The sequence below is a fragment of the Anopheles ziemanni genome, chromosome 2 (genome assembly GCF_943734765.1).
Source record: "Anopheles ziemanni chromosome 2, idAnoZiCoDA_A2_x.2, whole genome shotgun sequence".
Lineage (NCBI taxonomy): Eukaryota > Metazoa > Arthropoda > Insecta > Diptera > Culicidae > Anopheles > Anopheles ziemanni.
The window spans coordinates 81,492,460-81,634,260 of NC_080705.1; the positions used below are offsets into that span (position 1 = coordinate 81,492,460).

The 141,801-nt window shown below is 44.7% G+C and overlaps 12 protein-coding genes across 12 annotated transcripts; 6 read left to right on the top strand and 6 right to left on the bottom strand.

The window, feature by feature from the left end:
* Positions 1-11,584: 11,584 nt before the first annotated feature.
* On the top strand, positions 11,585-13,147 carry LOC131281983 (zinc finger Ran-binding domain-containing protein 2-like). The gene is made up of 3 exons (XM_058311364.1): positions 11,585-11,825; positions 12,024-12,316; positions 12,401-13,147. Exons 1-3 carry the CDS (start codon positions 11,740-11,742, stop codon positions 13,066-13,068), a joined length of 1,047 nt encoding a protein of 348 aa, XP_058167347.1. The 5' UTR covers positions 11,585-11,739; the 3' UTR covers positions 13,069-13,147.
* A 1,828-nt stretch (positions 13,148-14,975) lies between these two features.
* On the top strand, positions 14,976-23,254 carry LOC131294526 (uncharacterized). The gene is made up of 9 exons (XM_058322572.1): positions 14,976-14,989; positions 15,055-15,253; positions 15,372-15,399; positions 19,006-19,054; positions 20,014-20,084; positions 20,434-20,550; positions 20,642-20,876; positions 20,938-21,654; positions 22,417-23,254. The coding sequence occupies exons 1-9, from the start codon at positions 14,976-14,978 to the stop codon at positions 23,252-23,254; spliced, it is 2,268 nt and encodes a 755-aa protein (XP_058178555.1).
* An 821-nt stretch (positions 23,255-24,075) lies between these two features.
* On the bottom strand, positions 24,076-34,000 carry LOC131281972 (putative 1-phosphatidylinositol 3-phosphate 5-kinase). The gene is made up of 10 exons (XM_058311352.1): positions 33,617-34,000; positions 31,860-33,549; positions 28,031-28,906; positions 25,977-27,615; positions 25,811-25,910; positions 24,986-25,512; positions 24,741-24,904; positions 24,496-24,657; positions 24,279-24,417; positions 24,076-24,181 (listed from the first exon to the last, which is right to left on the bottom strand). The coding sequence occupies exons 1-10, from the start codon at positions 33,998-34,000 to the stop codon at positions 24,133-24,135; spliced, it is 5,730 nt and encodes a 1,909-aa protein (XP_058167335.1). The 3' UTR covers positions 24,076-24,132.
* A 118-nt stretch (positions 34,001-34,118) lies between these two features.
* Positions 34,119-34,550, bottom strand: LOC131281994 (anaphase-promoting complex subunit 13). Its single transcript, XM_058311375.1, has 2 exons — positions 34,414-34,550; positions 34,119-34,349 (listed from the first exon to the last, which is right to left on the bottom strand). Exons 1-2 carry the CDS (start codon positions 34,423-34,425, stop codon positions 34,119-34,121), a joined length of 243 nt encoding a protein of 80 aa, XP_058167358.1. The 5' UTR covers positions 34,426-34,550.
* A 319-nt stretch (positions 34,551-34,869) lies between these two features.
* Positions 34,870-36,396, top strand: LOC131294527 (probable tRNA N6-adenosine threonylcarbamoyltransferase, mitochondrial). The gene is made up of 5 exons (XM_058322574.1): positions 34,870-34,940; positions 35,017-35,151; positions 35,210-35,343; positions 35,399-35,863; positions 35,927-36,396. The coding sequence occupies exons 1-5, from the start codon at positions 34,870-34,872 to the stop codon at positions 36,394-36,396; spliced, it is 1,275 nt and encodes a 424-aa protein (XP_058178557.1).
* Positions 36,397-45,079: 8,683 nt separating this feature from the next.
* Positions 45,080-69,252, top strand: LOC131281971 (unconventional myosin-XV). The gene is made up of 11 exons (XM_058311350.1): positions 45,080-45,205; positions 46,469-47,562; positions 48,459-50,883; positions 50,926-52,893; positions 53,884-54,127; positions 54,209-55,356; positions 65,790-66,385; positions 66,503-66,725; positions 66,808-67,124; positions 68,183-69,002; positions 69,091-69,252. Exons 1-11 carry the CDS (start codon positions 45,080-45,082, stop codon positions 69,250-69,252), a joined length of 9,123 nt encoding a protein of 3,040 aa, XP_058167333.1.
* A 1,218-nt stretch (positions 69,253-70,470) lies between these two features.
* Positions 70,471-71,281, bottom strand: LOC131281987 (serine protease SP24D-like). Its single transcript, XM_058311367.1, has 2 exons — positions 71,049-71,281; positions 70,471-70,993 (listed from the first exon to the last, which is right to left on the bottom strand). The coding sequence occupies exons 1-2, from the start codon at positions 71,279-71,281 to the stop codon at positions 70,471-70,473; spliced, it is 756 nt and encodes a 251-aa protein (XP_058167350.1).
* Positions 71,282-72,927: 1,646 nt separating this feature from the next.
* On the bottom strand, positions 72,928-86,044 carry LOC131281981 (involucrin-like). The gene is made up of 3 exons (XM_058311362.1): positions 85,978-86,044; positions 81,192-81,355; positions 72,928-74,190 (listed from the first exon to the last, which is right to left on the bottom strand). Exons 1-3 carry the CDS (start codon positions 86,042-86,044, stop codon positions 72,928-72,930), a joined length of 1,494 nt encoding a protein of 497 aa, XP_058167345.1.
* A 9,961-nt stretch (positions 86,045-96,005) lies between these two features.
* On the top strand, positions 96,006-109,149 carry LOC131281979 (ran-binding protein 9). The gene is made up of 9 exons (XM_058311360.1): positions 96,006-96,961; positions 105,555-105,910; positions 105,998-106,295; positions 106,380-106,534; positions 106,605-106,738; positions 106,823-107,058; positions 107,166-107,332; positions 108,614-108,725; positions 108,798-109,149. The coding sequence occupies exons 1-9, from the start codon at positions 96,655-96,657 to the stop codon at positions 108,941-108,943; spliced, it is 1,911 nt and encodes a 636-aa protein (XP_058167343.1). The 5' UTR covers positions 96,006-96,654; the 3' UTR covers positions 108,944-109,149.
* An 8,133-nt stretch (positions 109,150-117,282) lies between these two features.
* LOC131281978 (cleavage and polyadenylation specificity factor subunit 6-like) lies at positions 117,283-121,300 on the bottom strand. The gene is made up of 6 exons (XM_058311358.1): positions 120,929-121,300; positions 119,947-120,714; positions 119,731-119,877; positions 119,109-119,605; positions 117,580-117,885; positions 117,283-117,458 (listed from the first exon to the last, which is right to left on the bottom strand). The coding sequence occupies exons 1-6, from the start codon at positions 120,995-120,997 to the stop codon at positions 117,296-117,298; spliced, it is 1,950 nt and encodes a 649-aa protein (XP_058167341.1). The 5' UTR covers positions 120,998-121,300; the 3' UTR covers positions 117,283-117,295.
* Positions 121,301-121,880: 580 nt separating this feature from the next.
* On the bottom strand, positions 121,881-127,796 carry LOC131281989 (small ribosomal subunit protein uS4). Its single transcript, XM_058311369.1, has 3 exons — positions 127,561-127,796; positions 127,147-127,333; positions 121,881-122,103 (listed from the first exon to the last, which is right to left on the bottom strand). The coding sequence occupies exons 1-3, from the start codon at positions 127,781-127,783 to the stop codon at positions 121,926-121,928; spliced, it is 588 nt and encodes a 195-aa protein (XP_058167352.1). The 5' UTR covers positions 127,784-127,796; the 3' UTR covers positions 121,881-121,925.
* Positions 127,797-128,949: 1,153 nt separating this feature from the next.
* Positions 128,950-131,255, top strand: LOC131288534 (transmembrane 7 superfamily member 3-like). The gene is made up of 3 exons (XM_058317677.1): positions 128,950-129,112; positions 129,200-130,300; positions 130,373-131,255. The coding sequence occupies exons 1-3, from the start codon at positions 128,974-128,976 to the stop codon at positions 130,948-130,950; spliced, it is 1,818 nt and encodes a 605-aa protein (XP_058173660.1). The 5' UTR covers positions 128,950-128,973; the 3' UTR covers positions 130,951-131,255.
* The last annotated feature ends 10,546 nt before the right edge of the window (positions 131,256-141,801 follow it).

The window sequence follows — 141,801 nt, forward strand, 5'->3', positions numbered from 1 at the left end:
TGTATTACTTTGAAAACATTAAAGCATTGTTTAAAGTTTTCGGCCCGCGCTTTCGAGTTATGTTTAATCATCTGGCCCTTTTTTGGAAAACGCGTGCCGATCCCTGATTGAAACATTTGAAATAATAACAAAACAATTTGCTGAATTGTACATATTTGTTTGATATTTTCTAAAAAAAATCCTTTAACGAACGTGTAAGTCAATTCTTTTAATTGTAATAAATCGTTAGCATGTAATGATTAGATAAATATTTTTCCATTTTCTAGTATGATAAACAAATAAGAATAAAGAGTTCTACTTTTTTGTAATAAGGAAAACTGTTCTCACCTGACGCATTTTGCTGTATCGATTATCCAGAGATTACTCCTCCTAAGCTTTCCACACCGATGCAAAGTATCCGACGTTCGTTGTATGCATTTTCACAATTCACTCGGCCACAAACGGATCATTAGCGACAAACATCGGATGTGATGCACATATGCACTTCATTGCAACGCGACGGGGTTTTATTACTTCTCTACCTACTTCTCTATTTTGTCGACTTTTACTTTGAAGCACCACTTTTCATGCCGTCACAAGCCGTCACCACGAACCGTGCACTCGGCAAGTCGACTTTTTCCCACTTTTTTTTCCACTGCACACACACACACGCGGATACACTTTTCCACCAGGGGTTTCCCCTAGCCAGCCTCACTGCTGTCGCTTCCCATTAGGCTGTTTCATTATCATAATCATTTTCCACTCAGCAGCGGCAACGGTGCGCGGCGCTACGAAATGAAGAACTCGTGTATGCATTATTATCTCATCACTTTATTACACTCCAGTTGCACTGTTGCACCTGCACACGGCCGTGCAGTTGTGTCGTTGTATGCACGCGCACGTGTGTGTGTGTGTGTGTGTGTATGCCTCTCGGAAGCGTGTGACGTTTTTTTAAAATGCATTCCACCCTTCCCACAGTGAGAAAAAAGAAAAAACAAACACTCGTGCAGGACGTGCCGGTTTGTTCGGGAGCTCGCGTGGAAAACCGAGTCAGAAAACAGTCGGGGATAGAATAATGAAGGAAATGGGAAAAAACAAGCCCACACACACATACACGAAATGCTCGTGCGGGAAAAACTACGCTCACGGGCAGGAAAATGAAGGAAAAACCCCGGGAAAAGGATGTGGATCACGTGCGACACGGAGAACGGGAAGAAGGATATAAATGAGACCAATTATCATTCCTTTGCGTTTTGTGTCTACCCCGGTTCTGCCTCGCTGCTCTCGTTGACTTTTCGCACGTGTGTCCGCTTTTGTATGCCTGTGTGTGGTTGTGTGTGTGTGTGTATGTGCACCTGTGTGATGGTGACGTTTTTCCACCATTTCGTTTTTTCCCTTTATAACGAACGTGTTCCGCTGTTATTGTTGTCACATATTTCCATTTATCACCGGGTCGCTCTAATCTTTCGCCGCTCGGAGGTGGCTACGCGGGTGGCCGGTTGTTTTGCATTCGATTGCTTCCGGTGCCCGCCGGCCCTCCCTCTCCCACCCTCTTAACCGTTTCGCACTCCGGGGGGTTTTCCCATCGTCTATGAGTTTGTCGTCGGGTTGCGGAGGTTCATTGCATCGGTAACGGTTGGAACCGTATGCAGAGAGGAAAAGCGAATGAATCGACTCGAACACGGAACACAGCCAGAGACATGTTTTTTTTTTCCCGGTACGTCAGTTAGGAGAGGACAATTTTCACTGGGTTCCCCTTTTTTCTTTTTTGTTTCCGGAGTTTTTGTGACGCGTTTGTTTCAAAACGCGGACCGTACCGAGGCCGTTTGCAGACAACGTAGGATTGGAAGTGTTACGCTGAATGAGACCGATATTTTTCCCTCCTTTTTCTTTTATCATTTTTGCAAACACACACACGCGAACGAGTGCTTTCACTTTCCATCCACTACTTCCGCGTTCGCTAGCGCTCTGATCCGATGCACGTGAAACGCATCCTTTTCATCATCCATACATCATCCAAACAGACACACACACATACCTCAATTTCCACACACGTGGTCGTGGTTCGCCCCGTCTGGCAGGAAAGCGCTTTTCAATGAACTTCGACTTCACTAACCGAAAACCGGGACAAACTTTCTCCTGTATTTCTGGGCTTCCCGGTTCGACGGCGAGCTGATAACTGAACTGCCAGCCGATCGGTCGATGTTTGGCCACGGATGCAATCAAGAGCTGAATTGTAACGAGCCAAAAGGATGATAGCGAATGGTCGCGGCCCCGGCCTTCCCGGCCTACCCCCGGTTGACCGGATTCGGTTGTACATTTGTATCATTTGCCCGGCTCGCTCTAGGAGGTTTATGTATTCCCGGCGGCCATGTATGTACTAGAAAGTGCTGGTGGTAGCGGAAGCGTTTGGGGAGAAGCGGAGTGCGGACCGGTGGAGCACTGGAATTCACATAATTATTCAAACGGTACCGAAACCGAAGAGCAATAAAATCATCTCCCGCTCGGGTATCATCCCTGAAGCGGGCGATCCTCCAGTCCGGACTCCATCCTTCACTCCGTTTTCCGGTTTCCGGTTTTCCACACCGAGCGGGAAGCGCTCCGAGAAAGGAGGGGGGGGGGGGGGAGACGAGCGTGTACACACTCGGAAACTGTTGAGCAAACACATGGACTCACTCTGCAGTTCGGGCGCACTCACTTACATTCGACTCGACTCCACACTCGACTCACTTCAGCTTTCGACTTCCCCCCTCCTTCTTACAGCATCGCTGTCTCCTTTCCTGCATGCGCGCCGGCTCTGCTTGAACAGTTTCCGGAATGGGGCGGGAAGCGACTAAGCGCAGCAACTCGAAACGGGCACTAGATGAGACCGAGAGGATTCTCCAACGTGATGAAGTTGTCCGCTTTCGTTGGTGTTTTATTTTTCACCTTACGCCAAGGACTGTTTAGGGCACTCCGTTTCGCTAAGGGCAAACGTTCCGAGCGCTATAATCACCTATACGAACAATCTTAAACACCTCTATCGTATGCCGAAAATAGAAATTACGATATGATTTTTGAGGTATTGTTAACTTAAGTTGGGAAAATAGATAAAAATGCTTCTTATATAAAGTTCGATATTTTTGCACTTTTATGAAGAAAAGTGAACTCACTGGTAAGAATCACAGTATTGTATTATCAAAACAAAATGGGGCCAACACACTCCTAAACCTGAAATTATTGTAGCATCTAACAACAACAAACTTCTCAACCGATCGAATTTTACAAGCAAAATAGCAAAAAAGCATTAAAAGTCGTTGGATTGGAACCTAAAGTGGAAAATTAATTTTATTTAAAATTAAAAATCAAAACTACAAGTGAGAACCATGAATTGTCCTTTTTATTTAAGGTGAAGCCAAACGTAGAAATAAATAATCCTTAAATTTATTAATGTATAATAGGATTGTGAGAATAAGTGGATGATGAAATGATTTTTCCACAAATGGTTTCAATCTCACAAAAAATGGTTAAAAACAGTCCAGCATGTGTGTTGGTTAACTTATTCAACAAATGGGGATTTGACCCTAGAGTATCAAACACTTTAATACTAAAGAACTGTTGTATAAACTTTATAAGGGCAACTTTTCAAATTTACACTAGAAAATATAAATCGCATTTTACGAACAAGGAATACGATATTCTATAAACTCCTGTATTTCTATTTCGATTGAGTCAAAGTAGCTAATGAACGTTGAGACAAGACAATATATTATAAACATAGAGTGATCATATATTCATAAATTTTCAACCTAGTAATTTTCCTTTACAAACACTTGGGCTATCTTTTAGTTGACAGATGGAAGTTTGTGGCAAAATCTCTCACTTAATTCATTAAAACCATACAGAATGAAATCGTGACTGCAAGGACAGTGAAACCCATTACCCGCGCTTACCTTATTTTCCGTTTTAAATGGCAACACTAGCGGGACTAGTTCGTAAATACCCAGACGAGAACAAAGAATTGAATTTAAATAAAGTCCCAATAAATTTTATCACCTGTTTGCCCAAACCTTTTTACAAACTATTTCCTGGTCGGATAGCCCACCACTTCACAGCAACTTATCGCTTCGACTAAAGGGGCCCACATTATCGAGGCTCACATGTGTCACACTGTGCCGTGCCGTCCCGTCGCACATGTTAAACGATGCGTATCAATCGACGCACGAATGTGTCTGTGTAGGTTTTGTGCGTGCGTTGGTGTGCAGGTGTGTGCGCAAATGCTGAGGGGGTTGCTCTGTCGGACGGTGATGATGCGCCTACTACGAGAAACCAGCGAGCCGTCGGATGATGAGATACAAACAGTTACCATGATACAGAAATCCTTCCTAATGTGAAGTTTGCCGAAGCGGCTTCCCTGTACATAACTTGCCATTGGGTGGTGGGGAGGACGTGAGGGGGAACTGTGGGGTAGGCTTAAAGGGTGTTTGTCAATGGGGGGCCGGCGGTGGGTAGGGTGGTGTTTCGGGTTGCTGGGTAGGAATAATAAAATCAGAGTGCACAGCAAACGGGTGGCAAAGGGTACGGCACACGTGGGGAACAAGGGAACGGGTGTATGTGTGCGGGTGTGTGGGTGTGTGTATGAAGGAACGAAGAAGAGAGGTGCAAAGTGATAATGTACCTTTTCAGCAAACGGATGAATGCACTGGTACGGCTTCGGAGATGGAGATGTAGGACGGTAAGGAATAGGTTTTTGCGAGTCTGGAACAAACATTCAAGGCGGTCTCGGCTAGGATGACGTTCGTGGGGAAGGCAGGGAGTAGGAAGTCTTAACTCTGCTGGTAGTAGTGGTTGTACGGCGATGAAGCGATGAAGAAAGGCATCAAAGACACCGTTCCTTGACGGTTTTCTCGAAAAGTATCATCACTCACTTTCACTGCACTGCATCGCTTCCGTCTGCGTTCACGGCTCACTTGAAGTACTTTCCTTAAATTAACGACACACAGACACACATTCATGTACTTAAAAGAACCTAAAAGGAGACAGTCCTGTCCGAATGCAACCGTCCACCGAAACTGTCAAAAACTGTCAAGTGCGGTTGTTCGTCCTAAGCCTACTTTGACCTGAAAACAGGATAGATTTTCCAAGCCCCAACCGTTACGGGCCAGTGCGCGCACCTGGTTAAGCAGCTTTTCCCTCCCAAAAGCGTCGGGTCGGGTCGCTTCCTCGGGACGACGACCGAGCGACACACCGAAAACTGTCCGCACGTCCGTACGTAACGACGGCCAACCGCCAACTATATCATTTCAAATAGAATCATATCCTCCTGGCTCGCTGGCTAAGAATCCTTTTTCGGAATGATACATGATATATAAACAAATTTTCATCCGTGTGTGTCTGTGTACGCGTCCTCCCCGCGCACGCCCGCACGATCCGCTGGTAGCAGCCCACCCGAACTCCCCAGCCCGTTTCGTTATCGTGCAGCGTCATGTGTGTTCGGGTGTACGTGTACGTGTGCCCACCGCCGCCGCCGCCGCCGCCGCCACCGCCGCTCGTATGTGTGGAGTGGCCGCCTGCTGCTGCTCATTCAGCATTCTCGTATTCATGGGGATATCTACCACGCGCGCTAACTGCGCCGGTATACCGATGTGTGGGTGGGACCGGGGGGTGGGCGGTGGTGTTGTGTTGTCATTCTGCCGAGTCGAGCGCCATCGGAGCAGCATCGGCGTCGTGTATCTCGTATCATCCCGTCCGCATGTGTGCGAAAGGCGGCCGCTCGTACTCATCTCCGAAAAGGATACATTAAGGACACAACGGCACATGGCGGCAGACGGCGTACGGCAGAACGTGCGTACAGTGCTGGCTGTTTTGGTAGAACCGATGTTGATCGAACTGTAGTTTGTATTCTATCGTTTTAAAATGTTTTAATCAAAAGATGAAAATTTTCACCCAGATAATAACGGGCAGTGATTAATTAAACATCAAGTGAGAAGGATTGTTCTGCACACATGTTTCATATAATTTAAGCCTTTTATAATTGATGGTACACTATACGGTTTAAATAATGTTTTACTAAACACTTAAAGAACCAATCCAGGATACTTTTTGAAGTTTATCTCGAATGTTGCCCTGGAGGCTAAATTTGGGATTTAACTTTAGGGGAAGATGGGAGCGCTATTCATTAACAATTAGGATGAAAAATAATGCCCTAGCTCTTTTTAACTCACGTACAGCTTTGTTTACGCTTTTCACACAAAAACGAAAAAGAGTTAAATAATTTTAAAATTGACCAAATTCTAGCATAGATACAAACATAAGAGTCAATAAAAAAACGAATCAAATCTACAATTTTAAAACGGACGCGTTTAGTCACAGTGTACAGCAATAGTCTCATTCCCGTCCCTGCTTCCTCTTCCTACTCCACAACAATTAAAAAGTGTATCTTCTTGTTACGCTCCGTCATTAATTCAATCACGAATCTCTTTGTGTATTTTAAGAAGATATAATTGACCCCAATTTGACGATTCAATTTTTTTTCGAAAATCAAGAATCGAAGAAGAAGAAGAAGAAGGATGGACGAGACAAAGAAGAAGAAGAAGAAGCAGAAGGGGAGAAGGAAAAAAGATAATTCTGGTCATTCGTAAAAAATGTGATACCGAAATGGAAAGGAAAGCAATGTGCCAGTAAATCTTAAACCGGAACCGGCGAAAAGTAAATTATGCATACGACCCACACTGTATATGTGCACACACACATAACCTGGCGCGGCAAACCGATGAAACCGATGACCGTCATGCAAGCCATGACGATGCTGATGGTGGCGATGATGGAACGATGACGATGATGGTGACGATACGTTTCACCGGTCGGCACTCGATGATACTTTCGTCCTTTACTTTCTCCTCCATCGGTTCATCGTGGATCCTTCCAAGCACACATGCATGTGTGATCGCTGCTGCTAGACGATTATCACCCACTCCACTCTCGACCACCCTCCTCCCTCTGGGGTAGATAGAGATGTTGTGAAAGAGATCCTCCCCCCCCTCTCCATCCACCGATTCGTTTCGTGACGCGTGGTGGAAACTGAACCGAACCATACAGAGATAAAATTGTTAGAATGTTACACATTTGTCGAGGTGAAAAGAATGGGGGGATAATATGATGATACTCGCTCGGCCACTTTCTCCTCCTGTCCTGCTCCAATTCCACACCACCACCAATCTTCCTCGGCCACTACTTTCACCACCCGCGCCGCCCCTCCTATGGAGCCGGTGGAACCGAAATGGAACGTCAAGGAGATGAACACCACCGCATGGTTCGCACATACACGCGCACACACACACACACACACACACACACACATGTTCTTTGCAATCCTCCGCCGCTGCTCGGCGGGTGACCTTTATGTACACACAGTCGGACGTTTATCGGGAACTCATTGGCGAAATTGTCTAAGGACGATAAGATTGGTGGAGTTGTGCAGTGGAATTGTTTAGTGTTTGTCGGGACGGGGAGAGTCCTTGTGGCAGGGGGAGGGTGGGTTGTTTGCAATTTGGCGAAGTGTTGTATTTTTAACCAGCAAACCCTTCAAGGTTCAACTGTCAATTAGAACGGCATTTTTGGGGTATTAACCTTTAAGACTACTATTCATAATTTTAATTACCTTTAATGGTTTGATGTAAAAGAAAGACTTTTTTAAGAATATTTCATATGATTATTTTTTAATTCATTTTAATTTCGAATTCATCCAATTTAAACCTATTTAACCTTTTTCAACTATGAGAATAGGGCAAGCAATGTGATGAATAATTTTCTTTTCGTTTCCCAAAAGAACCACACGAATTTGTTGCACCAAAAAATGGTGCGTAATGCTCCTGAACTCGATTGATTGAAAGAGTGCTCTGTGTATGTACGGTCGGTTCGCCAAATATCCATTACCTTGCATTATTGACTTTCGGAGCCGGCGATCTGAAGGGTGAGTACCCTTAGTGCTATATACTAGCAGCCCTTGTACCTTGCAGTTTAGCAGCTCCTCCATCAGCTCCTCCAGGGACACCCCAGCGTGAATCGTCACTGATCAACACGATTCGTGTGTTGGTGTGTATGTATGTATGTACTCGAAAGAGCTTCGATAGATTGAGTAGTTGCGAGTCCTATCGAAACAGACACTACGGTGTGAAGAATAGACCCAAATCTATCGCTTCAACATTGGCGGACAGCGCGAGAGGAAGGGAAGATTGAGGCAAGCCGGTGCGGGTGATGATTTGGAAAAGGCGGGAGATTTTCTACGTTCTGGGAACTGTTTCGCACCGAACGACCGACCGGTAAAACCATCAACCGACGGGTTCTATCCGATGGAGCAGTTCCTCTTCCTGGCAGTTCGCATGAGGAATGGCAACCGTTCGGAGGAAAACGGCCACGCTTAGTCCAGCTCTGCGTCCGAGCCGACCGACAGGGGATTCTAATATGTGTACTACCATCAAGATGTCGACATTATGTATCCCTTTATCTATGCACGTGGTGCGCCGCTTTCCGAGAAGTAGCGAAGAGTCGTAGTGGCCGATGATGAGATGACGATGGAGTCCATGCTAGAGAGGAGGTGCCAGGACTTCACACATGCCACATACACACACACACATATCCTGACCGTTGTCCATCGTCGAACGCATTTGAATACATTCAAATCCGGATGATAAGACCTCCGGTATGCGCCACCCTTCCCGGCGGCCCATGGACTTTAGATGTTGTGCAAACATCAACCAAACTTGCCACTTACGGAGAACCTACACCCTCAGAGCCATGCATGTCTGACCGTTAGCACAAACAGGAATTGAGGAAAAAAACTAGAATTCGTCAAAGAAGATAGGATTAGTGACAGCGAGAAAACAAGTTAAAGGAACAGGAAAAAAAGCCGTGGTCCTTTGGACAAATGTCAGAAACTGGCCAGAACTAGTAAAAGCAGAATGGTTGCATCCCTCAACGCAGGGAGCTTCAAATACTATCACCGACCCCTCGAACCAACGCGGAAAAAGAACGATGACGATGACGTACGGGGCACTAACTATATTTGTCGAGCATTATGCACTGTGGATTAAAAGTATCTCGCATGTTCGACGCATGACGGGTGAACAAATAGATTCCGTTCTGTCCTTCCCCCTCACCAGAAACACTCGCTTCGTTTGGCAAACAGTTCCGCGTCTGGCCAACCAATTCGGACCATCTAGACAGATCATCAACGCGGTATGGTTAGGTGGGGTGTGTGTGTGTGTGCTTGTTTGCAGTACATAAGGCACCGTACGAGCCCAAACCGGGCCAATGCGTCTATATGCCGCGCTAATTCGTCTCATGTGAATCGGTAGCATTAGATTGCAGCCCCAACCTCGCCTTTTTCCCCACTTCACTTTCCCGGTTCGCCCATGGCCGGAGTAGTAGAACCCATGCCTCGCTGGGGGACGGCGGAAGGAAGGAACTTTCTGGTTATTTTCCTCTTCGAGGGAAGGTGAGAGGCGCGCTGGGAGGAGTGATTGTTATTAATGATCGTGAAGAATCACCACCAATTATCGCTCCAACATCTCCAACCGTGGCCGTGTGGGATGGGGTGTGTCTTCTTGGCCCCGGCTTAACCAGTTGCATGTACCGTTTCTATGTAACCGGCACGGTTCGCCGAGCAAGATGCTCGCTAATGCCTGCGCTGGATACATACATGCATACATACATGGATGATGGCGATCTAATCCCGGTGAGAGTACATTATGAGGCTCAATTTGGCATTAAATTCACCAGACTGTACGGTGCAATTAAGTGTGATTTCTTTGAGCAAATAAACCGAACCGAAACGCATGAAATCAGCAACATCGCGGAGAATGTTTTAATTGGTTTTATTTATAAAAAAATAAATTGCCAAAATAGGCTAAATATGTTAATCCAGCAATGGTGTACATGGTAGGAATGGTACGATGTGTTTGTAAATTATTAGCTATTATATTTTGCGTAAGGCGACAGCATTCGGAGTTGTTAAACAGTCACATTTGGGAAACAGTATCTAATTAAGAGATGATTAACTGTCTATTCTCTAATTTCTATACATGAGTAGAAGGTGGAACCTCAAACCTTCGTCTTTCGCCCTACAAAGATGTATGCCTATATGCACGTTTTTAGCAAAATAAAAAAAACATGATCAGCGTTGTCAATTGAAGCCAACAATTCCCCAATTGCTCATCCTTTACAAAAAAGCCCAACTCAACTGTGGAACTTTGTACCTTAAACCAAGATTTTGAAGAACCCGCCATTTGAAATGATGGGGCAAAGTGACCCACAAAGTGTGGCAAATCGCACTAGATTATTGACTATTTGATTTATAGAAAGATCTTATAGATTTGATATTATTTGAGTATCTATAATTGTAAAAGGAGTCAATTGCGTCAAATGAGTCAAACCTTTTTTATATGTTACGGATGTAGAGTATATACAATTTTGAGTTGTTTCAATTGAAAAATGCAATGGAGAGTGAACAAATTTAATAAACATGGAATGCTTTAGTGTTTCGCCAAACACTTATACCGGTGCATTCTGCCTCAAATTGGGCAGCCTCATATTGCCACTGCTACCGGATGAGAATGTTTTATTTATTGTCTTCACAACCAACATGCAAGGGATATAAATCGAAATTTTTTCGATATACGTTATATACTTGAGTAAATACTAAAGGTAGTTGATGCCTTTTAAGAGCCTATAAATACACATAGGGTGTTTTAGACACACTTACGTTAAGGGCTTACGAGACTTGTTTCCCTGTTGTACGTACGTGGATAGTCAGTCCTCTCGTACAGGGGAGGGTCCGGTCTCGGTTGGGATTCGAACCCACGCCGTCGAGGTGGTGAGCCCCGGCGCTCATGGGCCGATTTTCTAACCGGCGCTACCGCTCGGCTGTCGAGGACCCCCTACACACCTATGAACATATGTCAATATTTTATATATTTAAAATAGCACAATTCATATAAAAACAAGCCAGAGGATTTCACCCCATTGGTGCTTTCTTCATGTTTGCCTGTTTTACGATATTTTTTAAAAAATACCCTTGGTCCGTCGATGCAATCATCGCGGATGGCATTTAAACTTCAATTTTATACAATTTCTGATTACAATTTTCCGGCCCCTCTAGTCTTTGCTTGTGCAAATTTTGGTTTCTTTTATCATTTCTGTACGATTTTAACGTTTTTCTTTTCAAATTTTCTACGATTTTGGAATTTTCTGTGGCATCCGCGAAATCTGGCACATTTCTGCGACATTCCTGCGACAACTCGAGTGTTGTTGAAACACTACCTTCGCGCATCTTTTTGCTTTCAGAGATTCTGGCAGCACTGCGTTTGTTACAAATTCTACCGAAACTAAAATCTAAGAAAAATCCTCTGCTGTAAAAATGTATTTGTCTTAAAAAACCTTTCATTTGAGGGATATACCGTTGAAATTGAAATAAACACCAAATAGTATTTAATGTATTAATTATTTTAGCCACTATTTCAAATTATGACCAAGGTGCTTGAAGCTTTTTTTAACTAACCTTGGTCGCAAGATAAATGTTTTGGTCTCTCCGGCAACGCTGCTGTCAGATAGCTTGTTCCAACATCCAGTTCGTCAATAACGAAAGAAGCTGCAAAGAATAATTGATGCAAAAAAGTGGCCTGCAAAGTGTTTCTATCCCTTCTAGGCGTATTCCGGTGGCCAAAGGATAAAGCGTAAGCGAGCGTCTGCCGGGTGCAGTCGGTAGCGTGGAAGGTAAATGCAATGAGCAGCGTCGGAAGTGCCAAATCCGACGACGGAAAGCGACCGTCCAATAACAAGAATGGCGATTGGATTTGTCCGGAGCCCGAGTAAGCAAACCCCCTGCTGCAGGCAATTTATAATAGCACACCACATTTGAAGAGTATTTGGGATCTAACGTTTTTGGCTTCCCCCATGCATCCTTCCGTAAACTTGCCACCGTAAAACCCCGTTTGGCGGCGTGGCACCAAAAAATGCGTTACGTGCACGGCGCGCCTCCCCCCGGTCGATGTGTAACTACGCGGTAGTTGTAAGAATCTAAACTTTGCCCGTCGCAACCAGTGCAACCGGTGCGGAAAGGAGCGTCCCAACAGCGGCTCGCGGCATGGATCGGCGGCCAGCGACTCGGACGGCGGTGGCAGCAGTGGGGGTAAAAAGAAAGTGGGCACCGAGATTGGCAAGGCGGCGGCGGAAAAATCGCGCGGTCTGTTCAGCGCCGAAGACTGGCAGTGCAACAAATGCGCCAACGTAAACTGGGCCCGTCGGCACACGTGCAACATCTGCAGTGCCCCTCGCTTTTGCGACGTCGAGGAACGGACCGGTATGTTACCGGGAGAGAGACACGGCTGCAGGCGGTTTTGTTGGTTTACGTAACTAACGGAATTGCTTTGTCCTTTCCCAACAGGATACGGCGGCGGCTACAACGATCGTGGCGTAGTGGAATACAAAGATCGAGTTGAATCCGACGATGAGTATGATGAGTTTGGGCGTCGGAAAAAACCAAAATCAAGACCGAAGGAGCAGAACAATCGCTCGGTCGGACATCGACGGCGCAGAAGCGATTCGAGCGATAGTGGTGAACGGGAGAACAGTCAGCGCAGGGAGCGGAAAAAGTACGACGCCGACTCGGACGCCGAAGATGAGGAAGACGATGAAGAGGACGAGGAGGATGAGGACAATGAGGATCTCTCCAAGTACGATCTCTGGGGATCCGATGGTGGTGACGGCGGCGATGAGGACGACGCAGGAAAGAAACCGGTCGCGAAAAATTCCAGCAACAACCACAAACCCCCATCACAGCAGCAGCAGCATCATCACCAACGTTCTCGCTCACGATCACACTCACGATCAAAATCTCCCAGTCGCGATCGGCGTCATCGATCGAGCGACCAGCATCATCACAGGGCCTCCACAAAATCGACGGCTTCCTCGACTAGTCACACGAAACGTTCCAGCTCGTCGCGCCGCCATGGACGGTCCCGATCGCGGTCGCTTTCCCGCTCACGCTCACGCTCTCGCTCAAGATCCCGGTCGCCTCGGTCGTACAGGCGCAGCAAGGATCGACGGCGCTAATGCATTTCGCAAGCTTTACTGCTTTGCCGATCAAGGTTCAATGTTGATGGAAAATAAACGTGTATATTTTAGGACGAAATAAGCGTTAGTTTATCACAATTTGCTTTCAAACTCCATTCCGCACAAAATCTCCACATTTCATTAGTGACGCCCAGAACGCCATCGATTGTTTGAGTGAATCAATACAATAGGGAAACAGTGCATCATCATCGTTTGCATTGAAGCCAAGAACAATACCGAGCAATACTCGAAAGTATTTATTTTCTCACCGAACCTCAAATAAACTGCATTACGAACATTTGTTTGGCAATGAATTATTGTAGTTTTTGAAAATAGTAACTCTGCATCGGAGCAGCGATGTGATTTTTCTTATTTTCGATTTTGAATTTAGCACAAGCTCACTTCCTCAGTTTATATGGATTGCATTTCTGCCGACTATCTTTTTTAATATCTCCTCTTCCATTTCACACCAAAGCAAAATCAGAGAAGGGAACTTTTTTCTTAAAGTCCATTCCAAGGTAGGTAAGTAATGCGTACGCAAAAAAGCTCTCATTTAACACGTTAAGCGCTACGTCGGCCCCATGGGGCCGACAGTGTTCTTCCCCGTAAGCCGGCGTCGGTCTGCTCGGGCCGACAGAGCCCGTTGGGTAGGCCGGCGTTTCTACGAATCGCTGGCAGAACTGAAAGCAGTGCATTTTGGGCATAGCGCTTAACGTGTTAAAGAAATTAAATTAAGTCAAAGCATAAATTTAATAAATTAAAACTTTCAACATGTTGTTACCATGTTTGTTATAAAATTGTAAGTAAACCATATTTTAGGTAATGAATGATTTTGTAACATCTAAAACAGTATTTCACGCTTAATTCTCATTTGATACTACAAAGTTTGTAAAAAAATACTAACAGAATGCTTAATTTTTCTTGATCCCTATGCGCTTTAAAGGTTTTGACCACGTGCTTTAACCACGTGCACGTAAGAAATTATATAAAAGGGAGCAGTTGGACGCCGATTTCATGGGTCTTCAAAATCAGTTTCTAAACGAGCTCAAGACAGGGGTTAAAGCAACTTTTATTCCAAAAAAGTTTGTTCAACATATTCCATTATTTTCCTAACTCTAGCTCTAGAGCTAGAAACGTATAATAAACTCGGTGAAGTGTAATTTTTCCCAAAGTTAAAGAAATCGGGAAAAAGAGATATGATTCATAGTAATTTCAAGAATGTCATCGTTAAAAAAATATAGCTTTAATCAACACCACAATCGTAAACACATGTTGTACGGCTGGTGGACACCCCGATGAAATATTGCAACATTTATGACCCACACTAATGATACAGATTAGAGGTGGATGTGGATAAACCTACTTATACGGCACAAATGAGTGTAATGACCACCCGTTATTAATGAATATGTCACACGATAAGAAGGTTATCCTTTCGTAGAAGAAACCGTAGAACGATACTTTCACCACAGAGATTATCTCAAGATTAAGTAGAACAACAGTCAACCTGGAATGAGGCCTCAACGGTACACGTTTCTGGGAGTATCCGTTCCCTCGACATCGCCGCTAATGTTGGGAGATTTAATACCCGTTTTCATATCACTCCACTTCCGCGGCAATTAATTAATGAAGCGGTACATTAATTGGCAAAGCTTTCCAATCGATCGTAAAACCATGAATCAGCGCGGGCCAAACCATCGCTTTGGGTGGGGTGCGGAATCGGATTCCACCGTCGTGTAAATACGCCCTCGCCGTGGAGAGTCCATCACCTAAATTGATGACTTTACAGATTGCGGGAGGGCTTTCCATTTTCCGGCCGCGGTTTTCCACCTCGCGCGACCGTGACCGGTTCATACCATTTTCCCAACGTCCTACAAAACGACCACCGCCCAAGTGTGGCGTCCCTAATGGCGTCCATTAGGTGGGCGGCGGTAGCAACTCCAATCCCAACACACCGAGTGGAACTCCCGTTCAAATCTTGTTCAGGGATCCTGCCGATGTGTACCCGAGCGTATACCGCCATCCGTCCAACGAACTGTTGCTAGCTACAACCTTGAACTGGATTTATACCTCGTACTGTAGGTTCGTGTTTCCCTCCCTCCAAGCCGTGTCTCCGGTTGCCTCGGGTTCCCCAAAAGGAAAACCCACGCTCAACAAGGCGTCGGCGGCCGAGGTGTCGTTCGACGTAAGTCGTTCTGGTTTTATCCGCAAGAATGCTGACCGACGGCTCCGCTGGGAATATCCTTCAAGGCGGCACACGGTGTGGTTGGTTTTTTTTTCGTTCATGTTTCTTATTCCGCCAGGTCAAAGGAACGACCCCCAAAAAGGAAAGTAAGGAAAGGAAAGGAAAGTTGGTTATCGTTGCAGCCCGCTCAGTGTATCAGGGGATCAAAATGGTTTCATTTTCAGCTTTTCGGTGGATCGCAACATCCTCAAACTCGGTTCGTTTGCATGTGAGACGTGCATTTGCATTTTTGGGATCCCGTTTTGCATTTTAAATTTAATATACGTTGGGAAATTGAATTGTCCAAAGCAGCTCATTCTAGGGTCTATTACTTACTGCAACTGGTTCAAAACGGGTTCGATAAACGTTTGATTTGATATATCAAAAATTAATCTTAATAATGGACCCATCCGTGGTATTACACTCAACCGTGAAAGCTATTAGAGTTTGCCAATTTCCTGCCCGTAAACTCTTTCCCTCCTCCTCCAAACCCTGGTGTCGAACAGAACCCTTCCCGATGCTCTGTCCGAAAGGAAACCACTGCCGTACAACCCCACTTCCACTTCCATCCGATTGACGAACGTTGGCGGTACGGAAGGCAATAACGATTAGTTCACCGTTGGCATGATTGCCTTGAGATGGAAGGGTCAAGGCGTGACGTTTTCCTTCCCCTTTCCCCGTGTAAGGCTCACTTCCACTTCCACTAAAAGGACCCCTGGCGGAGCGTCGTGCGTACAAGTGTGAGTGAGCCACCACTACGCCACAGCTGACCGACGGCGTCTTTCGTGGCCGCTTGGAGTGAGCTTGCGTGGAACAGCACTGACGAGGGTACGACCCCTTCGGACCTTCGGGATGGATGTGTGTGGAAAACCCGCAGGAAATCGAAGCGTGCGATGAAGTAGGAGGAGGAGGAGGAGGCAAGCGTTCAACAAACATGGGTGGAACATTTCGCGCGGGTGTGGTAATTTATTTTTAGCGACCTCAAAAGCCAAACCCGACCCGAGTCCTGTGTGACGAACGGACGGGTCCGGATTTAGTACCGCCACAGCGGACTAACGGATAGGATGTGTTGTCCCCACGGTGGCAGCACAAAACACGAAAGGACCTCCAAGTGCGCACGGTTCCCCGCGGTGTCCGGGGCTCGGGTGGAGTGACAAGAAATGCGGGTGGCCACCATCGCCGAAGCGCCGCTTTTCCACCATCGAAGTGTTCAAATGAAGTGATAAACTCGCACCGTCACCTCCTTATTTCAAGGACCGTTTATTACACAGTGTTACGTGTAGGTAAACACAGCTGGTAAAAGGTCATATAATGTGATAATCGTTACAAGGCAATAGGAAAAATCACCCTCCCACAACACACTCCCGCGTTCCTAGTTTTGTTGGGTGGATGGAAGTTTTCATTCCATAATCAAATATTTAAAGTGTTAGCTCGTGCCGTTATGCGGTTGTGTTGTCTCGTTAAACCGTTTCGAGTGGCCGCACTAAAATAGAACTGTGATTAAAATAGCATTCAGTATTTCCACTTTGTGCAAAGTGTATTTCCACCGGAAGTTCGCTTCAGCCCAGGTAGTGTGCGCGTGCCTTCGGGAGAAGGAAGCAGCCAGTAAATCAGTGATCAACAGCCGATCGGAAACGGAACCACAAGAAGCACCATGAGCAAACGTGCGAGGCAAAGGCACCAACGAGGACCCACGGCGCGGTAAGAGACCCATTAGTAAATTGTTTTCCCGATATAGACAACCTTTCGACCCCCTCCCAAAACGCGCCCCGTCGTATAATAATGATGACATTTCACGCAACGAATTAAAGTTCAAACATTCAAACGCGAACTCGTGGAGCTTCCTGCAGTGGAATACCATGACCAGGCATGGCGCCAATCCTGCACGGGAATGTCTCGCACGTACGGGAAATTGGCACTGCAAAATTGCAAACCCCCCGGTCGGTAGGGGCTTTGCAAACCGGTGGGGTTTCGTGCGCGTCCCAAAGTAGGTCAACCCCCTGCACCCGTGTAAGTAACATTTCCGCTAACTAATTGGCCTGTAAGCGACCGGTCAATGATGCACCGGCGGGAATCGGCGCGAAACGGAAACGGAAAGGTGAAACACGTAATATCTCGTCAGACACATCGACCAAACAGCCGATGCGTTGTTGATTTGGCCATTCTGCAAGACAATAGTGCGAAAATAGTGCAAAGGATGTACATGTACCATTGTGAATCATCTTAACGGACTTTTCTAAAAAAGGAAGGGACCAAACTTTTCTAAAAAAGAAAGGGAATCTTGAAATACATTAAAATACTGAAAAGGTTAAAACTATTATTGTTGAGGTAGTTTCAAATAATTCTAGCAATGCGGTTAGACGCCTAATATAAGTGAAGAAATTTAATAAATCACATATACAGAATAGGGCAGGGAAACTTGATTATTTGAAAAGTCACTTTGGAAAAAAGTGCAAACTTATCATATTAATTCTTATTTTTATCATGTAGTTCACTCTACGAAATTGTAGTTTATGCCATTTTTAAAGCAATACTGGGCAAATGATGCGCCTCATAAAAACACCGATTGACCTTTTTTACTGCATTCTCCCAAATATATCCACAGCAATCAATGGCGTGGCGTTGGTTTTCAACGCTTCCATGGTTCGAAGTTTGTTATTTTAGACGATGGATTTAAGATAACCTTAGAAAGATGTCGCAAAATCGGTAGAGTGCACTTCCCAGGGTTTTTGTTTATGTGATAACAAAATCGGAAACCCATCTTTTAGATAAGTCTATTGCCATCTCAATTTGACTACACTTCGCAAACTAGTGACCATCTCAAGTCATCAAGTTTCCTTGTCCTACCCTGTACATTACAATAATATCAGTAGAGTCCTTTCTAATAGTTTTTTATAAATAATTTAAATCAATCTATTCTTTCCCTGTTTCATTATTTTGTTTTAATTTGTTTAATCACTATCATACCATTTGAGATCCTTCTAAAAGAGAAGGTGCTAGGCGCAAACATATATTCAATTGAAATTCATCAAACATAAGCACCGAAATTTTAAGCCAGTTATATTATATTAAAAATGATTAGGAATATTGTGAAGCATATACTAGTACAAGTTTTCAATCCTGAAGAAGATTTACTAAATTTGCTAGAAATGAAGAAAACTGTTTAAAAAATTATGGAGGTGACGAAAAATTTAACATTACTATAAGAAAGAACAAAAAATATGTATAATTTATTCATAAAGATGCTTCTTTTTTCATAAATCGCTCTTGTGTCCTAGATTCATCTTATTTCATAGATCGTTCTTGATAAAAAATAATTGTATTCCAAATAATTTTGAAGTAGTTGACATTTTCCAAAACATGTTTTCAAAGAACATATCATTTGTTGTACGTTTTTTGTAATTTCAGTTGATAAAGTAGATTATCAAAGCAATTAAATGAAAATGTAATTTTAAATAGGATTTAACAAAAATACTTTTTACTACGAATAATCCTACTAAAACAGTTTGATTTATCATTTGTAACGCCTAAATTGAGGGATTCTTTCCGAAACTCTAACCGAAAAGCTCTCGTTCCTTTGGCTTCTGATAGAAGATCTTTCCGCGCAATAAAATCGTAAGCATAATAACGACCGGACGTCGATTAAAACTGTCACGGAAGCACCGTCTAGAGGGGAGTTGACCACGTCGGTTCTTCCCCGCTTCGGTTTACAGATCGTAAAAATCCGGAATCACTTTACAGCCCAGAGGAAGTAACAAAGCGGTAATTCAACTCACACCCCCTCGAGGCCAAATAAACTGATTGCCACGCAGATGAGGTTGTAGGATAGTTTACATTTCTTCGTGTGGTCAGAAAAAGGCAACAATTAGGTCAATAGCATGTTGCGCGCTGGCTTATGCAAACATCTTTTGTAACGGGCTGGCTATAGCCAGCTCATTTTGGGTTGCAAATTATTTCCACGACCCTGGCATTAAGCAGTACTTATCGCAAAACCATCCGAGATACAATCAAATTCGTCTTCAAACTGGCAACGGAGTAGCGGCGTTCGATTTGATCCCCGCTGGGAGCCATAAAGTGGGTTGCGAAATAAAATAGAAATATGCAACAAATGACACACAAAAAACCGTTCGAACGGGATTGCCTTGGCGCACTCTGGCTATGTGTGCATGCGTTCCCGAACTATTCAATAAACGACCCACCCTTGCCAACGGTGGTGAAGTCAATAAGGGCATGCAAGTTGCCTAGCGATAAGATTTCCAGGCATTTATTTGGATCAATGCACAGGATCGCATCAAGGGGCTTGGTTTGTTTGGGAAGCCTTGCGGTCGGATCGGTTATTGGGAGCAAACTTCGGTGGCGAAACCACTGTATCGATATGTTGTGTTGTGTTGTGTTGTGTGCTTAAAAGAAAATTGAAAATTAGTGCTAGTTCAAAAAAACAAAGAGAGAAAGAAAGGAAAGTGGTGGCATTATTCAACCAAATTTTTCGTGTTTTATAAGGTACACACATTTCAAGTGGTTAAAGAATTCTAACTGCGAATCGTAACACATTGTAGATGGAGGTAGAATGTGAAATTATTCCTTTCAATTGATACTATTAAGACATCCCGGGATAGTATAAGAATCGTTATCAAAAACTAGAATGATTAATCATTTGCTTATACTTGATGCACGAAACAGTATAATCAATCTATGATTGCTTTCCGAATCCATTTTTGCAGGTCGCATGGGCGCAACTATTTCGATTGGAATACTTTCGTGTCGGAGCCGGACATACCTCGACTGAGGCACAGTAAGAGACTAAAATATATTGTTTTCTATGCTAGACACGCTCATCGTACACCAAGAAAAGCTGACATTCTTTTGCTTGGGATGAAATTAATAGAAGAACGTATTATTCGGTTTGAAAAAGCGGGCATGCAAATTTAAACCGTGATACTTAAAAAAGAAGTAAAAAATATTACAATGCTATGCTGTAATTAGTTATAGGCTACTTAGTTTATGTGACCTAATTTTATTTTAGATTTTGCCATATCACTGTAATTATTAACAAAATTGAGCTAATAACAGCACTCGAATCAATTATGATTGTGATACAGAATAGCTCACTGAAACTGTCCACTCATTGCCCATTCCCTTAGGAACCGGTAGCTGGTGGTACGCACAGGGACGCACACACATCGATAATCCACACGAGTTTATAACGATCGACCAGGTACACTCCTACCGGAAGCGACAATTTTCCGAAGCCCACGCCAGTAAGCAATGTGTTTCCGACTTCAGATACCAAAAAGCTAAGGCTCTTGGGGCACGTATATTGACTCCACTTCACCTTCGTTTGTTCCACAGAACACACAGGCAGCAACTTTTCACTGTACAACAAATCGGAGCCGTTGCTTCCGTCGCTGACAGACGCCCATCAGACGGAGTACAACGATCAGTATCATCGACGGAGACGTAGTATTTACGATCGAGCCTTACCACTGCGGAGAAGCACCTCGCTGCATATCGAACCGGGCACGATGAAGGGTTTGTCCGAGAATCACTCCAAGTTTGTCAGCTATTCCCAGGACACGATCCAGAAGTGAGCCTTAACTATTACATCATCTGATCGTGGTTGAAATAAGGATGATATCGACTTCCAGGTCAAAACCGGCTGCCGTACGTCCAGAGGAAAACTTCCAGCTGCCGGACGGCGGTACCACGCAAGGTACGGGTCTCGCCAATGCGTCTTCCGAGTACAAGTCGTCCTTTCTACCGTACGACTTCCTGCCCGACAGTATGGACCAGCGGTTCCGTCACCGCAGTGACACCACCGGCAGCAAGCGGGACGACCTGAGCGCGTCCGACTCGAAGCTGCACAACCGGGAGCAGCTGACGCGCAGCAACCTAAGACTGTCCGGCGAGGCGACGTTCGAGCCGGAGTACAAGCGGCAGTACGGGTTGCCGCAGGCGGCGGACAAGTCCCGGTCGACGCCGCAGTTGAACAACATTGCGTTCACCGGCAACTTCCGGGAGGCACCGTCCGAGTACAAGGAGTGCTACAAGTACTACGATCACTTCACCAAGAGTGCCCCCATCCGGAAGTTCGACAACCTGAGCCTGCACGGTACGATCGAGTTTCGGCCGGAGTACAAGGAGAGCTACCGGGAACTGCCACCGGGCGGTGTCGGCGACCAGTGGCGCTCCCAGTGCGTCGTGCGGAAGGACAATCTGTCGCTCAAGGGTGAATTCCTCGGGCGGGAACCGGAGTACAGTTACAGCTTTCGCAACCCGCACATCAAGTGCAAGCCGGAGAAGGCCAAACCGAAGGACAACTTCCTGGCGATGCAGGGTGACATGGACTATACGCCTATGTATCGGTATGTGTTTCTATTGCTACTTTGTTGAACGGAATATCAGAAGACCCGGTTCTTTTAAGAACTCTTGGAAGTAATCTTCTTTGATTCTGATAAGTTCTTTATAACACATAGACATTTATTTACACACACCAATTTTTCCTAATCATACTACATTTCAACCACAATGTGATGCTTTTACGATCCCTAATGAGACCACCTCCCTTCGCTTTTTACCTAGACTTTTAATAGTTGTCAAGACTATAATTTCAAAGAGTCTACAACGGGAGGCTACCATTGCAGATGTGGTAATTAGAGGGCCATAAATAATATTTTAATTATATCCCCACTTCAAGGTGTGTGGTGTAGCCCATAAATTTACAAGAAGAATTAACTCCCTGCGAATGGAAGTTAACAAAACTGAAGAAAAAAAGTGAATTTGGTCCAGTTTTGAGTACGGGTGGTATTTTAAAAATCACATGCGATTTTGGGGATCTCATCCAATACTATACGGGTTACGCCCATTAGAAAACTGACCTATATGAGCCTTGTCTTGATTCTATTGAAGGATAACATATTGTAGATCCCAGCCGTTCATAATATCGGAAGTGGCCGGACTCTAGATTCGAACTCACAATTTCTAGTGTAGTCTGTCCTCACGCTTTCCGCCAGTATATTAATCCCTCAATGGACAGACCTTACCAAGAATGGTTCATTGAACAGAAATAGTAGAAGATATTCTTGAAAACAGCAACAGTTATTTTATAAACTTGTTACACCTTCCAGCTGTTCTTACGTTGACTATCCACGCTCCCGGCCACTGGTGAAGAAACCGGTCTGCAGCATCAACCTGGAGGATGTGTACGAAAAACCACCGCATCGTCGGACCAGCCGCCGGACACCGTCCCCCATCAAGTACAATGTGCATGCTGCCGGTACGGCTGCGGCCACCACCAACGCGGGCACCACTCCGGAAGGCAACAAGGGTGACGTACTGCAGACCTTCGTCGCTCAGCCCGAGTATCGTAAGGCACAGAGGGAGCTGATGATCAAGAAGCGATCGCCACCGAAGGAACGGGGCAGTCTGCTGGCACAGAAGATCCTCCAGGATGGCCAGCTTTCGGCCGTGGTCAATCAAGCACCGCTTCCCGTTGTGCAGGTTCACGATACGACCGGTGGTAGCAGCACGAACGAAGGTTACGCCACCACCACCACGACGACCAGCACCACGAATGCCACCGGAACTACCACCAGTACGACGCGACGCCACGATACCCGGCCGGCCAGTCCGGTGCAGCTGCCCGTACGGATAGCGAAGCACGGCCGCCGGGCGAAATCGCCCATCATTGCGATCCAGCGTGAGAACGAACCGATCATCTTCTACAAGGATCTGCACCGGAAGGGTGACCACAGTGTGCGTAATCGCACGAAGGTGATCGAAGCGAACGCGGCGTACCGTAAGGGTAACCTACAGGCGACCCCCCGGGGAATAGTGAAAAAGTCCGGGGTTGGGGACAAGCTGAAGACGGGCACGCAGTCGTTCGTTGTACTGAATGCGCCAACCAAACGCCGAACGACCCGATGGGCCGAACCGGCAACGATCTATGATTCGCATTTTTACTGAACATCAGCGTCCGATAATGTGTCCCATCGAAGGTCCATCACAGTCACCACAACGAGGACAGCGTTGGGTGTTTGTGGCACCTAACAATTGGCGAAATCAAACTGACCAGCGTTTGTGCATTTTACAAAAGGAGTTTGTTTCTCGTTTTTCGTTTAAATAAAATTTACATTCATCGTATCGTTATACTGGAGGATAGGCAACAAAAACAAGATAACTTAATAAATTAAATGGTTCAAGATAAATGTGCTCCCTTCATGTGCTCTTTTTCTTCTACAGGTTCTACACTTTAAATAAGGACTAAATTATCCACCAAAATTACGTGACACAGGGTCACAATGTTTTTTTTGCGAATTCCTCCCGCACTTACCGATGGAGAGCACACACACGAAAAGAAATAATTATTGCACTGGCCTTCACGCAACTCCCCGCTGCTAGAGGTCACCACCACAAACCGTCGATGGCGGCGAGGGCTTTATCGCGTCTAAATTTGTTCAACTGTTGATTTGATGACGTGCCGTCAAGGTTGGTATGAAAATTTATATTCAGAGAAAGGGGAACGTTCTCGTTGGCCCTCGCGATACCAGTAACCGACATTCGGAACACGAGGATAGAGGAAAAGTTAAGCGAAAGGGCACAGAAAGTCTAGGTTAATCGAGATGGCGAATCGTGCATAACATCAATAATTATGATAATAACATTTGAGTCTTGGAAAAATTTCCTTAAATTACAGCTTTCACAAAAAGATTGTTTCTTTCTATAAAAAAATTGCAAAGTTAAATGTACGGTTCAAAGTGTTAATAATATTTCGGACGCTATCGTACCCAAAACCCCAGTCGCTTAAGTTTATTTGCAGCGCGCGCAAAGTAAGTAGTTTAGATTTATTTCTTCGCCAAACCTTCCCAACGATCCGGAACGGATAAAAAGTATCTTTAATGCGGGGAGGAAAAGGAAAAGGAAAGATTTACCATTAGCGCACACCCGTCCGTCACCATCGCGTATATGAGATAATCGTTAAAAGCCTTACCTTTCCATTGCCACGATGAAGCGGTTTTTGTACATCTTGGGTGAAACCACGGTCGGCAGCTTCCCATGGCCACCCATAAGGCCCGACTGTTTGATCATGGATTCAAACTTCTTATCCAATGTGTACGTGCGTATGTAATCTGATGGTTGGAGGAAGCAAAAATAAGGGAAAGGATTAGATTCGTCGATGATTCTGTGCTGCATGTTGGTCACCCTACCAATGATGCCTATCACGAGATTTTTCTCCGAGTTTTCGAGACCAACCAGCAGCGAGTAGTCCATCACTTCGTTGCGCTCGAGAAAGCATGCGTCACGGGTGATCGCTTCCTTCAGGACCGTCTTGCTGTGCGACAATATGTATAACGGGTTCGTCCAGGACACTGCAGTAATAAACGAGTAGATTTGTTAAACCAACCTCCTTCAATAGGTATTTTTGAAGATTGTAAAACTAAAATCGCCTTACTTTGTATGAAGTTCTCGTCCATCAGCACACGCTCCGTTCCGGTTTGCCGGTTGGGATCCACCAGGCGATTCCGATCGGAACCCTTGAGATCATACTTTTCGCTGATCTCTTTGCCGCAAAACAGGTTCTCCATCACCAGCACAGAACTCTCAACGGATGTATTGCTGTGTACAGAAGTGGTTAAATAAAAGAGTCATGATTCAGTTATCCTTTACACATGATCCGCCTCCTACAGAAATGCTTACTCTTTGCGCTTGATGGTAATTTTAAAGACCCCAAAAATCTTCGCCAGCAAAGTAATATGCTTCTGCTTGATGCACCTCTGCAGGTACTCGAAATAATTCGGTGCAAAGTTTTCGAAGATGGTCAAATCCGTTCGTGACATTTCCTTCAGCACGAACCGATCGTCGACCGTTTTGCTGAACTTGGATCCACTCTTGCCCCCGCGTGCCTCCCATCGGACGCTTTTGCTGAGCGATCGGGCAAACATTTTGCGCACCATATCCATCATTTCCTGGGAAGTTTCGAGCGGATCCGCGTTGGTGACTCCAGCGGCATTCGGACCACTTGCATTGGTTCCGCTTGTGCTGCTGCCATTGCCAGCGACTAACGTGTTTCCGCCAACGGAAGACGGCGGGGCCATACTTGTGCCGCTGGCAGAGGACATGCGATGCGTTGAGCCGGGTGTTTGTGGGCGTTTTAGCACCTGACAACGGATCAGATCGAACTCTTTTGCGAAGTAAATTTTGCATACAAAATTACAATTCGAATCCTAAAAATAAAAGGGGAAAAAAACAAAATTCACTGCCAATCTTGTGTGAATTGAACAATTAAGGCCTTTCCGGGAAAATGTCCAATTGCTGAACGAGGAAATGAACGTGTCTTGTCTCAATCACATAGAAAAAAAATAATAACAAATGAAAAAGCTGAACAGACAACAAGGTAGGTGTAAGCGGATAAAAACGGATGCGATCTGAGTTCTTTAATTTTTTGCTTGGGATTTTGATAAGTCGCGTTGAGAAAGCTATCATTGGCTAGGAATAACCTTCAATATTTTTATAATAACATACCTGAAAATGAATCTCACTATGAGCAGCATTTTTATGCTTCTTATCTTGCTCACTTTTCGCGTGGGTCGTTCCGGTCGTTTCATCCCCATCTGTCGTCGAACTGTAACGAGTTAACCACTAAGCTGTTAAGGTCCAATACAGGCTGGAATGTTTCCTAATCACCTACCTAACCGATTGCGATTTGCGCTTCAAGCTTGGGCTGGCTTCCACGGCACCGATCGTCGAAACGCCACCACTACCGCCGCTGTTCATACTGTCCAGCATCTTGCGATACTCTTGCGACATCAAGCTGTAGGCGATGCATGATCCCACGTCCATTTCGTTGACAACGATCGGGAACAGACCCGCCTTTAAGCAGTGGTGCTCGTGGGGCGGCAGCGGGGAGCTGAGAATCTGCGAGTAGTCGTTCGTGTACAGCAGCTGACTGAGAAGCGTTTTAACCGTCTTTTTCTCACTCATACTATCACGTGTCGGTTGTTTTTCGTCACTACCGACGGCCGGTACCATCGCACGATCCTCCTGATCGAATGGTGGATCGTTACCGACCGCTGTAAGCTCTTGTTTCGGTGGTTCACTTTCGTTTTGGTCCGAATCTGGTTGGTTCTCCTGTACGGGAGGAGCTCCCTCTTGCTCCATTTGCTGTGTTTCAACACCACCCGACTGTGTTAGATCCAGCTCTTCGGTGGCGATCGTACCATTGTCCACCTGCAACCCTCCGGCGGTTCCATTTCCCCCATCACCCGGTGGTGCGCTCTTAGGCGCCTGTGCACCCTTCGCCTGATTGATGATTTCGTGCAGCTTCGGTTCCCATTCTTCGATCGCTTCCGCCAGCACGTGCTTTAAGGTCACGATCGCATCGTCCACCAGTTCCACTGAGATCACCTCCTCGGTGAGCAGCTTTTGTACCTTTTCGATACGCTGCTTGAACGCCACCTGGTCCTGGTTCGCTTTCTTTTTCAGCTTCGCGAACGTATCGGTATCGGCCGACAATTCCGCCAGCTTTTCTAGGATCTTCACGTACACATCGTAGCCCATGACGGCCAGATGCTTCATCTCCTCCGTACGCTGCTCGGTGATGCTGGTGCGTGCGTGCGCTACGTCGTTCGGGGTCGGGCCTAGCAGCGAGATGGAGATGGCCGGCAGCACTATCTCCCATACATCGATCGCCGTGTACCGAAAGCTCGCCACTATTCCCTTGTAGGAAAAGTTTTGCTCAAAGTCACGATGCAGCGAATGCCGACAAACCATAGCTCCGTCGCCCGCTCCACTAGGGCCGTCGATATCCTCCGTAACACCCTCGCAGCTTCGCTTCTTGTACGCGTGCCCGTGGAAGCGCAGCTCGAGAAACTTCGCGAACGAGTAGCACCACGTGTCATGCGACATCGGTACCGGTTTCGAGTATTCGTTGCAGATCGTACACTTGGAGGATATCAGTATCGTACCCGTGTCAACCTTGGTGAGATCTTCGGCCAGCTTCACCTGAATGCAGCCACCGGAGTGTACGTACCGACGCACATGGTCCATCATCGGCAGATTGCACGACTTGCAGATGTACGAGCTGCGGAAGCAGTAATGCTCAAGGAAAAGACCCAGCATGATGTCGTTCTGGCCATAGAATTGCATATCCAAGTACGACGGTTGAGCGCAGAAGGTCGAGGGTACGTTTTCGTTATAATTAAAGCTACAGAACAGTACCGGAAGCCGCTGATGGTTCTCAATGTCTAGCGCGTCACGGTACACGAACTCTTCCAGCGATCTTTGGGCAAGAGTCGTGAGACGACGTTTACGCGAGGATCCTTTCTTCACTGCAAAAAAAGAGAGAAAACATTCAGTGTGAGCTTACAAGTTTCGTCCCATAATTCATAAAGGGTGTTTGATGAATTTTCGCAATAAATTTAAATTTGAGTTGCTCATCTCAGTCACAATATGGAGATAAATATTCCATCGCTGAAGAAGTTATTCAGGACATCCTTAAACTTTGGTATCAAATCGATAAACTAGAAAAGGGTATTTTTAAACTTCATTGGCGATTTATAAGATTGGTAATAGGTTTGAAATGATTTATATTGATGCTAGTTTTCGAAGTTACAGGGCGGTAAAGTCAAAATGCTCCTATATCCTTTATGTTTCAATACCCAGGGCAAAATAAAATGAGAAATGGGAGAAATAATGTTTTTAAATTGACTGCAAAAAATCATCACCCATCCTGTTGATACTCACTCATGGACACCTTCGGATATCTTCCTCCACAGGCGCGAAAACTTGCTAGTATCGTCTGCATTTCCTTACTGTCGATCGACGCGGTGATCTTGTGCGTCACAAATGGATGCACCGGAAGCAGTTGTTTTTCATCTTCTTCATTTTCCGCCCCACTTGGCCCAACATTTCCATCACCGGACAAAGTTGCTCCATATCGATCCGAGCCGGCTCCGGAACCCCCCCCTGCATCGCTCCACTGCTTCGAGAAGTACAGCTCGTCGGGAAAGTAGCACCGCAGGGCACACTTCCGGCCACTATCCGTTTCCAGGTAAGGCAATGGAAACCCTACAAACGGGCTGATCGATAGGATCGTGGAGCTTAGTGCGGAACGGAATCGATTATCGCTCGGCATTTCTACGGCCAGCTCGATGGAGTTATCATCTTCGTCGACACGTCCGTCACTTTCTCCGGCTCGCAGCGGGTCAGTCCATTCGCCGACATCCTCCCGGTTCGTTGTGTTCCCAGGTGTTGTACGAATCACTTTCGTCGTCGTGGTGTCAATCGAAACCGGTTTCGAGTTCGTCGACGCCGGCTGACGTTCTTCGTAACCTTTGATTTCGCCTCCACTAATCGCAGTGAGCGCTGAGGATGGTAACGGCGGTGGTTCCAAGGGAGTGGATTCTTTCGAGTCAAAAATACTGGCACGAGGAGTGGGCGGCATGGCGTACACGTCGCACAGGTAGGACAGCTCGAAACGCCAGTTGTGTCGGGCAAGCAGCAGTAGCGAGGCGATCTTTTTGATTTTGGAGAGTTCACTGCGCTTGGCTCCGCGCAGAAGAACGCAACAGCCACGTGGACTGTGCTGTTTCTCGAGGCACATCAGGGTTTTCGATGATCCTGCAATTAAGAAAGCAACCAAATAAATTAATCTCTATATCTATAAAAATGGATGTTTGTATGTTCGTGATGCTAAAACTCAAAATCGGCTGGACCAATCTTGATGACGTCTTCGTATGATTTGTACCTTTTTGCCCAAGGAAGGTTTAGGAAAAAAGAGAATTTGAAAATTCCTAAGGAAAAGCCGGAAAATGGGAAAATTCGGTAAAAACGGCTTTTTTCCATATCAAAAGTAAAAAAAACCTTCCATTTTTAACGAAAATACAAAATGGCTGAACTTATTCCAACGGAATCTTTTGCCGATTTCTTCCTTTTGGTCATTTTAAGGTTTTAGAAAAATGAAAAGTTTGAAAATTTTAAAGAACAAGCAAAAACATCAGAAAACTCAAAAAAAGGCTTTTTTTCATAAAGTAGTATTCAAATTTATAATTTTGAAATACGAATCTTATCTTACATACATTACCTACATCTTGAGCGAGATGAGATCAGCAAGTATCAAATGGGACGATACGTTAACTGTCAATGAAGCGCTATGGAGAATATTTTCTTTTGCAATTCATGAGCGATTACCTATTGTTGTGCATCTCGCAGTTCATTTGGAGAATGGTCAAAGAGTGTATTTCAACCTAGAAAATGCAGTACAACGAGCCGAAACACAACCAGCAACAACTTTGACGAGTTTTGTTTTACCTGCGCCAGCGATCCTTTTGCAAGAACATTGGTTTATTCGGAAATGCCTCGATATTACTCATGGAATGCATCGTCAAAGAAATGGTTACGTAGAAAGCGAGGCTAACCAGTAGACGGTAATCCAGTTGTGTTTTCAACTAATGCATTAGGACGAATATACACAATCCACCCAAAAAACGATGATTGCTTCTATCTTCGGTTGTTGTTGGTCCAACATCGTTTGAGTCATTGCGTACCGTGAATCGTATCGTATGTTCAACTTTTCGAGAAGCATGCCAGCAGTTAGAATTATTGGAACATGATAATCAGTGGAATCAAACAATGGACGACGCCATGCTGCTGCAGCTGCTTCACATGCCACTGAAGTTCGTACACTTTTCGCGAAGATCATTTCGACATGTCAGCCTTCAAATCCGCGCCAACTATGGAAAACGTACAAAAATGACATCGCCGAAGACATTTTACATCGCATTCGAGTAACAACAGGAGATTTCGAGTTACAAATGAACGATAAGATCTACAATGAAGAATTGGCGTTGATTGAAGATTAGTGTTTAATAAGTGGCAAATTATTGACAGAAATTCATATGCCAGCGCCAAATCGCCAAATCCAAGACGTATTGAATCGTGAGTGCGCATACGACATAAAGGCGTTGGAACAACAAGTTCTAAGAAATGTCCCATTTTGGAACAAGCAGCAAAAGAGTGCGTATGATCCATTGGTGAAGGTTATCGATGATGGAAACGGTGGACTATACTTCCTGGATGCGCCCGGCGGAACTGGGAAAACGTTCTTAATATCCTTGATTCTGGCGGCAACACGATCTCAAAATCGTATTGCGTTGGCTATCGCATCCATGGGAATTGCTGAAACGCTACTGGAAGGTGGAAGAACGGCACACTCCGCACTAAAATTACCGTTAAACAAGCAACTCAGTGAAACTCCTGTTTGCAACATTTCATAGCAATCAGCTATGGCCCAAGTATTGAAAAATTGTAAACTAATTGTGTGGGATGAGTGCACAATGGCTCACAAACGGCCCCTCAAAGCACTTGACAGCATAACATTCCAAGATCTTCGGAACAATAACGGTCGTTTTGGTGGCGCAACGGCAGATCGAACGGCAGGCGATTTTATACAAACAGTTCCCGTTATTTCAAAATCAACACCGGCAGATGAAGTAAATGCATGTCTCAAATCATCGTATTTGTGGCAATACGTAAAAACTATATGATTGACTATGAATATGCGAGTGCACTTGCAACAGGATAGAAGCGCAAGAGTTTTCTCCAAAGAGCTTCTAAGAATTGGAAACGGACAGATTCCGGTTAATATATCCAGTGGATTAATATCAATTCCGACTACCATTTGCCAATTCACTTCAGCTAAAGAGGATCTCATAACTAATGTGTATCCAAATATCACCCAAAATTATGCTAACGATTGGATGAGTTCACGTGCAATATTAGCTGCGGAAAAATATAGATGTCAATGACCTCAACTAAATTCCGGGAGATTTGCGATCATACCTTTAAACCAAATTCCGGGAGATTTGTGATCATACAAATCAATGGATCGTGTTGAAAATGAAGACGAAGCCGTGAATTATCCAGTGGAATTTCTGAATTCTTAGGATTTGCCTGGTATGCCGCAGCATCATTTGTAATTATTATGCTTCGAAACCTTCATTCGCCGAAACTTTGTAAAGGAACACGATTGATTGTGACGCAACTTATGAACAATATCATAGAGGCAAGAATTTTAAAAGGGGCTTATAAGGGGACCGAATGTTTAGTTCCTAGAATTCCCTTGAAATCGAACGATATGCTATTTCAGTTCAAGCGAATTCAATTTCCAGTTAATCTTGCATTTGCGATGACAATCAACAAGTCACAAGGGCAGTCGCTGGAAGTGTGTGGCTTAAATCTAGAAATGCTTTGGTTTTCTCATGGCCAGCTAATGTTGCATGTTCACGCGTTGGAAAACTGGCATCATTGTACATTTACGCACCCGAACAAAAGACTAAAAATGCATTCTATCAAGGTGCGTTACAATAAAAGGAATAATAAAATCACAATAAAATGATTTCCAATATAATGAATTCAAATTTCTTCTCTATACAGTTTTTTAAAACAAAAATTAACATATCTCACAGGTAGTAAGTTTCAAATTTTAGAATATTAGAAACTGCATAATTATTTGACGGGACGAAGTTCGTCGGGTCAGCTTGTTCTACGATAAAAACCATAGTAATCTTCTTACCTTGATCATCGTAAAACGTTTGAATACGGAAACGATCGCAAACTCCCAGCTTCGGGTGTCCCACGTTTGAGTCAATGCAGCTGATGATATCACAATCCAAAAATCGAGCGATCCGCTCCAGTACGCACAGCTTCACGTCCAGCACCAGCGTGATGCCATTGTTGCGCAACATATCCTGCGCAATGCCGGCCACATTCTTGTGCACCAGCACAATGTTCGGCCCGAGGCTGATGATCTTCGACACCTTGTTGCGCAGATAGTCGCGCTCCTGCAACATCAGCGTATCGAAGCTGACAAATTTCCCCTCCACACGCTGGTACGCGATGGCGCACTGGAGCAACAGTATCCTAGGTTTGTCCACCTTCTGGGGCATCTCTTTGTGGGCCACGTTCTTGGAGAAAACAACCCCACCTAGTATCTGCGACTCGCACCGTTCGCCACCGGGCACCTTCTTGAAGTACACATAGTTCCGGATGTCCATCGCGTCCGTGCCGTAGGCTGCGTCGAGGCGCAGCGTGTTTGCCACCCGGGCCACTATCGGAATGAGCGTTTTGGACCACGACGGATCGAGGTTTTGTGCACGCAGCAACTGATTCACGAGCATCTCCTCGTGCTCACAGAATACCTGGAGCAGTGCTTTGGCTCCGGTCGATATGAGGTACGAGCTGTCCATTACCGAGTCCTTCAGATTGATGCTACTCAGTGTGGTACTGCCACCACCGTTCCCGCCGACCCCATCCTCACTGTCGAGTGACGATTGATCATCGTTTCCGGAGCGCATCAAAACGGAACTAGATTTGAAATTCAACTCCAAATGATAGGCCCCACCAGTGCCAGATGAACCGGGCGCACCGACCGGACGATCCTGCAGCACGGCCAACTTGTACACGGTGTCTTCGCTAAACTCGATCGTCATTGCAACGGGATCTTCTTCATCTTCTGCTGATCCTCCGCTGCTACCTCGATGCATCTCTCGGCTTTGCTCCTGTTGATGACCCTGTTGAGTATTTTCTACCTCCTCCACAGCACCACTATCACCCCGTAGCTCGCTGATGGCGATCAGAAAGCCGGCATCGATCATCGCGTTCAGTATTGCAACCGCCTGCATGTTGTTCGATGATTTTTGCTTGCTGAACAAAAAGTCGATCAACTCGTGGCCACGATTGTACAGCGGCAGCGAACGACACATCTCATCGTACAATGTTTTCAGCGAGTTGGACTGCTGCAGGATGGATTTCCGGTCGGCGGATGAAATACCTGACCCGGCGCTAGCGGCAAAGCGTTCCTCCTGATAGCCGACGGATATTTTGCGCCGACTTCTCCCGGCTCCCGACGGTACGTTAGCGTCTCCGCCATTGCCCGGTGGCTGCAGGGTGGACAGTTTCTGTGCCAGATCATCCTGTAACGCCTTGAGGTCGGGTTTAAGGTCGGCCGCTATGCTCGACGTCTTGAGGTACGTTAGTACGACCTTGGAACAATAGTTGCACACCCGCAGGTCGTCCGAGCAATTGATGATCTTTCCCGTCACCACCTGGTTGCAGCACTTGGTGCAGAAGATCTGACCACACAGGCGACAGTGGTGTTTACGACGAAAGGTAGAAAACTTTACCGAACAATCGTAGCACTCGATGGAGGTTGAATCGGGCATCCAGAACTTCGGAAGATCGGTGTGCTTGTAGCTTCGGGTGGTCTGTAGCACGTAAAAAGATAAACGAAAAATAAATACCTGTTTATGAAAAATCAAATTTAAAACTTACGGTTGATTTCTGCGATATTAAGCTACTTAGGCGCCGCAGCACGCTGGTAGTGTTCCGTTCTGCTGGAGACGGTTCCTTCGAAGACGCTGAAGGCCCAGCATTGCTATTTATCGGGCTTTTCGTAACTGTTATGGCTGGTCCACGGTTTGCCGATGGTGATGGTTGGTTCGAGACAGTTGCCGTTGGACGAGCGGTAGCATTTGCAACTAAATTTTCACCTTGCACACGTTCCTCGTGCAAAACCGACGTGTGGATCGGTGACTCATTTGTTGGCCGGGTGTTGGTAAGCTTGTTGACGAGTTTGGAAAATATAGTTTCCTGCTCTTCTTCGAACGTGCGGGCAAATTCCGTCAGTATCGTTGGGGAATGTAGGTGGCGATTCATAATGTTAGTGGTAATGTTAAACTATTCTTTGCTATCTGTATACTGTTGTTCGATTAGTCACTTGAGTTAAAACAAAAACAATCTTCGTAGACAGGGAGGGGGGCCCTCACTGCCTCCACTACACTCCCGGAAAGTTGACTTGCTCAGTCACGGACAAATCCGGAGCCAACGATGAAAGCGCCAGATCAGTCCATTTTTGCTCCTGCTCTTTCAGCGTCAAATGGGAGTCACCATTATCTGCCTCCGGATCAGGGAGCTTATCGGAAGGCACTAAAATGTGGTCGTACGGCAGCTCGTCGGCGATCCACTCGTTGTCCACTAAATCGATCAGACGACCATCGGATGGTGGCTGGAATGATGACAAAGGCATTAGTAGCCATCGATCAAACGCCAAGAATTTTCCTCTCCATTACCTCACTATCCATTAGAATAATATCAAATAGACATTCACAAGCAATAAATTACTCAATGTAGCCGCAACAAGTTTTCAGCGGCCAAATAAAACACCAAGAACGCCCCGAAATTCCACTGATAATGAATCTGCACTGATTTCCTTTTGCCTTTCGTTTTGTGCTTGATGTCTTTTTTGCTTTCTATCCGTCAAGTAGCTTCTACCAAGGTTTCTACGGTGCCTAAACAAACATTTAAAATAACCGGTATTTTAACATGCTTTAGGAATTTTGTTGTTTGTATATGATACATAAAAATGTTAATATATCAATTTATACTCGTTTTGTGTATATAAAATTTTAAATTTGTAGTATCAAATGTAATCTAGGACTACATTATCTGACCCTGCTTTGTTGTACATATCTTAGTAATGTTTTGTTTTGAACATGTTTGTTTACGTTTTCTTACCGGGAAACAACATGATCCTCACGCAGTGCAAAGTTTTCTGGAAAGTAGTGAAATTAGTTAAAAATGGAACTCTTTTTAGGAGGTTTGTGAAATTAAACAACATGTTGGTACCTTAACCACATTGTATCATTTATGTGAAACGGAAATTGTACTTGTAGCAGGCATTTATCTACAAATTCTCCAATTGTGCTGGGCATTGAAACGAGCTGTGATGATACCGGAGCCGCCTTGCTAACAGGAGATGGGAAAGTTCTCGGAGAGTACATCCATTCCCAACAAAATAGTCATCTAAGGTGAATAAAGTAATAGATTGCACATTGAAATGTTTTAGAACAACTATCTTTTTCGCAGATTTGGAGGGATAATTCCCCCCGTGGCTCAGGACATTCATCGAGCGAATATAGAAAATGTTGTGCAAAAAACATTTGAACTTGCCAAATTAACACCAAAAGACATAGATGCAGTGGCTGTTACTAATCGACCAGGTATGTAGTCTAGTATCGAATGAGACAACTTATTCACAATAAATCACCTTTACAGGGCTTCCACTGAGTCTAATTGTAGGCATGCGGTATGCCAAACATATCGCCAGAACCTATAACAAACCTCTAATCCCAATTCATCATATGCAAGCCCATGCATTAATGGCCAGGATGACCGCCACTATCCCGTTTCCTTTCCTCTGTCTCCTCGTAAGTGGTGGCCACTCTTTGCTGGTATTCGTAGAGGGAACAGCACGTTTCCGACTGCTCGGTGAAACACTCGATGATGCACCCGGTGAAGCTTTGGATAAGATTGCTCGTCGTTTAAAATTGCGAAATATCGCAGAATACGCACAAATGTCGGGTGGACAAGCCATTGAAGTCGCTGCCCGAACTGCCTCCAGCGATACTGCTGCGTACGATTTTCCACTACCTCTAGCCAAGTACCGCGACTGTCAGTTTAGTTTCGCTGGTCTTAAAAATACTGCAACAAGACACATCCTTGAACAGGAATCAAAACATAGTAAGTAAACGGTAGCAATTTTAACATAAGACGTTTATGTGATTGCAAAAGTTTCATTTTTAGATCTTGCGCCTGATGCATTGTTGCCGGATTATGAATCGTTCTGTGCCTGTTTCTTAAAAGGAGTAACACGACACATGCTCCACCGAACACAGCGCGCTATAGAGTACTGCGAACGTTTTAAACTATATAACAGTGAATCACAATCGCGAAGTCTCGTGATATCCGGAGGAGTTGCCTGTAACGACGTTATCTTCGGTGCACTCAGTTCGATGGCGAGCCATTTCGGATATAGCGCCTATCGTCCACCAAAGAATCTTTGCACGGATAATGGTACTATGATCGCGTGGAATGGTGTAGAAAAACTCTTGGCAAACGATACGGTGGACATGACAAGAGATTACGGAACCGTCGACATTAGCGGCAAGTGTCCGATAGGTGAGAGTCTGATAGATGATGTTAAAGCAGCCAACATTGCTTGTAAGTGGGCAAAGGTAGACATACTCCCTAACAATAATGTTACTCGACAATAGAGTAATTATAACCTGCTTCAACGATTGATCAATCAATTATATTGATTCTTTCATGTTTATCATACAACACATAATTGTATGTTTCCGAAAATCCGTTATTGGTTGAATCTATCTTCACTCAGGTGAGTTCAATTTGTTCATAATAATTTCCTGTGAATTAAACTGCTATCTATAATAGAAAACTAACTAATATAACAATTTCGAAAGTATATAACTTATTTAAACTTATTCTATTTCGTCGGGCCAAGATCGTTTAGCGATCGAAGCGCCAATTAACTAACCAAAAGCTAATTAATTAATCTCCTTGCTTTAGAAATTCTCATGGATTACATAAATTGCATGGATCACATTGCTGGAGGGCACCATGCACGCAATTCATTGAACCATTAATTTAGCCTATTTCACTGGTAGTAAAAAAATCCAAATGCATTTGATATATGAAGGGTTAATCATGTTTCTGAACAAATCATAGGCGATGAATTTGTGGAAACCAAGGTGTTTGTTTCCCTAGTAGGTAAATCCCTTCTGGTAGGGCCCGTAAAGGCATTTTCAAACTGTGAGGATAGATGACAAACATTTCATGCACATGATCAGGTATGATTTGATGCTTTCGGTAGCTTTGAGCTTGATATTCATAATTTTGAAAACAGGCAAACCGGCCCGTTGTAGATCTGTCTCGTTTGAGCGATTCAATTGAAGATCGTTCTTATGAAAATCTTTTAACTAACGGTTCAAAAAGAATTTTTAAAACTTTGCACAATCGGACCAGCTGATCGAATCGAAAAATTGTAAACAAATATCGATAGTAGCCCTTCGTAGATGGGAGAGCGTAAAAGCTGCCCGTAGAAGGGCCCAACCTTCCCTGAACGGCCCTTGGTGGGAATTCAAAATGGTTGCCGTGGGAACCCACCGACCAGGGTTGCCAGCAACCCGCGATCGGACTCGTAAAGTTCGGTGCGATCGATTCCCACCAACCAGTATCGCCACGATCAAACAGGTGAACAGACGGATCCTGGAGCAGCGCGCCAGGTAGCGAGCGAGCACAGAGACCGTCACCGTCGCTCGACGTCGTCATCTTCCCGGACCCAACCCCGCGCCGTGCGTGTATGTGTAGCTGTGGTGAAGAAAAAGTTTCTCAACGAACAAACCAAAACCCTACCCTGCACGAAATCGGTGTGCGGTTCTAGTGGCAAACGCGAAATTCCGCGAGGCCCGTGTGTTTGACTTCGCCGTGGTGTGCTGGGCACACAGAAGACAAGGGGCATTCATTCGCCGAGGTGATCGCCGTGATCACCAGCGCAGTGTTCGGTTGAAAATTATGATCACTAGTGGTATCTGTGCTTGTGACGGGGTCGGCTCACCTATGCGCACCGTGGTGCTGTGAGGAAAGCACAAAAAAAATATATAAGAAAAAATCCAGCGTTCGCGTTCCGGCGAGTTCGTGGAGCGCGGCGCTTGCGGTCAAACTAAATGTGCTACGTATGCAGTTTCTTGAGCGTTTGGTGTGTTATCCGGTGCGTTCGCTGAGACGAACGGAAAGGCATACGGCAAGCAGCCCTGGTCCAGTGTCTGTGTTTGTGTATGTATTTTTTTTTTGTGGAGCCATTACGGAAACAGAATAATTTTGGAAACACAATAGTGATAATACCGCTACCCGTAAAGTTGTGAAAACAAGTTACGATAATACTCTTCGAGACAAGCAGGCGGATCCCGACATCCGCTTTGACATGCCGTACATGTGAGTTCATTTATTTTTAGTTGTTTCAAAAAAGGTTCAAGTTTACATTTTCATTTGTGATCCAATGCAAATTCCTATTTCTTTTCAACTGGGAAATTTTTTGAGTTTTTTTAAGTTCTTAACCAACTTTCCCGAAGCTCGATTTCGAAAGACTTCATCAAGACGTCAAGCGACGAACCTTTCGGTGACTTGTGCGATGACCTAATAGTATTTTGCTTCTCTGACTTGAAGGGACCAAAATAGAAAAAAAAGTAACAAATCTAGGAGTGTACTAAAATATTCTGTCCCACTGAAGCCCTTCGGGTGGTGGGAGCCAAAACAAGTGACGTGACAAATTCTTGTATAATCTCCCACCTCCCAGCACCTATACCATCGTACGCACGTATCCATCCTCTTAACGGGTGCTGAAACGGTATGCATGGAGCTGGCTGGCATGTTGTGTGTATCTCACCACCAGATGAGCCTACCGAAGTTAGTTTTCCTTTTTGACCTGCCCTCTCTTTCGCACGCGGCCGATCCCTTCGCGTCTGATTTCTTGATCTTCAAGATTTCTCCCGCTAGCCTTCCCTCTTGCTCGCTCGCTCGCTCGCTCTCTCTCTTTCGTTTTCTTTATCACATCTCGTTGATTCACCATTGTCTCGCTCTTGTGCCCGTTTTCGATCATCGCGGTGTGATCTTCGACTATCGCGTCTTTCTCTCTAGCTTCTTGACATGTATCCGACATCCGTGCACACATATTATTGAAAGACACGATCGCGGTTCACGAGAAAAGAAGGATGAAGAAAAAAAAACACACTACGTAAGCGGCACTCCCAGTAGTGTTGGCTATGCTGTTTTTTTTCTCTCCCACTTCTTCGGTTGGTCCCTTCCAACGACGCTGTATCGAACCAACCACGTTACGAATATAAACACACAAACAGAATGGAATTCCATTGAAGAAATTGTTTCGTGTCTTGTGCCACTTTTGCGCCAACCCACCACCACTTGGGTGATGATGTGTGGCTGCCGATGGAATGTGGCCGGATCGGTCGATTGGCCGGTGGAGAAAACTGGGAGGCGACGGGTTTGATAGCGCGCGCGGACCCGGTCATGATGATAGTAACAGCGCGTATATTTGAGTAATATCCTCCCTTCGCGTTGCTCTGAACAGGTTTATCATGCGAGACGACATTAGAGCAGGGGTAGCTACTGACCACCCATTACGGATGGCCAAACGGGGGTTGAGGAGATCGAAGATCGGTTGCGCGAGTCCTACTAGCTACCTACCACAGCTGCGGCTGCACGGAACTACGAAAAACCCCGGTCCAAAATCAAAAGACTTGCGCGCGGTGCGCGGTGTATCAGGCGACGAACCTTCTCGCCGTTTCGGTGCAGGTGCGGCCAAAAGCACCTTCCCTTCTCCGGCACGCAAATCCAGCTCTCCAACACACGAAGGCTGTGGAGCGGTGGGCAGAGGGAAGGAGCACACCCGGCACTGGTTGGCACAGTTTTTGCCGTTTGGCAATCGTGGCGAGCAATAAATTAAAATGTCATAAACACCGTTTGTGCGCTTTAAATGGAAACGGAACGGCGCTTGATGATGCATTGCATTCTGTGGCGTTGCTTTGCCAACTTCCAAATCAGTTCGTTCCAGATTGAGCAGTTTGTGCAAAGCATAGCACGGTAAAGTTAGAAAGGGATTGTCATTCGCTCAAAGCACCGCAAATAATCGTTGAAAATATATTCAACCATTCACGTCTATTTATTAACCATATGAGAAGCTACTGTACACTGTTTCGGGTTAATTTACATTGTCCGGTGTATGCAAATCAATTTTCCTCACATGATTAAAACGCAAACCGATTAGCATATCTGTTTGTAGAAAATAATTTGCTTTCCGATCCTCGGTGCAAATACTCGGACTTGGGAGTCGGTAGAAAGCTGTAGCGCCCCGTCAAAACCCTCTTGTCAATCACCACTATGATAATTGTTTCCGTAAACGAATGAATGATTTTTCTTTTCTTCCCCTCCCGTCAACCTTTTTGCACCTTGCGGAGGGCTCCGGTGAAATCATAAGCCATTTTTGGGGAGGTAGAGAGGCGGTTGATTTTTTTTCCTGTCTTCGCCCAAATTGATTCCCAGGCGCGCACGATCGATATGCAAACACCGCGGAGCGCGATGATGGTGGCGTGGCAAAAGGTACGGCGTATGCATAAATACGCGGTTGACCTAGACCGTGGCGAAAGTCCCTGACTGTCACCGCGCGATGAGGACGGTCCTTGCATACGTTTTAATCGGCGGCAAAAACATGGGAAGGCACAGGCGGCGGGGTGTATCATACGCCGGGTTGACACCAAAATGAACCGTACCTCCTAACCTGTTGTGGGAAACGTGGAAAACGAGAGAGTGACTAAAAAAAAAGAAACAACATCTATCAACACGAAGGGAAAAAATAAAACAACCTGCGCAAAGGGGTAAAACACTGGGAAATGAACACATTTTTTTTCTCGCAACACATCAGCATATCAACAGGCCGCATGAAACGAACAAATAAACGCGGCTCGCATCTCGCCGGCCAACGAAAGACACAATGCGGGAAGCGACGAACCCTCCCTTGGGGTTTGTACTGGCTCATTTCCCGGCGCAGCGTTTCTTCACGTGCCTCTTGGCCCGATTGTGGCCGTGTGTACGTGTGTACGACTGTTTCGCTGCCACGACGGTAAGTATTTAGAAATCCACCGGGCCCAAAATTTGGACAAACCTGTCCTTCTTCCCGGACCGTGGCAACGGCCCAATATCGATGGCATGCGCAAGCATCTCTATGCAAATGAAAACAAACGTGACCGTGTGGACGACACTTTCTCTTTATGTGTGACACGCCTGACTAGGCCTGAAACCCGGACCTCGGAACCTCGGAGGATTCCATTCCGTCCGACTGGAGATTCCGGTATTCCGGCCCAGCCCTGAACAAAAGAGATGGAAAGAGAGGGAGAGGGGGGATGAAACCAACTGATCGACTGAATTTCATCAGTGCTCGTCACGGCCAAGGTTTTAATTGGAACGGCCAAATGGAATGTGTTATGCGTTTTTTTTGGGGTTTTTTTTTTAATTTTTGAATGTTATACTTATTTCTCTTTTCGGTTCGTTTCGTTTCATTCGAGGCGGTACCGTTTATACTTTTCCGTCCGGCGGCATAGAGCTGCGTCCTTGAACTCGCGCGGGCTCGTCTATTGTTCCGCGCACGGAAGACCGGCGCCTATCCGGTGGAAATCAGAAAAATCGCGTTTGGTACACCGCAATGGCCCGCTCTATTTTCCATCCATTACACGGCGGGACGCATCGGATAAGCGCCGATATGGCACACATATGCGTATCGGCCACTTTTGTCACTCTCGAAACCCGTCACAATGTCCAGCTTCTGCAGCCGCATTGGAACGTTTCCACATGGTAGCGTCGAGTGATTTGAAGGTGCACTAAATTTTATGGTACAGTGTAAAACATGTGGACACTGTGTTCCTTTTTATTGCCAGAGGGACTTCTCAAGGTTTTCAATGCAGTGTGTGGTAATAGTGACGACTGGCGGAAGATATGGATGTTATCGAATCACCGACATAAACAACTCGTTGTTAAAAGGTTTAGGAAAAATGTCCTACCTAAAGCATTGATTTTGAGCTTTTAAGTCAATCGGTTCAAGTCTATTTGTATTGCATGTGGTGTAACTTTTGCTACCCGTCCAGGCCCTAGATGTAGTAGACCTTCACGGTTGTCTATCATTTCACGAAACAGAATAAAAGGAGGAGAATTAAAAATTATTATTGAGTCATATGTACGTCACTATAGTATCGAAAAGCTACACAAACTGAGTTTTAACTATTTGGATGTTAGAATGAAATATGAATGGATCATTGACCAGACATAGTTTATATTAATCTTTTGTGATTATTAAATACTGTACATTACCAATTGTCAACTATAAAATTCCTTTTTTGAATTTAAGAAATCTCTTCTTAAAAGAGAAAATATAGCAATTTATCCAACTTTAAGTGAAATTACAACTCTATGTCTTTTTTTAAATTATTTGTAACTTAAACAATAGATCGATTTCGAAACCTAAAAATACAGAGGAAAGCACATCGAGAAATGGTGCAGTATATTCCCTCTGAAATAACAAACCCTGACAAAACATCAACTAAATTGTACCATTTGTTGGCAATCATACATTTGAAATGTTATGTTAGTTGTTATGTTTCAATATGAATGTTAGTTATAATATGTACGCGACACATTATTCGCTTTTTAAGAGCTAACACGTTCTTCAAAGTGGAATAAATTATATTGAAATGAGAAAAATGTTGTGCACTTTGCCCTTTGTGTAAAATCACGTTCAAAACAAAAGTGTCTCATTTATGTGTATTACGGTAAATCTCAAACGAAAATGAAAATTAAATTCACTTAGAAACACGAACATAAAACAATCGGACTACAGACTGGCAGGGCACGAAACGAACCCATCGGAAAACTAACCAACCCCTCTTTTACAAAACGGCATCCATTGAAAGAAATGGTCTACAATTCATATTTTAATGTTTTATTAAACAACACGAGCCGCAGAAGTTATCCAATTATGGCTCAATCGTATTTGTTTCGCTGGCAGCAACGCACCCCTTCACACGCAGCCAGCTGCCCTCGGCCGTAATTGCGTGGAGTGTGGCTTTTCTGCTTCTGCCCCTTTCCTTTCTTCCCTTCAGCTGCATCCAGCGTCTGGAAACGCGCTGTGCACAGTTAGGTAATTTTCTAGCTCTAATAAAATATAGCTATTGACATTGGCCGCATCTTTCTTCGGGGTTTCCTTTTTATTGTTTAAGACGTTTAATTCAATTAGCGATAATAATGTTGCAAATTGTTTCAACGAAAGTAGCGACCCTCGATCGGTTTTGGGTGCGTAATTGCGAGCGATTTTCTTCCGGCTTTCCACGCTGGACCGGGGCGAGAGCCCTGTGTGGGCTGCTGCCGCTGCGGCACTGAAATCCCAGGCCCTCCTTTTCGCAGGAAGCAACCCGAAAGAAAGAAAAAACACCAGCAAATCAAAACACAGTAACGAAATGCTGATTGTTTTTCCGTTCCTAAAACGAACAGATCTAGATTATCGAGTTTCACTCACTTGCTGGGCTTGTTGCCCGCAAATGGCGGAAAGATAACTGAGCCACCAACATTCGAAAACCGGCGAGCGAGATAGTTTCACCAAACAAAATCGACGATCGATTCACACTTCTCCCCGGTGGATTGGCCTCATTAGCGCTTTTGCTGCTACGGTGCTGCTGGCTGGGTTGCCTGGGTTTGCCAGATTTGTGTATGATCGTTGGCTCGATCGAACGGCGCGCAGGGCGTCTAGACTCGCCCCATCTCGACCACCTCACCATCGTATGCACAAAATATTCATGCGATCGGCCGATTAGCATGAATCTGCCAGCCAGCTCCAACCAGCAACCTGCCACGCAGCGGCGGCATTCCGAATCCATTTAACGCCGCTTAGCTCAAGCGCACGGCGCGCGGCTCCGGTTATTGCGGTGTGATTTGTAGGTTGGTCAACCTTTACTAATGCGCCCAGTGCACACGTACAATGTTTGCTCCTACCATTTTTTTTTTCCTTTTCCAAAACGCGGGCGATTAGTTTTTCTGTGAATTGGTAACAAGCACCACGAATAACTCATCTATTTTGAACAAACTAAGCCAGCTTCTGATTACAATTAAAAACGTAGATAGAAAAATGACGACCGAAGCGTAAGGTGTTGAAAATAAAACCGTTGATTGATAACTTTCTTTTCGTTCGACATATGAATTAATTCACTTACATGTAACGTTTGATAAGACCAACAATTTGGAACTAGGAATATTTGAAATTGTCTTGACGAAATTGATTGACTATAAAACAATACATGATCATGCCACTATAATCGATTTTAGACCCTTTTTATTTTTGTAAAACTGAAAACTGCCAAATAATGACATAACGTGTTTCAAAAACAAATAGAAAAGAAAATAAAATTTGGTTAGCTTTATAAACTTGACTCCTACATTTGTACGGTTCGAAACAACATTATCAATTTTGTAATTCATTATTCCGAAGTCATCTATTGCATTTGATGATTGATGAATTTTCTTTGGCAATTGGCAATAATTTTAGAAACTTTTAAGTATAGATTAAACTTTGCTTCTAAAACCAATGTGATATGCTGCTAGCTTGTTGAAATATGTTGAGATAAATATTATATGAAAGAAAACAATGTTAAAATATTGTAAGAGATTGATTGTCCGGGTGAGATAAACCGGCGGGCGAATTATTCCTGGGTTTAAAACTGACAGCTTCGCAACTGTGCTACATTTTTATACTAATACGTGATTGGTAAAAATACCCGTGTTTGGGACAAGATCCTTAGTTATTAAGATATGAATGAATTCATAAGACTTGTGAACAATTAATTAAACGAAACTAAAAATCATTTCTTCAAACTTTTAACTTCAAATACTGATTAAATTGGCATTTGTTTTATTAGTTGAGATTCTTTAATAATCCAGTTATTGCATTATAAACATTTGTTTGATAACGAATTTCATTACCCATGTAATTAAATTTTTCGGCAACCGCCCGCAGCCGAACACTGCGGATGGTCAACGTTTAGAAATTATAAATTATTATTCCGAAGGATCCCACAATTATGAAGAGTTATTAACTATTTTTTAACTAACTAGATTTTTCTAAAAACAGTGCTGTGCCGTTCATAAACTTTTCTGCTATAATCAGACAATGTTTTGCTATTAAACATCCACCTGTTGGACAGTGAGTGAGAAATGCTTATCTTAATGTTGCTCCATTTTCTTCCCTGCAGGATTCAGCTAACCTAGTGACATCGAAACACACGACACGCTATCCAATCCGAGGCAGACTACCGCAAACCGGCCGTCACCATGGACTGGTCCACGGGCGATCTGGTGTGGTTTGATCCTGGCCTTGGACACCCGCTGCCCGGCGAGATCCAGGAGGTTCACCGTGCCGCCCAGATGATCATCGTACAGGCACTCATCAATGGCAAGGTAGGTTAGCGGACAGGGTGGGAGGGGGGAGGGAGGAGGAGAGGATTTAACGGCAACCGGTGGAAAATTGAAGGGCAAGGTAGAAAAGATAAAAAAAAATCACACGCTCTAACGGTCGGCATCTGTTTGACGGCAGCGTGACAGAGGGCGGTGTGGCTGCAAATTATAATCAGCAGGTAGGGAAAATGCACAATTTTAGTGAAAATGCAGATTCGCAAATGCAATTGCATGTGTGCGAACGCGTGTGCGTACTACCTATTGGATTGGTTCGGGCTTGGAGGTAGGCTTGGAAAATAAAAGAAAAAGGCCTGCAAGATGCAATTGCACCGGTCCAAAGGTGCCGCCACCGAACACCGCCATGCATCGGAGTGGGAGCGCCATTGGGAGCTGGCAGTCGGTCGGTGGTCAAACTAGTTTCTAACGCGTGAGCAACTTTTCCTCCCCAATCGATTGGTGTGCAGTTTTCTACTGATACTACGAAAAAGATCATGCTTTTCTTTGCTCACTGGCGCACTGGGTGAAATGGCGTTAGGATACCCGCGCCCGAGCGTGCGAGGGTAAAGGAACCGAGAGCCCACGGAAGTGGAAGCGAGATGTACAGCGAAAGAGATCTCGGGTCTTGCGCCGGATTTGCCAGAAGCTGCAATTGCAATCGGTTTTTTCCTGGCACGGTACAGCAGTCCGATTGGAAACGGTATCGTGAACGAAAGCAAAAGTGCGGCCGGAGTGGTTCGGCGCGCCATTTCTGTGCCCGGTTGGTTGATGACCTTTGCGGCACATCGACACCGTTCGTTTGTTTTATTTTGGGACCCGTTGCTGCTTTGCGACTTAGCCAAGAGGTTTAAAGTGTTCTGTGCGGGAGGGCAAGCCGTAGGCTGTACCGCAGACGGCGACCTCCGCCGGTCCTGAATGCGGACAGTTAGCTTCCATCTGGAACCATGGCAAAGAGGCGGTACTCCTTCACCGAGCCAGTCGCTCTCGCTGCTGCCTCAGCGCATCAGGCGTCGGCAGCGGCGCATGGAAACGGTCAGTGAACTTTCTCCCGATGAGGCCAACGGTGGTGACGGCGAGGTCGGAAAAGAAAGCGCCAAAAAGCTGACCGCCATCGTCAGAACGAGGAAACCAGCGCGCAACCAACTGCTGGAAAGTGATGTGCCACCGAATGTACGAAATCGACTGAGCTCAAATCGACGACATTTGAGGTGTTTTCTTGCTGTTGGAACATGTACTAACGGTGGTGTTTTCTTTCTCGTTTGCTTGCAGCCCCAAACGTTCACGCTTGGCCCAAGCGAGGGCAACATTCGCGCCCGCCAGGACCTGGGCAAAACGGGCGTGGAGGATATGACGCAGCTGGAGGATCTGCACGAGGCGTCGCTACTGTGGAACTTGAAGCTCCGGTACGATAACGGGCTGATCTACACGAACGCCGGCAGCATACTGATCGCGATCAACCCGTACAAAATGTTCCCGGAGTCGTACGGCATCGAGATGGCGCAGCTGTACGCCGGCAAGCCGCTCGGCACGCTACCGCCGCATCTGTTTGCGATCGGATCGGCCGCACACGCCGCCCTTCCCTCGCCCCAGGTCGTCGTCATCTCCGGCGAGTCCGGCTCGGGCAAGACGGAGTCGACCAAGCTCGTTATGCAGTACCTGGCGGCCGTCGTACCGGGCGGAGGTTCCGCCTCGACCGTCATCACCGAGCAGATTCTCGAGGCGGCCCCACTGCTGGAGGCGTTCGGAAATGCACGCACCGTACGCAACGACAACAGCTCCCGGTTCGGCAAGTACCTGGAGGTGTACTTCAAACAGGGTGCCATCATCGGCGCCAAGATCACGCAGTATCTGCTGGAGAAATCGCGCATTGTGACGCAGGCGGCCGGCGAGCGGAACTATCACGTGTTCTACGAGCTGCTCGGAGGGCTGTCCGAAACGGAGCGCATGAAGTACGGCCTGCTCGAGGCGGAGAAGTACTTCTACCTGAACCAGGGCGGCTCGGATTGTGCACCGGGCCGGATGGACTGGGCGTCGCTGCAGAGCGCCATGCAGGTGCTCGGCGTCACCGAGAACGAACGGGAAGGCATCGTGAAGGTGCTGGCCTCGGTGCTTCATCTGGGCAACGTGTACTTTCACCGGCGTCAGTTGCGCCACGGACAGGAGGGCGTCGAGATTGGGTCCGATGCCGAAATTAAGTGGGCCGCCCACCTGCTGCAGCTGCCCTCCGAGGGCATCCTGAAGTCGCTTACCTCACGCATCACGGAAACGCGCTCCGAGCGGCTGTACACCCCGCTCGGCATTGACCAAGCGTTGGACGCACGAGACGCACTGGCCAAGGCGCTCTACTCGGGATTATTTAACTGGTACGTACTAAGGGTAGCAGTGGCTCCGTTCACCGGGCTTATGGTTTGTGTCATAAGCTGCATATGGCGTGTCAGCTTACCTTCGTCCATAACATGTTCATTCTTTTCCGCGAACCAATTGATTTGTTCACCATTAGTGTGAGGAAATGTATGTAGTTTTCTATTTCTTTACACTCTCATACTTGAAGTCAGTTTTCCAATAACGTTGAACATAGTTTTCTTATTTTAATTCTTAAAAGCGTGTCGGATGTTTCGCGACCCAGGGTGTCGATAATGTTCCCAGGTTTAAGATCTATCCGATTTCAATGCCACATTAGCATTTGTTGATACTGTTGCTTGATGCCAAATTTAATAATTCTCAAATAATTCTTCTAGTTTTATGAAACTCATCAAGGAAGCTACCTGATCTATTTTGATTTGTTCAAAAATATGAATAGCTCAACATAATTCAAAAATAATCGACGAACACATTCGGTTGTTTAATCCTTTTCTAAATTCATACAAATACAACAAAGTCTTGGTAATAAGAGCAGCAGTCGCAGCACAACAACATTCTCTTGGAACGACACAAGACAAAAGCAATGTAAAAAACACGGTTTACACGGATTCGTTCAAACCAGTTTTGAGTTTGAAATAAGTCGTAACTTCATTATGGACACAAGTTTAACCGAACACGCACTTTTAGGATACAGTAGGGTGCGTGATGAATTTTTGCAGTAAATTCAAACAAATTATTTCTCATATTTGAGTTCCAATTTAACAATAAAAAAACAATGACAGGACTCAAAAGGTTTTTGTATTAGGTATCTGGCAAAAATGACTAAGATCAACTAAGATAGCAATCAGTTGGCAACAGTTATTCATATTTATGTATTCCACCTCTCTTCACTCGACAGGCTGGTGCTGCGAATCAACTCGATCGTACATCGCGGTGGTACGCACGATGCGCAACGTCTGTCTATTCTGGACATCTTCGGGTTCGAAGATTTGGCCGAGAATTCGTTCGAGCAGCTGTGCATCAACTACGCCAACGAGAGCTTGCAGCTCTACTTCAACAAGCACGTGTTCAAGCTGGAACAGGCGGAGTACGCCCGCGAACGACTCGAGTGGACCGCCCTGGAGTGGGAGGACAACCTGCCGGTGATTCATCTGCTCGCGAAGAAACCCGTCGGCATTTTCCACCTGCTGGACGACGAGTCGAACTTCCCGCGTGCAAACGATTCCAGCTTCTTGGAAAAGTGCCACTACAATCACGCCCTGAACGAGCTGTACTCGCGCCCAAGGGTGGGCGCACAGGAGTTCGGCATCACGCACTACGCCGGGCAGGTGTGGTACTGCGTGGATGGGTTCCTGGAGAAGAACCGCGACGCGCTGCGGATGGACGTGATTGAGCTGCTGAGCTCCAGTACGGAACCGCTCGTCGGCGAGATGACGAAGCAGCTGCGGGCCCAACGGGACGTAGGAAAGACACTTCCGAAGGGCTCCAATGGCCGGTTCGTGACGATGAAACCACGCACGCCAACGGTGGCCGCCCGGTTCTCCGATTCACTGCAGCAGCTGCTGCAATCGATGGCCAAGTGTAACCCTTGGTTTGTGCGTTGCGTTAAACCGAACAACGACAAGCAGGCACTGCGGATGGACATGCCGTGCGTGCTGCAACAGCTGCGCTACCTTGGCATGCTGGACACGATCAAGATACGTCAGTCCGGCTACCCGGTTCGGCTGCGCTTCCAACACTTTGTCGAACGCTACCGACATCTGATGAAGACTCCGCTTCCGAAGGGAACCCCGTACCGGGAGTTGTGTCGATTCGTTCTCGACGCCCTCCCGGGTACCAACACCGAGGGGCCCGATTTCCAACTCGGGGCAACACGTGTCTTCCTGCGGGAAGCACTGCACCGAACGCTGGAGGCGAGTCGTGCGGATCGATTGCGCCTTGCGGCCGTCACTATCCAGCGGAACGTCCGGGGAATGCTGGCACGGAAGAAGGTCCAGCGAGAGATCCGAGGTGCCACCACGATCCAGCGCTACTGGCGCGGTTACCACGAGCGAAACCGCTACCTCACGATCAAGCACGGTGTCATCAAGTATCAAGCCCTTTTCAAGGGACACATGCAACGCAAACGTTACGCCAAGCTGAAGAACGAACTCAAACGTCGCCGCGAAGCCGAACGACTTAAGAAGGAACGTACGGCACAACGGCTGGCCAAGGAGCAGGTGGAACGCGGATCCGGCGTACCACTGGACATTCCCGCCGAACTGGCGTTCATCTTCTCCAAATCGGAGAACTATAGCGGCCAGCAGAGCGATCGCAACCTGGTGAAGGTGGTCGGAACGGTTCCGGGACCACCATCAGCCGCCGACCTTCCACCCGATCTGGATCAGTTTGCGTTCGGCAAGTTTAGCTCGGTGTATTGTAACGGCGTTAAACTGTCACCCCGCCGGGACATCATTTCTGCACCCTTCCTGTCGCGTGCAGCTGCCCGCGATCAGGACTTTAAGGATGCAATCGCGATCTTTAAGCTGATCATTCGCTGGACCACCGACGCCAGTATGGACGCGAATCGGGAGAAGGTCCTGGCGGACTATATCGTGCACAAGGGACTCTCTTCTCGAGGCCTTCGGGATGAGATCCTGGTGCAGATCTGCAATCAAGTGTACCGGGCGGACGAGGTCACCGCGGAGAAGCTTTGGACCCTGATGTCCCACTGCCTGTCCGCGTTCCAGCCGGGATCGGCGTTCAGCAAGTACTTGATTAAATTCATCGTCGACAATGCACCACCGAATACGAAGGAGCAGATTCTGAAGAAACTTCTACGTAACACCAACGCCGGTCAAACGAACCCATGCCGCCTGTTCCCGCCCTCCTGGTTGGAGTGGCGTGCATCGTCTCGTCTGGCAGATACGGCACTGGGGCTTAATCTACCCGATAGTAGCGTCCAGACGGTAGCGGTCGACTCGTGGACGACCTGCGAAGAAGCGGCCGCGCTGGCAATTTCCGCCTTCGGTATCCCGAACCTCGGCTGGACGGTAGTGATCGACGAATCCGACCAGATGACCGATTCCTGCGGGCTCGACTTTGTGCTCGATCTGGTTGCGGAAAAAGAACTCCCGCCGGCGTTCCCCGCCGTACGCAGCGACATCTTGCGCTGCGGTAAGAAGATACCCTCGGGAGGATCAAACAGTGCCGGAAGCGGTATGGATTCGGCGATCGAACCGAGCAGTCCCAAGCGACCCCAGGTGCCTCCACCGGAGCCACCCTCCATGAAGCGTAACTCGCAGCTCGTGGAAATGCAGCTAGTTCCGGTGACGACCGGAGGGGTCGGCAGCGGAAGCTCGAAGAAGATGATGCACAGCGAACAGTCCTCGAAACACGAACACCCATCGGAAGCGTACGGTGGGCGACATATGGAACCGATGGCACAATCGTCCGGCATGGTTGGACGCAAAACGTCCCACGATGTGTCCCTCTCGAGGCACAAAATGCGAGAAGAGCGTGCATTCTACGAGGATAAGAGTCGTTCGCGCTCGTTAGATGATTTGCTTGCGGGCGAACCGGACGAAGGGATGCCACCGGACACCGACGAACCGGAAACTTCGATGACGTTGACACTCGGTGAAAACCGGATCGGCAATAAATACCGTTCGGTAGACACGATCGCGCCGCTCAAGGAGCAACATCCACGCTTCGTGAAGTCGCAGTACGCCGGCAAGCGAACGGCCGGCTCGCATTCGCTGAAGTACGCAGAAAAGTCCGAGTTTAGCGTCCGCTCATCCGCAATGTCGGACACAAGTGAAGCCCCATCGTTGGCGAGCCACGTACGGCGGGTACGCGTACCGTCGCAAGCATCCGACGTCGATCAGTTCCTGGATGATCTGTTCAGCCCGGTGCTGGACGGTTCGCTGGATGAACTCTCCGACGCACGCTCGCTAGCGGCCAGCATCCGTGGAAGCACCGTGCGTCAATCGTCCCCCGACACTTGCGATCAATTCATCAGCGGACTGTTATCATCCGTCCCAACCGATCGTACGCTAACCGACCTCGAGCATAGCGGCTTCATTAGCCAGGCCACCAAGGGTGGCACAACGCATCAATCAAAGAATGCCACCTCGAACGGTTTCACGCCGGCAAATGCTCCCAATTCGATCGCACCGCTTACGCCGGTCAACTCGAACTCACTCCTGATGATGGGTTCCGTCAGCCCGGACGTGGTAATGCCGGTGTTCCAGATCCCACCGGGGGTGGATAGCACCGCCTACCAGCAGCAAATGCAGCGTGCTTTCCTTCAGTCCGCCATGGCGCAAAACATCCAAATCCAGCAGCAACTGATGGCACAGAACCAGGCCCTTCAAACGCTCCTGACTCAACAGGATGGTGCCGGACCATCGTCATCCCCACCCGCAATTCCTGGAGCCATCTCGCCGAAGCATAATGCCGCTGCCGGCGCCGCTACCGGGTCACCAACGTCCGTCCAACACTCACCGATTCGCAAAATGAGTGCCAAAGCCGCCATCGCTGATCGAGTGCCCCTCGGGGGTCAGACAGCGTCGGGGTCATCATCATCTTTCTCAGAGATGCTACGCAACAGGAAGGACTCCTCTTCGTCCAATCTTATACCACCTCCTCCACCGCCGCCCCTTCCACCACCGCTCGAATTGAAAGACCCATTCGAGGTCCGCCCATTCCTCGACCCGTATGGGCGCGCGAAAACTGTACGCATCGGTAAGTGGCGCTGGCCACCACCGCAGGGTGTGACGGCGAGCACCGAAACGGAGGAGAACTTCATCCAGTTCAAGATGACGCGTCAAAGCAACCGAAAAACGACACCCCAGTCGCAGCACAGCAGCAATCTGGATTCACCGATCGGCTCCCCGAACGGTGTCGAGTGGGAAGAGTTCGAGATCGATCAGAAACTTCAGGAACAGGCAGAGGGTGGCGTGAAGGGCGGTGCCGGTGGTCAAGCCGGTGCGGCGGCCAATCGATCGGCGAAACGAAGCTTCGACATTGGAGCCGATCGACCACCACCGAACAGCGTCGGTAAGCTGAAGCTGAGCAACGAGATGCGTCAACGGCTGGAGCAGGTTACCGCCGGTCACTCGGTGCGCTCGTCCAGTGCCAAGTCGGACCGACCGGAACGTACCCCGGCCAAGCTAGAGGACACCCGCCGCATGATGCTGGAGCAGCAGCTTGGTGGTATGAATGCACCGGGAGGAGGCGGTCCGTCCGGCAAGTCTCCTGGCGCAATGGGAGAGTCTCCGTCGGTGAAAAGCCAGGTACAGCGGATGGAAGCGAGCAAAAAGAACAGTGCTCCGGCTACGGCATGGCCAACGGTACGGAATACTTTCCATTTCAACTTGTGGCACGTGGGTTGGTTTTGGGAAAAAAAAAGATTTTCAGGGGAAAGTTCTTTAAATATTTTACAATAATTTCACATTTTGCTGGAACATTTTCAATAATATCTGAAATATTAGCTTTAGTCGAGCTCCTTAAACTAGAAGTGTACTTTTGAATCATTCATGCAAAATTCCCAATAATTTGATGATTTTTTTTAATGAATCTAGAACAAGAATCGGCACACGTTTTCCAAAAAGGGCAAGAAGATTAAAGAGAAACCGAAGGCGCGGGCCGGATACTTTAAACGATGCTTTAATGTTTTCAAAGTAATACCCTTTGTAAAGGACATACAAAGTGGAAAAAGATAAAATACTTAATATGTTATCGATAAACATATAACAGAAACACCTCATTAAACAATTATCATCTTCATTTTTGGGAAGAAAACAAACCTGGCAAATCCGATAAAAATTGGGAGAGCTTTTTTGTATGAAGTACTAACATATTCTTACGGGCCGGATAAAATCATTTGGCGGGCCGGATTTGGCCCGCGGGCCGCACATTGCCGACCCCTGATCTAGAAAGATTCATTAAGTTTCAAAGATGTATTTATAGATGTAGATGATCTGTCCACCAGAAACAAAAATTTTATGAATTCGCCTACTTAGGTTGTTTTCTCTGAATCTATAATTCCTCATTCAAAACTCAGATTTATTTTTTTCTGGTTTATACTTCTTTAAAGTGATACATCTAGATTAAATAAAATTAGGAAATTAAACTAAAAACAAAACATAGAAATAGTCGAAGATCGCCAAAACAGTGATTCTTTTAAATAATAATTTTATCGTGTTTCACTGTATGATTTATTCAGTGATATAAAAACAAGCATTCGCGACGCAGATTGTATAAAAGAGGCGTCAGAAAACAACCGTTGAAAAGAAGTTAAATTGTCATATCGACTAACAGATTACATGTTCTTGGTATAGGTTTTACCGCCCGCCCCACCAGGTCCCGCACCACCCCCACCGATTCGCCCTCCGACATCAACGCCACCAGCACCACTGCCACCGATCCATGGCATGATGGTCGCTCAGAACAACAATCACGGACAGTCGGATATACCTTCGTTCGTGCAGCGCCAAGAACGCGACACGTTTGGTGCCAAGGACAGCTTCATGGACTCGTGGGGTCGCGCCGAGGCGGCCAAGCTGGATTTGGTTTACGAAACAAGTAAGTTGGAATCGTTTAACGAATTTCCGACCATAGAAGAACTGGAAGTTGCATTAATCAACTGTTTTCTATCGTTAACAGGTTTCAAGAAAGAAATGATTATCGAACGGGAACGATCACGATCGCGTTCGAGATCGCGCGATCGGGAAAACTTTTCCGAATCCGTGTGGGACCGGTCGGAGGTGGAGGGACCTTCATCGACATCGAGCGACCCGCGTGATCGCGATCGCGACAAAGAACGCGAGGCCCGCGAACGCAACTACGAGCTAACGCAGCTCCAGCGGGAAAAGGAAAGTAATAAGGTGTTCCACCCGTCCGCGTACGGCAAAGAGAAACAGCATCAACAGCAGCAACAGCAGCAGCAGCAGCAACACCAGCAACAGCAACAGCAACATCACCAACAACATCACCAACAGCAATACCAGCAACAATACCAGCAGCAACAGAAGCAGTACTCCGCCAACGCATCGAGCTCGATCGCCACCTTCAAGACACACATGGTGCAGAAGAGCGTCCAGGAGCGGGAACGCAAATCGTCGGCGACCACCACCAACGGTTCGGTGTACAGCGAGAGGATGGACGATGGTAGCATGGCTGACCCGCCGGCCCCCGTGATGCCGGTGCAGGTGAATCCCTCACTAAAGGCACCGGCCGCGGCCTGTCTGACGTACAATCGCGTCACCTGGACACTGCGCGTCCGCAAGGAAGTGTTCCGACCGAGCGAAACCGTTACGGCACCAGCCGCGTTGGATCTGCTGTTCAACCAGATCACGGCGGACGTGTTCGGTGTGACCCCGTGCATGCGAATATCGCCGCAGGAGAAGCGGCTGGCCGTGAATCTGCTCAGCAGCCACGGCATCACCGCCAACGGCCATACGACAGCGAAGCAGCAGCACGTGCGGGCGATCGTGAAGCGCCACGTGCTGGACATGGCCCGCGGATGGCCGCTCTACTTTGCGCGCCTGTTCGTGATGAACAGTTCACCCTCGATCCAGGAGGGCACACTGATGGCCGTCTCGCACATGGGCGTTTATCTGGCCACCAAGGAGCCGGAGTACCTCTCGATCCAGCGTGCCTTCCCGTACGATGACATACAAAGTGTTACCACCCTGCCGAGACCGCTGACGCTCCAGGTGACGCTCAAGACCGGGGCCCGTATCGTGCTGCATGCATCCAAGGCGAACGCCATCCAGATGATGGTACAATCGTATCTCGCCGAGTATCGACAGGTAGGTTCCTTTTCAACTTTATGATTGTTTCAATCAACATGTCGTTATTTGAGGATTTATGAGATACACAATTAATGTACCAGGTTTAGTCATTTAGCTTTGGCCAATGACCACTCCTATGTCCTTCGGGATAGTGATCTTTCTTTGATCGATTGATGTGGCGAAACATTCCATTCGTTACCCATTCATTCATCTTTGATCGTGCCTGAATCACCTTTCATTCACGCATTATTCCTTTTCGCGTCATCTTTGTTCACATTAGTTGCAGCTCCGATCCATGGAGATCGACAATTTCTTTATCAACAAAAACCGCATAAAATCACCTGCAACCGATTATGATTGAGGTTACGTGTGCTGATGCAACCTTATCGTTGGGACATAAAACAGCGGCCCCTTTCAAATTCTACTTAAATCCATCTATTTAACACGGTTCACTGTTTACATCAACACTGTAGCGCGATCGTTAACATAATCCCAACTGCGGTGCAATATTTTACTTTCATTTTTGAGGCTCATTTGGAAACACTGTGTTTTTATTTTAGGTCGACGGTTTTCCACGGGCAAGCCGTTTTGAAAACCATTTATAATTTACGAATCACACACGAACATATTTGTTTTGAAGAAGATCGACGTTTGGTTTAAAGCAAATGCTGGTGAAAGCTTAACCGATCGGACGATTTAAATAAAATAAATCAAAATCGGCTGCATCTTTGGTTGCCTGTTGAACGAATTCCCACTAATTGACTCCCCTTTTCGGCTGCATTCCAGTGCAGCCGCGTATGAAATGAAGCCAAAGCTAATGCTTATTCAACGATACTTACTGGACGCAGTTTCGGATGAAACAACGCGCACATTAGCAACCCTCACGAGGAGAGGTTGCAAAGTGTTTTAAAGAAAAGAAAATTATCGGAATTATATCACACCAACCGATCGTTAGATGATGACGGCTTTTAACAGTTGGCTACCCATGCTAATGTATGTCTTTTTTAACGTGCAATCATGTAAACCGGCGATTGTAATTGTGAATGTACACATGCTGCCGCTTTTAGCAGTTACCTTGAGACGGTGAAGTTCATCGATAGATTCGATTTAAATTATTCCAACCTCCCTGCGCCTGCAAGGATCGATTAACTCTCCGTATGGTAAACCAACCCAGAGTTGCGATCTTAAAACAGCTGGTGCGTGGTGGAAGAAAATATCGTCCACAGCGATAGCACCGATGCATGCGATACGGTAATAAATGGTGGAAAGTTGGCAATTATCTGCATCCGGATTGTTGCAGCGGCCGTCCTCTGGACGACAGTAAGGAAGCTATAAGCTTCGGACCCCTGTACAAGCGGACGAGGGCGACACTTTCGTACTTTCGATTTTTATGTGCCGTAATAAAACCATGTGTTACGAAACTTGGTGAGGATGATTTTCCTACCGACGCCTCATTAACCAGATCGCGAAATGGATAAAATTCGTGTTGCTGTTTTTTTCGCGAGTGTCCCTCAAGCAAGATGCGAGCTCCTAATTGTTGCTTAATTATATGGGCAAAAGGAAAAGCACACGATTACATCTCCGGGATGGTAATTTTGGCTTTTCGAAGGTCCAATTGGAAAAATTAATTCGAATTAACTGTAATATTGTTATCAATCGCCAGCCAATGGATGATTCATGCCTTCTCCATAGACGTGCATGGAAAATACTTACCCCCGATGGAACCTTCTCGTTTCGACAACGGCACATGATGCATAGGAGGAGAAATTGTGGCGTTTTCCACTACTTACAGCCACAAACACGGGTTGCGTCTTCTGCTTGAAATTAAAAAAGACGTTAATTTCTTTTCACCTCACACTTCCGACGTGCTCCAGGCGATCTCACGGTGAGCGTTCCAAGCGGCCACCACGAAGCCGTCCCACAATCTCCCGTTTGCCAGCTAACCGGTACAAATGTTCGTTCATATTCCATGCAATATAATATGTTTCTTTCTACACATGTACTCGGCCCCAAACGGACACGGGCTACACGACGGCCGCAGATTCCAGCGGATTCCCTCCGCAGCGTCGGAACAATCTAGACGTGCGAATGCGACGGAGCGAATGTTCCGTAAAATTATTCCTCAAGATCGCGCACAAGAGAGGACGAGCGAGAAAGGTGCATGGTACGACGAAGAAAATCGTACGCGATGGAAGACCCGACGGACGGTTGGAGGAAACAAAGATTTGACAGCGTAGCGCCGAGAGCGCGGAAGATATAGGGACTATCAGAAAGAAAGTAGCGAAAACGAGTCGAAGCGGAGAGCGCAAAAGTGGAAAAGTAACCCAACAAAACCAATAGGACTGGTCTCGAAAAAGGGGGAACTGCGGCTCGGCCAGGGAAATGGTCAGTTACGACTCAGCATTATATGGCAGGAGTCGGCAAATTGTTACTATTGGGAGGTGCCAAATAAGTCTCATTTAGTTTTATTTGAAGAATTCCATCCTTTTAAACATTTTTCGTTTGTTTAGTAATATTTAAATTTTTTTTTATAAAATTAAACATCAAAATCCTTCATTCAACCTATTTAATATACCCGTGTGATACCCCGTAGAAGGTATAACCTTGGGGCAAAACTATTTTATAATTAAAACGGTGGGAAGCAGAATTTTTACATACCGACGCGTACAGTTTTAATGCAAATATGGAAGCTGGGACATAGTCATAACAAACCTTTTTGTGGTTATTAATTTACTATCAAGACCTTGATTAAAAATTTACTTAATTTTTAGTTGTCTTGTTGGCTTCCACATGTCGAGGATATTAACTTTTATACCCATTTTAAATCTAACTTTAAATTTTAGACTATTTTCAATGGAAACCGTATTCAGGGTGCTGGTACTGGATTTGTAGAGTGAATTTTCTGGTTTGATTCTAAATCTCAATACAAATGACTCAACCTTGGATGAGTTGTCGACCACTGCTACTTGGGATCGGTTCAAAGATGGGACTGCTAGCTAGGCGGAACATACCGGAAAGGGTCTGCATGTATGTGTATGTGACGTGTGTGCACACTTTCTCGATCCGAGATGAAACTGGCCGCGGGCTATCCTCATACCGTGCCGAAAGTGACCAACCGAAGAGGAAGAAGCCTACACGCCGACCGACCCCACGATCGGATAACTCCGGCACACAACGCTGACTCCGTGACGGATAGTGCGCGTGAGATAAGCCAAAGCCCACATATGATTCCCCCTTCTGTGTCAGAGCTTACTCCAAGACGCCACGTGTGCGTGGTGCCTCCTCTTAAGGTGATACTACCGCAGCAATGGATGATTTTTGTTTTTAAAATAAAAAAAAACCATTCCACGGCTCGCGCTTGTTTTGCAACGTGACGTTGTGATGTGCGTTTCGCTACCCTTCGCTCGGCAACTTTCCACTAGAGGGTCCCTGCCAACCCTCAGCCTGGGTGCGTGTGCTTTCCTCCCGGCCGTTGGACGCGTGCGCGTCTCGAGCCCATATGTAGGCAGCGGTAAAGTGGATCGGAAAAACGTTCCTATCCGTCCAAGTGCAACCCGGAACCTGCGAGAGCCGAACAGAACGATCAGCTATCGAGTAAAAGATCGAGTAACATTATTACAAACCATAAGTTTTTCATTTTCATCCTTTGATCTTGTTGTCTTGACTCGCCCGAACGAACGGGCAGCAGTGATCGCGAGAGAGAGCGAGAGAGAGAGAGATCAAGCGCGAGATAAAACCAGAGAAACGAGCCAAGGAGAGATTTTTGTTTCCTTCCTCACCACATCTTGGGTACGAGGGGGGCTTCGCCCAGGGGCGCTGGTACTTGGAGCGAACCAGCGGTGGCCATCGGCGCGAGCGGTTAGTTCGCATTTGGGACGCGATCGTCGAACACACATTCCTTCGTCTGCCCGGTGTGGTTCCGTTTTTCCCGATCCGCCGGTGGCAGCTGCTGCCTGCAGTGCGAATATCGCCGCGTCCCGTGCCGTGGGATGAGCAATGTTGTTGTGGCACCGAACGGCGGTGACCGATGGTGATGGTGGTGCACTGCAGTGCCAGTCGCGATACCAGCACTGGAAACGGTGCAGGAGAATGTGAACCCTTATCCGGGTCAGGCTTTGCGCGCTATTGTTTAGGTGATAGTGATAAACGATTAATTTAAATCGAGAGCCGAACTCTCATCTGTCAATAATTGTGTCACACGAATTGCGGTGTTTTTAAAAGGGGGCAGTTTGCCGTAAAGGATTCAACCGAGTGAAATATCCTGCGATCGACAGAACGATCTTTAAAAGTATGTGAATGGTGTGGCCAGCGAGCAGAGGAATCAAAATCAATTGCATTCGGGAAACGGTACCGTGTGCACGATAAAAGAAAAAGGCTTCTACCACGGTCAGTGGAAGAGGTTCACCAGGTCCGAGAAGAAGCCGTTACTGGTCGATCGATCGCCTCCGAAGGCAGCACGACGCGATGCCTGGTGCTGATGCTGATGAATGGCTGAAACGTTTGCGCTAACGGAATCGGCACGGGACCACCAGGGCTCGGGCGAGTGCAGGGGGAATTGTTTTTGATATGCCCCCCCGTGTATGACGTGCCCGCGCCGGCCAGACGGACAGCAACGGCATCTTTTGCCGAGTGTTAAGTGCTTCTCTCACCCCGCCGTCGCAGGAAGAAGAGCGCCTGGAATCCGAACGGAGGGCAGCACGAAAAACATAACAACAACAGCAGCAGCAACAACAGTGGCCCCCGTTCCGTGGCGTGGAAAGTGGCGGAAAAACAGTTAACTTTTGAATTGCCGCAAATTGGCCCGCGTGCTGCACCACCGTGCTGGCGGCGTTAGTGTTGGCCAGTCGCGCAAAACTCTCTGCCCCAAGCGCAGAGTGTGTCGGTTGGGCAAAAGGAAAACTCGTTCCACCGGGTCCGAAAGATCGATCGCTTTTGGCGAAAAGAAAAACAACACGAAATAAAAGTGCAGGCCCGCTGTAAACCGGAGCACATACCGGAGTGGTTGTGGTTGTAGGTGAGCTTTCCGTGCGGTGGTATGTGAAAGTGTTTCCCCCCAACCCCCCCTTGTTCGGGTAAGAATAGTTGGTGGATTTTCCGTGAAGATCGCTCGCGCAAAAGGATCTGCAGTGACCTACACGAAATGAGCCTCATAGACGATCGCAGAGGAGGGCTGGAGTCGCTGCAGAGCTCGTACAAGTGTTACGATGGAATTCCGACACCCAGCCCGATCGGTGGTGGGCGCACGGTACACCACGACAATGGTGGTTCCGGTTCCGGTTCCGGATCGATCGATACGCGCCGCCGTGGGTCGCTCGACCGACAACAGCAGCATGACCTCAACCGATCACCCTCGATCGACAGTCTGGTGGAGTCGTCCGAGCTAGCCGGTTCCGACCTTGACGAACCCTCCGGGCCCGATCCACCAAGGAACGGCCAGCGCGATGACGACGACGATGACGACGACGCAGAGTTGGAACGGCTGTCAGACTCGGACTCGATCGCCGAGATCGGTCGCATCACCGGACAGATCCGGGTCGATGTGCACCGGCGCAGCGACCTGGACGATGTGAAAAACGTCCAACCACTGGAAGGGCCGGTCATCAAGGCGTTCCTCGAGAAGTCGCACGAAAAGTGCGAGTACACCAACTGCGGCTATCGCCGGCGGCATGACGGTGGCGACGAGGACGAGCTGGAAATCATGGTGGCGGACGAGGGAACGGCGGCGGTCGGTGGCTGCCGGAAAACAACACCACCGACAACAACAACAGTAACAACAACAAGCACAGCGTCGGCGGGGGGCCCGCACTATAACGCCACCTCACCGCTGTCCTCGTGCCCGTCCTCGCCGGCGACGTCCGCCTCCGCATCGTCATCGTCGATGGACGTGACGATTTCCAGCAGTGCCAACGCCGCAGCGGTCAGTAGCAGCGGCACCCTCACCAGCAACGGCACGTTGTCGTCGTCCTCGTCGTCCTCGTCAACCGCGTCGCTCAAGAACCGTCGCAACAGTATCGCCAGCTCCGGGTCCGTCGGCCGGATGGAGACCATCATCGAGGAGCCGATCGAGCCGAAGGTGTCGGTCAAGGAGATCCTGGCCCGCTTCGAAACGCTCCGGGAAGCGGCCGAGGTAATGGGAATGGAGGTGGAAAGCGTCACCGAAACCGGAATCGGAATCTCTCGCTGGGGGCTTCCCTTCGAACAGTGCGTGCGTGTGTGTGTGTGCCACATTTCTTATTGGATCTTCTTCTCACAACCCGGACGCGTTGGTGGGGGGTTCGAAGCATCAATCGTCTTTTGCGTTTAATCCAATCTCACTCACTCGCACCCTTTCCCTCCTTGCCCACCCCCCTTGCTTGATGCATATGCGCGCGTGTGCTTTGTGCAGCAGGTTGCGTTTTGGTGCGTGTTGCGTATTGGAATATTGCAGGCGAGTCGATCATTAAGTTTCCATTTCCCATCCCTAACTGCTGGGTTTGGATGGAGGGCTGCAAAACGTGGGCACAAAACCGGCCCCCGGGGGGGGGGGTCCCCGGAACAGAAGTGAAAACGTTTCTCCTCTCGTACTCTCTCTCCTGTATGTGCGTGAGTGTGTACGTGTACCCTGTGCGTGTGCTGAGTGCTCTGCTCAATCATATAATTTTCCAATATTGAACCGATTTCACCTGCAATCGATGTCCACCACACCCCGACGGACGGAAAATGGACGGATGATCCAAGAAGCGATGATGATCTCCGCCAAAAGAGAAGAAAAAAAAAAGCACTGCCCATTTGCGTTGTCGATCGGTTTTCCGCTCGCGATCGCGATCGTAGAAACTACTTCCACGGTTGCAGCCAAATCCCCCACGTTAGCTCTCATTATACAATCGTTTTCCCTGCCGTTTTTCTTTCCTCCTATGTTGACGCCTTATGGGTTTGTGAGGTTTTTCCCTCCGTTTTTTTTTGTTTGCCCCTTTTCAGACCGCAATTTCCTCTTTTCCATCGTTGCATTTTGTTTTTCTCTCGCTCGCTTTCTGTGGGAGCATAAATAATGTGTGTACATGCAAAGTAAACATCACATACCACCGCTACCCTTTTTATTGGAAGTACGGGTCGGGAAGTACGATCGGGCTTGATTGGGCCAATTGGTACGCGCAAACGCGAAGGTTTGAGCTAAAGGAGGAAAAATTTCGCTCACACAAAACTGCGTAATCGATTTTGCGGTTAATGCACCTCCCCGCGGTTTTTTCTTCTGCCTCCTCGTTCTGTTTTGTTTTTTTCTGGTTTTGTTTTGTGGGTTGGGTTTGTTTATGAGTGGCTTTGCCCTTCCTTGTCTTGTCTTTGTTAGTTTTAGGAAGAATCTTTTTTTTTATTTAAAGTTAAAATACCAGTTCCCAGTCGAGGCGAGAGAGTGAACTACCCCTTCCAACGCCTTTTCGGGGTTGAATTTCCCGTGGAAAACGGGATACCCGTTTGGAACCACCCCTCAACCGCCGGGGGCCTTCTTTTCTGGTTCGCGCCCGATCAGAGATGTAAATTTCCAACCAAATCAACTGCCGTTAGACACTCAATTGCATTCCATTGGGCTCTGAGATGGAAGGAGGGGGGTAGGTGGGTGGCGTTTGGAGGCCCCTACATGCCAGATGGTTTCACGAACTAGAAAATAAAAATAAAACCAAACAAGCAAACACACACACACACACGCACACTCGTCTTATCGACCTCGATAACGGTTACCTTATCATTGGCCCGACCGGCGTGAAGAATAGCATGAATTAGCCTTTTGGGTTAAAATCCCTATGCATTTTCCCCTTCCACTTTCCTCCGTCCTGTGGTTTATCGAAAATCCGAGCCAATTATTTTTCAGTTCCGGACACTAGGCTAAAACCTGGCTTTAATTGGCTCCGGTGAAAAATCACACATGAAAAAGGGAACGGGAACGTGTCTGCTTGGTTTGTTTTTGAGTTCCCAATATACTGTGATTTTTTTCCAAACGAAGAAATTTGTCCATGTAAAATTCACATCATCTAAATCAAAACTGTCCGTATACTTACGGATGACCTCTGGGGCAACCAAAAAACATGCCTTAAAACATGTTTATCTCTTATCAAAATACGTGCGCGCATGTTCGTACGGAGTGTTACGTGCTGGGTACGATTTGCTGGCATAAAAGTATTTGGGAAAGTTTTTCTTCTGCCTTTTTTTTTTTGGGACCTCCACTTAAAGCGGAGAAAAATATGTATTTATTCGTCCATACTAATGGTGCACATTCGAGATGGTCTGTTTAGCCGTCGGTTTGCGTCGCCGGGACAGACGCACCGATTGGGGTGAAAATGCGACTCCTTTCCACCATCGTCATAAATAAGGGTAGCAAAGCAAAACAAAAACCTACCCAAGAAAACAGTAGGCATGTCTGTTGCGCTCCGAACCACACGGTGGCATTTTCCAACTGCTTCGAAGTTTTTTTTTGTTATATTTTCACCTGACGATCGGTGCCTGACAAGCAAAGCAAAAAAAAGGCAGGTGATTGTAAAAACTCGACGAAAATATTACTAAAAATTGCTAAATCGCCAAGCAAAAGCTGGTTGCGTTTTTCCTGCTTGGCCGTTATTGTCGTCGCTCCGTAATTTCACCCTTGATCCATCCACCAACTCTGCCACCATCCTGACGATGACACCGACGATCGTGATGATCGCGTTATAAAACTTTTCTCCAGACCACCTGACTTCGTAGATTGATCGCTCGCGGCGAAGTTGGATTTTCTTTTCCGCCATTTTCCTCGAAGCGAATTCCAGGTCTTGGGCGATTTTTTTTTGTGTATGTTTCGTTACAAATTGTTTACTTTCCCCGTGATGACACACACGCGCAATGAAAAAAAAATCAGTGAAAAACAGATGTCTAGAGCGTTGTAATAGTAATTTTTTAATTTAATTAATTTTTTATTGTGATAATCATTCTTAGTCTCTTTTAGGAGAGCCCTGAGAAACCAAATGAGATAGAAGAAATTTTAGTTGACACTTCCGCCTTACACTTTATAACCCGTAGGACGAACCTTTGCTAGTAGAAAGCAACATGTTTGGCTTGGCCCTTTGTCGGTATGTCCCATATGGAAATGCTTTTCTCTCGGTACCACAATCCACATAACCATGTCTCCGTGATGTCACTTGAAGAGCCGAAAAAATTTCACCAATCTCACGTGTCGGGCAAGTGCGTGGTTTATCGGCCGAGGCTCCATTTAACCCCGGCACATTATGCATTTATGTACTTAGATGTGTTGTGTTTTATTTATTTTTTGCGTTTTCCCGCTTTCCGTGCCGGAACGCGCCATTAAATCGAAAACATTTGCATAACTTCTGCTGATGTAATTTACCAAATGGAGCGCAAACTTTGCCGCCTGGCGGCGAGACGAGGGACGCTTGCCGTGTCGAGTGAGGAAGAGTCAAATGTGGACAAAAGATAAGTGAGTTTGCAGAAGCAAAAGCAATGAGAAAAGATTAATATTCTCTTTGATAAATCTAAAACACCTGGTGTGGTAATTTCGATTTATAACATTTGCGATTGCGATCTTCATTTTAACTATTTTCTGTTTTAGAATTTCATCGATTTTAAAAGGATAAGCATCCTTTATCCGTTAGTTGTTTATCATGTTTATATCCTTTCGCTTTCATCATCACTTGTATCGCTATTAAGTAATATTCCTCTTAAATTAAGTTAGCATTTACAAACTATTTTTCAGTTGCAACGAGGCTTTATTTCATTTATGTTTATTTTTGGGCAGTGTTTTTAATAATTATACACCCCTTCTGTTGCTCATTAGAACTGAACAAAAGTTAATTTTAATATTTTTCTACAAATATCACAAGGTAGATGGAATATTGGGGCAGACAAATAGTTGTAAGATTAATTTTCATGTAGAACGAAATCGTTGCTTTATAAAACAATAGTTGTGGATGAAACAGATGTTGTTAGATTCTCGAAAACATGGACATATTTGATGTTGACATCCTTGTTGAGTCAAAGTTGTTGATGCTCCGTTGGTTATCCTAGATATTTATAGTTAACATCATTTATTTTTGTCACACTTTTATCCAAGTTTCTGCGATATTCAGCTTTTGGCAGTATTTAAAACATGTTATTTATCGAACACCTTGCCAACACCTTGTCTATCAACTTGTTACGTTTAAAAATTATTTCAAACATTACAGTGTTATACTTTCGCTAAAGCCCATGACCATAAAGCAAAACAAAGAGTCCATTGCATAAGGAACCCATCTTCATGTTAACACCCAAGAAATGCGCGAAGAAAGCATGACGACAAACTTCACTTTGCTCGATGACTGCAGTTGATTGATTTCCGACCCTAATGGCAGGTTTGCGGAAACTCGCCCACTCGCATCCATTCCGAAACTGTCCCATCACTTCCGTTCGTAGTATGCTCACCGGCCTTCCTTTGCTTTTTTGCATCCAATTCACAGACCCAATCGAAGGGTTCAACCATTTCGTCCGGAGTGCGGGCGGCCGCCGCCACCCTCAACGTGCCGCTCGAGCGGCTGGAAACCTCCAACATCAACAGCCCCGGCTCACCGAACCAGATCTCCCCGACGGAGAAGGGCCACCTGCACCACCACCTGCAGCATGGCGGCCCGCACCATCCCCTGCACCATCACCACCAGCAGCAGCTGCTGGACGAGTTCGAGGACATGCACATCGAGCACGGGCTGCCGGAGTCGTCCCCACCGCCACCGATGGGCAACGCCGGCTACGGCAACGATCCCCGAGGCCACGGCCTACTGATGAAGCACAGCAACGGTCAGCAGCAGGGGCACCCGCACCAGCCGCAACTGCACTCCCCGTCCTATGGTGAGCGCAGCGGAGGCGAGGGCACGGGCCGCACCGGCAGTGGCGCCGGCGGCATGATTGTTAACCACAAAAACTCACCCATGGGTAACGGTAACGGCAGCTACGGCGATATGCACATTATGGCCCACCCGGAGAACGACTCATCGCCGACGCAGACGTCGCTGACCAAACACTCACTGTTGCAGTTTGCGATGCAACACTTCCGAACGGAGTAAGTGCGCACGCGACGGTGCACCGTTTGATTTAGTATTGCTTTGTGTTTATTTGTGGCTAACGCACTGTTTTTAATTCCCTCCTTTCGCGGGCATTTTCCTGGTGGCTTTTATAGTGAAGAGTTCAAATCGAACCGCTCCGATAAACGGGCCATGCGCAACCAGCACGCGGACCTGGTGAAGTGGCAAGGGTACCCGCTGAGGGCACCACTGCTGCGACTTCCGGCCGACCTAACCCCGCTCGCCCTGGAATGCTTCGACTGCGTCCTGCGCTACTGCGGCGATCTTGCCGTCGATCCCGAGCTGTCCGAGGTGAAGTGTGTTTACACGGTGCTGATGGTAAGTTTCGTTGACATTCATTCTCCCTGCCCTCCTGGGTGTAGTTAGATTTTCTCATTGGTTTTTACGTCCACGTTCACAGCACTGCCACAAACATTTGGCCCTACGCGATGAAGTCTACTGTCAGCTGATGAAGCAGACGACGGCGAACCGATCGGCCTGTCCGGACTCGGCGCAGCGCGCCTGGCGACTGCTGAGCATTCTGGCCGCCTACTTCGGTTGCTCGGACGCACTGCGACCGTATCTGATCGAGCATCTGACCTCGGCCGCCTCCGATCGACGGCGGCCGTGCCACGGAACGGCGGCCGTCTGCCTGACGAACCTGCGCAAGACGGCTCGCTGCGGTGGCCGAAAGAATGTACCGAGCGTCGAGGAAGTTACCGCCGTGTCCGCGGGCAGGTACGTCTACAATTTGCAGCACGTTTCTGCGTTGTGTTCTTATGGTCAATGCAAAGCATACGAGCGTTTGTTATTGTTTCTCCTATACAGATGATGATTTGAGCAGTAAATTCAAACAAATTATTTCTCATGTAGAATTTACATGAGATTTTTCAGTTAAATCAGTCATTACTGGAAAGTTTATTGTGTTAGGTATCAGAAACTTTGTTTTTCTACGACAGCAATCGGTCAGCCATCATCAATTTTTCGCGCCCGGCCAAGTGTAAAGGATTTAGTTCATTCGGTAAAGGTCGACAGGATCAATTTATAATATTTTCTCGTGCACAGGACAAACTTAAGCACGTCGAGTGAACCCTTAAATTTCGGAACAGACTCGTTAAGCATGACTAGGGCATCATTTATCCTCTCAAGGCAACGTTAAGTTTCAGTACCTTGATAGAATATCCTTGAACTTCATCAGCGAATTATCGGATTGGAAATCAGTATGTTTTAGTTTTCAGATTAAGCATCTAGTGCTACGTATAAAATGATTAAAGCAAACCGTTCTCCAGTCCAACAATTTTCTAAGGAAGTTTTAATCGAAGCTATCGAATTGTTACTGATATTTAACTATTGTCTGATGGGTGTAACGGTGCTCCGATGTCTTTTAAATGCGCTCAATACTGTTAGCTTTGTCTTACTCTTTAAAAAACCATGTAAACTGATCATTCCTACACATTGATGGACTTAATCAAACCCGTTATGTTTCAATATCTGGCGCGTAATCCGTGCATGGTGACTGATCGATTGCTCTCTCATTTTGACTTTGTTACCTTAAATATTCCCTGGCTATGTTTTGCTTCTCTACCTCACACGATAACCTTTCGAGTATTGTAGGATTTATCTGAATAGTGTTAGGAAAAAATGAAAATCATTTGTGTTAATTGGCCGTAAAAATTCATCACGCACCCCAGTCTCGGTGGAATTTTATTGATTTCTTTCTCGGTTAACCGGCCTAAATTCATAGAATTCTTTCTCGGCATCAGACACACTCTAACCATATTAATCGTTTGTTTCAGATCGGCCCGACGGCAGATCTACCGTCTACCAGGGGGTGCCGAACGTATCGTCAACACACGCTGCTCGACCGTCGTCGGTGACGTGATCGCGGAACTTTGCTCCCTGCTCGGCATCGAGTCGCCCGCCGAACAGCAGGAATTCTCGCTCTACTGCATCGTCCAAGGGGACGCCTTTACCATGCCGCTAGCCGCGGACGAGTACATCCTCGACGTGACGACGGAGCTGCTCAAGTCCGGCCAACCGTTCTACCTGATCTTCTGCCGCTCGGTGTGGCACTTTGCGCTCAAGCGCGACCCTGCGCCCACCCCGCTGTACATAGAGGTCCTGTTCAACCAGGTCGCACCGGATTACCTCGAGGGGCTGCTGCTGGAGCTACCGAACGGTGGGGCACCCAGCCCGGATTACGTGCGCGATATGGCGCGCATCGCCGCCATCCTGCATCGGGCGGCCGACCTGAACCACCTGCCGGCAATGAAGGAGATCAAGTTCCTGCTGCCGAAGCCGGCCCTCTCGTTGCGCGAGCTGCGTCCGGCCCAGTGGGTGGCGCTGGTGCAGTCGGCCTGGCCGTCCGTCGCCGGCCTCAGCCCGATCCAGGTGAAGGCGCAGTTCCTGAACGTGCTATCGTCGTGGCCACTGTTCGGCAGTAGCTTCTTCGCCGTCAAGCGCGTTTGGGCCGACGAAAACCCAATGGAGGAGCCGAGCCCGATGTGGCGCGAGCTGATACTCGCCCTCAACCGCCGCGGGGTGCTCTTCCTCGATCCCAACACACACGAAACGATGCAACATTGGCCATTTAATGAAGTGATTTCAACGCGAAAGGTATGTGGACTCTCCTCGCCCTCCCGGAGATCAGGTGGATCACCTTTTTTATGTTTTTATTCTATTCTTCGTCTCCCAAATCAAACAGGTACGTTCAGAGGATGGTGCACTGTTTCTCGACATGAAGGTGGGCAACCTGCTACAGCAGCGCGTCATTCGCGTGCAAACCGAGCAAGCGCACGAAATCTCGCGACTAGTGCGCCAGTACATCACAATGGCCCAGGCGCAGCAACGTGACCGACGGGAGTAGAGGATCCGCGAATCAACCTCGTGTTGGTTTGGATTAGGTTGGGCATAACATTGCAAAAGGTGCAAAGAGAAAACTAGTTTTTACGATTAAATTTACCTTAAGGTAGAAAGTCGCGGAGGACGCGCGCGCTTAGAATTTCGACACTAAGATAATGACTATTATTACAACTTCGATTGCTTATTGTACTTAAATTGGGTGAACCGTGAAAAGGGAAGTTTAATATATCTGTGGATGGAAAAGGCAGCAGCTGATAAGAGGGACGAAACAAACAAAAAAAAACAACACACACAAAAACCGCCGTAACGTTGTACCAATCCATCAACAAACGCGATCAAATACACTGGAATACATATCGTGCTGTATAATTATACTTTTCTATATTTCTGAAAATATATGCATTTTATACAAATTCAAATTTTATGTTGTTTTTCTTCTACAACATCAGCTGTTCCTTCAACGGATACGATGATATATTGTTTTCATCTACTTATTAATGCTTGAATACATCAATGTAAATGCTAAAGGTTTGTTAGTAAATTTAATTCAAGGTCATGTGAATTTTGGTGTATTTAGATACGGGCAAAAATCTTTTGTTAAACTTATAAATCATGGCAAGGTTGGGCATTTATATGGAACAGTATTACAAACCAATAGTTCTTGCATTTTCTTCATCAATGATTAACCCCGCGTGGGATCATCCGTTGCCAGACTATCCTCTAGTTCTACTATCTTTGCGTTGAACGTGCTGTAATCTATGTCACTGGACTTCCCGGATTCATATCCATCAGCTTTCGACCGTTTTGGTATAGAAAGTGTTTTTGGTATATTTAATACGATGGAAAAGAAGAGTCCCACAATGAATTAATCGGCCTTCGGCTCTAGGATGAAGGTGACATCACGAGGATGCTTTCGACCGTATCGGCATCCCCGTTAGGACTATAGTTCTCCCAAATATACTGATAACATTGAAAACATATAGCTATAGAACATAGATTAAGATGGTGGATTTACTACAATTCATCAATTTTCTATGTATACAATGTATACACCATGTACTGCAAATGTACGCTATATTATGTTAAGATTTGTATAAATTTCAAAAACTTTCTTCCAATTTCATCAATTTACGATCATATCTACATATACATTGTTCGTGGATTGTAAAAATTTCATATTTTCACTGGGTTCTGATTGAATGAACGCTCAATTCGAGGACCTTCATTCCAGAAACTGACGAATCCAGTCGACGTAGAACGAAACCTTCGCGTAACCGTCAGGATAGTCGCCGCCACAGCTTTCTCGGATAAAGTTGGCCACGCCGACCAGCTTGCCATCGTACACCGCGGGGCCACCGGAGTCTCCGTTACAGGCTCCGTTGCTGCCGGGCTTGTCGAAGCAGATCAGACCGGACCGCCAAACTACCGACATGGCCTTGCAGAACATATCCTCTACCACGTACATCGTGTTATACAGCAAGGCCTCCGAGGTGGGTAGACCATCACCAACGCGACCATAGCCGGAAATCACGACCTCACTACCGACCGGTACCTCATCTTCCATCAACTCGATCGGTTGCGTATATGCGTCGAAAGTGAATACGTCTTCCATCACCAGCATAGCAATGTCGTGACCGCCGGCAACGTACTTCTCGTGTGGATGAGCCTCCAGGACCTGGTGACGATGACCTCCAACGTTGAGATTTGCCGAGCCGACATGAACGGTGAACAGTGAGGCTTCGAGACTAGAAGAAAATATCGGTTACTACTGATCCTTCCAATTTGATCACAGTTACTTACACCAGGCCATTTTCCACCACACAGTGGGCCGCAGTTAGAACGTGGCGCGCACTAACAACCGAACCTCCGCAGCGGAACCGTCCATCGTAGAACAACGCCACCTGATATGGCATTTGGGTGTCATCTGCCACCTCACCACCAACAATGCGGTTCGAACCGGTCGGAATAGACCGGACCGCACCGATTGCAGCCACAAGAAGCAGCGAGGAAACTACAACTGACGAACGGGCCATCTCGGAATGTTAACGTACAAGTAGTTCAGTCGTTCGTATATATACCTTCGCACCATGGATAGGGATCTCTTAAGTTCGAGATAAAGATAGGCAAGTACCGCAACACTTAAGAATGAAAGGAAAAGTTGCTAGCTTTGAAACGCTCTCAAGTGGTACTCAAAAACACCAAGAAGATATTTTTACAGCCTAATAATCGATGGCATTTCCAGTACACTCATCAGAAATTTTGCTAATGCACAAAAACTAGCATGTTCCACAAATTCTGAATAGGCCAGGGTCCTCTGGGCACCATCAAGAAGCTTTAAGGATCACAATGTACGCAAATGTATCACACTAATCGTTATTTTACTCTAACCTTAGGAAATTAAACTTTCGTGATATTGTACCAGAATCTAGAAGATTCTTCCTTGTTATCAGAAGCAATGAATTATCACTCAATAACAAGAATACAAAAAGACCCTAATCGTTATTTTACGCTAGACCCGTAAAATTAAAGTTTCGATATATTACACCACAATCTAAAAGATCCTTCCTTCGGTATCAAAAGCAAGGAATTATCACTCATTAACAAAAATACACAGAGATTATGCAATACCTATTTAATACCTAATTTAAAATAAAAACGTTTGACATGATACCATACCATGAGGCTCACTCCTAAATCGTCGTCGCCATATTTTAAGCCTGATTTTTCCAAAATTATTTACATTGTGAATGAATCTACCAACTACCCTAGTGGCAAAATCAGCATGCTTTCTCTTTTTGTCCAATTGACAATTGATACCGACACAACGAGAAAGCATGATCATTTTGCCACCGGGGTAGTAGTTCATAGACATATTTTCGGAATTACTCTGCTGTGGTTGGCGAACCCTGTTTTTACAAGCAGTTACCTCCGTTCGTCAGACGGTGTGCTCGAATCTATGCAACAGACAATACATCAGGTACAACATGAAGCGCACTCGTGGTGGAGTTTCTAACTGAATCGTGGCCCACAACAATGAAATGTATGTGGAACCACCTAAACCAATATTTATTATAAGATACTTTTGCGGTTTTGAGTTTCGGAAAGTATAAGCACAGATAAATACATATCTACAATTACCCAACAAGACATTTGCTCGTGCCTTCGAACACATGCCTTCGATTTATTAAGAAAGACCTAATATAAATAAGCTACGCGTGTTTATATACAGTTTTCTCTTTTGTCCTAACTTTTTGTAAAACTTTGTTGCGATATATTCCTTACACCGCACGGTAAACTGTTTTTTCTTTTCTTTTCGAAACAAACTAAAAAATTAAGTCTTTTCTCATACCACAAACACACCCTACCGCATCTCTTCGTGTGACTACGCCATTGAACTAGTTAAAAATATATAGAACTCCCATATGCTAAGCCGATTCGAGTAACGTGTTACATGTTAAAGATAGTAGCAGTCCGCCTTACACTCTAGGAATGATTTTAAGCTATCTACGAGGGAACGCGTACTAAAGAGAGGCTTTTTGGTTCGTTTGAGGAATGGAATGGAAATTGTTGGCCCGTTCTAGCTTCGTGTGCGCAGTGGTGTCTAGCTATTCGTCCTTACGGTTTCGGCGTGGAAATGGGGCGCGGGGGCCTTGACCCGTCGCCTGCGCCACAAACCTAGCTACGCGTCCAGATCGATGATCTCGTCCTTGATGCTGACGTACGGGTGGAGCAGGTGCGGTGGCATCGGGTCCATCTCGTCGTCGTCCTCGTCGTGCATCGTCTTCTGGCGCTTCCCGGGCCCATAGTCATCGTACGGGTATGTGTTGTTGCTGTCCGAGTTTTCCCCGCCGTAGTACGACGACACGTTGTCGATGCTCAGGTGCCGATCGGACCCGACCGATCCTCCGCGGCCCGTCATGGGCCCATCTCCACCGTTGACCCCGCCACCACCACCACCACCACCTCCGCCACCCTCGGCCAGCTGTGAGAAGTGCATCTTGATGATGTGCTTGGAGAAGTTGGAGATCACGAATCGGTCGCCCTTCTTCGTCGGCAGCTTCGACACCTTTATCTGTACCGCACACATCGGGCACTTGATGAACGCGTTGTAGCCGTTCGTTTCGTACGTTACGTTGATCATCTCCTCCGTGACCTGCAGCTTGATCGGTTGCTTTTCGCTCCACATGTCGATCAGTTTCACGATGCAGCCCTGGATCTTCTTGATGCGTTCCTCGTCGCTGAGCGGAGGGAAGACGGTCGCCTGCTCGAACGCTAGTGGTGAGTTCTTGTGTGACATCTTCAGCTCGGTCAGCATGTGCTCTTGGATGTCCGACAGTGGCTGTTGGTGCATCCGGACCACTTCCTGCAGCAGTTGCTGCTGCTGCTGGAGAAGATGCTGCTGTTGTGCCTGCTGTTGTGCTTTCTGCTGTTGCGCCTGTTGATCTTGCTGTTGCTGTTGGGCCTGCTGCTGCTGATGCTGCTGTTGCTGCTGCTGGTGGTGTTGTTGTTGCTGTTGCTGGAGTAGCAACCGGTGTTCCCGCTCGCGCTCTCGCTGGATCGCCAGCTCGGCGGGCACACGAATGGCCGCGGGTTCCGGTCGTTGGATTTCGCTGGCCACCTTGGTGTAGTTCAGGTACGCGCTGATCTGCAGCAGCAGCTTCCGGTGGCCCGGGACGAGCCGAAACTCGCGGGCCGGATCGCTACAGAAGATATGGAAGTAGAATTGCGTCGCCGGCACCAGATGGATCAGCTCTTCCCGGGCGAATCGCTCCATGTCGATGAAGTCATCGTCGTTCAGGTTGCGCAAACTGCTTTCCGCCTCGTAGCCACACATTTTCAGCAGGTTCTTAAGGTAGATCGGTACCGGGCCGCACACCTTCTCGATGCGTCCCCAGTCTATGCGCGAGGGCTTCTGGGGCGAGTGGGTGGGCGAAAAGCGTTCCTGCAAACAGACCGGATCATTAGATGACATTGTTGGTTACGATTAAAATATTTCATTTCATGAATGTAATAAGCAGCCATCCAGACGTTTCTAGAACCAACATCGACTTTTTTTTTCCTCAAATTTACTTACGTAAGCAAACACAAATACGCGCCTGTTTCCCATATAATACACTTATTTTCTTTTCTCCCTTAACTCCTTGGGGAGTTGAGTTCGGGAAGAATGGTCGCATACGTCCGAGTGTAAGAGCCACACATTGAATTATATTTTTACACGCCTCAACAACTGTTTACTCTTCTCGTTTGAAGTATAAAAATAGAATGAACCAGTACGGGGGTACCGTAAAATACAAAACTGCAAGATATAATGTATCTCAACAAATGGGTGTCGTAAGTAAAATATTTCATAAACTAACTTGCCCCGAAACCAGTTTTTGACGGAATGTTCATAAACAAACTTATAATGAACGGGAATAGAAAAAAACACGGCCATAAATTCAGAGAAATGCACAGCTTTTCGATCTTCAAATCTTATGCTTGTACAAAAAAACTATCGAATGTTTCTCGAAGACCCTCTAGCACATCTGTTTATATTAAAGCATTGCGCGTGCAACGTTAATAAATATTCCACGCACAGATGAGTGTACTATCTTGCTGTCGATCAGAGAAGAAAATAATTTCCTCCTTCCAAATTCATCCAACAAACGAAACTGAGTTTTCTCGCTTCCACCATCGATCGACTCTTTCTATGACTTTCAGAGTCTTGCTCGGTTTTTTTTTGCCTAACATCTAACCTCAATCCTCCATCGGTCCAGAGACGAAAAACCTGAATGTGCCGAGCGAAGTGAGAACATCAAAAGTGCTAGTCATCAAGCATCAACAAGTGACCTACGCGAGTCAAACGAGTAGCGATTGCTCCCAAGGTGGAAAACTTTGGTGAACGAGGCGATCAACATTCGAGAAAAAATTCATAGTTATTCATTTTTTAAAACATTTTCTCGATATGAAGATAAATTTCTCTTTCACTGGACGCGTGTACCGTTGGGGAGTATATAATAAAGGCCACCGTAAACCATGTACTTTTGCGATCATTATAATTAACAGATCTTAGATGGAAACCAACAACAACGGTGAACGTTCGAACCAATTAAAATTGGAAAATGAAACAGTATTCAGCAGTAGGTGAATGATATTTCAGTGTCTTTTGAAGAGCGCAACGGAAATAATACGATGCGCTCCGGCAACTCTACGAGGCAAGATGCTTACCATATTTATTACTATTGAAATATCTCCGGCCAGTCACGTGTGAGATCGTTGCACCGTCGGGGGAGCGTGCGGGGAAAAGCCCACCGGCAAGTATTACAATGCATTGCATTATTCGGCCCTGTGGCTCCCATTTTCCATTACCAATTCCCCCCCATACCTTTCTCGGGGAGTGGCTGGGGCAAGCAACGGCAACGAAAAACCAAATATAATACCGGCATCTAGACGCGACGTGGAAGAAAAATACATTCGCAGCGAGATCCAGTCACTCGTCACAAGAGACGCGTTGAAATTAGCTTCCACGGCAAATGCAGGGAGAAGGGAAAACGAAAACTATGTCAAGCCACAGAGTGTTGGCCATAGCAGGGCCATGCCGCCCCGGAGGTGGAATAAATACATGTGCATTTTCCGGCCGCACGGGCCTAGACACGAGTTTCATTGGCATAATGTTTTATTGAACACCATCGCCTCTGCAAGCCGGCGCGAGAACGGCGAGAACTGGAGTTCCGTGGCGCCCAATGGGGGCTTCTCGCCGAAGCAAAAGGAGTTAGGCCCACGAACTGGCAATTCTTACTCGCCTCCGAGGGTCCACAAAATGGGTGCATGTGTTTGGGAATAGTTTAACGACGCTCGAACGTTACCGTGCGGTGGTGGCGTAGAGCTTTGGAGCGCCATAACTTCGTTTCTTAAGACAATGCCAATTTAATAACCAACCACGTGGACGCAATGTGGTTGCAACGAGCTGCATGATATATGTTGCCATCATCTTTTCGCAACGATCTTGTTCCCCCGCTGAAGGTGCATCGTTGAGGCGAATATATATCTTACGTGAAGGAGCATATTTAAAATTGAAATAAATATTCTGGGCATTGCATGCATCGTACATACGAATGAAACTAAACTTATGGGCTATAAAAGGACTGAAAAGCAACGGTCATTTTTAATTGCACCATCAAAGTTTAAGAATGTCTCATTTCTGAATACAGCCTTGCCTGAACGTTTGCTGTTCAAACAAACCAATTGACTTGATTTAATATGCCATAAGAAACGCACACTTTTAGAACCGGAACATAGGGTAAGCTAACTAAGCAACTGCCCGTAGTTTGTGCCTATACTTTTTGAATTTTAATGTTGGAACTATTTTCATTGGCAGTCAATGTGAGAATGATGTAACTGAACTTTCTGAAATGTGTTTTGATGAATAAAAGGTCAGTCAAACTCAATTTTTCGTGTTTTATTTTGGTTAAAATTAAAGGACTGATGCTTTAACGCATACTAGAGAGATCAGTTAAGAAACATTATAAAAGGAGAGGAAATTTCTCAACTTAGTTTGAGGATAATGGATTGGATGAGCAAAGGTAATATCCTGGACACTTCTGAATATAAAAATATTGCCTAAAATTCCATGAAATTTTTTGTTGATATTTTACAAAAAAAGCTTTTTTGAAATCAGTGTTAAATGATAGATGTTTTACAATTTTACGTTTTCATTACAAGTATAATAAAAATTAAGCATTTTCATCGACATTCTATAACAAACGTAAAATTTATTTTTAAAAACTGTTAACGTTGCATACTTCACCAACTTTTACTCTCCAGTTTTGAGCAAAAACAAGAAACGTGCAAATTGTCTGATTCAGTACCAAACATTTTTCGAAGTGTAAAAAACATTATTTTCTGCTGCATGCTTTCATGAAGCAAATAAATTTTTTGGAAGACAGGCATTTTTTTTTTTTTTTTTGGTACGTAAAATAGTAAAATTTTATGTTACTAAAAAATCAGAAATGGTTGTTTTATATTTTGAATTTAAAGTGTGATAGAAATGGTTTTTGGGGTACCAAAATGGTAAAATGCTTCAGCAGAATCGGGTTTTCTCGAGTTGCCATCGTGGTGAAAGTGTCGATATTCCTTCTTGCCTATCCGAACACGTCAGTAGCACCTTTACACGGGTCTTGCAGATCACTTGTGAGCTAAGCCCTAATATGATGCCCCACTTGTTCATGAATACGTTGCTTTATCCAACACCGCAGCAACAAGTGTCTTGCATCCGCCACCACCCACCACGATGCGTCCCACGTTGGCAAAACCCGCATGGGCTAACACAAAAGTGACGATTCAGCGTGCAAAACCGTAAAGAACGCCACTTTCGGAACGTTCCAAACCGAATGAGTCCAGGCAAGCGGTGAGCGGTGAAAAATGAGTTAAAAATTCGCCAACAACACACCGTTGAAGAAAACCCATCAAATTCAAAACTTCCACCAATTCCAAGCAACCACCTTGGAACGTGCGCCACCTTCCCACAAGAAGTAAGTAGGCAAGTGGTCGGTAAGTGTGAATATAAACCAATTTTGAAATACGCCCCGCAGCATTTACACCGAAGGTAAATGAAAATACCGCACAATGCTGGGTTGTCGCTGTTTGTGGCAACGGTTTGGGTCGGGGCGCGAATGCTCCGTCGAATAGAAACGTTAGTGGCGAGCAGAAATAGCGCAATAGTAGCAAACAGTAGTAATGGTGTTAGTGGTGCTGCTAGTGGATCGCTGGCAACAGTCACCACCGCGCACGCTGGGAAACGCGCCGGGCTCGGAAACTATGTCCGCCGTTGTAATACAATACAAAAAACTTCACCACCCGAGCCCAAAATGAGGCCAACGGGTAGGAAGGGTGAAAAAAAAAGAAATAAACTGGAGTACGTACGCCGTGTGGCAAAGCGGCCAGAAGAAGCCAGTCGAAGACTTGGGCCGGCCAGGCTGGAAATCATAATAAATACGGAATTGCTCCACTCTCCGGCACTCGCGCACAACGCGGTCGGGAGGGAAAAAACCAACGAAGTATTCCGTACTTCAAATGATAAATGAGAAACGCTGAATAGGCACAATAGGCGCTGGGAGAAATAAAACACAGTTAGCCCATAATAACAGCGGAAGGCAAGACACAAATACACGAGGCCAGCGACAGGAGCAAGGTGTACCCGGGCGCCCGCAAAGACCATAGTTGGATTACGACGCTCGAGAAAAACGTCATCTTACTCTGTGCACACCAGATGCTTCCCGCAGCAACGCAACGGCTGGAAAACTAACAAGGTGAAACTTATTTATTTTCTCGACTCGCACAGGAGTTTTCTCGAGTCTTGGAGTTTTAAGAAATCGTAAGAAATAGGGCGTTTTCGAACGAATTTTCACCATACCTTCACCTCAAGCGCTACAAATTGGGGATTGCGGATTTATCTTTCACGTTTCCTACTGGTGGAACCCGTTTTAGCAAGCAACCATTGAACCATACAGCACATTGCGGAGTGTTAAACACATCGAGGGAAACTGTTTGCGATCAATCTCATTTGAGTCTCTCTATTATAAACATTCTATTAAAACCAAGCGGCAAACTTATCGCATAACTCAGCGGAGTATCAAGTATAGAACTTAATTGCAAGATTAATGGAATATCAAGTGTAGCCACATTAACCCTAATGTCTACGACCAACAAACTTAACGGATGTGTAAGACCAACATCGCTAGGTGCGACATGTTGAGTATGAAAGGATGAATTTTTGTGTTTAAAATCTGGCACTCACGCCTATAACTCATAGACCCTTAAAAACTTCGATTAAAGTACATCATAAAATCCTCCAAAAGATATCTATGAAAATTTTTAAAAAACTTAACTGAGTTGATTTTTACTGAGTAAAATTATAATGTACGGATAGTCCCAGAACAAAATCATTGAATCACAGACATCACGTCAATGGTCCAGCTGGCAAGATGTATACTCCCCTTCTCTGAGAATATCTTCAAACCCCTATTTCTTCCCCTACGAGAAGATCTTAAGAAGGAATATCTACCACCTAAGGAATATTTTTAACAACTGTGCCTTGCACTTGTGAAAGCTCTTAGGTTCGTATCTATTCCACTCGAGAAATCTTTCATTTTAATCCCCATGTTGGTTTTGTACTTAAGGCAGCGCGTTGAATATACACCGTTCTTCAAAAGGAATTTCTTCAAACACTTACACTGCCACTCGGAGAAGATATGTGAAAAGTATATCTTCCACTCCACGAATATAATTCTATTTGTGCATTTTTTTTTTAATATCAATGTTGGGCTCAGTGTACCTCATTACACTTCGTTGTACCAAATGGTATACAGCAATATGGACTCTATTCTTGCTACGTTTTAACGCTAAAGTCTCAGTACGAATCTTCGAAAAACCCCGAAACTTTTGTACAGAAGCTCCATGAATATTTCGATCCTGAAATACAACAGTACAATGGACCATGGAACTGATAAACATTTGTCCCAGGAGAAATGCTCTTCCATTGAGATGAGACGCTATCGATGTTTGGTGGAAATCTTCGATAAGCAAATACTATTTTGAACTATTTTGTCAGATAGATTTACTTCTTTTGCTTCGGTTTGGTTGTTTGTTAACTGTGCTTAAATTCCACATTGCATCAGATCTTGCTATCCGAAGTTTCGTTTTTCAGAGTTCTATGTCCAACTAAAGTTACAGAAGTTTGAACACAAAACACACCTGCCCGTACCAGGATATGCTGAACGAATTTGTAAGTGACGTGATGTAAAAACGTGTTTGCGCAACAATAAAATTAATGTTTTTTGACTATGTTTTTGCTCATTCTACAGAAAACATTATCGCAACGGTTTTGCAAGAGTTTTGGTTCATGAAACTAAGTCTTTTAGAAGCAAGCAGCACGATTGGTTTTTAAAGTTGCAAAACATGCACGGGTGCCCGCTTGTGTACTTTTATGTACGTTGGTAAAAAGGTAAGTAATATCCCATTAATACACCGAGAAATTTATGAATACTACTAAAACAATGTGTACGAATACGAGCATTTACCGATGTACAAAAGAAAAGAAACGAAACGAAACGAACCCGCCACTGCCTCCGATGGAGTTAAAACATTCCCAAATCAAACCCTCCATCGAACGCGCTCACTCGCAACGACGAACTGGAACGACGCGAACCTGGCGTAATCTTTGAAAATGTATTCCGAATATACTTGATCCCTCCGCGTGACCCGATGAAGAACTTGAGCCACGTTGCAGACGTTAACTACGCGCCACCCTGGTGTATTGACAGCTTTGAGCAGTATTGTTTCGTTGAATAGTAATGATAGACCTGGCCGGGCGCGACCAAAGCCGAATGCGTCGTCCCGGAACGCCAACAGCGTGGTTTCCTGCTTATCGCCAGTCGCGGCTCAATCGCACTATAGCGCGTGTGTGATAGTGCCACGAAATGCGACGACATCCGCCGGCCTGTGACACATAATGTCGAGTCCCAGCGATTCCCTTCGGGCGGTATTTACACCTCCGGGTACTCCGCGGGCCGATAAGTCAACCAGTGTAATACCATTGTGCTCCGTGGTCGTACCATTCGCTGGCCGCGTGATTCCTATGAGCAGCGAGTCATGCACTCGTCTGGTATCTTCCACTTTATTTCACACGCACAAACGACAATAAGAGAGAACGCTAGTGGCGAACGAGAAATATCGGTCAAATATTCAAGCAACAAATTCCCTAAGGGTTTCTTTCTTATCAGTCATTCGTATCAGGTCCTCCACTTCTTCTACTGGGGATTTCCATTCGAGCAAACATTTCAAATATTCCCGTGTGTTTGCAATATCAAACATTCGAGGTAAGGTTAAGCGATTCGATATGGTATCGATGGACAAGATGATATCGAAGTACCAGGGAGGGCCGATACCGATGCCTTGATGCCTTACCTTCTCGTCCAGCTGCAGCTCGGCAAAGGCGGGTCGTTCGGTGAGATTCTCCTTGTACTCCTCGTACCGCTGCAGGAACTTGGCCCGCTTGCCGATCCGTGGTATGATCTCCTTGATCATATCGTACTTCAGACACTTGAAGGCGACCTCGTCGACTTCCTCCTCTGGTTGACGACGCGCCGTGACGAATTGCGCGGTCGGAATATTCCGGCATTACGGAATAAATTGCGGTATGCCCCAGTTGCGGCCCGATGCCGTGATCGTGACGAGGAACGGTGAGCCAGAAGAACCGCAAGACCGCGAGACGAGAATATGGAGGCCGTGCGCGGAGGACCGGAAAATGTTGAAAAGAGACAAAACGGAGACATAAAGATGAGGAGAAATAAAAAGTGAAAAAAACACGCAAGAAACCATAAGAGATTCGTACAGGGGTGGAAAAAAAAGACATCATCGTTGGAAAAGCGGGCCATCGCATAAACGAAGCACTGAGTGTGTACCCATGCCCGCATCGCCACGCTAGAGACAACAGTTAAGTCACAACCAACAAGTACAGTGGAGCGCATGGCAGCATAACAACCGGGAGGTATAGTTACTCACCCTCTCCCCCCCCTTAAAGTTATGGGCAGCATAAAAACGCATGTCTGTGTGTTAGTGGCGCTGATGAGAAGTGGAACTGGCACTAGGACCGTAAGTGGGTATTATCTACGGATCTGGAAATGAGACCAACAGCGCTCCACGAGAGTTCGGTGAGTTTGCTCTAGCGCGCGGTGGAGAGCCCCCCCCCCCCCCCTCCCTCGGGTACTTCGGTTTTTTTTTCCGTTCGATCCAACAGATAACCGACATGAAACTTTGGAATATCAAGTGTAGTTTCTCGGCCACACGTCGCTCGGTCGAAGTCATCATAATGGCTGCAGCAGATCGCGCCAACGATCGTATTTCCCGAAACGCAGTACAAATAAGTATGTATCCATCTGTGTCTACCGGTACCCGATGGTGATACCATTATGAGATGGGGGAAAGGCCTTTTTTGAGAAGCGTTCGGACGGTGGACGACTTCTAACGTGTCTACGATATGCATCCTGTGTATGTCTTTATGCGACTTGTGTGTACACATGTGGGAAAGAAAAAAACCCCTTCCCGACAGGTCTTAAAACGGACCGGAGAGTTGTGTTGCACCGAAAGCCAGGAAGTATTGATTCGACATTATGCAAGGCAGGTAATCGTAGCCGACACTTTGCATATCGCATAATGCAGCCCGGCGTAAGACGGGTAGCCCCCGTCTACTGGCGCCAATTGCAGCGAAGTTCTGCCGAGTTTGGAGTTACAGGGGGACCTCTGGATTACGTAGAGTTGAAGAAAAGTGGATTTTTACTGATACTTAAGAGGTTTCTAACTTAGACCATACAAGTGTTTGATTATTGGTTTCGTCCCATAGACCACTTGCTTATTTACGTTTTAATCTTCCGTTAATCAAAACATCATCTAAACGAAGATTTCATTCAGGGAAGATCATTGCCAAAAATCGTTTCTTCAGGTTGAGTCATAGTGTTGAGAGATGATTACGCAAGGCTGTAAGCTGAAGATGATTTTACTAAGCCCCCGTTAAGCAGAAGTCGCAACGGGGGTCTTATTTAACACTAGAACTACCGGACCATTCATTTTGACTGGCCAGGTACTTTTTTAATCACATTTATTTCTTAAGGCTGAACAATTCTACCAAATGTTAATCCATAACTATCACACATCCAATGGAATGTTAATTTTTATGTATTCAAAAATAAAATTTTCTTTTTATTATTCAAAATAATTTGCGCTAAAGTTTCAAGCGTAAAAACCGCGGTAGTTCTAGTGTTAAAACGTGTAGAGAAATTCTCAAATTATGGCATATCTTGTGAAATATAAGTAAACAATCAAATAAAGATTATTATTTGAAAATGTATTTTTTCTCAGTGTATTTTGAGAGTGAACAGAATCTTAACCCCCTGAACAACATAACTATTACGGAGAAAACAACGGTTTAAATTATCTTAAACAATACGGAAAAAACTACATGTTTAATGGAGCAAAAACAACATCCATGCTAGAGACTATTTGAAGCACACTGTGGAACAAGTATCAATTTTCCATTCATGGAATAAATAATTAATGGCTACGGAGAGGACGTCGAGCGCATGCATACACACACAGCAACCGCCGTTAGATTGCTGCCAAATGGCACAGAAATCGGCACAATTTAGCATTTTTGCAATCGAAATGATAATAGCCGTAATTTTTATGGCAGCAAGCATGCGCACTGGGTTGTGTGAGAACTCCGACTCCGTTTTCCTCCGGCCTTGGTCGGCAGGGGTTCGCTGGGCGGGGAAGGTTGAAAGGGAAGATGCGTTTTGGGACCCCGAAAGGTTGGCGGCAGTGGGATGCCGTACAACTATCGAATCAAACACTTTAGACAACATTCCGTCAAGCACTGTACAGATCACCGGTGAGACATGGATAGCACAGGATTGATTTTCCCGAAATGGGTCAAGGAAAAATGTTAAATTTCGGTTGGCATCGTTTCTATGAACGGTAAAAGATTTTCTGTCCATCCAAAACAAACTCTCAACTCTAGTGTAAATTATCGGTTTATTTGAATTATCTCGAACCAACGAGGAATTAAACAGATGTTTCGAGGCAAAAACGGAATGGTGTAGAGAGTAACGGAAAAACTAATAAAGCAAAATTACTCCGCAAGACCATTTGCAATTTACCGCGAAAATAATAACATAAACCGATTTTTGAAATTAAAGTTTAAAACTCATGTTTCTATTAATAAGTCGATATTGTTGTGTAATTTCATACGCAAATATTCATACGCTAGATTGTTACTTTTATGATTATTATTATTATTAGTATTATTATTATTATTATTATTATTATTAACTGCACTTCAGTAAAATTTAGGTGTTGGAAACACTTGTCACGAACCGAGTTGATAAACACATAAAGCGCTATGCGCAAATTGCACTGCTTTCCGTTCTGCCGGCAAAAGCAAAACAGAGAAAAGCCGGCTCTGTCGGTCCGAGCGGACCGACGCCGGCATGCCCGACTTTAGCACCTTGACTGACTGCCATGTCACCCAAAAGTGGATGACTGTAGCAATTCTTTAAAGTTTTTGACCCATAAGTAAATGAAAATGCAACATAAAAACTATAATAATATTTTTAAAAAAGTTTTTTGGGAAGCTAAGTTTTTGTAAGCAGAGGAATCTACGCATAGCGCTTATTAGCATCATAACGTGTTAGACAAGATTCGGGTTGGTTTATTTATTCTTCAATAGAAATAATTTTAACGAATTGGTATGCCCGGTATGAGCAAAAGCTTCATGTTTATTTCATTTCTTTCTGAAACGATAACTATCCTGAGCCAAGTTGAGTCACTATGGTCGGTTATCCCATGTGCTCACTTGCCCCCGCCCGAAACCGGGACCAAGACATGCCATATTGTGCTATTACCCATCGCACTAACTGGCCACTTTCGCCTCGCGCAGCACAACACAGTATTGCACATTGTGCGGAAAATCGGCGCACACAAAACTGCATTCCCTTGGAGTCACGCGAATTACGCCAGTCGTGCCGCGTATTACCGACCGGTGGGCCAGGAATACTGGCCACTACAGCAAAGGGTGCGTGCCAGTCAGGAAAAACCCTGCACACTCTCGCACACTAGCACCACCCGCCCGCCACCGGATGGAACGAAATATGGTGGCCCCAAATATAAAAAGCGTTTCAAGTTCCAGCTGGCGCGGGGTAGAAATTGGTAAGGAAAAATATAATTCTCATTGCAATTCAAATTAAATTTCACTCCAGCCACGAAAACAGAAGGCACGGCACTAACATGGCACTGTCGTAACATCGCCTGTTGGCGCCGGGAACCAACAGAGGTTGTAGTGGCAAACCGATTGCTTCATTCCCCCGACCGACCATTAGGGGAAGCGAAGCAGACAGATGGGAAAGAAAAGTAAGGTGCTGAAGTTCAGCAGACGGAACGCAATTACCGAGAAGGTATTACTAAATATTTCGAAAAGCTGCCACGCGAACGAAAATATCTCCGGTTTACCAAGAAAATGGACAAGAATTCGGACGGACAACTTTGTTCTCCGGTAGCAGGAAAATGAAAAGATGATGAAAGCACATTACATATCGAAGAAGGGTGTCTGCTTTGGAGGAAAACATTACACGATTGTTAATGTACATGACCTGCAATTCAACAAATGAATTCAAATAACACTCTATCTTTTCCACGTTGATAACACACTGGTAAATTTGGGAAATTGTAAACTAATTTTTGTAAACCGAATCTGTTCGCCAACCGTGAGAACTCAAAAATCCAACACCTTCTGGTAAAAACCATTGAACCATTGAAGGAAAAAACATAAAATTAGCTGCATCACAACTGTCTCAACACGTGTGTTTTATATTTAAAACGTTTTACTGCGTACGATTTTTATGATTCAGGATTTTTCTCATCACTGCAGTAAGGCTTTTCTTTTTCCTCCCCATTGAACGTGTACAACACTTTTCTTCACAACAATAAAACCACTTTACGTGTCTTCTCCTTTGCGGATGATGATAAACAAACGTTTGTGTGTTTGTTTTTCTTATTAAAAACACTGTTTATGATGTCTTTCGGTAAGTTGAAACAATGAATTCACTTGACACAGTGACAAACTTTTGATGCTGGTAAATGTGCAACGGTTCACCACTAGGTTAACACAATGAGTAAGACAGTGTGTGTATGTTTTTATTACCTTGGAACACTTTTATCAGCTCTGGCATATTCCATCCGTTGAGAAGATTTTTAACATAGGTATCCATTTTATCCGATTGTTGTCTGTTTATTGGCAGCTGGAAGGATGCGAGCTGGCACACTAGTTCCGGGGTTGTTTTCCACTTGCAAACGAACGATGTTTTCCTTTTTCGCAACCCGCAATACGCCGGTCACCATGCACGGTTCCAGTTTGGCACGCACTTTTCACATTTCAACCGGTACGGTACGGAACCGTATTTTGGGTCGAAAAATGGTGACCTCGGTAACCGATCGTGAAACGCACTCCGGACACAACACGGCACCACGGTACCAATTGGCAGACACTTTACCCCCGTTTGAACCGAACGAATCGTGGTGGCTAGCGACCATGGAAGGTCGATAAGAAATAATGAATGAAGGAAAGGAACCGAAAGAAAAGAAAAACTTATGCGCCGGAACGAGTGAAAAAAAACTACCCCCCAACCGTCCAGACTACTACGGTTAACTAGCCCCCCAAACAATCACACGATAACGGGACGCCGCGTTGAAGTTCGTTCGGAAAACACCTCACAGCTCCGTGAACTCTTTCGTCAAACTAACCGAATGGCGACGCTTGTTGCGTTTCTGCAGCAATTTCGTCTAGTTTACAGAGCGAATGAGACGGAGAGGACTATGAAAACAGAGAGAGGATAGAGAAGAGAGACAATTTGTTAGGGTAAGGTGGGGCAATATGCACTTTAAAATCTTCCAAATGTTTACAGCTTAATTTTCTTGCTTTATCTTACTACTTCTGTTAATAGTATTAAAACAACTCTTTAATTTTAAAAAAAATAATAACACTTTACTAAACTTTAAGTACCACTCCCTTCACGTATCAGTGAAAATAGTATTATGTATAGAGTCAAACTTTCTCATTTTATTTTGCTTGAGTGTATATGATTCCTAGTAACCACTCAAAGAAATTTAATCTTCTTTGTATTTAACACCAAATAACATGTTTGCTTTGTTGTTACAATTTCGCCATCACATGCTTCAATACAGCGTTTTACAGTTCACCTAGCAACCGGGGCAGTGTATGTAGAACATCAAGAATGATAGCCTACTGCAGAGTATTTGATGTAGAATAGCAAAACCCACAAGTGGCAACACAAACCGGTAAGTAGAATATCCATCACTTTCTAGGATCTACCAGAATGAAAGTTGTCGCGTGGATGTTCGAAGTAGGCACGACCAGTCGAGGGGTGCAGGTAAAAGTAGGGGAAAATCGCTTTCCGATCGAAAACATACTTTTGCGAGGATTGTTGTGATTCGCGCTCGTTTTCTGATGCGAAAAAGCGATCATAGCCTACCTTATCCTGTATCTTTCAACTGGTCGTCTCTACTTCAAACATCCATGAGACAACTTTCATTCTGGTAGATCCTAGAAAGTGATGATTTTTCTACTAACCCGTTTGTGTTGCCACTTATGGGTTTTGCGATTCAACATCAAATACTCTACAGTAGGCTATCATTCTTGATGTTCTGCATACACTGCCGCGGTTGCTAGGTGAGATGTAAAACGCTGTAAGATATCAGAATATGGACTATCTAGAGTTTACTAGCTAGTTTTTAAAAGTTTAAGTTAAGTTAAGCTTAAGTTTGTCCAAAGAAAATTTGGCAAAATTTACTTCTTTTTACCATCGGCTTACAGTTTTGACGTAAAGCCATTTAAATTAGGTCGTTCATCGTGGAAATACGTTATGAAATTTCTATGTTTTCAAATAGCATAATTTAATTTAAAACGTGATATCTCGCCCCACTTTCCCTTACACTAGTGGAAAATTGAACATTTCTCTTTCGCTGATTCATTCAATGTTTAGAAACGCTGCGTACGGTTGAGTAAATTGTTTTTTCACGAGAGAAGAGAAGTAGAATGGTCAAGAGAGTAACAGAGTGCAGTTCGTTGCTGCAGCAGCATAGATGACTCCCCAGCAAAATGCACCGATCCGATTGGGGCGAAAAAAAACAAAACGCACCAACACGTGCTTCTCGCCAGTCTCGCGTCACGGGCCGGCGAGATGTAAATAAACAACCGCGCCCAACCGCAATCTTTTCCACCCTCTTCGCTGGTCCATCGCGTCTGCGGTACGTGTCGTGTTGTCTGGAGGGAGAACAGCGCGTCCGCTGGAGAAACGTCAAGACGCTCGACGCTGCCAGCCAACCTGAGACGAAAACAGCTGGCCAATTGTTGTATCCGCTAATTTGTTGTCCAATGTCATAACGGCGAAGCGCAAATTGCATGTACGCACATTCTCTTTTGACGAGGCTTCTATTTTTACCACCGGCAAACCGAGTTCGCTCGCCAAAGCCAAAAAAAGCGCATCCAAGTACTTTTAACAAGTGGTTTGTAATTTGCACTTCTTTGCGAGCAAAAGCTCAGGAGTAGCTAGAGTAGGGATGGCAAATCAATGCTTCTATTTATAGAGATCCATTTTACCACCAGCTCTTTTTGTGCCCTAGTCGATAGCCATTATCAACAGCCGACAATCAACAATCTCGAGGGAATCGATCAGTCATTCAGTTTGAGAAACACTGCCCTCCGGCGTTGTTATTTCGTTTATCGATCTTATAGTCTTACGGGCCATCGTCAGTGGCACATTTATCTTCGGTTGTTGCAAATTTTTTCTAACGCTCTCGTCGCCGGTTGTTAATAAATTGTTTGCCACAACCAGGTTTTTCTTTTCTCCTGAAAACACTTTATCTAAAGAATACGTTTTGAGAGGGTTTTCTTTACTGTTGAGTTCAATACAAGGAAGTCGTAGTCTTTCAAAGTATGATCAAACATATTTGGCCTATGCGACAGTGTTTCTACAAATTGGTACAGAAATTTGTACACAAAATTAAAGCACATATGTTTCTGAATTCTAGGACTACAACCTAAAGCACCAGCTACATCCCTTCAAGCAGGGCACAAGTAGGACTTACACGAACTCGCACGCACTAGATCAGGGGTCGGCATACATTTCCCTAAAGGGCCAAATGATTCAAAGGAAACTGAAACCGCGGGCCGGATACCTTAAACAATGGCTGAATATTTTCAAAGTAGTCACCTTTTTAATGGAGTATCATCTTTCTAAATAGTAAAGTTATATAAAAAGTGTTATAAAGTTATATAACTTGTAGAATTATACTTTTTAAAACATGTTCATACTTGTTTTTGTTTAATTTTGATTTTGGATCCCAACATATAACAGGAACACCTTGTTGAACAATTTTAATCCAATTTTTGGCAAGAAAACAAACCTGACAAATCCGATAAAAGTTGAATTGGGGTTTTTGTATGAACCACTAAAATTTTCTTACGGGCCGAATAAACTCAGTTGACGGGCCGGACTTGGCCCGCGGGCCGGACTTTGCCGACCCCTGCACTAGATTGAATGTTTCATCGAGCCAAAACTGCTCCACAAAAGCGTTACAACCTTCGGCACACTTTCCAAATTCGTCTGAGACGTCGAGAATAAATCCAGCCCTTCACCGCAGTACCTCTTGCCAGTACCCAGTTGCGCTATTAGGTACTAAGTACACGATCCTAGTGTGTAATAATCCAACGCCATGCATCGTAGCCCCCGACCTCTCCGTCTCGCTTCCCCAGGCCGGCCATCTTACTAACTGGCCTCCGTGCACGCCAACCCTGACACGGCACTCGCTCGGTTTGCAATTACGGGCATATGCTGCACATGTTGGCCACAATTTTGCGTCCACAGATTCGACGTCGTCGTTGGTAGATTGGCATGTCAGAAAACTGCGGTTCGACGTATTCGATTTTTTTCCTACTTATGTCATATTATTATTTATTCAATCAAAGAAACCCCCATTTGTGTTAAAACATATTTTTAAATATTTAAATCAATTATCTTTACCTTTTCATAAATGTTTGACGGAAAGAAAACTTTAAGGGTTCCATAAAATTGAAGTATCATTGCAAGAAAACGAATGAAAATTGTAATTTCCTTCTCGCAAACATTTCTTTTCCCTACAATTTGTCCCCAATGTCTCCGTAGTTTGGAGCCTCGATAAAAAGTTTTAATGCGCAAAACAACCATCAAAGTCCCATGCTGCAAACTAACCTTGCGCTTACGTGATCAATTTTGCGTGTTTCCTTACGGTCCAAGCTAAACTACTCTGTACCGAGATATGTACATACATTTGCTCAAATGGACAAAGATAGGTTGCTCAAGTAACTGAAAAGCATTACTCATCGACGGTTTAAAATTTCATCCGCCATCCGGGGGTTATTGTGTTTGGAGCAGCAGCAAACCAATCAGCTAAAAAGTTTCTTCAAGTCAATCACAGACAGACATAAAATAAAAATCAAGCATATTATTAGCTCTTTCATATTTACATGACTGCTACGACCATTAGTGCTCATTCGTTTGAACATTTGAGCTTTTTATATATATATATATATTATTATTTTTTTTTTTATAACTTTCTATTAGCAATTTTTGCGAATAGTTTGCCAAATTTCAGTTTGCTAACAAAATGTTTGTCGTGTTGCTTCACGTGTCGCTATTACTACCCATTTAATTTCAAAACATTTACATTAATTTTTCTTTCTTCATCGTCAGCATATTTCGAGTTTGACTCCTATCAAACGATGACACTTCTTCTAGGAAGCCTTGGAGGGGATGAAAAAAAAACCGTGCATGATCATGACTCATTAAGACAAACGACACTTTTCGCCATAAAACGGGAGCATGTAGACATTCGGTTTCACCTGACGAAACGGTCTCTTATTGTTGTTTTCCGAAAGACGGTTTCTGCAACCATCAAGACGCTTGTTTTTTCTTTCCTTTCCTTTCCGAGGAAGTGCGCCGAGTTCTCAAATGGGAAGTTTCAGCGCACGAGATGCCTTTTACATCGAGTGAACCGCGGCACTCGGTCGATGGTTTATTTGGATAAACATTGTTAGTCACCTCAGAAAAGCCAGCTCAAGACTGCAACATCGGTGCACCGATTAGTGCATATAGTTGCAGCGTTGCGCTTTCCCATGCAGTATACTGTAGTAGTTGCGGCTGCGCGTCACTCTCTCGTCTGCCCCGTACCTCACATGGGTTACCCTTCGTGTGTCTCCTCTTACCCCTCCCCCGCACCTGTTTGAAGCGCGAGTCTCGGTTGGTTTGCGTGGTTACATAAAATTACGGCGAAATATAGCATTGCGCCACATAATCGTACTAACTGGCTGGCTGGCGAGTAGCGTTTAGCTTCTTGCAAACTGGCCAGCTACCATTATTAGCAAACTGGTGGTAAATGTTGCTTTGCATGGTAAAAATTTCCATTCCTCCCCACCATTCGACCGGCCGCAAGACGGCGAAGGACGAAGTGCTTTCAAATTCGACGAAATAGAAGTTTCAATATGTAGTCATTTTTCTTGCGTAGAAGACAATCATAATATCTAGTTAGGAAAATACATTAGCTACACATTCAAATATTTCGTTTCGAAATTTTAACAATCGGCCACTTCAAGTTCTTGAATGGTTCAAGCACCAATACTGTTTTTTCCCTATACCAGGGAAAAGGTTCGCTTTTCCTTTGCTAATTTTGGATACAACAGATTCTTTCACCATTATGCTTTTCCATGAAGTAGAAACTCGTAGTTATCCAAAATTTTTAATAAAAATCATCGGTGGGTAGCCAAATTCCAAACCTATGTCAATGTTTTTCTTTATATCCTGTTGTCAGCGAAAAGAAGTAAGTATAATGAACATGCCATAGGTAATATTCGCCGCGCGTTTGTTTCTAGGAACATTTTTCCTTCCGAGGCATCAATCAGGTGACACATTTAAATGGCGCAAACAGAAAACAACGAAATATCTTTTACGTGGCAAAACAAGCCCCCGTATGCCAAAACATAGCCGTTCATGCAATGCACCGAGGTGTATGTTTTAATTTTTTCCTTTAATTGCCACACTCATGGCGTACTTCTTGGTACGGCGCAATAGGAAGAATGGCGAAAACCAAGCGAACCACGGAGCGAAGAACAAGCAGACACACACACACACAGCCGGTAAATATTTGTTTCGATTGAAATTTTTCGAGTCAACGTGGAGCCGCTGGAAAACTGCACAACGTCCTTCTATTTGAGCGGTGTTTTTCTTTTTCCAAAGCGCGCACTCATCAGCAAAGGTGGATGAAAAAGAGAAGACATTACAATAAAAAAAATAAAAAATGGGCCTAGTCAGCAGACGGTTCCAACCTGTTCGAAGCAGGGAGTGAAATGTTCAATGGGAATGTAATGTTCCAGTTTAGCTTCACTAGGGGTGGGAACATTCTAGGTTCGAAATGTATTGAGAAACCATGAGTCAATCAATCAACATATTTAAGTAAGTTTTCAGGAAGAAGTTCGACAAAGGCTACCACTTTTTAGGAACATCATCAGAAGAATCGACTAGAAAAGGTTACACCGATCTGTAACAGATGATAATTATAGTTATCGTTAAACATAGCAAATGACTTTGCTTGTAAACATTTAAAATAAAATCTAATTTTGTTTTTTTTTTTCAATGTTATGCTTTGTTCGGAATTAAAATGAAAACTTAAAAGATAGTGATAAATGGTCCTTAAAAAAAGTTCTTGAACAAGGCCTAGTAGAAAAATTGTCGTTTTTTTAGTACAACTTAGATAATTACACTTTCAGCGCAATATCTACGACTACTATATAATCGAGCGTTGATGTTGGATTGTTACTTGTTTGATGGATTATACAAAACAATCATACAGCCAATTTAACAATCAAGCAAGTTTTACATCATTTGCTTGGATGAATAAATTGTGCACAAAAGTTGAAGCCAAAGCACAAAAGTTAAAGCTATCAAAAAACTCAATAAACCCCCTTTAAGCAACTAGTTGCGATAGATTGTAGTACATAACCTCCATAAATATTCAAAATACTGGCCTTACTCACCAACATACAGATCTCAACCCGCATGAGATCAACTCTTTCGGAATGGTTAGAAATGTTGCTTACGTCAGCAGCTGGCCTATTTCAGAAAATGTTCCAGCTCATGGGAATATTTCGAAACACTTGGTTTGGTTATCACAACCAGGGCGAGGAAGGGTTTGTCTTTATCAGACATATTCCACTTCCGGTGTGGCAAGAAATATCTCAACAGCATGAGCGGTATTCGTCAGCATTGAGGGGAACTAGCAAATTTGAGAAACGATGGTTGTTAAAGGAAAGTATGAGTAAAGCGATGCAGATAAGCGATTGAAGACTCTATGTCACACACCATCTAATGATTGTTTTTGCATTATTTCAGAATCACAAATGAAGATGAAATTAGAAAATATGGAAGATTCTTCTAGATTGTGCAATTATTTACAAAATTGTTCGTGGAATAAATTAAATGTAAAATCATTCCTCATCTAAAACAAAAAACTCAGACACAAATAAATACATGATAATACTTGCCCGAGTCTTCCAAACACACCTTCTTCTACATAACGGCGTCTCGGGGTCTTATCGGTACAGTTAAAACTTGTAGGGAACAGGAGCAAACGAAAGGCAACGGCGGCAACAACGGGGAGCCAGGGGGAAAAACACCATAAATGACTTTCCTTTTTTGAAACACAGTTGTAAACAGTTATTCCATTGCTCAGCGTTAGTTATTGTTGCGAGACTACGGACTCCGGGGGCCACGGCGTAGTCTAGTTTCTTCGCAGTCGTCGCGCTCTCGCCGACAATGCTAGCGAGGCAATCTTCGCTTAACAACGTGGCCAGATCGTGTGGCGGGGAAAGGAACACACTGTCGGACGCTTTAATTCTTCACGCCGCGTGAATGATGAATACGAATTTCGTAGTACTGCGAGTGGCGGAAAGGGCCTCCCTCAAAGCTGATGGAAGAGGGAACGATCCAGATTGGAGATCAAGGGAGCTGATCGAGCATTGAAAGTAAGCTGTGTGTACATAGGGGGCAGATCGCGGGTATTCAAAAAGATGATGTTGAAATACATTGAAAAGGGTTTCGATTCTTTTTCTCATAGTTCCCAACCAGGGAAAGAGATTTTGTAAAACAAAAGTGAACAGCTGTAATAAAAGCTTACAGTTTATAGTTTATCATAAAAAGTTAGTTGAAAATGTCTTTCTATTCAATTTATCAGTTATCATGAATAAAATGCTATGAAATTAAAATAGGAAAATCGGGTGTATGAACAGCAAAAAGAATTTGCAAAATATCTTAAGATTAAAACTGGTTACATTCTAAAAAGTACCAACTTTAAATACACATGTGTGTTAATGATACAGTCATCTTTGCAACAGAAGATGCTGCTTCGCTTCATTAGTTTATACAAAAGATACAGCATTACGGGGACAAATAATTTAATTTTATAAATAAGTGTTGAGTTATAGTCAGTACAAACCGTCAGGTAATTGAGGGTATTTTTTAAACGATTAGATGTTTCAAAAGCTTTTAAATGATCGCTGAGCTTTCGAGCGATCTGAAGGATATTGAAACAACGATTTGATGCGTATATACTTGTTGGTTTAAAACTCTCAGACTTGCTTGTGTTCCATGCCAAAGTCGGTACATAAAGACCAGGTCTTTTTATGAACAAGGTTACTAAAGTGGAAGAGTTTTATTGAATCGCAAGTGGCAGTAGTGGTGGGAAAATCAAATCCCTGTAGGGATTCCATCCGGATTTCCGATCTTATTATTTCTATTATTTGTTGAATTTATTGAATGATATACGTTTTAAAATAAGAATTTAGACAATTTTCATCTCAGTAAATTGAAACAACGCGATACTTGCCTAAGTCTCTTCTTGACAAAAATGACAAATCTAACTGATTTACTAGATTTTGTTGAGAGGGAGTGATGCCAATAAAGGTAGAGCGAGCGAGAGAGAACGCGTAATCAAAGGTATTTCCGCTTATTTCAAAGTGTTGTTTACCTTTTAAATGGGCCTGGTGGATGAAAAAACTTACAGGTACCGTCGATTATTCGGAATAACCTCAAATGTTCACAAGACATTGACGGAAAGGCGATTGGTCGTCATATCACCTAGGAGCTGCTGATCCTATCGTAGAGGTAGCGCTAAGAGCTGTTTTCCTCATAGGTTCATGATTGAATTACCTACCACTAGAAAAACTGGAAAAGATATTAAAAATGTAGTAAAATACTTACAATAAAGTTGGGTGTTTTTAATGGACCATTCATGAGAGGGCCTTTTGTCGAAATCGGTTAAGGAACTAAAAAGTTATTGGAAAATTGGCAGTTTTTATCCTAAATTGCAAGTCAGCAGTCTTTATCTTTTTACCGTAAAGTGCCATCTCTGTCCCACACTTGGTGTCGAGCCAGTCATTTTGTAAAAAATAGGTTCCAGGAATTTTTCTAGAGCCTAACTTGCAAATCGCGCACAAAACTCAATCTATGTCCATTGGACATTCTACCCAGCGTTCGATTTAAGTAAACTTAAATCAATTACATTGTCTCTAGATCGACTAGCTATGTGACTATGTATTTCGACTCAAATCATTGTGAGTAGATTCAAAAAGTTTAGGATCAAGTCAGAATCGAATCAAATCGAGTCCCAAACCAATCAAATCTGATTCGAATCTTAATCGAATCAAATCTTTGGAATCTGTCAGATGGGATTCAAATCTTTAGAATCCGTCAAGGGATCGAATCTTCGAATCTTCCCAATCCTGATTCTGCCAACGGCAGTCAGTTGTTACATTGGTTTTCGTCGTTGCGCATCTTCGCAGCGTTTGCTGCCAGTCGCCATCCTCCGGATTTCACAGGAAGAAAAGAAAACATTCATTAATTTAGCTGTATCATCGATAACAAAGTAAGCATTGAAAAACTCCCCCGTGCGTGAACTTACCATTTTTGTGGGGGAAATCTTCAGTGTACTGGAATAAGTACACTGCTGATTCGAATGATAATTGGTCACATTCGCTGGTCGTGTTTCTTTTGCCTCCTGCGTTTCGTAATGGCGTACAGTACAATCCACAGACCATTGCAGTCGACCAACAACTGACCGTCGTTATTTTAGTTTCAGTCGTACGAGTGAGAGCTTTTCTCGCACGGTGTGCCGTCGTGTTCCATGCGAACGTGGAAACCACGCACATCGGTTACGGCGACTCCATCACCGACATTTCTGCCGATCTACCCCGTGTGTCCATCGAAATCGAAGCGTTGAAGGAAGGCAGTGGCCATTGGCGAACCAGTTGGAAAATTATTGAGGAAAACCGTTGCGGACGACGATCACCCTTACTGCCGTGCTCGAGTGTGTGTGTGTGCGCGCGTGTGCTTGTGGGTGCTATTCGAACGACGTGTTTGTGAGCTGGTCGAGTTGTACGTGTGCCTACATTGGTGAAGCGAAGAAATCGCATATTTGGAGGACACACTACAATGAACAAAGTGCAAATACTACGACGAGGTTGAACATATCGGGACACGAAACACACACCAGCGACTAAACCAAGTGCCAGAGAGCAATAGAACCAAGGCGAGCAAAGTGTGCGTGGCGTTTTAGTGTGCTTGTGTGTGCTTCCGTGTGCGCACGAATGTGTACGTCCAAGTAGTGAGAAGTGCAGTGCAGAGCTCGCAATTGTGTATCGGAGGAGACCCCGTTAGACCACGGTGGTGTTTCCCGTACACTCGGTCGGGCCCGTTTCATTTCTGTCCTTCCACAAATGGCTGACAATGCTCCTGCCGCTGCTGCAAGTAGTGTGAAGTGTAGTGATGGTGGTCGGCCTTTCGACAGCTCGCTGAAGTCCTTACGAAAAATGTTCAACCCAAACAACGTCCAGAGTGGTTGCCCCGCTGGGGGAGCTGCCGGAGGATCGAACGCCACGGCCACGGCCGGACCAGTCGACCGTCTCAAGATCCTGTATCCGAACGTCAACGAAGCGGTCGATCCGCTGCCCCGCTCCTGGAGCCTGCAGGACAAGTGCAGCACCATCGGATTAACGCAAAACAATCTACGTGTTCACTACAAAGGTTTTTATCGCCCGTTTGACCGTTTTTCTACTTCTTTAGTCGAGTCGGGGAGGGGACACCCCGAGAAGGAGGTTTATTTTATTCCTTCTGCATCGGTCGCTCCTCTCTGGCGATGTCTTGCTTCATTCCATCCTTTATACAGTTTTGGTATCTAAATTTAGTACGACCGTGCTTACTTATTTTGCTCTTGTACAGCCATCTTGCGTCTTTCGCTTTCCGTGCTGCTCGCCGAGCCACGAGCCAGCCAGCACACCAATTTACTCTCTCTCCCCCGCACCAAACGGCGTACACGGCATTTTCCCTTTTGTTTCCTTTGCATGGTTGGTGCATATTTTCTTTGAGAATAACAAAAAAATCGAACACACCAACTTGTCTGCCTTGTCCCTTGAGGCGATGTTGGTCGAACGATTTCCTCGGTTTTCGCTCGGTGCTCGCCAACTTGATGAACTTTACCAGCATTAACAGTATGACATCTCGATTATGCGAATGCTGGCTTACTACGCAGCATTGATTTTCTGAGGCAAACATTTCCCCCAAACAAGATAATTGAAGTAAAGTGATAGAAAATTTTGGACAAGACCTTTAATGCATTCGAATGTAAAACAACTGTTTGAAGCAAAAACAGGGTGTTGTAAAAATGGGCATTATTTTCATCAAAAGATTAATATCGTGCACATGAACGAAGGAAGAAATAACGTATCTAATAAGCGCCATGATGTCCAATTCGGTCGTTCATCGATGGAACTGACTTTCTGTTTTCTGTTTTCTTGCGTTCTCATCTTCGTTTGTGTGCTTGCTATCTACGGCCAGTAGTGTGTGTGCATTGTGTCGTGCTGCACTTCGGTTGTGTGCGTTCGATTGCGCAAATAGTCAGCGCACACAAGCAAACAGTCTGAATTTCGCGTTGGGACTTTATGATACGTCGTAGTTGGAAGACGAGAGGAGAAGGTGGTTCAAGCACGACAGAACAAAGAAGTGCAGGAAGAAACAGAAATCAGCAGGTTTTGACGTTTACGACACGGGCGACTGGTAATGTTGATCGTCCGACGAATTGTCATGGTTCATGTTGGCAACAATTTCGCCCAAGAGATTTCGTTCAATTTCTTTTTTACTTTTGCTAAACCGTCGAACCGTCGGTTGGTGAACCGATTGAGCCACCATTTTTAATTTTTCCATTTGTGGGTAATAATGGCCGGATGGTAAAATTTGCCAATGAAAATAATTTTTAACCACTCTCCATTGTTTGCTTTGTCCTTTACGTATTCCTTATTTTCAGACACGTTGTGTAAAGCTGTTAATTGGGATCGTTCTATGAGATGTGTCACGAGAAAGTGTGTGTTTTTGTGTGTTTGTGAATTTTCTCTCCAACGAAAAAGAATCTTTTTCCATTGTTAATGGATAAAGTTTTTATTTTATCATTTTTGTAAAAAAATTAAATCACTTTGTTCGAGGAAGTGTTTCCAAAAATGGCCGATTAAAGTTCCTCGGGTAGATGACAGGCAGTGGTGTATTGAGTAAAACCTCGAAAAGCTTTGAGCGAAATGTAGAGTACGTTCGAGCAGTAAACCTGTTTCGGAAGCTTTTTTTTCTTTGTCATGTTTTGATGGCGATGTAGCAAAAGCGAACTCTGCAGCAAATAATGTACACAACAGCCCTTTTCCCTTCGCAACGGTGATGCCGAGATGTGCGCACTCTGTTTTTCATACGAATCGAACTAGTTCAAGCTTGTGCGTGTGTGTGTGGGTGCGAGTTTCGACGCGCGATCAAAACAATGAATCGAAATGACAGCAGTTGATGCACACGAACACATCGTCAGCTGTCTTGTCAGCGACCGCCACGCACACACAAACACACATACACACACACACACACACGCAGCATCGTTCGCGCAAAAGCATAAAAAACGCGAGCATAGATCGGAAACGCACAACAAGCAGAAGCAGCAGCAGCAGCAGTAGCAATTGAACGAACGACAGACAACAAGGAAACGGGCAGGCACAACAAAGAAGACGACCACGATGATGGCGACGACGACGACGACGACGACGTCGTAGAGAAGTTGCTCGCTGAAACTCGACCACGATATCGCGAGCACGGGCAATGATGATATGATATAGGTGGTGTTTGTTGGATGCAAACGGGGTGGGCCCCCTTGGTTGGGATGAATAACATTTGAGGTGCGTTTTTCTCGGTCCTCGGTCGGAACGCATTTAGCAGAACTGCGTGAAAATGACTTTACACCACCCCTCTAGGCGCACTTCCTCCCTCCTTTCTTCGCTGTTACAGTGCTTTTCCTTTCAATATTTTATTGTGTTTCGTGTTGCTTTCGATGTGCGATTTGCGATCGAGAAAGATAAGAAAGCGAAACAAGCTGCTATACTTCATCAGCAGCTTGATGGACCCTTGACCCGGAAGCAGGTGGAAAAAAGGGGGTCGTATACACGGGACGAGGTGTGTTTTAAAGATTTATTCGACTAATTCGACTTTGTCACACTTATTTTACAACACTTGGACTCCGTCGAAAGAAGAGAACGAGAATTGAGGAGCGTGGAGAAAGAGACAAAGAGAAAGGAAACGAGACTTTTACACTGTGTGTGTGTGTGTGTGTGTTGTGTTTGTTGTGCGTGCGCTTGTAAGTGCGCATTGGTTTATGCACATCATTTACATTATGATAAACAAAGCGGAAGAGTACAATTTAATCGTCATGGCTTTTAATGCTCTCCCACTGGTGTGCTGTGGGTTTTATTTTTCCTTAAATCTATTTTGCACAGTAAACGCATTTAATTTAATTGTATGTCATTGATTCTAACATCTCCACCACGGGAGCAGAAGAAGGAGTGCTGAAGGGCTGGTGCGATGAAGGGAATCATCTGCACAACAAAGCCACACTCCCTTGTATTTAGCGCCATCGGAGTGTTAAATAGACAAGCATAAATCCGCTGCATTTTCTACCACTACCGGACTACACAAGGGCAGCCTTCAACGCAATTGCACATTTTAATTACGCGTCATTGCGCGACCAATGTTTGCACGATTTGGCACATTAGCCTATTTAAATGCAAAATGTACGGCCATTCCTTTTTCAGTCGACCTGCAGAATCATTTCAGCGGGAGCTAGCTCACCGTTTACTTTTAATTAATTTGCCTGGTAATTGTTGTGTTCGTGGCTCAATTAGCTCGATGGTTCTTCTTTCAGAATTTGTACATCTTGTATCAAAATTCCATTGGACATGCATTACTGGTGTCATTTTATGCATGTTTTAAACTGATTAAATCCGGCAAATAATGAGTCCTCTTTTGGGCAACTTATTGATGTTTACATATGCACATATTTTTATTAACATCAATTCATGCAATTCTTACTTTGAAGTAGTTAGAATTTTAAACCTTTAAAGATGCCACAAATATGCTTTAAAACTGGGGCACTAACTAACAAATAATGTTGTTTTAAAATCGAAGAAAATGTGAATGGAAATGAACTTGCCAATTTAAACTTTTTCCCCTACAAACGTATTAACGTACTTATCTTCTTCTTGACGTAAACGATCTTGTTAGTCATGCCTGTCCCCGTTAAGGGCTTACGAGACTTTTTACGTGGATAGTCAGTCCTCTCGTGCAGGGGAGGGTCCGGTCTCGGTTGGGATTAACGTACGTATATGATTTATAAAAAAAATAGAATGTAATCTTATTTATTGTGAATGCGAAATCAATATTTATTCCTAAATTTGTACCTGGGTACAAACCAATTATCTTTGATTTAAATAGTGAGTAAGCGAAGTGATAGAAGTGATTATAAAATGTCCACAAAATTGGTTCCCAAAGCTCATATTATGTGTCCAACACATTTTGAAGCATCTTACAAAGCTTCGACCATCGTTTAGGGCGGGTGTAACAGAAATGTGTCTTACTATTATTTTTATTTCCCAATGTTCCGTGGTTGAAATTCTATTCCAACCCACCCAATACACGCAGAACTGTCCTTGGTATTATGATAGAGTCGCCTCCGAACGGAGGAGGAGACGAGTATTGAGGGAGAGGGAAGGGAAAACTCACCCAACCAGCTGATGTGAAGTGGAAACTTATGGACCAGGGGGTGGAACACAACGCGGATTGATGACGACCCCAAGACTCTAGCCGTCAACTATCTCGTACTCTCGCACGTGAAACCTTATTAACGCTCACTGCTAGCCTCCCGCCCCGTTGGCACACTCCATACCTACCTGGCCGTGGCTCGTGGTAACAGGGCAGCGAAAAAAGGGAGTCTGGCCTTTGTTTACTCTCGCCGTAGTTCAGTAATCAAACACGCTGTGATCTGTGGCCAGCACAACACGGCGCTGAAGGTTCCCATCCCGAGTTGTGTGGATCGGCCATGGTTCTGTGGTTCAAATTGAAGGAAATACGAGAGCCCTCAGTTTGTTGGTGGGAAGGAAATCAGGGAGAGAGAAAGAGAGAGCAATGGTACCGATTGGGGGGTTAACGATGGCGATCAGATGATGTTGCTTTCAGTGAAGTATCCGACAGTGTCAGGTCCATCAGCATCATTGCATGTTAAATGTCATATTATGATGTGTCTATTGAGAACCTCGCGCTCGTTCGGGTATTAAGTGACCTGGCTGGGTTTGTCTTATCACCAAACAAGTACGAAAAATAAGTTCGTTACCCTGATTTTTTAGCGACAAAATAACGAACTCGAAACAGGAAAGCGAGAGAGAGAAAGAGGAGCGCTGGGGTGAGGGAAAAAATAGCACCACTTTCGATTACAGTCCGCAATCGCGGAGCTTGCCCTATCAGGACATGGTCGATGTTTGGCAAGTGCACAACATCGACATCTCCCAATCAGAGGGGAAAACAGAACAGAAGGAACAGATACCGCAGAGATGCTCCTCCGAGGCCGATCGTTTCTGGGTTGTTTGTTGACGCGGTGTTTTTTTTGTTTTAATTTGTTTTTGACTCACTTTCTTCTTCCCTCTGATCCCAACGGGAGGACTGGTGAAAGTTGTTTCGGGGACAAGATTTTTATGTTTCCTTATGGTACCCAGATTATTTGTTTATTTGGTTTTTGTACGTGCTTTGATAGGACCTAGCGTTTGTTTTTACTTGTTATTCGTTCCAAGTTTGTTTCAATTTTCGGTCATTATATAATCATTGTCTTGTTTGGAAAAGCATACGTCTATGTTTTAAAACTAGTTCTTTCCTTCCATTCCCAATTCCGAGTTATTGAGCATATCAATCATTTACAATCGAAAGGTTTATTTTTTATCATCCAGCTTTTTTCGAAAAAGGAAAATATGTTTTAAAGAAAATCACGAGACACCTGCTATTTGCATGGCATTAAAATGGAAAAAGGCAATTTTTAATTGTCGTTGTCAGCTGCTTTTGACCCACTGGTTTTTGAAATGTTTACTCTAGTGATTAATTTAATCTTTTCATAAGTGCATTTGCGAATTTCAATTCACAACATGTGAAATTCGTTGTATATAAAGCCCCCAAAACACTATTTACTCTCCAATGACGCTTACTCGTGAAAATCAACAAACGTCGCATTCTAATATTACTGAGGACTTCCAAAAATCTACAAGGAAACCTTCGTTCATATCATATGGTCTAATGAAAAGCATTTTTTTGCTTTGTTGTTGGTAAGCCTAGAGAGTTGGTCCTATTAACTGCTGCTATACTGGATTTTGATAATTTTGTTTTAAAGGCAACCAGCATAAGGATGAAAGTGAGTCATGGAGAGTTTCAAAGAAGAATCAACATAATATGAATGTTTAACATTAACACTTACATGATCAATTTATTGCTTTTGTCATAAAACATAAATGATCTTGGTAATCTGTCGTCTGCCCTGGCTGGAAATGTAGGAAATAGATTATTGTTCCAAAGAGGAATAAACACATCTACGGAAAGATATTCACTCGATTGATTTCTCTCGCTCGTCGTTGTAGGTCTCACCACAAACCGACAGGTTTCCTCTCAAAGGCCAAGCAGAGGACGGCTCTCGGGAACCTAATCCCACACATAAACCAAACACTACTCAACCTGCTGTGCCTTTCCGCGTACGTAAGCGGCCATGGCTGAACATTATGACTGCCTTGAACAACGTGCGTTTGCCAACGATTGCCTGATGGAACTCCACTATGCTCCGATCGAGACCCGACTATGCTCGTGAACGACGGTGGGACGAGCCGCAGCTCTCCGCGTGTTATTTTCCTCTTTTGCTAACGAAAACGACAAAATGTGTTACCGTAACATAGAAACATCGAACATTTGAAAGCCTGTCTGCCTGCCAGCATTATTACTACCACCAAAGGAGAGGGAAATAAACGAACCGAACAAACGAATCAACCGTCGCCGTCGTCGTCGTCAGGGCCGACTGCTTTGGGGCGCAGCCGAAAAGTGGGTCAGCAGCACCGTTTAGCAACGATTTTCCATGACTTTGAAACAGAAACGCACTAGAGGAGGAGGAGGAGGTCTGCGTCGTCCGCGATCGAGGTTGATCGAGGAGAGTCGTCTTGGTTTGTTGGAGGCGGCGTGCATATGGTCAAGTTATTGCACAGCCAGGCCGAAAGTGCAAGCAAAGCACACTGAAGTGTCCTCCCCCTCCAATTGAGTCAGGTTGCTTCACCTCCTACACGACGAGAGACCCCACGGGGAGGACACGAGGACAAAGTGCCACGGAGCGAACTCTCGACACTCGACGCATTTAATGGAAGTCTCTAGCAAAGTGGTGCCAAGTTACCAAAGAGAAGCGCCACAACAGGGTCATGATGGGGGGGACAGTACACCGTCGTGACTCACCTTGGCGATATGACGAACCGCCTTGCATGCTTTATTCCGGCGGATAATCGATTTGGGAAAAAGGCATTACAAATCAACGAGAATCCACCTAGGAAGGAAGGGTTATTTTACTCACTGAAGCACTGATGGTTTCGATTGAAATCTGTTCCATTTCCGCTAGTGGCCTCTTTCCTCCCCCCGCCGTTCACCCGAATGCATCGAAGACTGCGTTTTTGTTGATGTGATGCAAGTCGCGTGAGTTTCTGTATGGATTGCGAGAGCGAGCATTGCTTTATTATAGGCCTGCCTTCCTTTCCCCCGGGTATGTTGTAGTCGCAATTTGAAAGCCGTACTCGAAATTATTAACTCTTACTTTCGATGAACAGCATAACTCCACCATGGCGCACCGTCGTTTATGCGAAAAAGAGTCAGCTCCTCCTGGCCGTTGGGGTTCGCATGTTATGCTGGCCTAGGCTTGGGGCTCTAACTTGTTTTTATTTTACACTTTTGTCACCCACAAACCGGTTTGAAGGGTGGAGCAGGGTGGCGTTTATCCGACAGAAGATATTTTTCACTGGGAAATTAATCGCATTTGGTGGTTGATTTGTAATAAGATCTAGTGCAAGGGAAAGCTCCGGTATTTTTCTATTAGTTTGGAGATTTAAAACACCGCTAAGCTGCTAGTGTACATTTTAATGTTTATTTTAATTTTAATACAAGTAAAAAACGAAAGGAAAAACTAGTCTAGTCTCCTCGTGTTTATAACTATTGAAGTCAGGTTATTTTAATAATGTTGTCTGGTTGAACAATCACAAGTGTTTCGAAATTACCATCATTGGATGAATTATAGTGTACGAGTAGTTATTTGACCATTGCTTATCTTCCCTAACCATTTCTTTAAGGTGCTAAATGATGTAAAAACAAATATTTTGTGTAATAAAATTATTAGTTTAATACTAGGTTTACGGGACCCATCATTATGACGGATCTCAAACTGTGACGGAAATCTTTGTATTATTGTTATCATCTCCGTGATATGTCCAAACAAAACTGTCAGCATGTAATGTATTGCTACGTAAGGATTTCTGTTGTGCAATTCGGACTAGGTGTGACTAAAATAATTATTCTTTGAGTAAATAAGATTTTTTATCATCCACCCATTAATTTGGAATCAGAAATGTCCGTAAACCTAGTATTAAATTGAACTTAATCGAAACCGAAAATAATCCTTTCATGCTTAAAGGCGCCTAAAAAATGTTTCTACCTTTTACCGCGAGTGTTGAAATATTTAGTTTATATTATTTAGTTATCCATATTTATGAAACTTATACTTGTTTTGTTCTCAAAGTATGGAGTACATGCTTGAGAGGAGAGAAAGATGCCAAGATGTCTGCATGCTACAGAATGCATTTTTGTTTAAAAATTCTGTAAAAAAATCTGTAAACACTTTTCAATTGTTGAATCTGTTGTACCAACCTTCCGTTGTTCCATCCATAAATGGTCTTTCAAATACGGAATGTGAAATTAAACTACAGTTGTTGTTTTGGATGGGTTCTTGAAACATTCTGATAAATAAAAAAAAATCTATATAAAGACCACTTGCTCGTTCCTGTTAGTAATACTCTTATCTCTTCTGAAATTGAATTGTTTACACGTAGGTCCCTTCAGGTTAATAGTTTTTGTGCAAAATAATTTGTTTCTGTCAAAGAATACTATCTACCAGTTAAAGTATCGAAAAAAGGATGGAATGGAATGGTCTCCATAAACCATGTCAAATCAAACATGTGGCTAATGAAATATTCTCTCGTTTCGGCAGGAATTGGAAAATCACACACGGATGCGGCGTCGGTGCGTACGGCCTTCCCGATCCCAGCCGCCTGCGGGCTCTACTACTTCGAGGTGAAGATCATCTCGAAGGGCCGCGACGGCTACATGGGCATCGGGCTGACGCACACCAACTTCAAGATGAACCGCCTGCCGGGCTGGGACAAGCAGTCGTACGGCTACCACGGCGACGACGGCAACTCCTTCTGCTCGTCCGGCAACGGGCAACCGTACGGGCCCACCTTTACCACTGGTGATATTATCGGTTGTGGCGTGAATCTGGTCGACAATACCTGTTTCTACACCAAGAACGGCCACCATCTCGGTATCGCCTTCAGAGATCTGCCGGTAAGAGGAAGTCGAAAGCGGTGCTGTGAAATTGACGGCAGATTGATGAACAACGTACCTTCTTGTTCTCCCCTTCCCAACCCCCAGCCCCGGTTATACCCGACGGTTGGGCTGCAGACCCCGGGCGAGGTGGTCGACGCAAACTTCGGCCAGGAGCCGTTCAAGTTCGACATCGAAGACATGCTGAAGGAGCTGCGGGCCGGCACGCGGGCCACGATCTACAACTTCCCCCTGCCGGACGACCAGGGCGACTGGACGGTGATTCTGCACAAAATGGTTTCCTCCTACCTGGTCCACCACGGGTACAGCTCGACGGCGGAAACGTTCGCCCGCACGACGGGCCAAGCTTTACAGGAAGACATGACATCGATTAAAAATCGACAAAGTAATATACACGATTGCGCCAATGCGCTTTGCGAAGCGAGTGAGTGTGGTGGACCAATTGGATTAATTTATTCTTTTTTCGCAGAAATCATCAAACTAGTGCTTTCCGGCCGCATGGGACAAGCGATCGAACAAACCATTCGCCTCTATCCGGGACTGCTCGAGTCGAACCAAAATCTACTGTTTATGCTAAAGTGCCGGCAGTTCATCGAGATGGTGAATGGATCTGACTTTGACCTAGTAAGTCAAGTGTTGTGGTGTTGTCCATGTCCGTAGGTTCATTTTCACATGACCATTGTTTCATCTTCAGGGTACACCTTCGTCACGTACGAGCCCAGTGCAAACATCGGTGATACAATCGACAAAAAGCTATCAAAACGGTAACACCATTCTGCCGGAAGCCGCCGGTGACAATCAGGGATACTTAAAAAATAACGTCCTCAGGTAGGCCGTCAACACCACACATACACCCTCCCTCGGGGCAAGTAGATACTGAATGCGCTGGTTCATTTCATTCGTCCTTTGCAGTAACAACACCCCGAACAATAATGGCAACTGCATCGAAGACGACTACTCGAACGACGTGGAGATGGAAAATGGTCATAGCAATAGCGGCCCGACGAACGGGTACAAGAATGGTGGACCGCCGGCGGTCAATCGAACGACGAATCCGCACGAGTCCGTCGAGGAGGTGGAGGACGAGGAGGAAGAGGAGGAGGATGACGACGAGGATGGGCACGATGCGGGCAGGGATGAGGATATGGGTAAGCGGCGGAAAACGTTGCCTGTGATCAGCTTGACTGACACGGTCCCATTAACCAACTAACGGTTGAATTTTTCCCTGTCCCGTATTATATGTGTATACATGAAGACGTCGATTCGTCGTTATCGCCAAACTGCAAGTCGGCGAATGCGGCCGCCGCCACGACCAAGTCGGGCGTCGAGAGGATGCTGGAGTTCGGGCGGGAGCTGTTTCAGATGAGCCAGCGTCTAGAGAAGGAGCATGGTGTTAATGAAACTAATCAAAAAATGTTGGAGGTAAGTATTTTCCCTTCGGGTAGTTGACCAATTATCAAAATTTTATCGAATGTCGCTCTGATTTACACAAAAAAAAACATTACAGGCAAAGTTTTGTAGTATTTCAATCAATAGTGAACAAGTTAAAAGTTTGGCACTTGACCAAAAATAGCAAATTAACTGGTCATAAAATCTAAAATTGGTATTTTTCTTAAAGATTGAATGATTTTTATCATTTCGTTAATTTTTCTGATATGATCGTTGATTTTTTTAGCTACTAAAAGTGTAGCCAGAAATGTCTACAAGTAAATGTCGTTTAAACAAGTAACAGGAAAATGGTGTAACGGTGATAGTATTATATTTTTAAGTCGCTATTTGCCTGTTGCAATCAGATCATTATGAAATTGTTTAGTGTTTTTCATCTAAAGAAATCATTTCCCTTAGATTTTGAGCAAGATCAGTAAAAAGTGAGGTGTCGATGCAAAGCTATGTTTTCTGCACCTCCATTGTTCTGACAGGTTATTCAAAGAGTAGTAGACAAGGGTGCAGGTAAAAGTAGGGGAAAATCACTTACCGGTCGAAAACATACTTTTACGAGGATTGTTGTGATTCGCGCTCGTTTTCTAATGCGCAAAAGCGATCATAGCCTACCTTATCCTTTACCTTTCAACTGGTCGTCTCTACTACAAACATCCATGCGACAACTTTCATTCTGGTAGATCCTAGAAAGTGATGAATTTTCTAATTACCCGTTTGTGTTGCCATTTGGAGGTTTGGCGATTCAACATCAATTACTTTACAGTAGGCTAGCAATGTTAATGTTCTACATACACTGCCGCGGTTGCTAGGTGAGATGTAAAACGCTGTAATAAGTGGCGGCCACTATTCCTTTTGAAACACTAGTAACCTTGAAATAATGCCTGCTTTGATATTTTGTTTAAAACAACTTCGGTGTTTTCCGTCAAGAAAGTTAGGGTGCTTGGATACCTTTTTGTCATTGATTTCTTGCCTTAAGTAGGTTTGTTTGAAATAAAGTACCCCACAAGTAACTTTATCGAAATCTTAAGTACTCATTGTGGCTGGAATAGAAGTCATGTATCCGCTGAGATAACAAACATTAGATACTGTACGGATACTTTTTTGTCTTATATATCTGAATAATAGTTAGGGATAGTTTTAATAAATGGGTTTGGTTTGATATTTTATTTAAACCAAAATGTTAAAGATGCTTTTTATGGTGGCCAAAACTACAGGCAGCAAAATGGACAAATGTTAATGCTCGATTCATCATCTTCCCCGCAGGATGCATTTAGTTTATTAGCCTACTCGAATCCATGGGCCAGTCCGCTCGGCTGGCAGTTGTGTCCGTCACGCCGTGAGGCCGTCTGTGCTGCTCTAAACTCTGCCATATTACGTAAGTATCGTTCCGAGCAAGTGTCGTGCATCAACATCCACACACGACTAAAAGATCTCCCATCCCCTCCAGAATCAATGAACTACTCATGGCGGCCACCGCTGGAGGTGTGTATAGCGCATGCCTGCGAGCTGCTCCGTCTGATGTCGAGCTCGTCGCTCGGTGCGTGCGCGTTCGTTAGCGTCGAGGACATCCTTGCTCAGCATCAGCAGCATTGACTACGTCTGGTGCTTCAGTTAGCGCCTTACTTCAACCTCTAAGTGATCCTCCCCACTCCCTCTACTCCTGCCCTCTCACGTCAACTTCTTGTGTTCTTGGTGCCGTGCAAAAGCAAAATCATACGGACGGACGGGACGGTTCATCTATCCTACCATCCCATCTGACTAGTTGTTTAGTATGCCGAATAGGAACCGATTGAGCGGAGCTGTAGAACGTAGATCTCGGCCAGAAGGAGCCGAATGATGGGCAGAAGACCAAAACCAAAACGTTGTTGCCGTGAACAAGAGACCCGGGAGACTTGGACGTCGTAGGGCCGCGCGATATTATTCATCAGCGACAGTTTTGCTCTAAAATTCGCCAACGATCCATCAAGCATACACACACATACACACACACCTTCCCCTTTGTTTGTGAGGTGGTGGTTTGTGCCGGGATGTAAGTAAGTAAACGCCCCAAAAACCCCGAAGCCCCATGGAACCAAGAGTTCGTTTTTCTGTTACGTACCGCGGACCGCCAGATTCGCTAAATAAAACAAAAGCGGTCAAGCGGTTTCCCGATCTTTTTTAAATTACTATTTATAGTTGTTAGTTGAACTAGTTTTTAGCCCTTTCGAGTAGTAAGCCACACGCAAGAGAGTAAACAAACGCCGGCGGCGGCGCCCATTTGTTGTTGGATCGCTTTTTGAATGTGTTTGCTATCCCAATATCCCGGAGGTGTCGATGGTGGAGGCTTACGGTCTCTAGATACTCCCCTGCTTCCTCCAAATCCTCGGGGACGGGGAAATGGCGCGATGATTTGGAGGGTTTTCCCACGGAAACACACGAACGCAACGTCATTATCAACGCCATCACCACCACCGTCACCATTATCATCTTCTATCAGAAACTTCTTTTCCGAAGGCGCATACAATGGAAACAGCAGGTTCTCGCTTAAGAATCCACGGTCAAGAGCAACAACGATCACTCGTGGGAGGTAGTGGTGGGGTGGGGGTGTAAACGTAAAATGTCTAGTGAGTGAACACGAGTGAGTGATAATAAAAGCGGAGCGAATGTAAGGAAACGCAAAAGGACGAGCGGAGCGGAACATATATAAAATAAATGGTAAATAGAATGTAACATAAGAACACCCAACAGGCGTACTAATATTAGCGTAAACAAAAGGAACGGAACAATAGAACAAAAAAGGATAAACCGGAAAAACAACAACCGAACCACTGCGAGAGGGAGGTGAAATGAGGGGAGAAGAGAAAAAGTGATAAGATTTGCATGAATAAGGATCCACATAAAAGGATATAAGAGATGGACTTGAGTTAGAAAAGTAACCTCCGAACACGAGGCGAAGTAATCTCTTTAATTCTCTTTTTCTTTCCCTCCCTTCCTGTTATAACATCGTTGATGAAACAACGATCATCGTGACAACGTAAGCATATAGAGTTGAGTGTGTAGATCACAAGCGCATGTTAAACGGGGGGAACGAAATTGGGGTTATCGAAGGTGCGGCTTGGAACTGTTGCTCCCGAAACGAGGGGGTGGTAGAAAAGAAGAAAACAAACGCAGCTGGCTTATATACTAGCCTCAAGCAGTAGATCTCCATTTCCCGACGCCACCAATTTTCCCTCTTCACCCGTTGATCAATTGTTCCCCATCATTATTTCCACTAAGGCACGTGTGTTGTGGGTAAGAAAAACTGCCAAAGTTCTTTCACTTACGACGAGCTCTAGCTAGCGACGACCACGATTTAGATATATTTTGGTTCACCCACGAACCCCAACCCCCCGCCAAGTAGAGCCAGGGGGGGTGGAAGGGAGGGAGGAGCACCACCCTTGAAAAAGGCGAGGACACGATAATAATAAAAGTAACTATAATAATAACGATAATAAAACGTATGTGAATTTACCTTACCGAGGGCGGCGAGGGAAGGTACCGACCCACAGCATCTCATCATCGAGAAATGGTTCGAAATGTCCTCCAAGCAGCGGGAAAGGCACAACCACCACCATCATTGACCATGATTAATGCATAAAGCTACAACTTGCACGTTTTCAACGCGTTTCCGTTGGTTGTAAAAAAATATTAGCAGATTTCGAAGAATTTTTGTTTTGGGTTTGCCTTTGTTCGGTGCGTTTGATCGCAAAACAGAAAAAAGGGAAAAAGCGAAACCACACCCAATACATGTTACCAACCATTTTTCCACATACTCAAACTCGGCTTTGAACGCAGTCAGAAAGTCAAAAACATTGTTGCTACCCTCCCCCTGTTCCGTAATAGGTTTAGTCTATTTTTCCGCCGGTAAATCTTGTAAGAGGGCACGAACAAACAACAAAAACCCATCACTCGATGTGCCCTTCTGAGCTTTATGAGGAAAAAGAAGGCAAACGATCGCGAAAAAGTAAGCAGTGTAAATTGATTTCATCGTGTTATAGATTTATCGTATTTTATACTTCCTTTTCGCTTGTGTATGTATTTTCTCTCTGTGCTCTTCCGGAGGTTAAGGATGATTTATTGTGTCCCCAAGCTGGATCCTTTTAGCGTTGTTTTTGTTTTACTTTGCGCCAGCAGTGGTTGTGTGCCGCCTCTACCCACTGTTGTTATCTAAATTTAGTTCAATGCTACCCTCTTTCGGTCACCAGCCCAAGGAGATAGAAGTGCAGGAAGGAGGGAGAGAGAGAGCGAGAGTGTTTAGGACGGATAGTAAGGAAGTTTTAGTTGTAAGTCCAGACAGACCGAGCACGGGGGTTTGGGAAGCGTGTTAAGGATGGAAGCAATGCCACACGATCACCATGATAAGCAATAGATCAGACAAACAATAAAGCAGAAAGGGGACGATCGTCCACAAACAGCCCTTTCCCGGAACACTTATCGTGAATTTTGTTTCCCGGAACAAAACATATGTGGTTTAGTAGCTTTCCGCCACCACAGAAGTTCTTGAGAAAGAATAATAGGTTACTTTGAAGTGAAGATCGCATTAGGAGAGCACGTGTGCAGTGAACGACTCCTTATGGTTAAGAAGACTCACGTCCTGCAAACAATAGAATGTATATTTGAATCGCTTTATCTTTCTTCCTTCCAACGCAGACCGTTTCAAACACCTTAATTTTCATACGTTGAAAAATCTTTCCATTATTTCGACACGACAATTTGGTTCGTACCCCCCAGGTTCGTGTTTTACCCAAGCCCCACAAACCAAACGAATGTACCGGAAACCGGAAAAGGAAGAACCTGGTAGCCGCTTACTAGTACCCACGATCTCGGGTGCCGCAACGGGCGAACGAGGGATGAGGTAGGGAAAGGGAGACAAATATCGTGGAAAACAAAAGGACGTACGGGCGTTGAGTCGTATGTGAAAACAGAACAAAGATACACAGGAACGAAGATGTATGTTAACGGCCGGCGGAAAAGTTGTAGGAACGTGCTTGAGGAAAAGCATCCCCCGCACGCACGCCTGGAAAACGTAAGAGGCCGAGGGGGAGAGGAGGTGGTTATATTTCTAGGGTTAAAACTTTGTGAAATTCACTGTGAATAATCAGGACACACCGGTGTGCAGAGCGAGGAGTGGTAGAAGTGTTGCGAATAAAAAAAAAGAAAAGAAACAAGAAATGGACGAGCCAGAACGAAGCAGATGAAGAAAACATAATAAAAACAAGTAAAATAAACCTTTAATTTTAAAACAACCCCCGTCTCGTTTTGTATTGATTTGGTTTGCTCCAAACCACCGCGATCAATTGTCACGATCGGAATTGATCAAAAGAGAGTAGAACAGATTATGTTTTCATTCAAAATTATTATTTTTATGATGAACACACACGTTGGACTGCTTTTCGACTGTTTTTTTTTTCATATTTTTTTCATTTTCACACGTACTCGTTACGCCAAATATCACAAAGTTTAGGAGATTGGCCCACAGCCCGTTTTTAAGGAACATATTTCGGGCATTCATTTCTTTTGGGCCGTATTGGTTTTTTCTTCTTTTGGCGTTTACATATGGTTACAAAAATAAATAAATCATAATTCCAGTTGGTTTAACGTAGGATTGATTTTTTTTCCCGCTTGTTTAAGGGGTAACGCGTGGCGCGCAGGTGGACATGCCCGACTTATTTGCAAACTGCTTATTTCATCAAAATAAATATAAAATTTACAATTTCTACCCATTTTGACGTGTTGTGCCAGAAATGTCTACTTTCAACATCGTTTTCGTTTTCATTGCAGAAATGTTTAAAAGAGATGAGCATAATGTAGAAATATACAAAAAAAAAACGTAAAATAATATATTCTCGTTTTAATACTGTGTTCCCGTGTTAAAAAAAGCCTTTTCGCAAGAAATTGAGTAGACTTATTTTCATTTGAGTTAAATATTTTTATCACAGATAATGATTTTGCAAAAAAGGGATGTGGACAAATCATATTTCTATCACTTAGAACTTTAGGATCGTATTATTTTTACTGACTAAAGGATATAAAATTTAAAAATTATCACTGGCAAAATCGTCAGATAGGACGGTTACTTTGAAGGTCTGGTTAGTATCGGTAACAATATTGCGAAGGGTTCATCTTAAATTATTTTCAATAATAACCGACTCTACCGCGTGTCGTTGTTCGCTACACGCTTTTGAGATATCTACAGTACGTACAAAGATGCCTTACCTTGTGTCGAATTCCTTTCGATCGTTTATAGCTTTTGTTTTTCTCACTTGCCTATGAGAAGCCTCTCGCCCATGCGACGTTACAGTATTCGATTCGATACCTCCATTACGATAATTGCTTCCTTTCGAACGACCAGAGTTTTTACTTTGTCAAATTATTATCAGCGTTTTGTTGGCATTTACAACCGTAACGCATCGGGGGTGTCAAAAGTGAGCCTTATTTTCTTACAACTCATGCACGATCACCAAAGGAAGGAACAGTTGATACTAATCTTGAATGAATATACTGCGGCTGATTTTAAACAGAAAATAATTGGTGCTGTTGACCCGATAATACGTTACCGAGATTTATAGATCAATAAATTCTAGCATTTTGTTACACACTTTCCTTTAACTCATTCTTCATTGAGGTGTGCCGGAAATATTCAGTCCGCGAAATAAATTCTATGCTCGTAGAAAGATTTGTACTAAAATGAATAACATAGCTTGCGTTTGACACCCCTGATGGCTTGGTTGGTTTTACGAAATATAATGTAACCTTTTTAACAATTGCGTTTTCCCCCGTTATAAAGTTAACATATTTCGCAACATTCGTAACATTAAGGTACCGAAAATTAAATCCACACTATGGGAAGCCAAGGGAAAGCAGAGAAGCTCCCGGTATAGTGATCGGTCCCAAATACAAAGACTTTGCCTAGGTAAACAAAGCTGTATACAATCGAGTAGGTACAATGTACATAAGTATAGTCGATCGACGAGTTACGATTTACATATGCCTACTTTGTTTTCGTTCTTGTAACACTTTCAAAATTATGTGTCGAAGGCCAACGACTTTTGTTGGTCGTGCACATGCATGTACATTACCAAATTAAATTTTTGGTTAAGGTTTTTTTCTATATTTCTAGCCCCTATAGAAACTTGCTTTGAAGTTTGGAGAAGTAAAGCAATTAATATGTTTGTAAGTAAAATACTTTTTGTCGCAGATCAATTTTTACTACATTTAAAAGCCAGAACGGTCGCACAGTAGAATCCCGATTGTCCGCGTTCGTAGTAGGTTGGATTGTTAATTTATTTTTTAGTGTCCAACGCTTGATTATATAGAGACTTGTGCACAGAATAAGAGCTCCAATAAAATGTACCGGTAAGTTTAGATAGGTAATCCAAATACCAAAAGCTGGCGACTGATTTGTTTAAAAATATAAAAATAATGTACCCTTGTCTTGTTTTTTAATAACCTGTTTTTCAAGAGATTATTTAAGAGAAAGATATTTTGTGGATTTTTTTCCTCATTTTGTAGCCTTTCGACGGATATGGCTTATTTTTACCGCGAATAAATCGGGAGTCTACTGTACTTCTTATCGGTACTATGTTCAAGAACAAACCTACAGATGAATATAATTTCATAAAACATTGCGGACATTGTGCGCGTACACGTAGTGAGGGGACAACTGCCTGGAACATCTTCTAGTTCAGTCTTAATTTACAAATAGATTCAGTCTTATACCCATTACACTTTGGGCAATATACACCGTTGAAGGATGATTCTTTCACGTTTTCTGTAGTGTTTTTCCTGCTTCGAATCGACGTGCGGCGTATCCAAGCAGGTTCACATAACGAACCTCTAGGTACCGCGTACAAACAAGTTCGTCGAATTCGGTCGTTTTGTCGATCTACTTACGATGGAGATGCTCTTGACCTTTCCTCGAATGCAACAATTTAACTAACAGCTTCTACAACAATCGCTACATAATTAGCTCATAGTGCTAACTATTTTACCGCTTTGCAACAGTCCTTTTGCGGTGTTGTTCATCAACAAAGGACTTCCGTGTGTTGCTTCGTTCGCTAGCAACAAGTAACTCCCATCTTCTAAGTTTTTCGCTTACATTGATACAATGTTTTGGACTCGCTATCCACCAAATGGGACGAAGTAAAAAGGTAATAAGTATGTGAGTGCTACAATACTGATCAAACTATTTTGTTTTTACATAGCAAAACTGTTTTTTGTCTGTTTAAAACCTCCATTGAGCATCGAGATTCGGTGGCCAGCCTTAAAGAAACATCGTTCGTACAGAAAAATTAAACTTATCACCGTACAGAGCAGGATCTTATCATTTCCTATGTGTGCGAGTCGATCATGAAATACAAAAATAGAAAGTATATAAATAAGATTGAAAAAAAAATCAACTAAACAATATAAATAATCGGCGCATAGTAACAAAGTTTGGTTCATCGGGCAACTTAGCCTAGGTCAAGGTACAATAATTACAATCAAACAACCGTTCGTTCTCTATGCAAATACTAGTAAATTATAGATAGAATACACAACACGATACACAAGTTTTGAACAGTTTTTTTTGTTTCTTTTTGTTTTTTTTCTCTCTGATTACGTTTATAATTATTGACTTTAAAAAGGGTGTGGGGGGGAGGGGAAAAGGATTTTTGTTACATTCTTCTTCCGCAGCTCGCGTAACGATGTAACACGGGAATCCTGGACAGCAGCACAATTTGTAGTAAATGGAACATTCACACACACACACACCGTTGTCATTGTTGATTGGTGCTGCTGTTAATATTGATTCATTTGTCGCAGGAACTGGGAGTCTCAGCTGTCGAAATGATGAGTGTTGTGTGCAGTGATGCGACTCTGGAGATGCTGCTGCTGCTGCTGCTAATGGTGCTGATGTTGATGCTTCTAGAAGACTCTGCTATCTCGGCTAAAATCTCTGCTATGACTGGATCAGCACAGGAACTCTGCTGCAGCAAACACAGCCGACACCGACAACGACTCTCGAGCTAGCACTTGACATGAAGAACCGATCGTCGTATGAGGAATCGATTGATACGATACGAGGATAGGCATATGTAGAAACACGTCGTCGGCGAAAAGTTGGAGTATGGGGGGTGCAACAGGATTAGGATTTTCTTGTTTACACCGACGGGTACCAAGGATGTGTTAAGTTTCTGTTTCTCCCCGATTTGCGTTTGCACTAGGCAACAGTATATAGTTTTTTTATCTCTCAACACTCATCAACCTTTTTTTCGTTTACTCTCATCATCGACCAGAATTGTTATTTGTTCTGCTGTTTAGCTTTCCACATTAATTTCTTACGATAATGTTCTACTTGTATTATGGATTGATATTCATAATTTGTTTTTTTTGTGTCCTTTCTCTCCGGAAGAAATGCCTCATATCCTGGAGTAGATTTGCAATCTGCTTTTTGTCTCTTTTTTTGTTTTGGCGAGAACGATACTTTTATCCTTCTCTCTTTCTACTACGTGTTTTATATAAGTGTGTGTGTGTGTTTGTGGGTGAGTTTTTCACAAACAGATAATATGGAATTATTTCTAGCAAAAGGGCGATGGGGTGCAGCAAACGGAAAACTACCCGACGAACTGGTAGGCGGCTTCTAGAAATAATAATCTCTACAGCAAAACACTTATACGATGCCGTGAAGAAACAAATGCTCCTTCCTATTTGCCCACACAGTCAAAACAAAAAAAAAAGAACCCACCAGAAACACGGGGGTTAACAATCGTGAGAATCGGACACCGATGGATAAAAAAGGTCTCAAATGTGCCTCCGATTGGCCTCAATAGTGTGGGAGGTGGTCGGTCGGTTTTGTCAATCACCCCATTTTCTAACACATCGGGTAGGGATGGGTGAAGAAGTTTTGTTCAAAAAAAAGGGGGGGAGGGGAAGGATGAAAGCAGCTCAGTGCCGGGAGCGATGCTCCTCGCGACGTTCCCGATCGCGATCGCGTTCCCGTTCGCGGTCCGAAGATCGATACCGGTCGTCATTGTAGTAGCGTTTGGAGCTGTCGGTTGCGTTGTCGGTGTTGGTTTCCGGTGATTTTCTTGGGCGCGACCGGCGCGAGCTAAAAGTTGGGGACAACAAAAAACCAAGTTGAATCATTGATAGAGCAAAACAAACATTCGACAACCGGTTTGCCGACCACTGAAAAATTAGAATAAACTACTCCTTTACCCATGACTTACCCATCACGCTCACGATCGCGATCACGGTCGCGATCACGATCCCGCTCGCGCTCACGGGAACGTTCCCGATAGCGCGAGGTCGAGCGCTCTCGGCGCTGGCGTCTGTGGGAGCGTTCGCGCGAGCGAGACCGCTCCCGCCGGGAGTAGCTCTTTGTCTCGATGCCGTTCAGCGTGTCTTGCAGCGAAACGATCAGTATTTTGCACCGTTCGTCCTGCGCAACCTTCGATTGCTTGATCAGCGAGATTGCGGTGGCAAGGGTTTCCGTAGCGCTCGAGTATTCTCCGGCGGCTGCATCCGAGACGGCTCTGGAAAGAGACAGAGATTATGAGTGTTAAACGACAGCTTTCGCTTACGTATGCATAAAAAAAATTCGTTCGCGATAAGAAAAAAGTGAACCAAGCTAATTAAATGACGTAAATTTTATTATAAAGTTACATCACGTTGGTACTTTAAAAAATGTTCTGCCGACAAAACCATTCATGTTGGAAAGTTTTTCTATTGTTGTGTGGCCTTCATGACCAAATGCTACTCCGTTTGAGTAGCAGAGATTTAAGGGTAGTGCATATTTTTTCGTTTGATTGTAGTTTACAGACATAAGGAGGGTTACCAGTGCCGGGCATATTAATTATATTTGACCGGTTCAACTCCTCTGTTAATCTTTGGACATGATTTACCGTGGCCAGGATGTCAAAACCACTGGATCGTACTCTTTATGAATGTTTATGTTTCCTTTCTGATAATGCTGCTTGATTATGGAAGGCACTCCATGCGCCGGAAGCCTTGACAGGAAGAACGACTTTGTGCAAAGCCTTCACGCTGATTTTTAGCCACGATATGGCGTTCTATGGAAGTTTTGGGATCCCAAAAAATTTGAAGCATACTGTAACACGCTTCAAAAGGAACATAAAGTACCAGGTTTTTTTACAGCTCGTCGTCGTCTGGCTTCAAATAAGCTACAACATCCATTAGGGTCACGTTACTGCGATTTTCATAAAACATGTTTGACAGGACCTTCGAGCCGTTTTGTTTGAGGAACTTGCTTCGATCGACACATCTGTACAACAATGTCCATGTTTCTAAGCTGTTCTTAACACTCTGACGGCCGGGTACATCTATAGATGTAATGGCTCCGTTTCAGCTTGCATCCGATCACATCATTTTGGAATGCTGTCAACGCTTTCACCTAACACGCACCACAGCCTACTGAATGTAAACAAACATCAAATGGAAAGTAAACAAATTTCGCAGGGCGCGTTGCTGTTCATACGGAAATTCTAATAAAGATTGAAAAAAAAAACGATCAAACAGGGCGTCCAAATACGGAGGAACTAGTGCAAACGCGCCGGTCGCAAAGCGTTGCGACACCGTGAATTGTGCGGACGTCAAAGTGTTAACTATAAGACCAGTTGAAGCGACCTTCTGGCACAACGTTCTTGGCGAACAGGGAATGTCCCACATCAAACAAGTTCGTTCATTCAACAACATTTTTCTAAAACTAAACAACAAGCTTATCTACACGAACACTTACCTTGCAATAGCGGAACTGCTAACGGTGCGGTTCCTCGTCATAATCTCTTCGAATTCCGCCTCACTTAGCTGCGGTGTAATGGGATGCTCCGGGAAGCCACCAGGAGCACCCGGGGGCTTTCCACCTTGTACCGGCCACGGGCCACCGCGCAGTGCCCCGGCGGCTTGTGGGTTAAAGTGTGCCGGTGGGCCACCCTGCTGGCCCTGTGGTCCATGCGGTGGCCCAACCGGTCCGCCACCGTTCGGGTGGTTCGGAGGACCGCCTCCGCCCTGGTTGAAGAACGCAGGATTTACGTGCGGCGCTGGTCCCTGCGGTCCTCCCGGCGGCCCACCCATCGAGCCCGGGTGAGGGCCACGGGGTCCGTGCGGACCACCCTGCATGTGCGGTGGTCCTTGGCCAGGGCCTCCCGGGTGACCGGGTGGGTAGCCTCCATGCATCGGCGGTCTGTTCCAGTCGGGTCTAGGCCCACGCGGCATCCCATTCGGTGGACCTTGGAACTGTGAATAAATGAGAAAGATAGAATGTGGCACGTTAATAAAAACTAAGTTCCTTAGTTGTTGTTGTTGATTTCCAATTCAAAGTGAGTGAGAATGAGTGGGAGACGGGGGAGATGATAACTTGCCATCTGCGGCCTGTGCTGCATTGGGCCTGGACCTCCAGGGCCGCCAGGTCGTGGGCCGTTCATACGAGGCGGACCATTCCATTGATTTTGATTCTGAAACCTTGGCGGTTGCTGCGGTGGTCCATTCCCCTGATGCATTGGTGGTCCCTACAAATGGATGGTCAAATGGCGGTCAATCTATTCGCGAACCTAACCCCACGGTCCCGATGCTGTTACCTGAGGTCGCGGAGGCCCACCGGGCCCGGGATGTCCCTGCATGTGCATCGGCCCGGACATGTGTGGATGTGGATGGCGCATTCCTGGAGGCATGTTGGGGTTCATCATACGTGGCTGTGGTCCACCAGGTCCGCCTGGACCACCGGGTCCACCCGGGCCACCTGGACCTCCTCCGGGCGGACCGCCTGGTCCACCACCCATACCGGGTCCACCTGGTCCACCCGGTCCTCCTGGACCACCCGATGGGTGTCCCATCGGCATTCCCGGCACTGGCGGACGCGGTCCATTCGATTGTCCCGGAGCAGGCGGCGTGGGACGTGTTTTTTGTTGACTTTCGAACTGGTTTAATGCTTGCTTTGTCGGGAGTGTAACGACCGGGTTTTGGCCGTGCAGTTCCTTCTTCGGTAAACGCTCCATTACCAACCGCATGCTGTTCTCCGAACCGAGAGAAATCGCACAGAAACCCTTCGACTGGCCATTGGCACGGTTTTCGAAGAATTTCACCTCCTGAAAATCGTTCACTCCGACGTCCGCCACCGAGTCCGCGATGTCCTGATCCGTTGTCCACCAGGGCAGATTGCCCACGTACAGCTGGTGGCGCCGGGGAATGTGACTCAGCGACCAGGCACCGGGATGGTGATGGTACGAACCGTTCGTATCGATTCCTTCACCACGGTCAATGGACGGACCCCGGCCCGCATTGTTGCGATCACCGGACGGTACGATAACATCGTCGTAAAGATCGCCGCTTTCGCCACCGAAATCATCCTACAATATAAAAGCCATGCAATTGAGAAAGATATCCAGGAGGCATAAACGCACAATGCACGGTATACATTTTCATCCCACTGTAACTGGACCCGACCGTAGGGCAAACGCCTTCACTAAATGCACATATAGAGATGACACACGTTTAAAACCCACCGACAGGTCAGTCCTTCTCGTAACGATACGCCATTTGCACTTGATTCACGCTACTTACATTATTTTGCGAGTAATCCTGATCCAGGTCGTCGGCGTAAAGATCGATTTCAACGCCACCATCGGCCATCTTTGCTTCTTTCTTGAACGCGACTGTCGCAGTCGAACACTACGACGCCAACAACGGAAAAAGAAGACAGCACCACTACACGGGAGATTGAACCAGAATGCCTGCGGCGCTTCACCCCCGGAAACGATTCACTTTTTACGGTCTACAACGCTCACTCCAGCGAACACTACATTCTTTACCTGAATCTTCAAGTAAACAAAACTGCTGCAACGGTGCACTTTAGCTGTGAAAAACTTTCCGAAGCTGTGGAAATTGGATTTTCTTTTCACTTTTCGCGACGCACCTTCGGCGGCTGTGTCGAAGCAAAATGCCGCTGCAACTGTCACTAGCTGCACGACAGACTGTCAAAAATGAACAAACTAGTTAAAACAATGATATGCTATTCAAGGTTACTAGAACGAACTTGCTTGAAGAGATTTGATCAAGGTTTGTAAGACGAAGTGGTATTGATATATTTGTTACAGTTACCGCGTGTTATCTTTGAACAAAATATTCATGAATCCCTAAAACGGAGAAATTCATTCAAATTCATGAATGTGAATCTGATCTGAACTCTATTATCAACATTATAAAAAAGGCTAGGGCGTATTTTCATTAGAAATCAGTGTAGTGTAATAATTGATCTCCTTTCTGGTGGGCTAAGACTCCCACACTCCCTACTACGAAAACGCAATGAAAATTGCTCATTATTTCAAAACATGATAACATGATCATTCTTACTTTATAGCTGACATTACAATAATTTTGGGAAAATTAACACAGCCATATTACGGATAACATTAAATACTTAAGAACAAATGAAAAAAAACTGCATCATTCAGATTTATGGAGGTTGTTTTTATTGTTACATATTCAGCAGCAAATCCACCCCCGCATGTGAGTGAAAACCAACCACCACACAGAGCGGGGACAGATTCGTTCCAGCAGTTTAATCCTCCTCTTCTTCCTCGGCACCGCCGCCGCCACCCTGGCCCTTCTTCATGTTCTTCCTCTTGACGCGTCCAGGACGGCCACCGCCGAACGGAGACTTCAGCGAGAAGTCGATGTGCTTCTGCGAATCCAACCGGACGATGAACGAGGGAATGTTCACCACCTGCTTGCGGACACTGTTTGGATGAAGAATAGATTGTAGTACATTGATTAGTAAGAGTTATAAATCAATCTTCGATGGAGTAACGACCATTTCTATTCACGAAGGTTCAGCTAGGCTTTCGACACATAGGATCTGACTACGTAAATCAATTATTATAATCATTTAAATCGGTCAACTACAATTCACGTGTTTCATACAACCCGTTTGTGGCCAGATGATTTACAGATACATAAACTAAACAATAATATTTTGTAAGCGATTCAATTTGATAGAATTTTGTTTCGTACTTCTTCGGCCCTCTTCTTCCAAAAATAAGGTAAGAAAAGGTTCCTAAGACGATAGTAATATACCCTATAATAGAATAATGAGCGTTACCACAGTGCTCTCTGGCACTCTAGAACCGAAAGGAAGTAGATCGGTTAGAGTGTGGCCATAGGGAAAAGATCATACATTGATCGATCATATGCATGATTTAAGTATGATGTGATGTTCATAAGTTTTACATATATTTTCTATCGAATTGATTTGGTTGTTTCGTACTTCTTCGGCCCTCTTCTTCCAAAAAATAAGGTAAGAAAAGGTTCCTAAGACGATAGTAATATACCCTATAATAGAATAATGAGCGTTACCACAGTGCTCTCTGGCACTCTAGAACCGAAAGAAAGTAGATCGGTTAGAGTGTGGCCATAGGGAAAAGATCATACATTGATCGATCATATGCATGATTTAAGTACGATGTGATGTTCACAAGTTTTACATATCATATTTTCTATCGAATTGATTTTGATTGTTTCGTACTTCTTCGGCCCTCTTCTTCCAAAAAATAAGGTAAGAAAAGGTTCCTAAGACGATAGTAATATACCCTATAATAGAATAATGAGCGTTACCACAGTGCTCTCTGGCACTCTAGAACCGAAAGGAAGTAGATCGGTTAGAGTGTGGCCATACGGAAATAATCATACATTGATCGATCATGTACACAATTGAAGTCTCATGTGATGTTTACAGGTTTTGCATATCATATTTTCTATCGAATTGATTTTGATTGTTTCGTACTTCTTCGGCCCTCTTCCTCCAAAAAATAAGGTAAGAAAAGGTTCCTAAGACGATAGTAATATACCCTATAATAGAATAATGAGCGTTACCACAGTGCTCTCTGGCACTCTAGAACCGAAAGGAAGTAGATCGGTTAGAGTGTGGCCATAGGGAAAAGATCAAACATTGATCGATCATGTACACAACTTTTACATATCGTATTTTCTATCGAATTGATTTTGATTGTTTCGTACTTCTTCGGCCCTCTTCTTCCAAAAAATAAGGTAAGAAAAGGTTCCTAAGACGATAGTAATATACCCTATAATAGAATAATGAGCGTTACCACAGTGCTCTCTGGCACTCTAGAACCGAAAGGAAGTAGATCGGATAGAGTGTGGCCATAGGGAAAAGATCATACATTGATCGATCATATGCATGATTTAAGTACGATGTGATGTTCACAAGTTCTACATATCATATTTTCTATCGAATTGATTGGTTGTTTCGTACTTCTTCGGCCCTCTTCTTCCAAAAATAAGGTAAGAAAAGGTTCCTAAGACGATAGTAATATACCCTATAATAGAATAATGAGCGTTACCACAGTGCTCTCTGGCACTCTAGAACCGAAAGGAAGTAGATCGGTTAGAGTGTGGCCATAGGGAAATAATCATACATTGATCGATCATGTACACAATTGAAGTCTCATGTGATGTTTACAGGTTTTGCAGATCATATTTTCTATCGAATTGATTTTGATTGTTTCGTACTTCTTCGGCCCTCTTCTTCCAAAAAATAAGGTAAGAAAAGGTTCCTAAGACGATAGTAATATACCCTATAATAGAATAATGAGCGTTACCACAGTGCTCTCTGGCACTCTAGAACCGAAAGAAAGTAGATCGGTTAGAGTGTGGCCATAGGGAAATAAGCATACATTGATCGATCATATGCATGATTGAAGTATGATGTGATGTTCACAAGTTTTACATATCGTATTGTCTATCGAATTGATTGGTTGTTTCGTACTTCTTCGGCCCTCTTCTTCCAAAAAATAAGGTAAGAAAAGGTTCCTAAGACGATAGTAATATACCCTATAATAGAATAATGAGCGTTACCACAGTGCTCTCTGGCACTCTAGAACCGAAAGGAAGTAGATCGGATAGAGTGTGGCCATAGGGAAAAGATCATACATTGATCGATCATATGCATGATTTAAGTACGATGTGATGTTCACAAGTTCTACATATCATATTTTCTATCGAATTGATTGGTTGTTTCGTACTTCTTCGGCCCTCTTCTTCCAAAAATAAGGTAAGAAAAGGTTCCTAAGACGATAGTAATATACCCTATAATAGAATAATGAGCGTTACCACAGTGCTCTCTGGCACTCTAGAACCGAAAGGAAGTAGATCGGTTAGAGTGTGGCCATAGGGAAATAATCATACATTGATCGATCATGTACACAATTGAAGTCTCATGTGATGTTTACAGGTTTTGCAGATCATATTTTCTATCGAATTGATTTTGATTGTTTCGTACTTCTTCGGCCCTCTTCTTCCAAAAAATAAGGTAAGAAAAGGTTCCTAAGACGATAGTAATATACCCTATAATAGAATAATGAGCGTTACCACAGTGCTCTCTGGCACTCTAGAACCGAAAGAAAGTAGATCGGTTAGAGTGTGGCCATAGGGAAATAAGCATACATTGATCGATCATATGCATGATTGAAGTATGATGTGATGTTCACAAGTTTTACATATCGTATTGTCTATCGAATTGATTGGTTGTTTCGTACTTCTTCGGCCCTCTTCTTCCAAAAAATAAGGTAAGAAAAGGTTCCTAAGACGATAGTAATATACCCTATAATAGAATAATGAGCGTTACCACAGTGCTCTCTGGCACTCTAGAACCGAAAGGAAGTAGATCGGTTAGAGTGTGGCCATAGGGAAATAATCCTACATTGATCGATCATGTACACAACTTAAATGTTATTTGATGTTTCACATGTTTTGCATATCGTATTTTCTATCGAATTGATTGGTTGTTTCGTACTTCTTCGGCCCTCTTCTGCCAAAAAATAAGGTAAGAAAAGGTTCCTAAGACGATAGTAATATACCCTATAATAGAATAATGAGCGTTACCACAGTGCTCTCTGGCACTCTAGAACCGAAAGGAAGTAGATCGGTTAGAGTGTGGCCATAGGGAAATAATCATACATTGATCGATCATGTACACAATTGAAGTCTCATGTGATGTTTACAGGTTTTGCAGATCATATTTTCTATCGAATTGATTTTGATTGTTTCGTACTTCTTCGGCCCTCTTCTTCCAAAAAATAAGGTAAGAAAAGGTTCCTAAGACGATAGTAATATACCCTATAATAGAATAATGAGCGTTACCACAGTGCTCTCTGGCACTCTAGAACCGAAAGAAAGTAGATCGGTTAGAGTGTGGCCATAGGGAAATAAGCATACATTGATCGATCATATGCATGATTGAAGTATGATGTGATGTTCACAAGTTTTACATATCATATTTTCTATCGAATTGATTGGTTGTTTCGTACTTCTTCGGCCCTCTTCTTCCAAAAATAAGGTAAGAAAAGGTTCCTAAGACGATAGTAATATACCCTATAATAGAATAATGAGCGTTACCACAGTGCTCTCTGGCACTCTAGAACCGAAAGGTAGTAGATCGGATAGAGTGTGGCCATAGGGAAATTAGCAAGCATTAAGACGGAAATTGGATTTTGGCATCCACACGTTTTGTTCGACCAATAGCAATACTTTCATTATACATAACAACGACATGTTTCTGGAATCTTCTTCATGACCATCGAAGTATGTTAACGTAAAAGTAAGGTTAATGTAACTGTTCTTGCATACGTATGTTTTGTACCTTCAGGATTTTCTGAGTAGAAAGTCTAGTGAACCCGTATTGACAGACTTTATGCCTAGAAATGATTGTTACGCCGTAATGGAATCAACTCTAATGTGGATATATTAAAATGTAAATATGAAATAATTGGAAAGAATCACATGAGCAATTTACTCGCGTTTCCGAAGTCGGTCATACGTAAAGTGGAACCATTGATTGATCATGCAATCATTTTCGTGGCTACATGTGTCGTTCATTTGCGGCCCTCTTCTTCCATGGAGTTGGGTAAGAAAAGGTTCCTAGGACGATAATTTTATATACCCCAGAATAAATTATGAGCGTTACCACATGCTCTCTGGCACTCTAGAACCAAATGGAAAGATATTGGTCTGAGTGTGGCCTAGGGGAAATATTGTTTAACTAACGTGAATGCTCCTTACTTTAAGTATGACCAACTCTCAGCAATAAAAAAGAACGTTTAGAGGAGGAATCAATGAATGAAAGCTTAGAGCCCATCCATGATTCGTTCAAATCGTAATTCTTTAGCTATTTCTGCTCTATGTAAATGATTCCTTTCCAGGGAATTGTAAAAATGCTTAGATTTAATGTTACCTCATCCGATTTTCCATTAGAAACATGCTACTCTTTCACTTTCGGTACGAGTTCGAGACTACCTGCGACGTGTGCTTGGCCGTGTGTTATGGATGCGCTCCGACATCTCTCGCACGTTATCACAAAGTACTTGCGTACTTGGTCGTTTTGTGCTCTCTTCCGGGCCACGACGAGGATCAGATCCCGGGCGGAAGTATTACACGAATTTACATTTGTGCCGCTCTGTTTGGCGTTATCTACAGCACTCGTGGTAGAGTGAAAAGACACTAAGCCCACAGGGTGCACACCGATGCAATCGTGTTTTAAATGTGAGGCGTTAGAAACCGAAATTTCTTGCGATCTTCCGGCTTCTAAGTGGCACTCACGATCATTTGCGGCAACACGAGGTCAGCGCAAAATCTCTCTAGAGAACTGATACAGAATAATGGTGATGGTGAGCACATGGTTCCATGGTTGGTTCGGTTTCGTAAGTTAGCTTGGCGGAGCACAAGTCTGAAAATCAATCAAATAATGTCGTACAAGTTGAACTACTCACCGGATGTGTCTCTGGCGGATCAATACACGGGCATGATGGTACGACTTGGCCAGTCCGAGCTTGAACACTTGCGTCTGCAGACGGCGCTCAAGGAAATCCTCAATACGCAGACCGAGTACGTAATCGAGCTTCATGCGGGATTCATCCAGCACACCAATACGGACAAGACGACGGAGCAGGGCGTTACCTGAAATCAATTGAACGGCCTTACGTTAGCATACTTTTCACGATGACCATCCATCCGACAGGCGTGGTGGGTTAATAGAATGCTTCAGGTTTTATATTATCAACAAAGTATTTTGTTTCTGCCAAGAAGTGTCAGAATATATAATTATTTTAGTTCATCACGTTAATAGTTCACTAGTGAAAGTAGCCTCAGTTAGTTATTAATATTAATTTTTCACGATTTCTTACCCTGGAATAGACGCTTCTCGTCCTTCTCCTCCAGCGTTAGCAGCTCACGGGCGGCTTTGCGAATCTTGGCCAGCGTGTACTTGACACGCCAAACCTCGCGCTTATTACGCAGACCATACTGGCCAATGAATTTCAATTCCGCATCGAGACGAGGTTTCTCGTACGGACGACGTGGCGTAACGTAGGTCTTCGAGAAGACCGAAGGAATACGGTGGTTCACCATCTTTGCACCCAAGCGGCACCACACTTACGTGTTGCCTCGTTGAACTTCAGCTGCGAAAAGAGACCGAGCGCCGTGCCGGAAGCTGCTAGTGATGGGATTTCCGTGCAAGATGACAGCTTCAACATTGGCTGTCAAAAAAGTCTAGGTATATACAGTTGGTCCCCGCAGTACGCGAATGTTTGGGACCGGACGCAATAGCGTATGGCAGCGCTCTGTGAGCTATCGAACAAGACAAACACGACAAACACGACAAAAAAAAAACGATCAAACCCAAGCAATCGTATGGAGGTGCTCTGTCAACCTGCATCGAACATGTCAGACAAACACGACACAGAACAAAACAGTTTGATTTTGTCGTGCAGGGCTGTATCCCACGGTGAAACTGTATATACCTTGTTTATTCTGCTACCTTGCTGCTGGGATGAGTGACAGTTCTTCACGACAATTCGCAGAGCACCCTTCGAACAGTGTCGTGTTTGTCGTGTTTGTTGGACTGTTCACAGAGCGCTGCCTATATCGAATTTTCGCGTATTGCGGATTTCCTCTGCCATTACGTTTATACCTCATATTGAAGAGTTGACACTGAGAGGGAACCGCTTATTTAACATATCTTTTATCGAAATCACTAATAAGTGTTCCATTTTTTACATTGCATAATTATGTCTCTGTTAAAAAGTGTATATTAAAAACTTCATTCTACCAAAACAAAGTAAAATTGACCAGTCAGAACTCAAGCAACGCTATGAGCTGTCAGTTGTAAAAAATCGCGTATTGCGAATTCGCGTATATCGAGTATCGCGTACTGCGGGGACCAACTGTATATAAAATGTATTTTACCGCGAGCCAAGATTCCTAGAGCTACGCCTAGTTTGGATCGCCACTGTTTTTCACTGCTTCAAACCATATAATTCCTGTATCAGAAAATCTATTTGATTTGAATTTCAATGAAAAGTCCTATCAGTGTAGCTACATAAACCGGAGATTCTAACCTCAAAATTGGTTAATTTTTGTACTCGACACCAGCAAGGTAAAGAAACATGAAAAGCTGTGGTGATCCAACCTGTAGCTCCAGTAATCTTGACATATATGTTTAGCTGTAAATCGTTCTATATGACGCTACCTTTAGAAGTAGCCTTGGGCACAACTGATCAAAACAAATGTCCAGTTTTAGTTGATTAAAAGTAAATAAAATGACTAGTTGCTTGTCCAAGGGACTTTTCTTTTTGCTATATACTATCGTGTTTGTTTCGTGTGGAGTCTTTAGTTTCGCTTCGCAGAATGGGACTGAGGATATTCACTCGTCGACAGGCGCTCCAACTTTGGAAATGGGTAAGTCTCCCTATCGATAATACCTTTGACCTTTATTTTATGGTTTTAATCATCTTTTACTTTGCTTTCCGTCGCCGATGATAACAGTCCGTGAGGTCATTGAGTTGGCAGTACCGGTGCATAAGAAGATGAACGATATCAATGACTACCGGGAAATTATACTACCACCTTATTCGAATACACGCATCGCATTGTCGAACTATTCCCGAAACGCTGGTGAAAACGTCGGCTATGCGCTGGTGCAATTGCATGCATTCGAGTTCAATGTCACACTTAGCTACAACAGCACTATCGTGGATGGTGGACATCTTACGGGCCAAAATATTGGTCTGTTGCTGTACGGTGATGGCGATCTGTACGCACTGAATCTTAATCCCAAGCAGCCGGTGTGGGTTGCGCTCGTACTGATGCTGTACAACCAATCCGCCCCGGTGCCGGGAGGATGCAACTTGGAGTTTCCGGTCGAAGTGTCTCCCATCCTGAATGTAACGCTCACCTCGGAAGTCATTATCGTCGACACGCCGGCGGCATCGGTTGCTCACCAGTTCCGTAACGGCCCGAATGGTTGCGGTAAGGCACGGTTGCAGTACGAATCGTACTACATCCAAATGCCGGCGCACGACTTTTCGCAGCGGTCGTACTTCGGCGCCATACGTTCGCTCATCAGCTACGCAAATGCCAATTCTTCCGGACGGCAGAACTCGCTACACGCCCCGTTACAAATCAACCGGCACGAGTATGGGCGCTTGAACGGACGTGGGATGGTGTTTGTAACGGCCGTTATTGACCCGGTGCATCGGGGCTTTTCGCTGTACGTTCCGGCACACACCTACTCCTGCCAGCCATTCATCAATGAGGCGGAATGCTATGGTCTTAATATTCCACTTCGCGTTTTTGCGGTCATCTTGACTATTTTCGCTGTCGTGGAGATTGTCGTCGGTTGGATTCCGTCGGTTGTCAAGTGTCCCATATGCATGGCATGTATGAGTGTCCTGTTGTCGATTGAATACTTAGATTGGCTCGGAAAACCACTCCCTCCTCAAACAATCATCACGTGCCTGGTAGCAATGGCAATTGTTGGATTGTTGTTCGGGGTGTTGTTTTCATTCCTTGCACCAATTACGGGGAGGGTTATATGCTCGTTCTTGACTGGCTACCTTATCTTACAAACAATGTTCGGGCTGATTGGTAAGTTCCCCATTACCGTCCTTCAATCATGTGCAATGTTTTAAATAAATTCTCTTTCTTTTTGATTATTAGATGGAAACTTCTATAACATGCCAAACATTTCCCTGTATATCGTACTGGGAGCAACACTGATCGGGCTCGCCCTTAGCATCATGCTACCGATCGTCCTCATCACGCGCTCAGTCATACTGGGTGCGATCTGCATGTTCTACACCATTAACACGATCTTCGGTGCCCAGCTGGACTACCCACTGCGCCACTCGGTACGTCGACTGTACGTGGAAAACTATCGGTACGTTCACGCCGATCCATCGCTGGACGGGAATGACGCCGTGGCGCTGGCGACTTTCGTCTTCACCATGGTGGTTTGCCTGTTTCTGCGCTCACGCTACCAATCGGATGAGGTACAGGGTGACTACTCGCGCATCGAAATTCCCTGCCACGGTTTGGCCAGGCGGCGCCACGATGATGACGAGGATCGGATCGAACGGAGCACGGTCATTGCGGCAGACGATACGGCGGCCTACCAGCGATTCGTGAACGAGCAAACGGTCATTACGCGGTGGACCAGCGGCGACGATGATGTGTTCGAGTCGCCGCAAACAAACTCCCGGTTCTTCCGAGTCTTGCGACGCACAGCAAGGTCATAAACTTTCTTGATGTTTATATTCTTGGTCTCCTATAGACCTTTCATATATTATTCTCATGGAATATGCTTGGAAACCAAAAGAATGCTATACTGTGTGCACAGCAAATTGGCGATAAAAATTGTTGATAGTATTTAATCATTAGATTTGATGATCATCCGCTATCTTTCAGCAAATCTCAACAGGTTCTACATTGGAGGCATCATACGAAAGTCTGAAATTTTAGTAGTTACTATATGTATACAGATATTGATAAGATTGAAAGAAGATCTAAAAATATTGGAATGCAAACTATATTCCGTAATAAAACTTCTAATCAACAAAATAACAAACAACCCATTTCATTAAAAAAAAAAACAAAGAGTTTACAAAGCAATTAAATTCACGAATGATGGATTTAACATAAAGCAATGTTTAATGCCTTTAATGTAAAGATTAAATCACGAACTTTAAATAATAGTGATATGGCTCTATAAAAACTATTTTTCTCCTTAAAACTTGGCGAGAATTTGTGTTATTTTTCCGTCCATTCACCATTTATCAGGGGATAAAACATGCAAAGCGATTGGACCGAGCAAAAGAAAATGCATAAGTTACCAAACGAAGCTAAACCTCCGTTTTTCATTGCCCGCCTTTCCATTTATTTGCACAATAATTCGCTCCCGGGAGGGTCACACATTCGCCTCAGACAGAGTGGCGTTAAGGGAATTCCAGCTTGGCTCCCCTCACTTCCCATGGGCTCGCACGTCGTATCCCCCTTTACCAGAGACCGAAGCGGATTGACATCGTCGTTTGGGATCTACCATTAACTTACAATTAATCACTAGCACCAATCTGTTTCCCGGGAATAGCGACCGAAGGTATGCTGCTATGCTCCAACAGGGAGCAACCCTGGCTCGACAACAACGACCACCCCAACTCTACCAACCCCATCAAAAAACTGGCTCTGCACATGCAGTCGGCGAGACTTGGGCTGCAGACACACGCCCTTTTTGACGAGACAGTGACGATCAGACATGTAGTCACGAAGACACCTGGGAGGGAATCCGTGCAGGGGTTGCCCGGGGGGCGGAATCGGGAGGACGATCGGTCGAGCTGGTGCGAACAGCGACAGAAGTGCACCGCCGGAGATGACGGGATTCGCTTTCATTAATCTTGCGGGAATATTCGGTACAACTCAATTAATCATCGCGTTCGCCGAAGCGTGGAAGAGGAACGGCCCTGTCTTCCCCGGGGACAACTTCGGTGGTGGCCCAATTTACAATGTAAATGTTCTGCTCGATTCTCGATTGTTTGTTCGCTTTTAATTGGATTTCGAGAAAAATACATTTTAACTCCGATCGTTGGGTGAGCGATGGAGGGGTTTGTTTAGCGGTTGCAATTCTCATGCCGATGTATGTGGCACCTTTGCAATGTCCAAGGAGAGGATGGTTGGGATGGTCAGCGGCTTAATAGGAAAGTTTATGGGAAAGCTTCAGTTTGAGAGTAGAAAGAATAACGTCATAATTGAATTTCGTGATGTCGCCATTGAAGCCACATTCATTTAAGATCCTTTCATTGAGCATGAGCGGTAAGTTCTTCAATTGTTTACTTTACTTTAAAAGGAAGTTGTAAGATTTTTTCCAGTTTTATAACGATTATTTTATTTGTATTTCTGTGAAACCATTCATCTCTTTTGTCCAAGTCTTCTACCGTAATTGAAAAAGCAGAAGTAGCTAAAACCTTAATAATTTAGCAGTGCAATAGGATTGGGCCAGTAACTTGATAATTCTACCCAATTGTTATAAAAAAAACTCAACGTATTTCGCTGGTAATTGAAATCTTTTCATCACCTTTTTCTAGTTCATGCTCAGAAAGGAGCAGAAGGAAGACACATAAAAAGAATTTCCAAAGCACTTCGGAGGGCGGAGTTATGCTCCAATGCGCCGCTTTTCAAGCACGAAACTAGTGGTGGGGAAATTAAATCCCTGCAGGGATTCGAATCTTTCGACGCAAATCCATTCTGAGATGCGGATCTTCGAGTCCGAATCTCAATCCGTCATATCATGCGTGCTAACCTAACTAAGATTATCAATGTAGAGTGGTAGTTATATTCCAATTTCGGTAAACATGTAAATCAGAACCTTATCTGAATCATTATCATTCCGTGGGCTAAATGTGATGGTAAAACATCTCGGATAATCGACGTTCTACTGTATTTCTTTGTCAAAAACAGGATCCACTGTTGTGCGACATAAACCATGTTGCAGCATAAATTTCCCCTCGAGCGACATAAACTTTCAACATGAAAAGCTTACCGTGAAATGTTTCAAGTCCGGCGAAGGAAAGAAAGTAAAATTTGTTGATGATTTACCGTGCGATCGATGGTGAAGAGAATGGAAATTGTGTTCGTTTAGTTCAAATAAGCAATAAGTTTTTTTTTAAATATAGAATTTTTGGAGCGTTTTGAACCACTTTTTGGCCAATTGCGTGATGCTTTTTGGGACGATCAATCAATTTGTCATTTGCTGTTTTCTTGTATTTTAATACGAAAAAGCACTGGCCGTGTAAAAAAGCATTCATTATATTAACACACAGTTTTTATATCATAAATAACACTATAGGATCACTATTTGATATTTACATTTGTTATTTTCATCAGATATTATTTTATTATGATGTTTTCTGATGTTGATGTTCGTTTCTTCTTTGTTATGCTTATTCCTTTCTTCTTTGTGCTCTGCTTACCAATTATCTGGAGAACTATGCTGATCATTATCTTGGTCACTTTTCAAACAATCCCACGTGGTTTTGACCGATCAACGACGTGCTCCCAAGGAAGCGCAAAGGATGAACGGGAGAGGTGTAAGAAGATTTGTCAACTTCCGTTGGGGATAATGTGGTTCCGTTTGAAGGGCAGTATGGTATCCACCACAACGCTTCGAAAGCGCATTACGCGATGTAATCCGGCCTCCCTTCAGCCAGCCAACATTCCAAGGGCCAACGTATCGATTCGTGGGGCAATACCCAACACCAAATTCTTTTCCCTCCAGCAGAGCATTATCGTAATCCATCAAGGATCGTTAATAAAATCGATCGACAAGCACTCTTTAGTCCGGGCCTACATAGAACCGCATTTTCTTCCGGTTAAATTTGGATTATTTTTCTTCTTTCCGCTGGCTTTTCGAAACGGGCTCGTGGTTCACAAGAAAATTCGAACGTCACAATCCGTTGATCGAATCTTCAGATGCGTTTCGTCGCGTGTGGCTAAACTGGTCCACATCTCGATTCGGGGACACTCCATTTCAAAATCTTTATTTATTCCTGCACCATTTTCATGTGCCTATGTGTACGGCTAAGCTGAACTGCTTTTCTAAAACAATAAAACAAACCATTCCCCGCACACAACGCGTGGTAAGAAAAACAGTTTTATCAATGATGGCTTGATTTGATGGGATTGTAACGGCCTCGTTACGATTCCTCTGGCGCTTGACAATAAATCACAGCAGTGCTAGGAAAGCCGGGTGGCGTATGTCTTTCGGTAACATTTTTCCTTCCCATCAAAAAACCTAAAAAAACACCCGGAAAAAAATCCACCTTGGGGGTATAAAATTGATTGGATTAAATAGGGTTTCTTTTCATGATGGAGGCGCTTTTTGGTGCACTTTTTCCCCACCCGTGTTTAATTACAGTCTTATAGGCTTGCTTTTGAGCTGAACGAAAACGAAGTGAACGGTAATGCGATACAGATTAATTGACTTGTTTCGTAAATTTAATTAGCAGGCATTAGGCAGGCAGCGTGTATGTGTGTGTTTGTGTGTTTGCATGATTTTACATTCTTTTCCTTCTGCTCTCTACCCAACCGGTCAACTTTCGCTCGCTATTCGGGCATTGACTATATCGTCCGTTTTGATTTTTGTTTTATGCTACCCCTTTAAGCATATGATTTAGAAAAGCCATAACGTGCATCACAATTCGATGGGGATCGCTTTCGCTTTTCGCATTACCAACATTATTGAGTGCGTTTCTTTTTGTTTCGCACCGTTCGAATCTATGCTATGTCTTAACTACCCTTTTGCTAATGCACTTATTGAAACACAATGCCGTCCAAGACGTTTCAAAGCTGCCTTTACTATTTCTACCCAAAAACGGTGAGGCTGCAAAGGGTTGAACGAGAAGAAAGTTTCAATGAATTAAATGTTGAAAGCCACCGATGCCAACCATCGGTAGTTGCGCACGCCGTAATGTGGATGGGTGGTAATTAAATTAAAAAAAAAAGCCCGAGTGCGTTCACAATTTTTGGGTGAAATTCAAATTTCTATCGACCGTTGGATTTTCGCACACAAAATGCAACCTGTTGATGATGACGATAATGATGGCACCGGGAATGGGCAATTGTAATTAGAAAGTGTGTGTGTATCTGTGTTTATTTTTTTATATCGTAGCCCTAGCTGGGTGTGTTTAGTTGGCTCGTAATTACGCACGGGGCGAAAATACACACCAAAGGGTTCAATGGCACATTTGGGGCGCGCTCGCTGGGTGTTGGTGAATAAAACCTTCCGGGGACCCAGTTTGCCTAGTATTTTCCGAAAGGCAAATGCAAATTTGGCAAGAGAAATTTCGAACCCCAAAGGTCGGCAAAGATGAAGCACCTTTGTTTAGATCGGAAATGGCAGGAAACAGCTCATTACGCTTGGGGAGTGAAAGTACTAAATGGATCATCAACTGCATTGGGGTTCGTCCAAATCGTAAGGCATCTTTAGCTCTGCCTGAAATCGTTCATTACGACCTGATTATCGACTCGGCAACCTGTGCAAGGGCGTGTGAAGTGGATTAGTTTGATGGATGGCGGGCGAAGACAGTAGGCGGACAGTGGAAAACCCACGTGGTATCGATTATTCAATTAAGTATCGTGTCATTTTGTCATTTGGCCTTCCACTTCTTAAAAGCTGTCAAACGAGTGGAGCTCGCCGTGGTGGCCATAAGTGGTGTCCCATTGATGCATCATTAATTTGCACGCAACCGATCGTTGGATTGGGTTTTCCTGTGCCTGCTGGTTGCTTTCCCTGGCGCACGTCCTTGGCACAAGGGGGTGGTCCACATTTGATAACATAATTATCACTATGTCCAAGCGATTTGCGGTGACACTAACGCTAGGGTTAGCAATTGATTTACATTCAGTTGCGTTGTTATGTTTGATAACTTCATCTGTACACTGATAGAACTTTGAACTAGTTAAGGTATATAGTTATAAGTTTGCGAGGATAGCTTTCTGCATATCTACGTATTTCTTGCACTCTTCTGATCTGGTCAGTGGTTTCTTGAGGTGGTTGTTGTTGTTGAATTGATTTAACATCTAAGTAAGTGAAGATTCTTGACGAAATTATGTACAACTTGTTATACGTTACTCATAATAATCATAATACAGGGTGAGTAGGGAAACTTGACGATTTGCAATAAACCCCCGAATTTCAGAAACGTAGTCAGCATGAGATGACAATAAGCTCATTTAAAAACTGGTTTCTTGAATTTTCATAATTACACAAACCACATGTCTTCAAACGTTGGATACATGAGTTGCGTTCGCCGTCGAGAAAATAAGGATTTTCACGAGCCTGTTTTTTCGTTGAGGGTTGATGTGCGGTGGAAAGCGCCCGCCATCGAGTTGACTTCCTAAGATTTTTACAATGGGCTTTATCTGACATCTACTCCCTTAAAAAAGGAATGTGATGTGATGATGACTCGGGTCGGTTAAAGGTCGACCAGTGTTATGAGCAGAGGCGGATCATAGGGTAAGCAAACTAAGCAACTGCTTGTGGCGCCGAGCCTTTGAAGGCCCCGTGTTTTTAATTTTTAATTTTATATGCAAAAATAATAGTGTTCTCCTGAAACAACGAGTGCAAAACTATGAATCAATTCTGTTCGTGTTTTTTGGGAGATGATGAAAAGATCAATACACTGATACTCTCAGAACGGTTTGAGGATTATGAAAATATGTTTGCATGAGAAAAACCAATCTCTTGCACATTTCCAGACATGGAAATAATTCTCAACATGTTTTTTTTAAACTTAACCTTTTTGAACCGCTTCAATGAAAAGGTCTTTTCCAGGTTTCAAACACCCGAAAAATTATTTGAGATGTAATAAGGATGAAAAAACACTTATCAATTTTGTTCAAAGAGATGTTCAATAAGCTCTTTGAAAAATATTGATGATTTTGCATGAAAAAAGTATCGGCAAAAATGTGTTAAATCTCGTATAGAACATTGATACGAAAAAAGACGAAAGAAAAAACTATTAACTATTTTTTTCTTATAATGGCTTCTAAAATTTGTTTTAAGGATGTTTAAAAATAATAGTAATCATGTATCGTGGATAATTGTGATGTATTTGTAAATTTAATTGCAACATTTTCATTCGGTGGAAAATGAGCCTGAATTATGAAGATCGAGGTTAAAAGAAAAAAAAGGCCAAGTAATCTCGACATTACTTTAAACAACATTGATTGTTCAAAAGATCTACAAATGTTTCATAAGTGTTGTGAAATAAAAAAAAAACTGAAATTTATATCCTTTTACCTTCTATTAATGGCATAACATGTTTTTGTGACATTGTGGTAGGAACAACTTTGGTGGCCTTAGAACAATATTTGGGAAGCCCTTCCCTTTCCCTTTTGCAAGTAGCGTGGTTAAACTATTAGTTGACAAGTGTTGTGATATTTAACGATCATTTTGCCACCGTGTGCCGCCTCACTTGGAATCGTGACAGTGTGAAGCCCCACTACCCCTCCCGGCGAGGCGTTTAAGTCCACGATATTTTCTGCCAGCCTCGGTGGGGGCGTGGGAAATGGGTTTGAATGTTTTGTTTTTCTTTTTCCCGTGCACATTCCATGCTGCGCGGCATGCGGCCATCCCGCTGGGGGTGTCAACTGGTTTATCGTTCGCTCGGGTGGTTTGTGGGGCGTTCAATGGGTGGGCTCGTGGTGGTTTTCGGGGGCAGCTAATACCTACTTACCCCGTTTGAAAATCGCACCGCGGGGTGGATGACCGCCCAGAGTGAGTAAGATCCGCGCCGGATCGCGTCAAGGTTAAGCCGGGTGGCACACGTGGCGGCACGAGAGCCACAGCAACATCGATTTACCGCCTTGGGATATTTGGGAGATGTCAAAAGAACGATTAGAAACTAGACTGTTGCGATCGATGGTGAAACAAACGCTCGAACGGGGTATACAAACAGAAAAAACAACCAACACGCACCGCCCAACTTGCTGCGGGCTTACTAACTAAGGAAGGTGAAAGTATTGGGAACAAAGAAACCAAAACAAAAAACATCCAATAACATAACAGCATGCCAATGTGCCTATATGTTCATCTAATTTTCGATTTCATACATCGACCGCTCGATTGCGCCGGATCATCAACCGATGGTGGCGTGGAAACTCCGGCCCCGCACCTCAACTCTTAGTAACTGGCGAAAGGAAAATTTGGAAATTGGAAGCGATGCGATTATCTGCCGTTCCGCCGTTTGATGTGCGTTTCGCGCGCTGCCGGTATGCATTGTTACGCCAGTCTGTAACGATCGGTGCCATAATTAATTAAACTGCAACAACTGACGCGTGCGTGTGTGCCTGTGCGCTTGTGTCTGTACGTGTGCACGGTGAACGGTAAACAATATCACAGGGTGAGCACAAGGCAGCTCGCTGATCAGATTTGATGCGCCTTCCGCGATTGCATCGTTTCCTCGTTACCAAGCTCCTTCTCTTTCCTTCTCTCTAGTGTATCTTTTCACTGCTTGGTGGCTTATTTGGGACCCACTTAAACGGATCCGAGCTGAAGTTGATCTCACGCATGTGTGTGTGTGTGATGATCGCTATCGGGCAGAGTTAATCGATGCACTGACAATGGGCGCGCTGTCGGAAAATCGTTCAACTCGACGAGGATCATTAGACGATGGTTGTATAATTGGGTTAACTCATAAAACTCCACAGGGCGAAAAAGGCTGAGCGTGGCTTATCGCACCGGGAACATCGAACAAGATGCGTACCATACTGATATTTAAAATCACAACGATTTTCGTGAATTATCTGAAAAGCACAGATCCATTTATACACCATTCATTTTCTGTGATATTTTTCCAGAGTGTTTGATGCCATACACATCTAATTCTTCTCATGATGGCCTTAATTCCTTGATCACGATATGTTGTGTTACATTTTATTTCTGAACTATTGATGAAACATTTTATTGTTTGTTTTGCATTAGTTTGACAATATATTTAATGTTTTTAGTTTTCCTAATCAATTTTACAACAATGTTATTCTTTTTTTTTAAAGCAAAGTGTTCATCTGATCTTTTTTCACGATTCTGTTTTTTTAAATAAATTCACTTTAATGTTGACAATGTTAATGTTTAATGACACCGAGTAGATGACATATAATCGAATATATTTTCTCAATGTTTACGATACACATAGGAGTATGTTACTTTCTCAAGCAATATTTTTACATTTAAAAACTTAAACATTGTGATTATAAAAAAAATATTTACAATTGTTTTCCTCTCCAGAACCGTTAATCGAGTAGTACGTTTTTCATGTACCAACACCGAAACGTACTGAAGTTCATTCCGTGAGAAGATTATGTTTTTGTTTTTGAGTGGTATTATTTATGTTTAAAAAGTTCGTATAAACATCCACTATCGTATGCGAGGGAGAAGCCGTAATTTTGGCAGTATTTATCATGTTGGTCAGCAGCTTCGGTCTTTCGGCGGCGATGCACCGGTTCTCGCAAGTCATGACCAAGCGGGAATCTTCTCTTTGCTTCCCTGGCCTTTGGCCGCTTGGTGGAACCATTTTTCGGAGGCGATTTTTCGCACAATCCAAGTTCGCCACGGAACGATGCACGTGGGTTGCGGCGACGGTCTGGTTTGGTTGAGGTACTGTTGGGATTTGTCAATATTCCATGGTGCAACGGTGCAGTCGTCGCTTGGAGATGGGTAAGATGGAAGATGCGGGATAAAGGAAAACTATGTGACAGCACAGTGCGTGGACGGTTGGGGATGACAGTTGAAACGGTTTCACGTGCACCGTTGTGGAGCAAGGCCTCGGTTGAAGTTGCTGCTTATTGTTGCTAAACCCAATCCGAGTACCACCGACAGGACTGGCGCGGAGGCGAGACATTCGGTGTCTGGTTTAGCGCCCCATTGTCACATTTAAGCAACGCAAGTTTGCCGTATTTTTGGCGTTTCTCCGGGGCATTGTCGGGAGCACAGTACCGATGGGACTACATCCTAAAGAACCGAACGGTTATCTCTAACCGCAGTCTTTTCCGTGGACGACCGACATCTGGGCCGGTTGGTGCGGCTCGTTTGTATTCCTGCCGGCTGATAAAAGTAAATTTATACACCACCGAAATTGTGCAGCTCTGGCGTTGACTGATATCTTGGCGTTTCGGGCGCTTGTTTCGTTTCATATTATAAGAGTTCGATGTTCGGATTCGTAGCTGTCACTAGTGGCACGGCTCCTTTTTGGCAAAGATTCATGTCAAGATGGCAATGATGGAAATATTTTACCATGCAATTTCAGTCCTTCGTGATGCAACCATTTACATTTTTTTATTCCTCAAACCAATGGTGGTGGTATACATTTTTGAAAAAATTATCTTTCTTAGATTACCAATGCTTAGGTTTTGCTAGATCTCGTATTATTAAAAAGTTGTTTTATTATTGTGCTTTTTATGAGTTTAGTTTTGCTTTACCTGAAGAATTAGTCTACCAAGAAAGGTTTTTACCTCTTTTTGTTATTTTATCAGTACCATCATATTGCACTTTGTCCAGAAGTAATTGGGCCATTGACAAAGTTTCAGGGTTTTTATAATTTTTAAATCTATGCTTTTTTCCTGTATTTTTCGAACAATTTCATTATTACGTTGAATGTCCCGGATTTGAGCTTTTTCTAATTTAATTTTCTCAAAGCTGTTGACGGTATGATTGCGAACTGATTGTATTGGTGTGAAGTACCATGGAACATTTTCCTAACAACTTAATATCCTCTCTAGGATCAAACCTACGAGCATCAACGAGATAGTTCCATCGACAATCGCTCTAAGCTTCGATTATTTAATGATGTTGGGCTCTCGTTCAGCTCACAATTTGTTGATCGAATAATCTCAGCTCGTCCCTAATAAAAAGGCTAGATTCCGAAAGTCCCCGATTTCAAGTCGTTAGCTTCGGCAGAGCGCAGTGATTTACTTTGCTCAAGATTTATGGGATTTATTTATGGACCTTACGTGTCCAGTCCAATCAGTCCAGAGAGTATGAAGGCTCACAGAATACCTTCAAGTGCATAGGAAAATAAACAAACTAATTCGAGTATAGCACCCCAAAATGGAAAAAAAGTCCAATCAACTGTCCCGGGCTGATGGTTGAGATCTCGTTATCAGCCACGTGTGGCTTTTTCCCTCTGTGTGTGTGTGTGTGTGTGCCCGGTGACATAAAACAAGGTGGTGCCACAAATTCCGTTAATGTCATTAGATTAATGGCACGATTGTTGTGCGTGTGTCTCCGGAAAGTTCAACATCGCTTCAACAGGTCCGTCCAATCAAAAACCCCTAAAACCCTAAACACGGCTAGTGCGACCATTGGAGGTGTAAAACAAATACACACAGTGGGACAGATGGGGCGAAGAATGAACAAAAATCAAAGGAAAAGCCCAGGCGCACACAATTCGGATCGGATCAAGTTGTAGCAAACGAAGAAAATCCATCTTACCCTAAACTGGATCAAAACCGCTCCCGCGGAACGTTCCGGTGCAGACCCCGCGCGGTGATAATTCAAGGTCCGTCACGCTAACGCGCCGCTTTTTCCTGGCAATAAAAAC

Bases quoted from the DNA above. Each gene is read 5' to 3' on its own strand.
- LOC131281971 (XM_058311350.1), top strand. From the start codon at position 45,080: ATGGACTGGTCCACGGGCGATCTGGTGTGGTTTGATCCTGGCCTTGGA. The intron at 47,563-48,458 runs GTACGTACTAAG...TTCACTCGACAG, and splicing joins TACTCGGGATTATTTAACTG to GCTGGTGCTGCGAATCAACT. The intron at 69,003-69,090 runs GTATGTGGACTC...CAAATCAAACAG, and splicing joins AAGTGATTTCAACGCGAAAG to GTACGTTCAGAGGATGGTGC.
- LOC131294527 (XM_058322574.1), top strand. From the start codon at position 34,870: ATGATCCTCACGCAGTGCAAAGTTTTCTGGAAAGTAGTGAAATTAGTT. The intron at 35,152-35,209 runs GTGAATAAAGTA...TCTTTTTCGCAG, and splicing joins CAACAAAATAGTCATCTAAG to ATTTGGAGGGATAATTCCCC. The intron at 35,344-35,398 runs GTATGTAGTCTA...TCACCTTTACAG, and splicing joins GGCTGTTACTAATCGACCAG to GGCTTCCACTGAGTCTAATT.
- LOC131281983 (XM_058311364.1), top strand. From the start codon at position 11,740: ATGAGCAGCGTCGGAAGTGCCAAATCCGACGACGGAAAGCGACCGTCC. The intron at 11,826-12,023 runs GTAAGCAAACCC...ACTACGCGGTAG, and splicing joins TGGATTTGTCCGGAGCCCGA to TTGTAAGAATCTAAACTTTG. The intron at 12,317-12,400 runs GTATGTTACCGG...CTTTCCCAACAG, and splicing joins CGACGTCGAGGAACGGACCG to GATACGGCGGCGGCTACAAC.
- LOC131281989 (XM_058311369.1), bottom strand. From the start codon at position 127,783: ATGGTGAACCACCGTATTCCTTCGGTCTTCTCGAAGACCTACGTTACG. The intron at 127,334-127,560 runs GTAAGAAATCGT...AATTGATTTCAG, and splicing joins CGAGAAGCGTCTATTCCAGG to GTAACGCCCTGCTCCGTCGT. The intron at 122,104-127,146 runs GTGAGTAGTTCA...TCATCCAAACAG, and splicing joins ATCCGCCAGAGACACATCCG to TGTCCGCAAGCAGGTGGTGA.
- LOC131281987 (XM_058311367.1), bottom strand. From the start codon at position 71,281: ATGGCCCGTTCGTCAGTTGTAGTTTCCTCGCTGCTTCTTGTGGCTGCA. The intron at 70,994-71,048 runs GTAAGTAACTGT...ATTTTCTTCTAG, and splicing joins GTGGTGGAAAATGGCCTGGT to TCTCGAAGCCTCACTGTTCA.
- LOC131281972 (XM_058311352.1), bottom strand. From the start codon at position 34,000: ATGAATCGCCACCTACATTCCCCAACGATACTGACGGAATTTGCCCGC. The intron at 24,905-24,985 runs GTAAGCATTTCT...TTCTGTACACAG, and splicing joins ATTACCATCAAGCGCAAAGA to CAATACATCCGTTGAGAGTT. The intron at 24,658-24,740 runs GTAAGGCGATTT...TTATTACTGCAG, and splicing joins GGACGAGAACTTCATACAAA to TGTCCTGGACGAACCCGTTA.
- LOC131281981 (XM_058311362.1), bottom strand. From the start codon at position 86,044: ATGGATACCTATGTTAAAAATCTTCTCAACGGATGGAATATGCCAGAG. The intron at 81,356-85,977 runs GTAATAAAAACA...GTCGTCAACCAG, and splicing joins GCTGATAAAAGTGTTCCAAG to AGGAGGAAGTCGACGAGGTC. The intron at 74,191-81,191 runs GTAAGGCATCAA...GTCTGTTTGCAG, and splicing joins AGCTGCAGCTGGACGAGAAG to GAACGCTTTTCGCCCACCCA.
- LOC131294526 (XM_058322572.1), top strand. The intron at 15,400-19,005 runs GTAAGGAAAGGA...TTCGGTTTACAG, and splicing joins AACGACCCCCAAAAAGGAAA to ATCGTAAAAATCCGGAATCA. The intron at 20,551-20,641 runs GTAAGCAATGTG...TTTGTTCCACAG, and splicing joins ATTTTCCGAAGCCCACGCCA to AACACACAGGCAGCAACTTT.
- LOC131288534 (XM_058317677.1), top strand. From the start codon at position 128,974: ATGACTAGTTGCTTGTCCAAGGGACTTTTCTTTTTGCTATATACTATC. The intron at 129,113-129,199 runs GTAAGTCTCCCT...CGATGATAACAG, and splicing joins CGCTCCAACTTTGGAAATGG to TCCGTGAGGTCATTGAGTTG. The intron at 130,301-130,372 runs GTAAGTTCCCCA...TTTGATTATTAG, and splicing joins AACAATGTTCGGGCTGATTG to ATGGAAACTTCTATAACATG.
- LOC131281978 (XM_058311358.1), bottom strand. From the start codon at position 120,997: ATGGCCGATGGTGGCGTTGAAATCGATCTTTACGCCGACGACCTGGAT. The intron at 119,606-119,730 runs GCAAGTTATCAT...ATTTATTCACAG, and splicing joins TGCAGCACAGGCCGCAGATG to TTCCAAGGTCCACCGAATGG. The intron at 117,886-119,108 runs GTAAGTGTTCGT...GTCTCTTTCCAG, and splicing joins AGCAGTTCCGCTATTGCAAG to AGCCGTCTCGGATGCAGCCG.
- LOC131281979 (XM_058311360.1), top strand. From the start codon at position 96,655: ATGGCTGACAATGCTCCTGCCGCTGCTGCAAGTAGTGTGAAGTGTAGT. The intron at 106,296-106,379 runs GTAATATACACG...CTTTTTTCGCAG, and splicing joins ATCGATTAAAAATCGACAAA to AAATCATCAAACTAGTGCTT. The intron at 106,535-106,604 runs GTAAGTCAAGTG...TTTCATCTTCAG, and splicing joins ATGGATCTGACTTTGACCTA to GGTACACCTTCGTCACGTAC.